This window comes from Schistocerca nitens, chromosome 7 (assembly GCF_023898315.1).
Source record: "Schistocerca nitens isolate TAMUIC-IGC-003100 chromosome 7, iqSchNite1.1, whole genome shotgun sequence".
Classification (NCBI taxonomy): Eukaryota; Metazoa; Arthropoda; class Insecta; order Orthoptera; family Acrididae; genus Schistocerca; species Schistocerca nitens.
This window is the reverse complement of record NC_064620.1, coordinates 127,935,868-128,080,046: the sequence shown is the minus strand read 5'-3', so window position 1 is coordinate 128,080,046 and position 144,179 is coordinate 127,935,868.

Sequence of the window (144,179 nt, the reverse complement as noted above, 5' to 3'; positions counted from 1 at the left end):
TGAGAATTTCTGATACGTCACACAGATCCATTTGGGTCCCTTCTCCATATTATGTAATCTGTGACACAGAACATACTGACAGGTTGTGAAACGATGCGCTCGAAAGTAACAGTAGAAACTTGTTAAAAAATTTCTCTAATATTGAATGCTTATGTTATCAAAAATATCTCAACTAAACAATCATATTGTTTAATATGCGACATTACATACACCATGTGATCAAAAGTATCCGGATACCTGACTGAAAATGACTAACAATTTCATGGCACGCTCCATCGGTAGTGCTGGAATTCAATATGGTGTTGGCCCACCCTTAGCCTTTTGACAGCTTCCACTCTCGCAGGCATACGTTCAATCAGGTGCTGGAAGGTTTCTTGGGTAATGGCAGGCTGCCCAATCTTTATGGAGTGCTGCACCGAGGAGAGCTATCGATGTCGGTCGGTGAGGCCTGGCACGAAGTTGGCGTTCCAAAACATTCCAAAGGTGTTCTGTAGGATTCAGGTTTGGACTCTGTGCAGGTCAGTCCATTACAGGGATGTTATTGTCGTGTAACCATTCCGCCACGGGACGTGCATTATGAACAGGTGCTCGATCGTGTTGAAAGATGCAATTGCCATCCCCGAATTGCTCTTCAACAGTGGGAAACAAGAAGGTGCTTAAAACAGCAATGTAGGCCTGTGCTACGATACTGCCACGCAAAATAACAAGGGGTGCAAGCCCACTCCATGAAAAACATGACTACACCATAACACCACCGCCTCCGAATTTTACTGTTGGCACTACACACGCTGGCAGATGACGTTCACCTGGCATTTTCCATACCCACACCCTGCCATCGGATCGCCAAGTTGTGTACCGTGATTCGTCACACCCCTCAACGTTTTCCATTGTTCAATCGTCCAATGTTTACGCTCCTTATACCACGCGAGGCGCCGTTTGGCATTTACCGGCGTGATGTACGGCTTATGAGCAGCCGCTCGACCATGAAATCTAAGTTTCTTCACATTCCGCCTAACTGTCATAGTAACTGCAGTGGATCCTGATGCAGTTTGGAATTCCTGGGTAGTGGTCCGGACAGATGTCTGCCTATTACACATTACGACCCTCTTCAACTGTCGGCGGTCTCTGCCAGGCAACAGACAAGGTCGGCCTGTACGATTATGTGCTGTACGTGTCCCTTAAGGAGCGTGGAAATCTCGCATACAGACGTAAGACACAAGTGACACCCAATCACCTGACCACGTTCGATGTCCGTGAGTTCCGCGGAGCGCCCCATTCTGCTCTTTCACGATGTCTAATGACTACTGATGTCGCTGATATAGAATACCTGGCAGTAGGTGGCAGCACAGGGCACCTAATATGAAAAATGTATGTTTTTGGGGGTGTCCGGATACTTTTGATCACATAGTGTAGATGTCATGTAGGAAGGTTTCATCTTTGTTATATGCAAAGGAAAGAGGTTTAAACTGAAAGTAGTTTATCTTAGCAGTTACGAGTCTCTGAAATAATGTAAATATGTAAAAGTATTTAGTTGTGATGTGTATTTCTTATTGTACGGTGTGCGCCAGAAGAACTAAATTTCCAGCAAATATATTACTGAAATGATTTGAAACATACAACCCTGTTATATATTACACTAAAATAAATGTGTGTTTCTGTACAGTGTTGTATTTCATTTCATAACGTCACTGGCACACCCAGCGCATGAACCTCACCACATGTCAGATTAGCCTAATCCACATGTAACTGTAATGCACCTGCGTCGTGCTAATTACGTGTTAGTGTAAACTGACTGAAGCAGTAGAATTATTTCATAAATATACAGTACAGTCGCAAACCCGCAATATTTCCGTACAACATGGATACATCCTTACTATCTTCCAACGATGATATTTTACAAAAGGGCATCGTCAGCGAACAAAGCTATAGTGCTGCTCATCCTGATTAGTTGTTTACGTACGTTAAGAACATTAGAGGTCGCAATACGCTTGTTTCCGGGGCACTCGACGTTAATTTCGTTTCAGCAGATCATTCGATAACCATTATAACATACAGTGTTCTATTAGTCAAATATACCTCAAGCCAATCACGTGTTTGCGAGAATACTCCGTATTGTCGAATGCTGGTTAGCAGTCGAAAATTGGAAATTTTTGGTAAGGTTTTATGGGACCAAACTGCTGAGGTCATCGGTCCCCAAGCTTACGCACTACGTAATGTAACTTAAATTAACTTACGCTAATGACAACACACACACCCATGCCCGAGGGAGGACTCGAACCTCCGACGGGGGAAGCCGGGTTAGGAGTCGAAGATTATAATAAAAAAATAAGTGGTAATGGGCGTTAGTTCTGCTGATAAGATTGTTCTGTAGATAAACTTCAACGCGAATGGAAGAGCTTGATAGAGTAAGCCTGATGGTGCTTTACAGTAAGACTCGAGTAGTAACGGGGAGTCTTTTCTGAAATTGCTTTCTGGAGTCAAGACCTTACGGAAGTGTAAGGTGGATGATGAACAGTAAGCTCTTGAAAAATACTGCTAAAGGTATTTACTGCAGATTAAATGGATAGATGGAACAACTAATTCGATCCGAGAAAAAAATGGCTTATTTTGATTGAAAGAAGGGATAGGTTGGCATCAGGGAACAGTTAATTCAGTAATGAATCGAATTATGTGTGTGTGTGCGTGTGCGTGTGTGTGTGTGTGTGTGTGTGTGTGTGTGTGTGTGTGTGTGTGCGTGGTTAAGGGGGGTGGGGGGTAAAAAATGTTCAAATGTGTGTGAAATCTTATGGGACTTAACTGCTGAGGTCATCAGTCCCTAAGCTTACACACTACTTAACCTAAGTTATCCTAAGGACAAACACACACACCCATGCCCGAGGGAGGACTCGAACCTCCGCCGGGACCAGCCGCACAGTCCATGACTGCAGCGCCTGACACCGCTCGGCTAATCCCGCGCGGCATCTAATTTACTATCGCTCGGGTGGGTCACTGGTTATAACTGTAACGAAAAACAATTAGCGGTGAGAAGGTCATTAAAAAGACGAATGGCTGGTTGATTGGCCAAGAAAGTAAATAGGATGGAAAGAAGACGTAATGGAAGATAGGTAGATGACGTTAGAGAACATGGCGGGGAATGATGTTTGTGTACAGCTAGAGTTCGTACTGCACGGCGGTCTAGAATACGTCTTTATGAATCTTTGGAGGTCACATTACTGCTGCTGATAATTATCATGACTATATGCGTAATGAATCTGCGTTTCTCTTTAGCTTATATTGTTGGAATCATTCGTAAGCATGTATTTCGTCCTTTAGAAATTTCAAGTAGGAAAACAGATTCTTCCATTGGTCTCAGTTCTCGTTTGTGATAGCTATCTGCCCCTAATGGACAGGGATCAATTATAGCTTCGAGTTGCGTCATCAGTATCGCTTTTAGCGTAATTAAATCTTCTCCCGTAACAAAAGCAGGGAAAGAAGTCGTATCACCGTTCTGCGGCTGCCCCCCCCCCCCCCCTCTCCACCGTCCATCAGTGTATATGATGACGTTAGTGGACGTGCATGTTTTTACTCACTTTCCCTTTCACCGCCCTCGTTTGTTTGTTCGCCGCGTGCACGTGTCCCTGAATGAACGCGTGGGCCTGCTGTTGGAGCGTGGGTGTGATTGTGAATCCCAGACCGCCGCCAAATTTGGATTTCGACGAGAATACGCTGACCCCGTGTCGGAGGGGTCGGAACAGAGAGGCAAGAGTATATTTTGTTTAACGAATTCGATAGAGTAAACAAAGGGAGCGACGCTAGTGAACTGCAAATATGTTTAATACTTACAAGCTTACGCGGCAGAGATATCTTTTATTTTTTTATGCACACTGCCTCCTCTTACCCGTCCTTTTTTTTTTTTAATAAACGGTCCTGTGTGCAACTGCGGCGCCCTTTGTTACAGCTCTCCCCTCCCTCCCTGTGTGCCAGTCTTCACCCCTTTCTCCTGTGTCCTCTTCGCACAGTTCGTTTGCTGGCCGGCGCATACAGAGTGACGTGTAATAATAACATTACGCAGGAGAGTGGGAAAGGTGTGGTGCAGGAGAACGGGCGGCGATTTCACGAGGCTCCGCAGATGGCACGCGTGCCCGTTGTGTCGGGGGAAGTCCAGGTTCGTTGGCCTGGAGGGCAACGTAACAACAAACCGCTGTGCCGTTCAAGAGAAATGCAGACCGACGGCGATCCACGGTGAGTGTGTGTGTGTGTGTGTGTGTGTGTGTGTGTGTGTGTGTGTGTTGTATGTGGGAGGAGGGGGAGGTCGATTGGGACGGGTGGGGAAGGAACGAGGGGAGCCATAAATATCGTGATGCATTGTGGGGCGGCCAGCTGCTCAAATAAACCACCGAACCAGTCAAAAACGCTTCTATCAAGATTTGCTTCGCTGGCAGATTGCAAACGCACGTGGTGCGGGGGCTCGTCAGCTGTCAAGTACCATCTCCCATCCTTCACTTAAACCCCACTCCCTCCCTGTACCCTTCCCAAAACATTTTAATTTCGTGAGAATGGAGATTTTAGGGAGAACAGAAAGGGAAAGAGGGACAGTAGAAGGTTGAAAGGTAGTTTCTGAACTCGGTGAGGTCATGGTGGCTAAAGCTTGAAGAATTGTTCTATAAGCTATAGACTCAAGCAAATACCACATAAATGTAAATTTTCCGAGGAAAGAGGACACAATTCTCATCAAAGACAGTTTGTTAAACGCAGAATCTCTTCTACTAAAAGGTCTTTACTTCCCACGTTTTGGGAGGAGCTAGTTTGAACAAAAAACAAGAAACAATTGTCTGCAACACATGGATTCTGAAATGCATATCTTAAGAACTATGGACACTTGCTCAGTAGATAGGCTTTTCACGCGTCACGGTGTTACGGACGTACCGAGAGTAAGTCGCTAACGGGGAAATCCACTGCTCCTTAACTGCAGAGGGTAGCGACGTGAGGGACACTTCTGACGTTGAGGTTGATAATGGAAGCAACCCAGAATAAAAGACAAGACACGTTCATAGGATTTGTCTACCTGTAAAATGTGTTCGACAATGTACAATGGTGCAAGATGTTCGAGTTCCCGATAAGAACAGGGGTAAGCTGTAGAAAAAGACGGGTAATATACAGTATTTGCAAGGACCAGGGGGGAACAATAAGAGTAGAAGACGAAGAACGAAGTGCTCGGATTAAAAAGGGTGTAAGACAGGGATATAGTCTTCCTGCTTTACTCTTCAATGACGTCCGTAACAGAAAGGTTCAGGAGTGGAATTAAAATTCAAGGTGAAGGATATCAGTGATAAGATTCCCTGATGACATTGCTATCCTCACCGAAACTGAAGAACAGTTACAGGATCTAATGAGTACAGAATAAGGACTGAGAGTAAATCGAAGACAGTCGAATGTAATGAGAAGTAGCAGAAATGAGAACAATCTAATACTTAACATCGGAATTGGTGATCAAGAAGTAGGTGACGCAAAGTGATTCTGCTTTCCAGGTAGCAAAATAACAGTTTAAGTACGGAAAAAAGAAGACATACAAAAACAGACTACCATTGGAAAAAGAGCATTCCTGGCCGAGAGAAGTCTGCTACTATCATAGTTCTCAATTTCAGGAAGAAATTTCTGAGAATGTATGTTAATGAAACATGGATTGCGGGAAAACCGAACCAGAAGAGAATCGAACCATTCGAGCTACAGACGAATATTGAAAATTAGCTAGACTCGTAAGGTAAGAAATGCGGTTTTCCGCAGAATCGGCGAGGAAAGGAATACATGGAAAACATCAACAAGAAACGTGGACCAGTCGACATGACATCTGTTAAGACACCAGGGAATGGTACTAGGGGCAGATGTAAAGTGTAAAAATTGTAGGCGAAGACAGAGACTGGAATACACAAGCAGCTAACTGAGGACGTACGTTGCAAGAGCTACTCTGGTAGGAAAAGATTCGAAGAGGAGAGGAATTCATGGCGAGCCGCATCAAACCAGTCAGATGAGTTATAACTAAAAAAAATTAAAAAAAAGTTGACAACAGAGGTCGCCGTCAATTGTTGCAGCAGGTACACAGGGCATAGAGCTGCGAGTCACTTGCAAAATAAATACAAGAACCACAAATGATCACAAATACCATCCCAAACCACCTCACCGTTTTAATGTACAGAAGATCCCACCTCAATCCTGCTACTCTGCTCAGCAGACATCAAGTGATACAGTAACATATGAGCACGATTGCTGAAGAAAAGATTGTTCCCTGGCCTGATAAATAGTGCTACATGTAGGTACACGCAGACTAGAGAGTATAGGTACGTCGAAAAGCACATCAGGCAATGCTTCCCTCTTGCCAACAGCGCATCGTACAGATGGAAAATATATTCCAGAATGGGAGTAAACTTGGGTTGAAAAGAGGCTCCTGAAACTTCTGTCATCGTTTCTCAACGCGAGGATAAAAAATTTTGGTGTCCTAACTCAGAATAGAACCGACCCATACCTTTTGCTGGACATATCGTTCTCAAAATCTATCGACGTAAATGAAGATATCTTTAGATGATAACGAAATATACCTTTAGACGATAACTAAAGTACCCTTAAATGATTTTGAAAATGTTAACTGATCAAACACTGAAGAGCCAAAGAAACTTGTACACCTACCTAATATCGTGTAGGGCCCCAGCGAGCACACAGAAGTGCTGCTGGACGACGTGGCATTGACTCGACTAATGTCTCAAGTAAATCAAATGAATTCGCAATTGCGAATAAGGACATCTGATGATAGTTCTTATTCGCAATTGCCAATTCATTTGGTGTGTTTCATAACGGCTGTAGTCGCCGCAGTGGATCGTAATCGGAATAACACTAGCACTGCAATATCGTAATGTCTGAAGTAGTTCTGGAGGGAAAGGACACCATGAATCCTGCAAGGCTGTCCATAAATCTGTAAGAGTACGAGTGGGTGGAGATCTCTTCTGAACAGCGTGTTACAAGGCGACCCAGATATGCTCAATAATGTTTATGTCTGGAGAGTCTGGTGGTCAGCGGAAGTGTTTAAACTCAGAAGAGGGTTTCTGGAGCCACTCTGTATCAATTCTTGACGTGTGTCGCGTCGCATTGTCCTACTGGAATTGCCCAAGTTCTTCGGAATGCTCACTGGACATGAATTTATGCAGGTAATCAGACATAATGCTTACGTACGTGTCACATGTCAGAGTCGTGTCTAGACGTACCAGGGATCCCATATCACTCCAACTGCAAACACCCCACACCATTACAGAGCCTAAACCAGCTTGAACAGCCCTCTGCTGACAAGCAGGATCCATGGATTCATAAGGTTGTCTCCATTCCCGTACACGTCCATCTGCTAGATACAATTTGAAACGAAACTCGTTCGACTGTCACCAACAGTCAAATGTCGGTGTTAACGGGCCCAGGCGAGACGTAAAGCATTGCGTCGCGCTGTCATCAAGGGTCCACGAGTGGACCTTCGGCTCCGAAAGCCCATATCGATGATGTTTCGTTGAATAGGTCCCACGCTGACAGTTGCTGATGGCCCAGCATTGAAATCTGCAGCAATTTGCGGAAGGGTGCCACTTCTGTCACGCTGAAAGATTCTCTTCAATCGTAGTTGGTCCTGTTTTTGCAGGATCTTTTTCCGGCCGTAGCGATATTGGAGATTCGATGTTTTACCGGATTTATGATATTCACTGTACATTCGTGAAATGGTCGTACGGGAAAATCCCAAATTCATCGCCACCTCGGAGATACTGTGTCCCATCGCTCGTGCTCCGACCATAACACCACGTTCAAACTCACTCATATCTTGATAAATTTCCATTGCAGCAGCAGTAACCAATCTAACAACTGCGCCAGACACTTGTTGTCTTACATAGGCGTTGCCGACCACAGCGCCGTTTTCTACCTGTTTGCATCTCTCTGTATTTGAATACGCATGCCTATACCAGTTTCTTTGGCGCTTCAGTGTATAGTCATTTGAAAGGACCAATGTAGATGCCATGGTCCGCAGCTCGTGGTCGTGCGGTAGCGTTCTCACTTCCCGCGCCCGGGTTCCCGGGTTCGATTCCCGGCGGGGTCAGGGATTTTCCCTGCCTCGTGATGACTGGTTGTTGTGTGCTGTCCTTAGGTTAGTTAGGTTTAAGTAGTTCTGGGTTCTAGGGGACTGATGGACATAGATGTTAAGTCCCATAGTGCTCAGAGACATTTGAACCATTTTGTAGATGCCATGATTGAGAAAGTACGGGGATGAAACACTTGCACAAAGTGAAAGATTTTCAAATGATAGGGTTCCTGCTGGGATAAGCAGGTTTTTGCCAGTTGCTATAAAGGTACACTAAGATTTGTTTCCTGTCTAGCAGAGTTTCTAGAGAATTTGTAGTAACGCATGTTGGAAAAACTGGGACCAGTCACTTTTTAAGACAATTTGCTTTCCCTCGGTTTCAGGCTGGTTTGCCTCACTACGAACGGAGGTTACACATTTTGCTTTACAAGGACCTCAGTTGTTTCCAGGACGTAGCAATGACATCAATAATTGTAAGAAAGTGAGTGGCCGCAGTTGTCTCAATCTTTCATTGTATCAACGGTCACTGAGTTCTAACACTCAATATGCATAAAATTGTTTCAACACGATACATTTATGAGAGTAAGAATCAATGGATATAACTGAACGTCATTTTCCTGTGTTTCCGCTGTACCGATTTTGAATTCGGTGTCTTCCCGTACAGATTTGGTTCTGAGAACCTCTCAAGTGGAATGATTCCCGAGAAAATGACCTTTGTGGCAGTTTAGTCGGTCTTCATTAGCGAGAAACATTTACCAGATTTCGTGTCGTTTCCAAGGAACACGGGGCATTAGTCTCTTTTCATCCTCCATTACATTTTCAGTTAATACGAAGTGCATTTAACTTCTCTTGAATATTTTCGTAATTTCCACTATTTGTGTCGTTTTCTTTTTCACTATCATTTCTGTGAGCAGCCCACACCAATTAGAAATGATTTTAAGCTGCCGTCAATCTGTAGTCTTTTTAAAGCGTTAGTTTTAGTATTGTCACTCGTAATACTGCGTTTTGTTGGCAGAACACTTAGAAGGTGCGACAAACCCACTAAAGAGACAGCCTACATTACACTTGTCCGTCCTCTGCTGAAATATTGCTGCGCGGTATGGGATCCTTACCCGGTAGGATTGACGGAGGACATCGAAAAAGTGCAAAGAAGGGCAGCTCGTTTCGTGTTATCGCGCAACAGGGGTGAGAGTGTCACTGATATGATACGCGAGTTGGGGTGGCAGTCACTGAAACAAAGGCGGATTTCTTAGGGCGAGATCTATTTACGAAATTTCAATCACCTACTTCCTCTTCCGAAAGCGTAAATATTGTTGACACCCACCTACGCAGGGAGAAATGCTCATCATAATAAAATAAGAGAAATCAGAGCTCGAACGGAAAGATTTAGGTGTTCCTTTTTCCCACGCGCCATTAGAGAGTGGAATGGTACAGAAGTAGAATGAAAATGGTTCGGTGAACCGTCTGTCAGATACTTAAATGTGAATTGCAGAGTAACCATGTAGATGTAGATGCAGATGTGAATTGCCGAATTTAATAAAGGTTTACGTTTGGTGGTCTCGGTGAACTCCAACCCCGCAGCACGTAGAACTCGGAACACTACTTGGCTGGCAGAGGCGAACTGCAATACTGAACCTATGCTCCGCATCCGTGCTGATGTCTGTCAATAAACTGGTCCGTTGACAGGCCGGTGTACCCTGGTTTTTGAACAGCCTGTTGTGAAGTCCACAACCCGAAATGTCTTGGGTTACGCATAAATGTCAACACATTCTATCTCCGCACAAGTGAGACTCTGTACAACCGTCATAAGCCCGGAAGTGAGCAGGAAAGGGTGGAATGCAATAGAGATTCATTCCTTTGGGGTACTAATCTCTGCAGTCAGAAATATCACCAAAAGCTACTGAAGTACTGAGCGGAAGAGTGAAAACCAGCATAAGGACTGACAATAAAGACAAATCTACCCACATGTGCCGAAGGAACGATTGTGAAAAGAGACATGAAACGTAACTCCATACACTAATATGGCCAGAGGCGTTTCTTAATGACTATTACCAGATAAAAATTCAAGTACTGCTGACACATCTATATCTCCATCAACACTCCTTGAGGCACCTTATGTTCTGTTCAAAATGGCTCTGAGCACTATGGGACTTAACATCTGTGGTCATCAGTCCCTTAGAACTTAGAACCACTTAAACCTAACTAACCTAAGGACATCACACACATCCATGCCCGAGGCAGGATTCGAACCTGCGACCGTAGCAGTCGCGCGGTTCCGGACTGAGCGCCTAGAATCGCTAGACCACCGCGGCCGGCTCTTATGTTATGTGACGGATGATACTTACGCTAACATAAACTCATCCCTCCTTCCCTGTTCCATTCGCGAATGGCTTGTGGGGAAAGAATGATTATCGGTAAGCCTCTGTAGTCGCTCCAGATTCTCGAGTTTTCTCGTCGTGGTCATTTCGCGATTTGTGTGCGGGAGGAAGTAACATGCTGTGTGACTCTTCGCGTAAAGTGCTCCCACGAAATTTCCGTTATGCACAACCCCTCTCTTCTACCGTCTGCCACTCTCCCACTGGTGCGTGTGTGTGTGTTTAATTATTCAGAAACTAGTTTGTTAACCTAAGAATCAGAAACTTGTTGTTGTTGTTGTTGTGGTCTTCAGTCCTGAGACTGGTTTGATGCAGCTCTCCATGCTACTCTATCCTGTGCAAGCTTCTTCATCTCCCAGTACCTACTGCAACCTACATCCTTCTGAATCTGCTTAGTGTATTCATCTCTTGGTCTCCCTCTACGATTTTTACCCTCCACGCTGCCCCCCAATGCTAAATCTGTGATCCCTTCATGCCTCAAAACATGTCCTACCAATCGATCCCTTCTTCTAGTCAAGTTGTGCCACAAACTTCTCTTCTCCCCAATCCTATTCAATACCTCCTCCTTAGTTACGTGATCTACCCACCTTATCTTCAGCATTCTTCTGTAGCACCACATTTAGAAAGCTTCTATTCTCTTCTTGTCCAAACTAGTTATCGTCCATGTTTCACTTCCATACATGGCTACACTCCATACAAATACTTTCAGAAACGACTTCCTAACACTTAAATCTATACTCGATTGCTCCACTGTAATTTTTGAAGTGTTGTTGTTAACGTTAATTGGTTTTTTAAAATACTAGTATGTGATAATGCCCACCATGAACCATGGATCTTCCGTTGTTAGGGAGGGTTGCGTGCCACAGCGATACAGATAGCCGTACCGCAGGTGCAACCACAACGGAGGGGTATCTGTTGAGAGGCCAGACAAACGTCTGGTTCCTGAAGAGGGGCAGCAGCCTTTTCAGTAGTTGCAGGGGCAACGGTCTGGATGATTCACTGATCTGGCCTTGTAACATTAACCAAGACGGCCTTGCTGTGCTGGTACTGAAAAAGACTGAAAGCAAGGCGAAACTACAGCCGTAATTTTTCCCGAGGGCATGCAGCTTTACTGTATGGTTAAATGATGATGGTGTCCTCTTGGGTAAAACATTCCGGAGGTAAAAGAGTCCCCCATTCGGATGTACGGGCGGGGACTACTCAGGAGGACGTCGTTATCAGGAGAAAGAAAACTGGCGTTCTACGGATCGGACCGTGGAATGTCAGATCCCTTAATCGGGCAGGTAGGTTAGAAAGGATATGTTAAAGTTAGATGTAGTGGGAATAAGTGAAGTTTGGTGGCAGGAGGAACAAGACTTCTGGTCAGGTGAATACAGGGTTATAAATACAAAATCAGATAGGGGTAATGCAGGAGTGGGTATAATAATGAATAAAAAATAAAAAGAAGTGTGGGTAAGCTACTACAAACAGCACAGTAAACGCATTATTGTAGCCAAGATACACATGAAGCCCACACCTACCACAGTAGTACAAGTTTATAAGCCAACTAGCTCCGCAGATGACGAAGAAATTGATGAAATGTATGATGAGTTAAATAAATTATTCAGATAGTGAAGGGAGACGAAAATTTAATACTCATGGGTGACTGGAATTCGATAGTAGGAAAAGGAAGAAAAGGAAAAGCAGTAGGTGAATATGGAATGGGGGTAAGGAAACAAAGAGGAAGCCGTCTGGTAGAATTTTGTACGACCATAACCTAATCATAGCTAACACTTGTTTCAAGAATCATGAAAGAAGGTTGTATACGTGGAAGAGGCCTAGGGACACTAGAAGGTTTCAGATAGATTATATAATGGTAAGACAGAGGTTTAGGGGCAAGCATTTAACTTGTAAGACATTTCCAGGGACAGATGTTGACTCTGACCGCAATCTATTTGTTATGAACTGTAGATTAAAACTAAAGACCCTGCTTAAGGTTGGGAATTTAAGGAGATGGGACCTGGATAAACTGAAAAAACCAGAGGTTGCAGAGGGTTTCAGAGAGAGCATTAGGGAATGATTGATAAGAACAGGGAAGGAAATACTGTAGAAGAATAAGGGTAGCTTTGAGAGATGAAATAGTGAAGGCAGCAGAGGATCAAGTAGGTAAAAAGACGAGGGCTAATAGAAATCCTTGGGTAACAGAAGAGATACTGAATTTAATTGATGAAAGGAGAAAATATAAAAATGCAGTAAATGAAGCAGCAAAAAGGAATACAGACGTCTCAAAAATGAGATCGACAGGAAGTGCAAAATGGCTAAGCGGGGATGGCTAGAGAACAAACGCTAGGGTGTAGAAGACTGTATCGCTAGCGGTAAGATAGAGACTGCTTACAGGAAAATTAAAGAGACCTTTGGAGAAAAAACCACTTGTATGAATATCAAGAGCTCAGATGGAAACCCAGTTCTAAGCAAAGATGGGAAAGCAGAAAGTTGGAAGGAGTGTATAGAGGCTCTATACGACGTCAATGTAATTTAGGACAGTATTATGGAAGTGGAAGAGGACGTACATGAAGATAAGGTGAGAGATATGATACTGCGTGAAGAGTTTGACAGAGCACTGAAAGATCTCAGTCGAAACAAGGCCCCAGGAGTAGACAACATTCCATTAGATCTACTGGTAGCCTTTAGAGAGCCAGTCCTGACAAAACTCTACCATCTGGTGAGCAAGATGTATGAGACAGGCGAAATACTCTCAGACTTCAAGAAGAATATAATAATTCCAATCCCAAAGAAAGCAGGTGTTGACAGATGAGAAAATTACTCAACTAGCAGTTTAACAAGTCACGGCTGCAAAATACTAACACGAATTCTTTACAGACGAATGGAAAAATTGGTAGAAGCCGACCTCGGGGAAGATCAGTTCGGATTCCGTAGAAATCTTGGAACACCTGACGCAATACTGACCCAAAGACTTATCTTAGAAGCTAGATTAAGGAAAGGCAAACCTACGTTTCTAGCATTTGTAGACTTAGAGAAAGCTTTTGAGAATGTTGAGAGGAATACTCTCTTTCAAATTCTGAAGGTGGCAGGGCTCAAATACAGGGAGCGAAAGGCTATTTACAATTTGTACAGAAACCAGATTGTACTTATAAGAGTCGAGGGGGATGAAAGGGAAGCGGTGGTTGGGAAGGGAGTGAGACAGGGTTGTAGCCCATCCTCGATGTTATTCAATATGTATATTGAGTAAGCAGTAAAGGAAACAATAAAAAAATTCTGTTTCGGAATTAGTATCCATGGAGAAAAAATAAAAACTTTGAGGTTCGCCGATGACATTGTTATTAAGTCAGAGACAGCAAAGGACCTGGAAGAGCAAGTGAAGGAATGTACAGTGTCTTGAAAGGAGTATAGAAGATAACAGCAACAAAAGCAAAACGAGGATAGTGAAATGAAGAATTAAATCGTGTGATGCTGAGGGAATTAGATTAGGAAATGAGACACTTAAAGTAGTAGATGAGTTCTGCTATTTGGGGAGCAAAATAACTGATGATGGTGGAAGTAGGGAGGATATAAAATGTAGACTGGCAGTGGCAAGGAAAGCGTTTCTGAAGAAGAGAAATTTGTTAACATCGAGTATAGATTTAAGTGTCAGGAAGTCGTTTCTGAAAGTATTTGTGTGGAGTGTATCCATGTACGGAAGTGAAACATGGACGATAAATAGTTTGGAAAAGAAGAGAATAGAAGTTTTCGAAATGTGGTGCTACAGAAGTATGTTGAAGATTAGATGTGTAGATCGCATAACTAATGAGGAGGTGCTAAAGAGAAGAGGGGAGAAGGGATCGGTTGGTAGGACATATTCTGAGCCATCAGGTGATCACCAATTTAGTATTCGAGGGTAGCGTGGAGGGTAACAATCGTAGAGGGAGACCAAGAAATGAATACACTAAGCAGATTCTGAAGGATGTAAGTTGCGGTAGGTACTGCGAAATGAAGAAGCTTGCACAGGATAGAGTAGCATGGAGAGCTGCATCAAACCGGTCTCTGGACTGACGACCTCAACAACAACATCATCATGTGATAATGACAGATGCCTTCAGTGAAAAAGCAGCCCTGTAACTATAAACTATCAATCAGCTGGTTGACGTACATAGAGTCCACAGATTTCGCGTAGAACCCGAGACACAAACCATAATTTATTCGTCGTACCGAATGGGCACCGTCCATCATTTGGCTGGGTTAATTTCTACAGCACATGTGTATGTCTAACAATACACGCATCCAGACTACCGGCCCACATAAAACGCAGAAAAATTCGTGTGGTACTATTCCGCTTCTCCTTTTGTCGCGGAAGCCAGCCTGTACACGCTGCACGTCTTTCCGACACAGGTGATCCCACTTCGCGACGTATCTGCGCTGCTGATCGCTGATTAACTGTTAACCACCGGGCCTGCCATGCTATTGAAATAAAATCTTGCCAGACTATCGAAATAATTTTTGCTAAATGTCGCAACGTAGGGTTAAAAGGTCGCAATTCTGATACAATTTATCACTGCCCTGCAGTATTCATATTGGACATAAATAAATTCCCATGAACTAGAAGTGCTACAATAGCAAAATCCGCCTTTATTCTCAAGCTAAATTTGTAACGTCCTAGGCAATTTCAGGAAAGGAGAATGGCCTCAGTGTAACATTCCAAGACATGAAAGCGGAATGTCATAACAAAATGAAACACTCGAGTTTTCCCGAAAACAGTGCAGCTTATTTTCTACATCTACATCTACATCCATACTCCGCAAGCCACCTGACGGTGTGTGGCGGAGGGTACCTCGAGTATCTCTATCGGTTCTCCCTTCTATTCCAGTCTCGTATTGTTCGTGGAAAGAAATATTGTCGCTATGCCTTTGTGTGGGCTCTAATCTCTCTGATTTCATCCTCATGGTAGCCTCTTCGCGAGATATACGTAGGAGGCAGCAATATACTGCTTGACACCTCGGTGAAGGTATGTTCTCGAAACTTCAACAAAAGCCCGTACCGAGTTACTGAGCGTCTCTCTTGCAGAGTCTTCCACTGGAGTGTATCTATCATCTCCGTAACGCTTTCGCGTTTACTAAATGATCCTGTAACGAAGATTCAGTTTAATAGAATTAATAAAAGTTTGTTCATTCAACCAGCACTTTCTGCGAGTAAATATTGTCTCCTTGGCCTCACCAATTTGGTCTAAAACATCGTATTCTGACTGAAGTTTCCAATTGCGATTCCCTATTAGTACAAAAAAGCTGCTGCCGTATAATCAACCGTGACTGTAGTAAAAATGTGAAGACTATCGGAAGTGCCGATAGTATTCCGCATATATAACAGAATTAACTGTCCCTACCTTCCTCCCCGTACCTTAAAGGGCTCTGCAACAGGCATCCCAATCCTGCGAGTAGAGCGCAACTGCCGGTAATTCGTTAAACAGATGATGGTTCAGGTGGCTCTGAGCGCTATGGGACTTAACATCTATGGTCATCAGTCCCCTAGAACTTAGAACTACTTAAACCTAACTAACCGAAGGACATCACACAACACCCAGTCATCACGAGGCAGATAAAATCCCTGACCCCGACGGGAATCGAACCAGGGAACCCGGGCGTGGGAAGCGAGAACGCTACAGCACGACCACGAGTTGCGGACTAATTCGTTAAACATCTGTGCTATTTAGCTAGTCAGCGCAGAAAGTGCGGTTTATAGTCACACACGGGTTTTATTGTTGTTTTGAGTCAGCTCTACAGCTGCTCGCTGTTGCCATTACGTTTCTAAGTGTAATGGGGTCTGAACTTTACGTTCAATTATCTGTTTTCGAAACATATATTCATCATTTATTTTAAGTAAGTTGCATCGAAGCCCTCATTCAGGCATCTGTGATTATAAAATATTACTTGTCTTGTTACTTCGCTGGTGACGTCGCAGTCTTCTATGGATTCTGATTCTGGTCAAGGATTCTGTTTCTCATACGAAGAAATATAACCTGGTGAAAGGACTGTCTTCTTCTGGTGACTTCCATCTCTTAATCAGAGGAATAAAGTATGTGAACTTCGAAACATTTATATTCACAAGTATCTGCATGCACTGGGCTGTTAACAAATATACTTGTGCCTTCAGCAGTATACAATAACACATCATCTCCATTTACAATTGCTCTTCCTGTAAGACTGTCCATTTCATCACTTCCCGCCAAAACTATCCATTTCTCACTACTCTCCCGCTAAGACTGACCACAACGAAGAAGATCAGAGATATAATATAAAATCAAAGAATCTACAACTTTGTCGACAATAATCAGTGGTACATCTTTGAAAGAATTAATAAAAGTGAACATACAGAAATTTTGTAAGGTAGCTATAATTTCGAACCTTACAAGCACTCATCTACATACTTTGCCGTGATTTACAGCCGGAATTAGGTATCATTTGGTAGGCTGTACATCGTATATATGAATATTGTCACCCTTGATTTACAACCGGAATTAGGTATCATTTGGTAGGCTGTACATCGTATATATGAATATTGTCACCTACACCTTGTAAATAGTTGTTAACGGTTATTGCATGAAAGGTGATGGAGTGTCTTTATTATCAAAACGGCGTAATAAATGATTGCCTATACTAGTAGAGGTTGGAACGCCAGTGGAAATGAAACGGCAGGTGCAACTCACACCGCACAGGTGTGTTGGCCCTGCTTAACAGAGGACGTATCCTAACCGGACGGTCGGGGCACCTGAACGCTGAAGGACAATTGAGTGGCGGCTGATCGGTTTGCAGCTAGGTCGGAAGGATAACCGGAAACACTGAAAATCTTGGACGCAGCAGAGACGAACAAGGAAGCGCTATTTCGGAAATCACGCAGGCTGGGTTATTTCCGAGGATTTTTACTCTGACATGCCTACCATTGTATGAATTCCTAATTAACGGGGATAGGTATTTCCTCTCAAACTTTCCGCGCTAACGACAAAAGACTAAAATATGGTTGGTCGGCGTTAGGAAGAATCTGTAGAATGGTCTCGAGAATATGATTCGCCTTCTACAGTTACGAGGGAGGGGAGCCGAGCTTTGCTGCGAAGCCAGTGGTGGAGAGAATAAAGTCCTCCGTGTTGAGCGCCAGTGTTTGACGGTCGCGCAGTATCAACTTTTGTTGGTACAGACGGACTTCTTTCTCTGCTCTCAGAAGAAGTCGTCGTTGAGTACTCAGCGTTCAGTGATTGAGAGCACATCTTCTGCCTATACTCATGTTGAGACATTATCTGAACTCCGTCCTTGTGGCTGGGAGTTCGTGTTTCTCGTCTGTAGAGCACAGAGCGAAGAAGACAGTATTAGATTATACTAGTCGGAGGACAGTCCTCTGCCGTCCTAGTGTTTAAATAGGGTTTTCTTCTATAATTTGTGACTAGAGTTCTTCCGTCCTCGCAGACGTGTACGAAAACCATCACTCCGACAAACCGTACGCAGTACATACAGTGATATTGCTAATTGCTTCGGCTTATTAGGGCTATATAGGTAAACAACTGTGATCAAGTAAATTTTATTTTCACTGAGGTTGCACACCTCTGTAGACAATCTTTGAAAGTAATGTCTTCTGGTGTTTTGTACGTAGGTGATATCACTCATGTCGCATTATTTATATTCGATCGCGTAGCCATAAAAAGGTGCAGATTTGGGCAACTAATCAATCATATTAGTTAGAAAATACATTTGTATCTCTTCATGTCCATTGGACATTGATATATAAACATTTGTAATATAGAAAGGAGTTTTAATCCACAATAAATGTATAAGCAGAAACAGCATTTATCATTTTGTAGTTACTAGTTCCCTTAATCATTCATTTATGTTGATGTTGTAATTTATATGTTAAAGAGCAAGAAGGAGGAGATAATATCACTGTTAAGAGATCCTAAGATCTGCTTCAGGGGGTAGTCAGACAGGGCCAAATCTTCATTTTCGCATTCAGTATTTTCCGTTGCGCACATTCATTTTACAGCCGCCTGGAGTAGCATCATGGAATTTAAATAAAATGCGTCAACATTTTGGCCCAGTTGTAACTGTAGCATGATGCATGTTCGCTCTGCTTTTCCACAGACGTCTCTATTGCGTCCATACTGGAACTTTACTTTCAACTGAAATGCATGAATCCATTCGAGTGCATCTCGTGGAGAGTTTTACTTGCACTCGCATGTTATTCTAATGACACGAATTATACTAATAAACGCGTGATCCAAACACAAAGGGACATAAACTGACTAGTCTCAGAAATAGAGAAGTGGTAGGAGGAGAAACTGAAGTAAACTGGATATCAGTTTGCGGAAATACGGAAGCGTCCGATCCCGCCCGTCTGCTTTGACCCATGACGTCACAAATATGGCGGAAACAAAAACAAACACACACAGTTTCCACAAGAAGCCTAATGACACTAATGGGACAAGCGCGGAAAATGGGGTGTTTTGGGCGGGGGGCAAACGAAATATAAACAAATTTAGACGCCTTGCGTAGCTACAACGTGTAAGTGAAGACAGCCATGCATGAATACCCACCCACCTCCCCAGGGGTCGTAACCCCTGCAACCCATAGAAGATAAAGATGCTTCAGTAGCTGATTAGTGTTTTTTGTCTTTTAAAAAAAAAATCTCACGGGATAGAACGAACAGATCAGAAAGATAAATATAATAAACTAAAACAGAAATTGGAGGAAACAGATAATTAAAATAAGTAATAAGTGCTTTTAAATTTTAAAAAAAATCTCACGAGATAGAACGAACAGATCAGGAAAGTAAATAAAATAAGATAAAACAGAACTGGAGACAGCCACACTCAAACCAAACTCCGCGCCGTCATGACGTCACACACGACAACACCCTTACGTCACGGGTCAAAGCCGACGCGTGGGATCGGACGCTTCTGTCGACCCCAGTTTGCTGCATGATTGCGTCCTAAAGGGATCTGCGGATTCTGCAAGGGAATCTGGTAATACGGATGTTACATTGTGTGGCGGCTCAGAAGTAAAACCAACGGTACGATAAATCACTCTCTGTCACAATTAGTTATTTCGTGCTAAATAAAGCCGACGCTTCGTTGCAGCGCAATTCGAGAGAATCGATTTCAACGCCACGTTGACGTAACGCGCTCTCCAAATTTGTACATCTCGTCACGAACGCTATCGAATAGCTCGCCGTAATTAAGCGCGTCTGGAATAATGTATAGGTTGCTGTATTCTCGCAGTCTTGAGTGCGAGATTGCTGACGCCCACTAATTGAGTGAACCCCTCGGTAGAGTAGAAGCCCGCCTCTGCGCTATGAAACCATATTAAGCATCACTGCATTATTGATGACAAACTTTTCTTTGTTTGGTGAACATGCTCGATACGTAACTAAAATATCTCGAGGTAAGGTGATTAAATAGGTCACATTGATGTCCCCTCTGCTAGACTACAGGCTAAAATAGCTAAAATAACCAACAAACAGCAAATTAAAGATACATACATTAAATGTTCCTTTACACAGTTACGGGAACAATGTACTATATTCTCAACACCTTAATAAGAGACTATTTTTAACGTCAAAGTGCATACGTTCTTCGAAGCTTCGACTGTAAGGATAATGGACTTCTGTTTTTTACCAATGGGTAGATTCCGCTCCCTGAAGGGTGACAATGAAGGCTCCAAAATATCTGCATAATTATTTTATTTATTTCTTTGTTCCGAGAATTTCATTCTCTCCCATCTAGAAGCTATGACGGACCATACGTTCCGCTAATAGCACAACAAACAATAGTAGCGACAATAATAAAATAATATACAATTATGGCAGCGAGCACTATTCGTATATTAAATAATGTGAAGAATAACAGCTAATGTTAGTGGTATATGAAGCTCCTTACTGCTTTGTTTAAACTATATGGAAAATGGAATAAATTTAACGAAAAAGTGGTAAGAGAACAGAAAAAATAGAAAATAAGGAGAAATATAGGTTAGCCAACAACCCCCCCTCACACACTCACACACACCTCACGGACCACGAACATTGCTGTTGGTGGGCAGGCTTTCGTGCCTCAACGATACGGATAATCACAACGGAGCTGCAATCACAACGGAGGGGTAACTGTTGAGATGCCAGACAAATGTGTGAGTCCAAAAGAGAGGCAGCAGCCTTTTCAGTAGTTGCAGGGGCAACAGTCTGAGTGATTGACTGAACTGGCCTTGTAACATGGACGAAAATGGCCTTTTTGCAATTTTGTCATATGATGACATATGGAGACCGCGGCTGTTGTTTGAAGACAAATGTTGATGGTGTTAGGACAGCAACCAGCCACAAATTTACTATCAGTTCCTTTATTCAAAGGGTACCGTTACCGGTTTCGTATCGTTGTGATTCATCCTTAGACGGTTTACACACTTTCTTTATGACATGTGGTGTGTTTTTTACAGATTAATTGTCCTAAAATATAAATAATACATAATTATAAACACGACACACACAGATGGTTGCGTTACAGATTTTCGTTGCATGAAAGCGAGGGGAAACTACAGCCATAATTTATCCCGAGCGCATTCAGCTCTGCTGTATTGTTAAATGACGATGGTATCCTCTTGGGTAAAATATTCATGAGGTATAATAGTCCCTCATTCGGATCTCCCGGCGAGGGCTACTCAGGAGGATGTCGTCGTCAGGAGAAACAAAACTGGCATTCTAAGGATCGGAGCGTGGAATGTTAGATTCCTTGATTGGGCAGGTAGGTTAGAAAAGTCGGAACGGATAGGTTGAAGCTAGATGTAGTGGGAATTTGTGAAGTTCGGGGGCAGGAGGAACAGGACTTCTGGTCAGGTGAATAAAGGGTTATAACTACAGCGTCAAATAGGAGTAATACAGGAGTGGGTTTAATAATAAATAAGAAAATACGGATGCAAGTAAGCTACTACGAACAGCACAGTGAACGTATGACTAAAGCCAAAACGTAAGCAAAGCTCACACCAACGGCAGTAGTACAGGTTTATATGCACACTAATTAGACAGATTTGAAGAGACTGAAGGAATATATAATGAGATACAACGAATTATTCAGACAGTTAATGAAGACGAAAATTTAATAGTGATGGGTGACTGGAATTCGATAGAAGGAAAAGGAAGAGATGGAAAAATAGCAGGTGAATATGGACTGGGGAAAGGAATGAGGAGGAAGCCGCCAAGTAGACTTTCGCAAGGAGCAAAATTTAATCATCGCTAACGTTTGGTTTGAGAATCATGAAACGACGTAGTAAATGTGGAAGAGACCTTGACACAACGGAATGTTTCAGATCGATTATATACTGGCTAGACAAGGATTTCGGAAGCAGTTCTACATCTACATGGTTACTCTGCAATTCACACTTAAGTGCCTGGAAGAGGGTTGATCGAACCATTTTCATATCACTTCTCTACCATTCCATTCTCGAATGGTGCGTGGGAAAAAGGAACACCCAAATCTTTCCGTTCGAGCTCTGATTTCTCTTATTATGATGATCATTTCTCCCTACGTAGGTGGGTGTCAACAAAATATTTTCGGATTCGGAAGAGAAAGTTGGTGATTGAAATTTCGTAAATAGATCTCGCCGCCAAGAAAACCGCATTTGTTTCAGTGACTGCCACCCCAACTCACGTATCTTATCAGTGACACTCTCACCTCTATTGCGCGATAACACGAAACGAGCTGCCCTTCTGTGCATTTTTTCGATGTTCTCCGTCAATCCTACCTGGTAAGGATCCCATACCGTGCAGCAATATTCCAGCAGAGGACGGACAAGTGTTATGTAGGCAGTCTCTTTAGTTGGTTTGTCGCATCTTCTAAGTGTCCTGCCAACAAAGCGCAGTCTTTATTTCGCCTTCCCCACAATATTATCTATGTGGTCTTTACAGTTTAAGTTGCTCGTAATTGTAATTCCTACGTATTTGGTCGAATTGACAGCCCTTAGATTTCTGCGATTTATCGTATACCCAAAATTTATCGGATTTCTTTTAGTACCCATGTGGATGACCTCGTACTTTTCTTTGTTTAGTGCCAATTGCCACTTTTCGCACCATACAGAAATTCTCTCTGTATCATTTTGTAATTGGAATTGGTCGTCTGCTGATTTTACCAGACGGTAAATTACAGTGTCATCTGCAAACAATCTAAGGGGGCTCCTTAGATTATCACCTAGTTCATTTACGTAAATAAGGAACAGCAGAGGGCCTATGACACCAACTTGCGGAACGCCAGATACCACTTTTGTTCTACTCGATGATTTACCGTCTATCACTACGAACTGTGACCTCTCCGAGAGGAAATCACGAATCCAGTCACACAACTGAGACGACACTCCACATGCACGCAATTTGATTAATAGTCGCTTGTGAGACACGGTATCAAAAGCCTTCTGGAAATCTAGGAATATGGAATCGATCTGAGATCCCTTGTCGACAGCACTCATTACTTCATGGGAATAAAGAGCTAGCTGCGTTGCACAAGAACGATATTTTCTGCATCCGTGTTGGTCATGTATCAATAAGTCATTTACTTCAAGGTTATTCATAATGTTCGAGTACAGTATTCCTCCAAAATCCTATTGCAAATTGAGGTCAGTGATATGGGTCTGAAATTTAATGGGTTTCTCCTATTTCCTTTCTTGAATATTGGTGTGACATGTGCTACTTTTCAGTCTTTAGGAACAGACCCTTCGTCAAGTGAGCGGTTGTATATGATTACTAAGACATTTTAAGACATTTCCAGGTGGCAGATATGGACTCCGACCACAATTTATTCGTGATGAACTGCAGATCAAAACTGAAGAAGATGTTACCTGGATAAGTTGAAAGAACCAGAGGTCGTTGATAGTTTCAGAGAGAGCATTAGGCAACCATTGAGAAGAACAGAGGAAAGGAGCTCAGTGGTAGGATCCCGGGAGCAGATGACTTCCGTCAGAGCTACTGACAACGTTGGGTGCAAGGTGTATGAGACAGCCGAAATACCCTTAGACTTCCAGAAGAATATAACATTTGTAATTCCAAAGGAAGCAGCTACTGACAGGTCTGATTAATACCGAACTGTCGGTTTAATAAGTCATGGTTGGCAAATGCTAACACAAATTCTTTACAGAAGAGTGGAAAAACTGGTAGAAACCGAATTCGGGGATCAGTTTGGATTCCGGAGAAATGTAAGAACACACGAGGCAATACTTACCCTATGACCTCTCTTAAAACATAGGTTAAGGTTGGTTCAAATGGCTCTGAGCACTATGGGACTCAACTGCTGAGGTCATTAGTCCCCTAGAACTAAGAACTAGTTAAACCTAACGAACCTAAGGACATCACAAACATCCATGCCCGAGGCAGGATTCGAACCTGCGACCGTAGCGGTCTTGCGGTTCCAGGCTGCAGCGCTAGGTTAAGGAAAAGTAAACCTACGTGTATAACATCTGCATACTTAAAGAAAGCTTTTGACAATGTTGACCGGAGTACTCTCTTTCAAATTCTGAAGGTGGCAGGGGTCAAGTACAAGGGAACGAAATTCTATTTACAATTTGTACAGAAACGAGGTTGCAGTTATAAGAGTCGAGGGGCATGAAAGGGAAGCAGAGGTTGGGAAGGGAATGAGACAGGGCTGTAGCCTATCCCCAATGTTATTCAATCTGTACACTGAGCAAGCAGTAAAGAAAACCAAAGAGAAATTTGAAGTAGCAATTAAAGTTCAGGGGAAAGAAATAAAAGCCCTGAAGTTTGCCGATGACATTGTAATTCAGTCAGTGTCAGCAACGGATTAGGAGGAACAGTTGATCGGAATTGAAAGGAGGATAGAAGATCAACATCAACAAAAGCAATTCCAGGATAATGGAATGTATTCGAGTTAAATCAGGTGATGCTGAGGCAATTATATTTGGAAATGAGACACTTAAAGTAGCAGATGAACTTTGCTATTTGGGCAGCAAAATAACTGATGATGGCAGGAGTGGAGAGGATATGAAATGTAGACCGACAATGACAACATAAGTGTTTCTGATGCAGAAAAATTTGCTAACATCGAATATAGATTTAAGTGTTAGGAAGACTTTTCTGAAAGTATTTGTACGGAGTGTAGCCATGTATGGAAGTGAAACGTGGACGGTAAACAGTTTAGGCAAGAAAAGAATAGAAGCTTTTGAAACGTGGTGCTACAGAAGTATACTCAATATCGGAAGGGTAGATCACATAACTAATGAAGAAGTACCGAACAGAAATGGGGAGAAAAGAAATTTGTGGCTCAACCTGACCAGCAGAAGGGATCGACTGATAGGACACATTCTGTGACATCAAGGGCTCACCAATATAGTATTGGAGGGAAGTGTGTGGGGTAAAAAGTGTAGAGGGAGACCAAGAGATGGATACAGTAAGCAGATTCAGAAGGATGTAGCTTATAGTAGTTATTCGGAGCCGGCCGCGGTGGCCGTGCGGTTCAAGGCGCTTCAGTCCGGAACCGCGTGACTGCTACGGTCGCACGTTCGAATCGTGCCTCGGGCATGGATGTGTGTGATGTCCTTAGGTTAGTTAGGTTTAAGTAGTTCTAAGTTCTAGGGGACTGATGACTTCAGATGTTAAGTCCCATAGTACTCAGAGCCATTTGAACCGTTAAAGTTATTCGGAGATGAAGAGGCTTCCACAGGATAAAGTAGTATGGAGAGTTGCATCAAACCATTCTTCGGACTTAAGACCACAACAACATGGGTTAGGTCGTCACTGCTGCCATCGTGGGTTGTGTCCAAGGAATGTGCATCGTGCACACCCAGCGGCTAGTTGCTTGACTCTACATCACCAGACAGAAGAAGTGAAGCACCCAGAAGGGAAGAGGGAAACGACATGAAACGTTATGGGCAGGATGCTCCAACCAGCTCGGGATTTTGACTATCTGACGCGAGTTAATCAGTGCCAAGCTGAATAACTTCTTGCATAAGAGCCAGAGGTGGACGAAAGTGTTACTGGCTTGCTCAATTAGTGAAGTTCATGGATAAATCATCCATTTTTTTCTGAAATCGTAATCATATGTTTGTCTGCAAATGTACTGTACATCGGACAACTGGTTACCGTTCCATTCGAATAATTCCTTCGCGGTGTGTCGTTCGTCGTCCAGAGTCTACATATGGTTCTTATTCTGATAAGCAAGCAAAAGAACGTTTTCTCAACCAGTACTTTAAGACATTAACGTTACAGCTATTTTGGTCTCAAGATGGTACTGGAACTTACAAAAATCTTGACACATTTACCACCATTTTGAGAAAGAATGTTTAGAAAGTAAAATAATATATTTACACATATATACACTCTTGATCATAAATTAAGGATAATTGCAGAATGTGATGCTACACAACGTGGCACTACACCAAACTGGCGCTAATAGCATGGGCACATAGGGAACTCACACGACACAGATCTGTAAGTCCACGGTATTGGTTATAAGTTGAGAAAACCGTCCCGAAATACATGTGCTACAAAACGCCACTGTTTCCTGCGCATGTACCCCGACATCAATATGGGATATGATCACCATGCACACGTACACAGGCCGCACAACGGGTTGGCATACTCTGGATCAGATGGTCGAGCAGCTGCTGGGGTATAGCCTCCCATTCTTACACCAGTGCCTGTCGGAGCTCCTGGAGTGTCGTAGGGGTTTGAAGACGTGCAGCGATACTTCGACCGAGAGCATCCCAGACGTGCTCGATGGGGTTAAGGTGTGGAGAACAGGCAGACCACTCCATTCGCCTGATATCTTCTGTTTCTAGGTACTCCTCCACGATGGTAGCTCGGTGGGGCCGTGCGTTATCATCCGTCAGGAGGAAGATGGGACCCACTGCACCCATGAAAAGGCGGACATACTGGTGCAAAATTACGTCCCGATACACCTGACCTGTTACAGTTCCCCTGTCAAAGACATGCAGGGGTGTATGTGCACCAATCATAATCCCACCCCACACCATCAAAGCACCACCTCCATACAGGTCCCTTTCAAGGACATTAAGGGGTTGGTATCTGGTTCCTAGTTCACACCAGATGAAAACCCGGCGAGAATCACTGTTCAGACTATACCTGGACTCGTCCGTGAACATTACCTGGGACGACTGTTCCAATGACTATTTTACTGTGTTCTTGACACAAGGCTTTACGGGCTCTCCTGTGATCAGGGATCTGGGTGATTAAACCATGTCTTTCCAGTCGTCTGTAGACTGTGTGTCTGGAGACAACTGTTCCAGTGGCTGCGGTAACGTCTCCAGCAAGATTACCTGCAGTACTCCGTTGCCGTCTGCGGGCACTGATGGTGAGATGTCGCTCTTCTTGTGGTGTTGTACACTGTGGACGTCCCGTACTATAGAGCTTGGACACATTTCCTGTCTGCTGGAAACGTTGCCATAATCTTGAGATCACACTTGGTAGCACACAGAGGTCCCGTGATACGACCTGCTGTGTTTGACCAGCCTCCAGTCGCCCTAGTATTCTACCCCTCATAACGTCATCAATATGTGTTATTTGAGCCATTTTCAACACACAGTCACCATTAGGCCGTCTGAAAACGTCTGCACACTTACTCACTGCACCGTACTCTGACAAGCATTAACATACCTCTGCTTATATGGACTGCTGCCAGCGCCACCGTGCGACGACCGCAGGTCAAATGCACCGCATGGTCATACCTCGAGGTGATTTAAACCCGCAAACCGCCCTCCAGAGCGTTGTTTCACCATGTATCAGCATTATCCTTAATTTATGAGCATGAGTGTATAAAATACTACATTTAACTCCGGTAGTGTATGGCCTTCGTGCATCCTGTATACATGTTTGATAACCTCGTACGAAACGTCATAGCGTCCACTGCGTGACAACTAGTCAGTCAACTGTGAGATTCCGTTCTGACAGGTAACAGCTGATCATGAATACGCGGGGAAGAGGTGGGGGGGGGGGGGGGGAGCGGGTGTGTGTGCCGACATCCCCGCCCCCAGGCACGCGTTCACCACAGCGCATTAGCAGACAGACCCTCCCAGCAATAGTTCAGCCTGCCGTCACAACAGCTGGGCAGGGCTCACGCGGCTTCACTGATCCTTCCAAGCGTCGGGTCCGACTGTGACGTGTTACGCATTAGCGCTCACTACCAGCTCGTATATGCATTCTGAACATGTTGACAAATCTTAACCCTGCACAAAAAATTAAAATTTTGTACTTACCATTCACAAGTTGAGTGTCTAAGTATTGAACTAGCAGACGCCATCTGTCCTTTTCAGACCTGCCACGCTGATTGTAGTTCCATTAAAGCACTCTTGCACACAGCGAGCATACTTTGTATAAATTCTGGTATACACTGCCCGAGAAAACAAGAGAAGCACCGAAAGACATGGCCAGATGTCAATGTAATTTCTTATTCGTATACTATTTAGAAACAAATGCTAGAAACGTCTTCATTTGCTTGTAGTAGCTGGTAACAACCGATCGATACGTGCTCTGGAGAATATTATAATGGTACTCACATACTGTGACTACTTGAGTTTGCAGAATACGTATCGTATGAGAAATTACTTGAACATGTCTTATCTTTATCAACGATCTTCTTCAAACACAGAATTCAGCATATTCATAAAAACATGCTGTACATACAAGACAACACACTCAAAGAAAATTCAATTCTGTTACGTAAATAAAATACCGTTTTCTACCGCAAAGACGGCTGCTGCATGTTTGCACAGAATTTCTCGTCTACTTCGTAATGTTGGACAGCAGTAAAATTGCAGATTTTCAAAATGAAAGTGTTGTAAGCCTTCCCGTGGTTTTCCTGAGTTACTCGCATCGATTGCCAAGATGGTAACAAGAACAGCCTCACAAATTGATGGTTCAAATGGCTCTAAGTACTATGGGACTTAATATCCGAGGTCATCAGTCCCCTAAACTTAGAACTACTTAAACCTCACTAACCTAAGGACATCACACACATCCATGCCCGAGGCAGGATTCGAACCTGCGACCGTAGCAGCAGCGCGCTTCCGGACTGAAGCGCCTAGAACCGCACGGCCACAGCGGCCGGCCTCACAAATTGCTTTTATCAGTCTCGTCAATATTGACCAAAGCGTTTCAGTTGGAAAAAAAAGGCGTGTGACGAGGGCCTCCCGTCGGGTAGACCGCTCGCCTGGTGCAAGTCTTTCGATTTGACGCCACTTCGGCGACTTGCGTGTAGATGGGGATGAAATGATGGTGATTAGGACAACACAACACCCAGTCCCCGAGCGGAGAAAATTTCCAACCCAGCCGGGAATCGAACCCGGGCCCTTAGGATTGACAATCTGTCGCGCTAACCATTTTTTTTTTTTTTTCCAATTTGGTTCGTTGTTGATCGTTGTGTTTGTTCGTTGCGGACGTCACATGACATCCGGTTAAGTTCGTTTGTTGACCGTTTCACTCAGTTTTTTTATTACAGAGGCCAACCAGCTCTCTGACCGAACACGCTGAGCTACCGTGCCGACTTCCCACTCAGCTACAACGCTTTTGACGAAGAATAACACCCTATACATACTGCTACACATGTACTCCGCAAGATATCTTGCACTGTGTGGTGGAGACTACATCGGTTAATACACTTGTTTACTGCGTGTCTTGTTACCATTCCCAAATGGTGCACGAGAAGGACAGTTGTAGAACCTTCAAGTCTAACAGAATTTCTCTGATTTCGCTAGAATACAGTGGATTTAATTAATGGACATTCTAAGGACGAATGCTGTCAGCCGGAGGGGCAGATGGCTGATCAAGAGTCTATACCTACAACAGAAGGTGCGAGTACAGATTAGGAACGAAATAAAAGAGGAAAGCACAATTGGAAGGGAAGAGAGGCAAGTCTACTGTCTCTCAGCAATCCTGTTTACATATTTGGAGCTTATCATTCAAAATGACGGAAACGAAAAAGAGGAGTGTACGTTTGTGGTAGGAGGATACAATGTATTCGCTTTGAGGACGATATGGTGTTACTGGCAGAGAGTGGAAGAATTATGATTGGCGTGGTATCACCAAAGGTCGTGGCGCCACACCAAAGTTGTCAGTGTACATAAATACCACAGACATTAACGATGTCACACTGTAATCCTCACGATGAACAGGAGAGGCTGAAGAAGACCACGCCTTTCTCTCAGATCAGCAGCTCCCTCAGACAAAAATCAATATAGAGCCCAACATGGAAGCGCTCTGTCACAGATCGTGACCTCGACTGAAGAAATAAACACCATCGAGAGGGATTTAAGAGGTACTCAAGTCTTAGGTAGAAATGTACTTTTATACATATTGAACATCGTATTTGAAGAAAAGATTTTTTTAATTATTGTATCACGTGCTTTTTTAATAGTCAGTAACAGTTGTAAACTATCAAACAGTCTTGTGGCAAAAGATTGTATCAAGTTAATTAAATGTTTTCATCATTCGTTTAATCTGTTGTAGTTCCAATGAGCTGTCTCCCAACTCACAGTTACGGCCAGACGATTGTAGTTTCACCTGGCCATAAGAGTTGGAATGTTAAAAGAACCAAAAAAGACATCTGAGGAATTCGAAATGATAATAAGAGAAAGACAAAATGTGTAGTGATAAGTGCAAGAAAACAAAGAACAACTATAAAATTAGGAAAGGAAGGTATAGAACAAGTTAGTGCTTACAAATATTTGGGGAGCACAAGACATGAGATGCAATAAGGAGGTGAAAACGCGAATAGCTATTTCAAAGAAGCATTTAATAAGGTGAGGTGGCTTTTGCATGGACATACACCTGAGGGCAAAGTGCTTTGTACTGAGACATGGGCAAAGCGCTTTATATTGAGACATAGACACTGAGGAATGAGGAGGAAAGAAGAGCAGAAGCATTTGAGAAGTGGATTTGGAGGAGACTGGAAGGGATAAAATGAGTACACAGAATGAGAAATGAGGTGGTATTGAAAAGAGTGGGGCAAGAGAGAGATATTTTAAAGGTAACCGGGAAGAGGAAAAACAGTTGGCCTGGATACTGCGTGAGAAGAGACTATTTAATGATGGATCCTGTGGAATGAAACGGTGAATTGAAGAAGAAGGAAAAGAAAATGCAAAAAATATCAGATGGTGGATAGTACGAGGGGAATTCAACAAGTAATGCAACACATATTTTTCTCGGGCAGTTTCAGTTGAAAAAAATGCGTAATTTGTTTTGGGATATCGTGAAATATTCCAGCACTAGCGCCTACAGTTCCCTGAAGTTCCCGCCAAAACTGCGTCTGTAATGAAGGTGCGTTAGAAGCAGTAAACACTCACAGAGTTGTAGAATGAAGGCTTTCAAGACCGGGTGACATGGCTGTTGATATACTTTCCGGGATGTGAGGTCGTGGTCCAAGAACTTTTCTGCTCCTTACGTTTCGTCCAGAACTGCGCTGGACTTCTAACAAAAAAGAGGTGTCATAAAAAGTCTTGTCGATCGAGCGGAACGGATATGTACACGTGAACATTTGGATGCTGAAGTGAAACATCTGAAGCAGGCTTTTGAAAAAAACGGCTACTCAAGAAAAGAGATAAATAGAATTTTGCGTCCAAGGAACAGAAACCCAAAAGATAAGAATGAACGACAACGACAGAAAAATATAGTAGTTCTCCCTTTTATTAAAAAAGTAACAGATCGGATCGGTAAGATTTTACGTAAACATGACATAAAACCGTTCTTTAAACCAACAAAGAAAATAAGTCAAGTACTACTATCTGTGAAGGATAAACGCCCTCCCCTGTCGACATGTGATGTGTATAAAATTCCATGTACCTGTGGTAAAGTTTACATTGGTACTACCAAAAGAAGCGTAAACACGCGACTGAAAGAGCATAAAAGTCTTTGTCGACTTGGAAAAATAGAAAAGTCAGCTGTAGCGGAACATGCTCTTCAACCAGGCAACCACCAAGTGAAGTTTTCGGATACTGAAGTCTTATCGACAACGTTAAATTACTATCCACGGTTATATAGAGAAGCTATCGAAATTTATAAACATCACGATAATTTTAATAGGAAAGAGGAGGCTATGAAACTTAGCGATATATGGACAGTGGCTCTACAAAATTGCTAACAATTTTTATCTTTGAGAAGGTGGTAATCGATAGTCAACCTTATCTTTGCTATGGATTATCACTGCTCATCACGTGTCACCTGAACCACGCCCCCCTTTCTCACAATATATAAGTCACTCTCAGACACCCGACCAGTCAGTCGGCAAGAATCAGCGGAGCAGCGCCTCTGAGGAAGTCCAGCGCAGTTCTGGACGAAACGTAAGGAGCAGAAAAGTTCTTGGACCACGACCTCACATCCCGGAAAGTATATCAACAGGCACTCACAGAGTTTCTTTTGTTGGAAAACCAGAGCATCGCAGATATTCTTAGGCGCTTGCGGAGTGTCTACGGAGACTTGGCAGAGAACAAAAGCGTGCCGAGTCGTTGGGCGAGGGATAAGTTATCACTGTAACAAGGTCTCGCAAACCTGGCCAGTCTCCCGAGAGCCGGCCGGTCGCACACAGCTTAGACTCCTGCACTGTTGTAACGTGCGCACACACTCATTCGAGGTGATCGACGGATCACAATCAAGCAACTGGCTGCACAACTGGACGTCTCTATTGGTAGTGCTGACACACTCGTCCGCGAGTTGGGGTACTCAAAGGTGTTCGCCCGCTGATTTCCTCGCCGACTAGCAGAAGACCATAAAGAGAAACGAAGGACCATCTGTGCGGAGTTGCTTGCGCCTAACGAGGCTGATCGTGCCAATTTTTTGTGGAACATTTTCACAGGCGATGAAACATTGGTTCTTCACTCCGAACCGGAAACAAAATGGCAGTCCATGGAGTGGCACCACACTATCTCTTCTCCGAAGAAAAAGTACAAAGTTGCACCATCAGCCGGTAAAGTCATGGCGACGATCTTCTAAGATAGTGAAGCAGTTATTCTACACTACTGGCCATTAAAATTACTACACCACGAAGATGACGTGCTACAAAGGCGAAATTTAACCGACAGGAAGAAGATGCTGTATTATGCAAATGATTAGCTTTTCAGAGCATTTACACAATGTTGGCGCCGGTGGCGACACCTACAACGTGCTGACATGAGGAAAGTTTCCAACCGATTTCTCAAGCACAAACAGCAGTTGACCGGCGTTGCCTGGTGAAACGTTGTTGAGATGCCTCGTGTAAGGAGGAGCAATGCGTACCATCACGTTTCCGACTTTGCTAAAGGCCGGATTGTAGCTTATCGCGATTGCGGTTTATCATATGGCGACATTACTCCTAGTGTTCGTCGAGATCCAATGACTGTTAGCAGAATATGGAATCGGTGGGTTCAGGAGGTTAATACGGAACGTTGTGCTGGATCCCAACGGCCTCGTGTAACTCGCAGTCGAGATGACAGGCATCTTATCCGCATGGCTGTAACGGATCGTGCAACCACGTCTCGACCCTGAGTCAGCAGATGGGGACGGTTGCAAGAAAACAACCATATTCACGAACAGTTCGACGACGTTTGCAGTAGCATGGACTATCAGCTCGGAGACGGTGGCTGCGGGTTAACCTTGACGCTGCATCGCAGACAGGAGCGCCTGCGATGGTGTACTCGACGACGAACCTGGGTTCACGAATGGCAAAACGTCATTGGTTCAAATGGCTCTGAGCACTATGGGACTTAACTTCTGAGATCATCAGTCCCCTAGGACTTAGAACTACTTAAACCTAACTAACCTAAGGACATCACACACATCCATGCCCGAGGCAGGATTCGAACCTGCAACCGTAGCGGTCCCGCGGTTCCAGACTGCAGCGCCTAGAACCGCTCGGCCACCCCGGCCGGCGCAAAACGTCAGTTTTTCGGGTGAATCCAGGTTCTGTTTACAGCATCATGATGGTCGGATCCGTGTTTGGCGACATCGCGGTGAAGGCACATTGGAAGCGTGCATTCGTTATCGCCATACTGGCGTGTCACCCGGTGTGATGGTATGGGGTGCCATTGCTTACACGTCTCGATCACTTCTTGTTCGCATTGACGGCACTTTGAACAGTGGACGTTACATTTCAGATGTGTTACGACCCGTGGCTCTACCCTTCATTCGATCCCTGCGAAACCCTACATTTCAGCAGGATAATGCACGACCGCCAGTTGCAGGTGCTGTACGGGCCTTTCTGGATACAGAAAATGTTCTATTGTTGCCCTGGCCAGTATCAAGGTCGTTATCACGGCCAGAGGTGGTTGTTCTGGGCACTGATTTCTCAGGATCTATGCACCCAAATTGCGTGAAAATGTAATCACATGTCAGTTCTAGTATAATATATTTGTCCAATGAATACCCGTTTATCATCTGCATTTCTTCTTGGTGTAGCAATTTTAATGGCCAGTAATGTATAAAGATATTTTGTTTCTTTTTCTTTTGTGTTTCGTAATTCACGTGTTGTAAAGAGTCTGCTACTGGGTAGGAACAGTGATCAAGTAAGAATGACCTTAGGGTTTTACGAAAATGTGAGAAAGATAAAATAACTTTTATCTTATATGGAGAACGATTGCAAATCTGTGTCGCACTGTTTTTAATGGAACTTTCATAAGCCTGTGTTCTTATTGATAGGACATGGTACTTTCCTTTTTGTCTTAAAACATGTACATCGATAATGAAGATTTTTGTATATATTACATATAGAATAACATGACTAGTATATGGACAGTGGTGGAAACGTGCGTTTGAATAGAGCTAACGTGGGAATTTTACGCGCGGCCGTTGAGTAAACAGTGTGATTTACGAACTAGAAACATCCCACAGCTGCCGCCGGAGTGCGACGCGATCGCGTATACTATGTTGTGGCCCACGTATCGTATGCACAAGTCGCATTGTTCCTGAGCGTTGGGCAGCACGTTGAACTCGGCACGCTGAACGTTGACGTTCGACAGCACGGTCCGTGTGCCGAGATTTTACAACGGAGTTATGCTGAAAAATAGGATTTTGTAACCAGAAGCGTGGGGAATAATGCGGTGCACTGCAACCCTGAATGAAACCAACCTGCCTCCAGAAAAAAACTGTTGCGTTACTTATTGAAAGCCCCTTGTATAAGGATGGGAAACAGTTATGAGAAGACGAAGAAGGTAGCAAGTGACAGGATTGCGTGGATAGCTACATGTGAAGACCTGCCTTAGGACATAACAGTGTTGATGATGATGATGGTGTTGTTGATGATTATGCTGTCACAGTCATTTCGAGAACTGGCAAGAAACGATATCTTTCTGGAATATTGTTGGAACGTGTCTTCTCGGAAGTTGGACAGTAAAACGTGGCCGTCAGTCACAACGCCTCTCTAGCAGCAGGCGCTTGAGTTGGATGAGGATGTCCGTGATGCTGTCACACATACCATTCGAATCCGTGACGAAACGCGCTGTTCTTCTCTGTTTCCTCCACTAGTCTAGCTAGTAAGTATCCTGGACTTAGGAGTGGTATTCGAGAATCGGGCAAACGACGGGTTGATAATCCCTCCCTTTCGTGGTTCAGTTATAGTTCTTCAGTATCCTTCCAATGCATCTCATCTGTCCTACCATCGATTAATTTAAGGTGGTCGCCCCACTGTAATTAGCTCCGGTAAGTGATTCTCAATCGTGTAATGGAGCAACAATGGGCGTTTGATATATTTTCGCATACTACATTACAGTTGCTTTTGATCTAGTAGGACACGTGTAAATTGTACTTCGATGCATGCCGAATGTAACGGTCTAGCACGACGTAGTGTTGTTATTACTTTATATGCACAGCACAAGATCGTATAAGAGGCTAAATAACTGTAGAATACCGCAGTACAGTGACTGAGATTTTACAAGTCAGATACTGCAAGATATTGGTTCATTACCATTAGATTTCCGAGTGACGATTTTGCAGTTATTCTTTAATATTCTCTCTAAAGTAAACAATCCATTTGTTATCTTTACTTCACTTGATTGTTTTTAGTGCACGATTGAAGTTCTTTTCTTCTACTCGATATGGATCTCAAACATGTCAGCAGTTTTCTCGTAGCCGGCCGCGGTGGCCGAGCGCTTCTAGGCGCTACAATCAGGAGCCGCACGACCGCTACGGTCGCAGGTTCGAATCCTGCCTCGGGCATGGATGTGTGTGATGTCCTTCGGTTCGTTAGGTTTAAGTATTTCTATGTTCTAGGGGACTGATGACATCAGAAGTTGAGTCCCATAGTGCTCAGAACCAACCAGTTTTCTCACAATTACTTACCATTGTAACCAGGTAACAGCATCCATAATCTGTTGTTAGTATACCTTACAGAATTATCGAGCCGGCCGAAGTGGCCGAGCGGTTCTAGGCGCTACAGTCTGGAACCGCGTGACCGCTACGGTCGCAGGTTCGAATCCTGCCTCCTGCATGGATGTGTGTGATGTCCTTAGGTTAGTTAGGTTTAAGTAGTTCTAAGTTCTAGGGGACTGATGACCTCAGAAGTTGAGTCCCATAGTGCTCAGAGCCATTTGAACAGAATTATCCTCCGTGGCAGTGGTGCCCGACTGGGAAGTAGCCTGTCCGAATCCCGATGGTAGGAAAATACTTCATCGCTGGCATTTGGCTAGCAAGAGAGTGTGAGGTTTATTTTATCTTTCTTTGTTATTTTCTTTTAGTCTTTTATCTAGACACAAGAAGAGACCAAATGTTGCACTTGAATTGGTTTATAATGTTGAAAGGTCTCTGTTGGATTCCTTTCATGTTTAATTTCTCAAATTTGTTGTCTTTTATGGAATAAATTCCTCTTCTAAATTTACTGTGACGTTTCTGACTATCTGGGAGGAGACTGAGTAGTGGAACGTGTTACTTTTACACACAAACAAGAACGATCTGCCACACTACTACACTTTAAAACAAAGTTTATATGTAATTCTTATATGTAATTCATGTCACACAGTCTCATACGGAACCTACATCCGCTTTCTTTTATATACTGTGTATGATAAGATACTGTCATCCCCCTTCCCTTCTGTGTGAGAGGATGAATGATCAAATGTGTTTGTAGTTGCATGCTTGAGGGTAGCAGACAAGGCTGTCTGCTAGAGAACAGTAGGACCAACGTTGGAACAAGTAGCTACGGTTCCTAAAAGCAGAGAGGTTTCTATTCTTAGTATGGTCCGGTCCGTCCCTTGTCATGTTGGTATAGGAAGCTGCCCCTCTGGCCACTTCCGTTTGTCTTTGTGAGCCACTCTCAGGAGCACGCTGGGTAGTGGCAGTTGCAGTGTGGCAGTAGCACAGTTGCAGTCTGGCAGTAGGCAGTGGCAGTCTGGCGGTAGCGAGCGTCTGAAGTGGTAAGATCTCCGGCTAAGCGCGTGTCTGCTAAGTCCGTAGGACAATGGATTTGTTAAGTTCAGCTTAACTGAGAATTTAATCACTTTTATTTCGGGTTAGCTCTAAAATATCTAAGGTTATCATAAATTGCAGCGTAGTGTAATTCTCGTGTGAAGTTCATATTATTTTCCGGTAGTTGCTTTGTCACTACTTTATGAGTAAAGTGGAACCACGTGTTGATCAGTAACTCTAACTAAGATCAATCTTAAATGCGAATGCTTGTGTGATTATAACGTCTCGTCTTGATAATATTTTCAATATAGCAACTTTTCTTTATGTTCAACCCACGTGGAGTGTACTTTGCGAGACCAGTACCACGTGCTTTTATAACTGTTTGACCCATCAGGTTAATAGTAAGACGTTAGTAACCAGTTCAAGGTTTTTTTGTCAATTGCTTTTCGATCGAATTTATTTTATTATCAAAATTACTGTGGAGTTGTACGCTTTGTGTAAACCAAGTTGACCACGTGAAGCATGTGGTGTAATCATCAAAGTAGCCCTCAGCTATTCTTCTTGGGAAGATTTCACAAAGTGTTAATATGAATTTAGTATACCAGTGTGTGGTAATTACATGACGGACAGGATTGTGCTACGAACGTAATTTCTTTGACTGAAAATTTGAATCTGTTGGTTGTGGTTGACTTTCTCTTGCATGTGTTTCAATGTTCTTTGTGTGTTGTTATATGAATGCAGTGTTGTATCCAGTCTCCCAATCTTGGCTCCATATTTTATGTGTTCCGTAAGATTCCAATCTCACATTTTCACAATCGTAAATAAGGCACCAGCTCAGTATAACTCACGTATAATATGCTGAAATTTCAATGATCAATCTTAAAATAAATTTGCAAATATAAACTGATTTCTTTCTTTTTATTTAAATTCTCCTTTTTTTATATATAGATATATTACCGGTTGTTGTATGACTGTAAAAGATTATAATCAATGTTAGTCTGATTGGTAATGTGGTAAACCTAGACTAGTTACCAGCAGAAACAGTTGCTTAGTAATACGGTTAACCTCCCCAGACAGCTCACGGCTTTTAACCAGCTTTTATTGACCATCAGTACCGCTATCCAGCATACCAAATTCCTGTAGCAATATTACAATGTTTAATATGATTTAAAATGTGTAGGTAAGCGTTATCGTGTTTAAGGCTTTCGATTCCACATTGATATTCCAGAGAGTCTTCTATGTAAGGCACGAGGAGGATGTCTTGTATTGGTTGATTTCTTTTCCCTATTTTTCATTGTTTTTGAGGCAGTAACACATTTGCGATGGGAGTAATGAGACTGATAAGTAAAAAGATACAACGTTGAGGAGTTTGGTCGACGACCGAGGTATATGGAGAAGAGCTCGATGTCCGTGCTGCTGATTATTTATCCCCTTTGCAGATGTCACTCCATAGAAAATTTTGGCGATCATCGGGGATCCATATCATGACCTCTATACCAAGAACCCGTGACGACTGCCGTACTGTATGGTTATACGGTTCAACTATATTTTTCAGAGCCTCGTTCCTCCCCAGTCCCTAATTACTCTCGTCAAAATGACGCGTGTTCGAAGCTTGGCGGAAATTATTCTCACTGAAATAGTGCAACATGAAAATGAAAAAAAAAAAGAATTACTATGCCACACAATTCACCGAAGCTGACAGGAGAAAGTTACGTACTCGGCAGGTTCATAGTTATCAAAATCAGCGTGCGGAAGGGCGTATTGGAGGGGGGAAGGGGGGGAGGGGAGTATGAAAACTGCATCACGAGTTTCTCTTAATATTACTACGGATGATACAAAAGTCTTCGACTGTTTTAAATTCTGTTGAACTTTTCTCAGATGAATAATATGTTTGTCGCGAAAGATAATAGCAAGAGTCGATTGACCCGCATCCTACACAGCAGTCAATAAGTTGTCCGTATTTGCAATTCAATAAATGTTGTATTATCTACTACTGTGTCAATCTATATTATTAATACAGCACCATTACTCATGAAATGAATAATACATTCGGTCTAATCGCGTAAAGAGCTTGCTGGTATATCTCGTCGTATTTGCTGCAACAATAACTGCTGTCAAGGGTTCTCGTCGCCGACAACAGCAGAATATGAGAAGTAGATTAAAAACTTGCTTTTAGTAACTGTCGATCCGTTGCCAGAAATTACAAGCCACTGAGGCATCTCTATCATATGAATGTGTCACGTATTCCCGTCAGAGCACCCAGATCGAAAACTGAAAATCATAAATTGTAGACTCTTGACTTCACTCAGGACATACATGTATGTATAATATCACAGTTCAATTGCGAAGCCGGCCGGAGTGGCCTTGCGGTTCTCGGCGCTACAGTCCGGAACCGAGCGACCGCTACGGTCGCAGGTTCGAATCCTGCCTCCTGCATGGATGTGTGTGATGTTCTTAGGTTAGTTAGGTTTAATTAGTTCTAAGTTCTAGGAGACTGATGACCTCAGAAGTTGGGTCGCATAGTGCTCAGAGCCATTTTTCAATTGCGAATACCGAGAGCAGAGACGCACCTGTTGCGTAACATCCTTTCATCAGCGATTTACGAACATAGTGTTGCTGAAAATCATCACTCAGTGAAAATATAACATCTAATTTACAATGACAAGGACAAATTTTAATTTCTAAACTGTACTTCTATAAAACGGGTTATTTAGGTAAGATCTCAAAATCACTTACCTGAGAAACGTCACCCCATAATTGTGTATTACCGCATTAATATGTACAATGCGTAGTGGACAAACTTGCGAAGACGTGTTGAAAGTGCTCTGTAACAACACCAACGAAACGTGGCTGTCCGCATTCTAACTAAATTCTTGCTCTGACGTGCAAACACGCAACTAACCTGAGTGGCTAAAGTCATGGCAAAAGTTTTTCCTTCGTAGGATATCAGTTCTTTACAGATTTCAGGTCTATGCACGCCTATGAACCTATATCGTTTAACTCACCTGTCTTCCAGTGTGCTGCTTATCTTTGACACGGGGTCAGGGATTTTCTCTGCCTCGTGATGGCTGGGTGTTGTGTGCTGTCCTTAGGTTAGTTAGGTTTAAGTAGTTCTAAGTTCTAGGGGACTTATGACCACAGCAGTTGAGTCCCATAGTGCTCAGAGCCATTTGAACCATTTTTATCTTTGACAGTACCAGTACTTATCTTCCTGAATTCCAATTCCTTAATGCCTAAATGAAGGCCATTTACAGGAAAACATTTCATACCTTTCATAAACACTTTATTTTCTTTTTACACTCCTGGAAATTGAAATAAGAACACCGTGAATTCATTGTCCCAGGAAGGGGAAACTTTATTGACACATTCCTAGGGTCAGATACATCACATGATCACACTGACAGAACCACAGGCACATAGACACAGGCAACAGAGCATGCACAATGTCGGCACTAGTACAGTGTATATCCACCTTTCGCAGCAATGCAGGCTGCTATTCTCCCATGGAGACGATCGTAGAGATGCTGGATGTAGTCCTGTGGAACGGCTTGCCATGCCATTTCCACCTGGCACCTCAGTTGGACCAGCGTTCGTGCTGGACGTGCAGACCGCGTGAGACGACGCTTCATCCAGTCCCAAACATGCTCAATGGGGGACAGATCCGGAGATCTTGCTGGCCATGGTAGTTGACTTACACCTTCTAGAGCACGTTGGGTGGCACGGGATACATGCGGACGTGCATTGTCCTGTTGGAACAGCAAGTTCCCTTGCCGGTCTAGGAAAGGTAGAACGATGGGTTCGATGACGGTTTGGATGTACCGTGCACTATTCAGTGTCCCCTCGACGATCACCAGTGGTGTACGGCCAGTGTAGGAGATCGCTCCCCACACCATGATGCCGGGTGTTGGCCCTGTGTGCCTCGGTCGTATGCAGTCCTGATTGTGGCGCTCACCTGCACGGCGCCAAACACGCATACGACCATCATTGGCACCAAGGCAGAAGCGACTCTCATCGCTGAAGACGACACGTCTCCATTCGTCCCTCCATTCACGCCTGTCGCGACACCACTGGAGGCGGGCTGCACGATGTTGGGGCGTGAGCGGAAGACGGCCTAACGGTGTGCGGGACCGTAGCCCAGCTTCATGGAGACGGTTGCGAATGGTCCTCGCCGATACCCCAGGAGCAACAGTGTCCCTAATTTGCTGGGAAGTGGCGGTGCGGTCCCCTACGGCACTGCGTAGGATCCTACGGTCTTGGCGTGCATCCGTGCGTCGCTGCGGTCCGGTCCCAGGTCGACGGGCACGTGCACCTTCCGCCGACCACTGGCGACAACATCGATGTACTGTGGAGACCTCACGCCCCACGTGTTGAGCAATTCGGCGGTACGTCCACCCGGCCTCCCGCATGCCCACTATACGCCCTCGCTCAAAGTCCGTCAACTGCACATACGGTTCACGTCCACGCTGTCGCGGCATGCTACCAGTGTTAAAGACTGCGATGGAGCTCCGTATGCCACGGCAAACTGGCTGACACTGACGGCGGCGGTGCACAAATGCTGCGCAGCCAGCGCCATTCGACGGCCAACACCGCGGTTCCTGGTGTGTCCGCTGTGCCGTGCGTGTGATCATTGCTTGTACAGCCCTCTCGCAGTGTCCGGAGCAAGTATGGTGGGTCTGACACACCGGTGTCAATGTGTTCTTTTTTCCATTTCCAGGAGTGTATATTTTCCTTTGGATAATGAAAATACTTGTTTCATCAGCAAAAAATATCTAATCTAGCTTTCCGGTTATAATATAATGACAGCTCGTTAGCGTAGAGCGAAAACACTTAAGTACTGATACGTGAGGAACCCCCCCCCCCCCCTACAACAGTATCCGATGAAAAGATTAGTGGTGAATATCTTAAACACGGGCATGTGAGTGTGCAGAGGGCGCACGCATTTGTGTGTGTGTGTGTGTGTGTGTGTGTGTGTGTGTGTGTGTGTGTGTGCGGGCGTGCGTGCGTCTGTGTGTTTTCATGGCGGTGAATGGTTCAAATGGCTCTGAGCACCTTGGGATTTAACTTTTGAGGTCATCAGTCTCCTAGAACTTAGAACTACTTAAACCTAACCAAAGGACATCACACACTTCCAGGCCCGAGGCAGGATTCGAACCTGCGACCGTAGCGATCGCGCGGTTCCCGACTGTAGCGCCTTGAACCGCTCGTCCACTCCGGCAAGCCATGGCGGTGAATAGCTGGGTTATTTGAGTCTTAGCTAAAATAGTTTCACACACACACACACACACACACACACACACACACATACACATACTGAATCTCACACACCTGCCACATGCTCCATAAGTCCTTTTGTAAACTTGTAATTGGACACGACTGCCACGGGAATTCCACGGTGTCCGAATTCTGTATAATGTTTTCGCTTTTTGCGTGAAATATAGGGATATATTTGAAATGGAAAGTGGGATTAGATGTTTTTCAGAAATAAAACAAGTATTTATGTGAACAGATATTTTAGCACGTCACATAGTGTAATACAAACACTGATAAGCAGTACCAAATGGAACGAACATTTAAAATCAGCATTAAGAAAAATGAAGTTTATAGTGCGTTCCTAAAGGAAATGGCGAATAAAACGCTTGTGCGAGCAATTCTTGAGAACAGTTCCAAAGTCTGGAGTTCTTATCATGGGACATAATAGCACATATCGGAAAAATTCAGGAACAGGCTGTAATGTTTGATAGAAAAAGTATTTAGTTGTTGAGGAACCGTCGAGAAAAATTAAGAGAGACTCTGTTCGACGAACACTATGAAACTCTTTTACAGTCAGATCGCATAACTGGTGTGACGTTCATGAGAATACGAAAGGATAGATTACGGCGTGCTCAGAGACAATCATTTTCGCTGCCTCAGTATCCGGCCGGTGTGCTGACAGGAAATCGCTGAGGTGCTGTGAGTAAAATCGAGAGTGGATAGAACCTAGTCATCCTACAGCTTGGAATTTCGTGATCTCTCCTGTATCTGAGCTGACAGATATTGCACTTGGCGATGCTGTTCCTACACCTATATCTACATCTACACACACACTACACAAGTCTCCATATGGTGCATGGCAGAGCGTACCTTGTACATCCACAAGTCATCCCCCTTACTACTCCACTCTATTTACGATAGGTGGAAAGAATACATTGAAAGCCTCTATGAGAGTGAAGATTTGTCTAATGTGATAGAAGAAGAAACAGGGGTCGATTTAGAAGAGATAGGAGATCCAGTATTAGAATTGGAATTTAAAAGAGCTTTGGAGGACTTACGGTCAAATAAGGCAGAAGGGATAGATAACATTCCATCAGAATTTCTAAAATCATTGGGGGAAGTGGCAACAAAACGACTATTCACGTTGGTGTGTAGAATATATGAGTCTGGCGACATACCATCTGACTTTCGGAAAAGCATCATCCACACAATTCCGAAGACGGCAAGAGCTGACAAGTGCGAGAATTATCGCACAATCAGCTTAACAGCTCATGCATCGAAGCTGCTTACAAGAATAATATACAGAAGAATGGAAAAGAAAATTGAGAATGCGCTAGGTGACGATCGGTTTGGCTTTAGGAAAAGTGAAGGGACGAGAGAGGCAATTCTGGCGTTACGGCTAATAATGGAAGCAAGGCTAAAGAAAAATCAAGACACTTTCATAGGATTTGTCGACCTGGAAAAAGCGTTCGACAATATAAAATGGTGCAAGCTGTTCGAGATTCTGAAAAAAGTAGGGGTAAGCTATAGGGAGAGACGGGTCATATACAATATGTACAGCAACCAAGAGGGAATAATAAGAGTGGACGATCAAGAACGAAGTGCTCGTATTAACAAGGGTGTAAGACAAGGCTGTAACCTTTCGCCCCTACTCTTCAATCTGTACATCGAGGAAGCAATGATGGAAATAAAAGAAAGGTTCAGGAGTGGAATTAAAATACAAGGTCAAAGGATATCAATGATACGATTCACTGATGACATTGCTATCCTGAGTGAAAGTGAAGTAGAATTAAATGATCTGCTGAACGAAATGAACAGTCTAATGAGTACACAGTATGGTTTGAGAGTAAATCGGAGAAAGACGAAGGTAATGAGAAGTAGTAGAAATGAGAACAGCGAGAAACTTAACATCAGGATTGGTGGCCACGATGTCAATGAAGTTAAGGAATTCTGCTACCTAGGCAGTAAAATAACCAATGACGGACGGAGCAAGGAGGACATCAAAAGCAGACTCGCTATGGCAAAAAAGGCATTTCTGGCCAAGAGAAGTCTACTAATATCAAATACCGGCCTTAATTTGAGGAAGAAATTTCTGAGGATGTACGTCTGGAGTACAGCATTGTATGGTAGTGAAACATGGACTGTGGGAAAACCGGAACAGAAGAGAATCGAAGCATTTGAGATGTGGTGCTATAGACGAATGTTGAAAATTAGCTGGACTGATAAGGTAAGGAATGAGGAGGTTCTACGCAGAATCGGAGAGGAAAGGAATATGTGGAAAACACTGATAAGGAGATGGGACTGGATGATAGGACATCTGCTAAGACATGAGGGAATGACTTCCATGGTACTAGAGGGCAAAACTGTAGAGGAAGACAGAGATTGGAATACGTCAAGCAAATAATGGAGGACGTAGGTTACAAGTGCTACTCTGAGATGAAGAGGTTAGCACAGGAAAGGAATTCGTGGCGGGCCGCATCAAACCAGTCAGTAGACTGATGAACAAAAAAAAAAAAAAAATTACGATATTGCAGTGCCTCTCTTCGTCAGAAGTACGATGCAAATATACTTCGGAGAAACATGCATCTCCTAAGGACCAGGCACTGCAGTGACCACCGCCATTGTGAAATATATGAAATGTACTCACAGTTGCGAGTAAGAACAACCGTCAGTTGTGTAGCGGAATGACGGCGACGAAAATTTGTGCCGGTCCGGGACTCGAATACGGATTTGTCGCTTTCGAGAGGGGCTGTCTAGCCGTTAGGCTATCCGAGCACGACTCACGACCAGATTAAAACTTCCAAATGTCATCAGCCTTGCGTCTACAATCTGTACTCATACATCCATTATGTATATTCCCGCCTAACTGTAAGGCAACCAGCCGGCCGAAGTGGCCGTGCGGTTAAAGGCGCTGCAGTCTGGAACCGCAAGACCGCTACGGTCGCAGGTTCGAATCCTGCCTCGGGCATGGATGTTTGTGATGTCCTTAGGTTAGTTAGGTTTAACTGGTTCTAAGTTCTAGGGGACTAATGACCTCAGCAGTTGAGTCCCATAGTGCTCAGAGCCATTTGAACCATTTTGTAAGGCAACCACTACCGGTAATGGCGAAATTCAGTTTCGAGTCCCAGTCTGGCACAAATTATCATTGTCTTCATTCCATTGTACAGCTGATGGCTGTCGATATTCGCAGTAGAGAATACATTTTGAGCCGTGGCCGGCTCGCGTTCATGCCATTTGTTCTCTGGCATTTTGTCGCAATCAAGTGGCATCTTATTTCTCCCTGAGTTACTACCATAACGAGTTGCTGACTTGCCTCTGTCAGTGGCAGCAGCAGCGCTTATCGATACTAGTACTGCTGTACCATCTGCAGTGTGACTGATTATTTCCATGTGGTGGTGTGTGTGGCAGTCCGTCGGTTGGTACAGAGCAGCGAGGAAGTCTCTGCGCCGTGGGGTCAGGCCGGGACAGCTGGCGGCGTGCAAGTGCGGTCGGATTGTAAGGCATTTGGTATGAGAGCTACAAAGTTCGTTGCCCACCGAAACTGGACACTGAAGTTGAGTGATCAGTTAACCTGTTATGAAATCTCAACTGCTGTGAAATCTCTTAGTTCATTGTTGGTTGTTGCTTCCTGGGCCAATCCGGCCAGCAGCAATGTATGGTGTGTTGGAGTCGGAGAAATTTTGCAGCCATCTTCCTGCGTGGTCTTTAAGTATTAAATTGGTTGTTACTCATCATTGAAGTGCATCAGCAGTATTTTCTGCCTTGTTACCGATAAGGCCCCAATTACCTGCCCCAGTCGTTAGAGTAGTTTTCCTCTCCGTGGTGATGCTGTCCGGCATGGCGTGTAGTTTGACAGCCTTTTAGTTGTTTGTTCATTTTTTTTTTCTTGAGAGTGATTACTGTGCCTTGGCTGTTTTCAGACGCCAATTTTGAAGACGGATTGTGGCTGGTATCTTTGTCCTCGGCTGATATTTTCCGTTGTTGTACCGTTGATCCGGCGGAAGGGAATTGATTAGATTGTCGGTCGGTCCTTCAGCCATCCCTGGGTCGGGTCACCATCCAATTATTTAACCTTACTCTTGGCTGCCTGTCTCGCCTCACCTTATGTCAGAGCTCCCTCCTCAGGCCGACCCTTGGAACACTTCTGAGCACCACTGTTCTGTTGGTTTTAGATCGTGATATTAATTTTAGTCTGATTTACTGTGCGAGGCCTTCAGCTGTCTATTAATTTAGTAAGTCATGAATTGTTCAATGTCCAGTTTGTGGCCTTCAGCCGAGCATTTACGTGAATTGTTTTTAAGATAAGGCCTTCAGCCATCTTAAATTAAAATTTTGAAAATTGTTTTTTTTTAAACTGATTTCTTAAAAAAATTTGCTCTATTTGAAATTATTTTTATCCAGGCCCTAATCCCCAAGTTGTTGAATGTCTTTTGTGTGGCCTACAGCCGAGTATTTACGTGAATTTTTTTTAAATTAAGGCCTTCAGTTGCGTGTATTCTTTAAAGCAATTTTTATAACTTGTGTTCAGGCCTTCAGCCATTCTTGTTTTTGGTGTGCTTTTGGGCCTTCAGCCCAGGATGTGTCGCAAATTTTCTTAACTAGGCCTTCAGCCGTATTGTTTTAACTTGATCCTTTTAAGGCAATGAGTAATAAAGTGGTTCTTAGGAAAATAAAAGTTTGTGTGTTTTGTGCAACTAACTGATTACGGCCCACTCAACCATAACCTGATCCACTCTGTCTTGCAAAACCAGATTTCACATTTCATGGCTATTATACGCCGCTTTACGAGACCTGATGTCTATCTTATTCGCGGTCCTTATGGGAAACGCAGGATGGTGGCAGTGGAATCGTTCTGCAGTAAGCCACAAATGCCGGTTCTCTACGTCAGTTACCACTAACTGATCCCCCCTTCCCCGTACCACTCGCGAATGGCGCTTGGGAAGAATGATGGCCGTAATCTTCTGTATTAGCGATAATTTTCTCGTCGCGGTCCTTATGAGAGATGTATCTGGGAGTAAGTAATACGTTGTCTGACTCTTCGCGGAAAGTACTGTCTCGGAATTTCAGTAGTAAGCCTCTCCTTTATGCACGGCGCCTCTCTTGAAACTTATGCCACTGCTCACATCTTTGCAACGCTATCGCGCCGTCCAAACGATCCAGTCACTAAACATGCCACTCTTCGTTGGATTTTCTTTATCTTTTCCATGAGTATTCCTGATAAGGATCCCAGGTTGATGAACGATACTCTAGAGCTGGTAGAACAAGAGCCTTGTATGCCATTTCCTTCGTGGATGCGTTACATTTCTTTAAGATTCTTCCTATGAATCTCAGTCGGGCATCTGCTTTTCCTATATCATATTTCCTCTTACGGTCGTTCTGGACAGTGACTGCTAGATATTGTACAGTAGATACTGTTTCCAGCAATTTGTCTTCAATAGTATAATGAGCAGTAATATTGTTGTCCTATGTATGCACAATATGTTACATCTATTTACCTTTAGGCTCAACTACCACAGCCTGTACAACTTATCAGTTCTCTTCAGGTCATTCTGCAAATCGATTCTGTCTTTTGCCATTTCTACTGTCTTATTGACAACCGTATCATCTGCGAACAGTCCTAAGGACCTTCCAACACTTTCTGCTAGATCACTTGTATAACCTGTAAATACTAACTGTCCTATCACATTTCCGTGGGGTACACCGGAAATTACCTTTACGTCTGTCGATTTCGTTCCGTTAACAGCGACGTGTTGAGTTCTGTCTGCGAAGAAGTCTTGAATCCAGTCGCAAATCAGGTCCGGTATTCGGTAAGTTTGCAGATAGTTATGAGGGCTATCTGTATGGAAAAACAAGGTTTATTGATTCACATAGGCACCAATTGAATGTGCCAAAGATATATTAATTCACACTACACCACATTAATGTACTCTGAGAGGGTGGTGGGAAAAAATTAGAAATGCTATACCTTCCAATTTTTTAACCACAGCTCTCTTCCTTTAATGCTTGTAACATGGCTCTTCTGTTATCGTCCGCCGTGGTCTACCGACCTATCTTGTTCTATATGTGTCTAACAAATAAAAAGTCGATAGCTCGTGGAAGAAAAGCATTTTATTTCTACGAGCTTCAAGTTCCCTTATGGGAGCATCACGAACCATAATCTTCAAGAAGAACCGCTCGGGGTTAGCCGAGCGGTCTGAGCGCTGCAGTCATGGACTGTTCCAAGATGGCCGCCGAGTAAGTGACGCCAGAAACCATTTCCAGAAAGTTAAGTGATTTAAACAGGAATATAATTTAGTTTAACGCCGACAACAAACTAAATACGTGCATTAGTGTATCGTTTAGTCTTGCCATTAAAGGTTTGACTTTCCTTTGCGTACTTTTTCAGAAAACACGAAAAGATCGTAACTTCGCGAAGTCGCGCTTAGGCTTAAATTTTGTAAACGTGTTTGTTTATTGTTTCACGGTAATTTAACTAGTTTCTCGGTAACAAATAAGTTGTTGTTGTTGTGGTCATCAGTCCTGAGACTGGTTTGATGCAGCTCTCCATGCTACTCTATCCTGTGCAAGCCTCTTCATCTCCCAGTACCTACTGCAACCTACATCCTTCTGAATCTGCTTAGTGTATTGGTCTCTTGGTCTCCCTCTACGATTTTTACGCTACACGCTGCCCTCCAATGCTAAATTTGTAACCCCTTGATGCCTCAAAACATGTCCTACCAACCGATCCCTTCTTCTAGTCAAGTTGTGCCACAAACTTCTCTTCTCCCCAATCCCATTCAATACCTCCTCATTAGTTACGTGATCTACCCACCTTATCTTCAGCATTCTTCTGTAGCACCACATTTCGAAAGCTTCTATTCTCTTCTTGTCCAAACTAGTTATCGTCCATGTCTCACTTCCATACATGGCTACACTCCATACAAATACTTTCAGAAACGACTTCCTGACACCTAAATCTATACTCGATGTTAACAGATTTCTCTTCTTGAGAAACGCTTTCCTTGCCATTGCCAGTCTACATTTTATATCCTCTCTACTTCGACCATCATCGGTTATTTTACTCCCTAAATAGCAAAACTCCTTTACTACTTTAAGTGTCTCATTTCCTAATCTAATTCCCTCAGCATCACCCGACTTAATTTGACTACATTCCATTATCCTCGTTTTGCTTTTGTTGATGTTCATCTTATATCCTCCTTTCAAGACACTGTCCATTCCGTTCAACTGCTCTTCCAAGTCCTTTGCTGTCTCTGACAGAATTACAATGTCATCGGCGAACCTCAAAGTTTTTACTTCTTCTCCATGAATTTTAATACCTACTCCGAATTTTTCTTTTGTTTCCTTTACTGCTTGCTCAATATACAGATTGAATAACATCGGGGAGAGGCTACAACCCTGTCTCACTCCTTTCCCAACCACTGCTTCCCTTTCATGCCCCTCGACTCTTATAACTGCCATCTGGTTTCTGTACAAATTGTAAATAGCCTTTCGCTCCCTGTATTTTACCCCTGCCACCTTCAGAATTTGAAAGAGAGTATTCCAGTCAACATTGTCAAAAGCTTTCTCTAAGTCTACAAATGCTAGAAACGTAGGTTTGCCTTTTCTTAATCTTTCTTCCAAGATAAGTCGTAAGGTCAGTATTGCCTCACGTGTTCCAACATTTCTACGGAATCCAAACTGATCTTCCCCGAGGTCGGCTTCTACCAGTTTTTCCATTCGTCTGTAAAGAATTCGCGTTAGTATTTTGCAGCTGTGACTTATTAAACTGATAGTTCGGTAATTTTCACATCTGTCAACACCTGCTTTCTTTGGGATTGGAATTATTATATTCTTCTTGAAGTCTGAGGGTATTTCGCCTGTCTCATACATCGTGCTCACCAGATGGTAGAGTTTTGTCATGACTGGCTCTCCCGAGGCTATCAGTAGTTCTAGTGGAATGTTGTCTACTCCCGGGGCCTTGTTTCGACTCAGGTCTTTCAGTGCTCTGTCAAACTCTTCACGCAGTATCTTATCTCCCATTTCGTCTTCATCTACATCCTCTTCCATTTCCATAATATTGTCCTCAAGTACATCTCCCTTGTATAAACCCTCTATATACTCCTTCCACCTTTCTGCCTTCCCTTCTTTGCTTAGAACTGGGTTTCCATCTGAGCTCTTGATATTCATACAAGTGGTTCTCTTCTCTCCAAAGGTCTCTTTAATTTTCCTGTAGGCAGTATCTATCTTACCCCTAGTGAGACAAGCCTCTACATCCTTACATTTGTCCTCTAGCCATCCCTGCTTAGCCATTTTGCACTTCCTGTCGATTTCATTTTTGAGACGTTTGTATTCCTTTTTGCCTGCTTCATTTACTGCATTTTTATATTTTCTCCTTTCATCAATTAAATTCAATATTTCTTCTGTTACCCAAGGATTTCTATTAGCCCTCGTCTTTTTACCTACTTGATCGTCTGCTGCCTTCACCACTTCATTCCTCAGAGCTACCCATTCTTCTTCTACTGTATTTCTTTCCCCCATTCCTGTCAATTGTTCCCTTATGCTCTCCCTGAAACTCTCTACAACCTCTCGTTCTTTCAGTTTATCCAGATCCCATCTCCTTAAATTCCCACCTTTTTGCAGTTTCTTCAGTTTCAATCTGCAGTTCATAACCAATAGATTGTGGTCAGAATCCACATCTGCCCCAGGAAATGTCTTACAATTTAAAACCTGGTTCCTAAATCTCTGTCTTACCATTATATAATCTATCTGAAACCTGTCAGTATCTCCTGGCTTCTTCCATGTATACAGCCTCCTTTCATGATTCTTGAACCAAGTGTTAGCTATGATTAAGTTATGCTCTGTGCAAAATTCTACAAGGCGGCTTCCTCTTTCATTCCTTCCCCCCAATCCATATTCACCTACTATGTTTCCTTCTCTCCCTTTTCCTACTGACGAATTCCAGTCACCCATGACTATTAAATTTTCGTCTCCCTTCACTACCTGAATAATTTCTTTTATCTCGTCATACATTTCATCAATTTCTTCATCATCTGCAGAGCTAGTTGGCATATAAACTTGTACTACTGTAGTAGGCATGGGCTTTGTGTCTATCTTGGCCACAATAATGCGTTCACTATGCTGTTTGTAGTAGCTAACCCGCACTCCTATTTTTTTATTCATTATTAAACCTACTCCTGCATTACCCCTATTTGATTTTGTATTTATAACCCTGTAATCACCTGACCAAAAGTCTTGTTCCTCCTGCCACCGAACTTCACTAATTCCCACTATATCTAACTTTAACCTATCCATTTCCCTTTTCAAATTTTCTAACCTACCTGCCCGATTAAGTGATCTGACATTCCACGCTCCGATCCGTAGAATGCCAGTTTTCTTTCTCCTGATAACGACGTCCTCTTGAGTAGTCCCCGCCCGGAGATCCGAATGGGGGACTATTTTACCTCCGGAATATTTTACCCAAGAGGACGCCATCATCATTTAATCATACAGTAGAGCTGCATGTCCTCGGGAAAAATTACGGCTGTAGTTTCCCCTTGCTTTCAGCCGTTCGCAGTACCAGCACAGCAAGGCCGTTTTGGTTAATGTTACAAGGCCAGATCAGTCAATCATCCAGACTGTTGCCCCTGAAACTACTGAAAAGGCTGCTGCCCCTCTTCAGGAACCACATGTTTGTCTGGCCTCTCAAAAGTAAACTACCGTAAATAGCGTGTAACTTCGTTGTTTTAATACAGATTTCAGAAAAACAGCGTAACTTTATATCAGAAACTTGCCTATATACATTTGTTTATAGGCCTAATTCTCGTAACGTTTTTGGAGAATCAAAGTTAAAGCACCTCGTTTAATTGTCCTTTTTTTCATTCAATCGAGTGAAATATATAATAAATAGCGTATACCTTCATTGTTTTAATACAGATCTCAGAAAAACAGCGGAATTTTAAATCAGAAACTTGCTTATATACATTTGTGAATAGGCTTAATTCTTGTAACGTCTTTTTTGATTTTCGGTAATTTAATTGATTTATTCTAGCTAAAGTATTATTTTTGCCATGAGTGAGAAGTGTCTGACTTGCCGTAGAATTGTTAGTTCCGGGGTTTGGTGTGATGGATGTAGTAGTTTTTTTCACTGGGGGGATTGCAGTGGCGTGGGTGTTGGGAAAGTGGATCAGGCTCATCAGTGGTTATGTAGGATTTGCAGCAGAGATAGGAAGATAGTGGAACAGGAGGGGAAAATTGCTGCCCTTCAGGCTGAGCTTGATCAGGCTAGGGAAGATCTGGATAGGTTAAGGAGGGAGAAGGGCAAAGAGAGGTGGGAAGTGGCAACAGGTAGCAGAAGGAACAGGCCTAGAACTAAGTCTGACAGTTTTGTGGTGAATGTCAAAAATAAGTTTGACCTGTTGCTTCAGTTAGAAACTGATGAGCCTCAAGCAGAGGTAGGTGTAGACAGGACACAACAAACTTTCAATAGGAAATTGAAAAAGAATGTAGGAAAGTCATCGAAAAGGAAGAAAGTTTTGTTGTTAGGCAGTTCTCATGCCAGAGGTGTAGGCCAACTTCTGCAGGAGGAATTAGGACCAGAATACCAGGTCACAAATTTTTTCAAACCAAGTGCTAGTCTGGATCAGGTGACAGAGGATTTAGGTTCACTCTGTAAAGGATTTACCAGGGAAGACACCGTGGTTATTGTGGGAGGGCCAGGGAACAGCATCGACAGAGATCCTGGGTGCAGTATAGAGTGTGACCTGGTAAAGATTGCGTCGGCATCGAGACACACCAATGTTGAATTTGTATCTGTCCTGAGACGCCATGACCGGCCTCATTTGAACTCTTCTGTTGGGAGAGTTAATTTGGAGTTGGAATGGCTGCTTGGGTCGGGTGCGGGGGCTCATATTGGTGTGGTTCCTGTTGATTATCTCAGTAGGTGGGACTATACCAGGCACGGCCTACATCTCAACAGGAAAGGGAAGGGGAAACTGGCTGGGGTAATAGCAGGAAATTTAAGGGGGGGAGGCACTGCCATGAATGGTAAAATACCAGTGGTTACAGGTGTTGGAGCAGCCCTTTTTTTAGGATAGGTAAGACAGAAAGATGTCAAGTTCTACGAGAGGTCAGGATTGAAACAAATCTTCAGTTTAGGAAAGAAATTAAACAGCACAATTCTAGCACATTGGATCACCAATCACAGCTATCAATTATAAATTTTCACCAATCACCAGAAATTTTATCTCCACCAAGTTGTATCTCAGTCCTAGGTAATTGCATTGATGAATTAAAGTCACCCAACCCAGTTGACATAATCTGCCTCTCTGAACACCGTGTGACCACTGGTATAGGAACTAGGCCTAAGCACAATGAGAAACTCAGACAGGAGAGTACTGCAAATGTTAGAATCAGGAAAGGTTCTCATAAAAGTATAATTAAAAATAATGTAAGTATATTTCATCAAAATATTGGGAGTTTAAAGAATAAAGTAGATGAGCTTCTGGTTTGTTTAGAAAATTTAGAAGCTGAGAATGAAATAGATATACTATGCATGTCTGAGCATTACATTGTTACTGATATGGATAAGGTAAATGTAAGTGGATATAAGCTCTCTGCACATGTAATGAGAGAAAATATGGAGAAAGGAGGAGTTGCCAAATATGTCAAAAATTATCATTGTGCAAAAAGTATAGAAACAAAAAAGTTTTGTGTAGAGAAACATATAGAAGCCTGTGCCTGTGAGCTTAAATTAAATAAAGGCACATTTATAATTGTAACTGTATATAGGTCCCCATCAGGAAATTTTCATCTATTTCTGAAAAATTTGGACTCCTTGTTGTGCTATCTGTCAGACAGGGGGAAGCAAATTATTATTTGTGGGGAATTCAATGTAGATTCTCTGAAAGAGGGTAATAGGAAATATGACCTTGAAGTATTACTCGGTTCTTTCAATTTGACACCCGTTATTGATTTTCCTACTCGGGTGGTAAAGGATAGCAGCTCACTGATAGATAACTTCTTTATAGACCAAGATAAGTTTAACCGGATAAATGCTCAGTCTGTTGAGAATGGTCTTTCTGATCATGGTGCACAGCTAGTTACAATATATGACATAGCTCCATTCAGCAATACTAAACAGTCCTCCAAAGTAGTACGTTCAGTCAACAATTTAACAATTGCAAATTTCAGGGAAAGCCTACAGCAGTTAGACTGGGATGAGGTGTACTATGAACCTGATGCCAATTTAAAATATAATTTATTTCATGACATTTTTGTAAATGCGTTTGAAAACTGCTTCCCCAAGAAAATAGTTAAATATACTCGTAAGAAACCTTGTAACAAACCATGGCTTACTAAGGGTATAAAAATATCTTGTAACCGGAAAAGGGAAATGTATCTGACAGCAAGAAAGAGTAGTGACCCAGAAACTATCAAAAATTATAAAAACTACTGTGTTATATTAAGAAAAGTTATTAAAAAATCCAGGAGTATGTGTATCACGTCTGAAATCAGCAACTCTGATAATAAAATTAAAACAATTTGGAATATTATTAAAAGAGAAACAGGTCAACCAAGAGCAGAGGAAGACAGTATTACCATCAAATTGAATGAAAACTTTACGAACAAAAAGTCAGAAGTTGAAAATATTTTTAATAATCATTTTCTAAATGTTGTGGATATAGTAGGATCCAGATGTTCAATAGAAGATGCTAGGCTGTTAATGGAAGAGGCCATACCTATGCAATTTGATACAATTGAAATCTCACCCACTTCTCCCTCTGAAATTAGGAAAATAATAAACTTGCTTAAAAGCAAAAACTCACATGGAATCGATGGCATTTCCAGCAAAATACTAAAAGCTTGTTCTCAACAGATAAGTAAGATTCTCAGCCACCTGTGTAATAGCTCTCTGGAACAGAGCATTTTCCCTCATAGACTGAAATATGCTATTGTTATACCTTTGCATAAAAGGGGGATAGATCTGATGTCAACAATTACCATCCAATCTCCCTTCTAACAGCTTTATCCAAAATTTTTGAGAAAGTAATGTATTCAAGAGTAGCTTCACATATCTGTAAAAATGAAGTACTAACAAAATGTCAGTTTGGTTTCCAGAAAGGTTTTTCAACAGAAAATGCCATATATGCTTTCACCAGTCAAATTTTGAATGATCTGAATAACCGAACACCACCCGTTGGGATTTTTTGTGATCTCTCAAAGGCTTTTGATTGTGTAAATCATGAAATTCTGCTAGGCAAGCTCAAGTATTGTGGCATGAGTGGGACAGTGCACAAATGGTTTAATTCGAACCTAACTGGAAGAGTGCAGAAAGTAGAAATAAGTAGTTCTCGTAACATGCAAAGATCAGCACATTCCTCAAACTGGGGAACTATCAAGAATGGGGTTCCACAAGGGTCAGTCTTGGGTCCTTTGTTGTTCTTATTATATATTAATGACTTGCCATTCTATATTCATGAAGAGGCAAAGTTAGTTCTCTTTGCTGATGATACAAGTATAGTAATCACACCTGACAAACAAGAATTAACTGATGAAATTGTCAATACTGTCTTTCAGAAAATTACTAAGTGGTTCCTTGTAAACGGACTCTCACTGAATTTTGATAAGACACAGTACATACAGTTCCGTACAGTGAATGGTATGACGCCATTAATAAATATAGACCTTAATCAGAAGCATATAGCTAAGGTAGAATATTGCAAATTTTTAGGTGTGTCCATTGATGAGAGATTAAATTGGAAGAAACACATTGATGATCTGCTGAAACGTTTGAGTTCAGCTACTTATGCAATAAGGGTCATTGCAAATTTTGGTGATATACATCTTAGTAAATTAGCTTACTACGCCTATTTTCACTCATTGCTTTCATATGGCATCATATTTTAGGGTAATTCATCACTGAGGAATAAAGTATTTATTGCACAAAAGCGTGTAATCAGAATAATAGCTGGAGTCCACCCAAGATCATCCTGCAGACATTTATTTAAGGATCTAGGGATATTCACAGTAGCTTCTCAGTATATATACTCTCTTACGAAATTTGTTATTAACAACCAAACCCAATTCAAAAGTAATAGCAGTGTGCATAACTACAATACTAGGAGAAAGGATGATCTTCACTATTCAAGATTAAATCTAACTTTGGCACAGAAAGGGGTGAATTATACTGGCACTAAAGTCTTTGGTCACTTACCAAATAGTATCAAAAGTCTGACAGATAACCAACTAGTATTTAAGAAGAAATTAAAAGAATTTCTGAATGACAACTCCTTCTACTCCATAGAGGAATTTTTAGATATAAATTAAAAAAAAAATAAAGAAAAAAAAACACAATAAAATAAAGTTGTTATATTAACTTAAGTATGTTGTTAAATTAACCTAATTATGTCATGTATTGGAAAATTCGACTCGTTCCACATCATTACGAAATATCGTATTCATGATCCATGGAACTAGTATTAATCTAATCTAATCTAATCTAATCTGGTCCCGGCGGAGATTCGAGTCCTCCCTCGGGCATGGGTGTCTGTGTTTGTCCTTAGGATAATTTAGGTTAAGTAGTGTGTAAGCCTAGGGATTGATGTCCTTAGCAGTTAAGTCCCATAAGATTTCACAGACATTTGAATAATTGATTTTTCTTCAAGAAGAGGACCGCCGCATCGGCATTGTCGTACTGTGAGGGAGAAGAGGTAATTACCGTTAACAGGAAGAGAATTTTCGAAGTTAATTATTTCTAGTTCGTGTTGCAGAAGATTGAAAGCAGTATCTATCGTCATTTTATGCGTGGTGCTTGTGTAAAAGAAAAAATCTTTGCTAATCGACAGGTGCTGTTGATTATGACGTTAGCGTCTTACCACTCTCTCTCGTCAGATTAATTATATTTTTTATATAAGCTGGTATTTTTTTCATTAAATGGCAGTACGGGACCGTGTCAGACGCCCTTCTGGAGTCGAAGGACACGGCATCGATCTGAGCGCCCTTGTCTACGGCGCTGTGGATCTGATGGAGGAACAGGGCGATCTGTGTTTCGCAAGACGTCCATATTGATTTTTATAGAGGAGATTTTCGTTCTCAAAAAACATCATGATTCTTGAACATGAAACATGTTGCATAATTCTACAACAGATTGAGGACAACAATATAGGCCTATAATTATGTGCGCCTGTCCTACGACCCATCATCAGAACGGGAATGACTTCTGCGATTTTCCAGTCGCTAGGTACCTTCTTTTGCTTCAGCGATCTACGATAAACTGCTGCTGGAAGGGGGACAAGGCCTTTCACATAACCAGTGTAGAATCTTACAATGTCTCAACCAATCCTGATGCCTCCCCGCTGCTAAACGACTGTAGTTGCTTTTCTATTCCACGATCGTTCATCACAATATCTGCCATTTGCCATTTACAAGTCCGTACGATGAGTAAAAAGAGGACTGTATTACGATCTTCCATGGTGAAACAATTTCGAAAGACCGAATTCACTAGGTCGGCCATCTCTCTGTGAACAAACAGAGGATTTCGAGCCGTTTACTGATTTTACCTAAGGGTTTTCACTCAGATCGCTTGACAAGATTTTACTTTCAGAGTCGTTGAACGCTACTCTGATTGCTCTGTTTACGCTCACTTTCGATCCTTTCAGCTTTTCTAGGTTTTGACTTCTCTTCGTTTACGTCGCAGTTTGCTAACAAGGTTATGAAACCACTGCGTGTCTTTTCCATCCCTCAACGCCTTGCTAGGAAGCATCTCCGTAGTACTCGTGTGTCGATCCCACCCGCCGGTAACAGATATAGTGGCCGCCTCTGAACTGCTTCGATGTCTTTCTTCAGTACGACCTGATGAGGATTCCAAACACTTGAGCAGTACTGAAGAAAAGCTCGCACTAATTTTCTATAGCCTCCTGTATAGATGCGCTATACTTTACTAAAATTCTCCCAACAAACTGAAACCGACTCCCTTGAACTGACCTTACGTGGTCGTTTCATTTGATGTCGGTTTTAAACGTTACACCTAGATAATGAACGAACGTGACTGCGTCAAGTAGCATACTACTGATGCTGTATTCGAAAGTTACATCATTCAGTTTCTTACTGATCTCGCTTAGCTTATATTTCTCCACTTTCAGCGCAAGCTGGCATTTATCGCACCAAACAGAAATTTCTGTATCCTTCCACAATGACTCAATACTTTTCCGTAGCTACGACGCAATCACGAAACAGTTGCATATTGCTGCTCATCCTGTCCATCAGATCATTTAAGTATACAGAGAGCAAGGGCAGTCCTGTCACACTTCCCTGTAGCTCTCCTGTTGGTACCCTTGTTTCTGATGTACACTCGCCATCGAGGACAACGCACTGAGATCTATTACTTAACAAGTCATCGAGCCACTCGCGTATCTGGGAACCTAAGCCGTACGCTCGGACCATCGTTAACTTACTGCAGTGAGGCATTGTGTCAAACACTTCCCGCAACTCTGGAGATACGGAATCTGCCTGTTGCCCTCCATCCATGGTTCGCAGGATATCCTCTGAGAAACGGGCAGGCTGACTTTCGCAGGACCCATGCTTTTTAAATCCGTGCTAACTTGCTGACAGAATCTTTTCTGTCTAGGGGAAATTCCTTATATTCGATGTTACAATATCTTCAAGAACTATGCAGCAAAGGTGCAGATGTTAACTCTGTAGTACATGAATTTCACTGCAGTGGACAACTTTTAATGGTCAGTTCTCTGGCGTTTTCAATCAGTCATGAGGCTGAAAATGCATGCGGGACACAACACCAGTAGGGAGTGTCCACTGCAGTGAACTGTGTGCATTTGCAGCATCAGGACTGATTGAAAATGCCAAAGAAGCGACCATTAACAGCTGTCCGCTGTAGTGGACACTATGCGCCACAGGGTTTTAAGGATACTGGTCTGTAATTTTGAGGTCCGTTCTTTTAACCTTTTTAACTACAGGAGTCATCTGTGCTTTTTTCCATTCACTTAGAACTTCACGCTGGGCGAGAAATTGGCGATAAATGCATCCTAAGTAATAGGCCATGCTGAACGGTATTCCCTGTAAAACCGAGCTGGGAATCTATCTGGACCTAGCGACTTGTTTGTCTTCAACTCTTTCGGTAGCTTCCCAACACCAGCGATACCTGTTTCTACGTCCTCCATCGAGAGTAGGCGTGGATGGTATTGGAACACAACGCCCTGTCCTCACTCCTTGAGCCAGACATCAGGGGGACCCGGGCGGCAGCAACTGCACTAATGGAGTGTCACCCGAGTACCGCACGGCACGCGTCGACCGCGCGGCACGCTCGGAATCCTGGGTTCGATCTCCGGCGCAGGGTCAGCTGACGTCGATGCTCCCCGTGTTGCTTCCAGCAACACTGAAGAGGGAGCCACGTCTGTCACACAGACTAAGTGTACGCGAGGTCGATGTTAAAAACTGTTTAAATGAGGCCAACTGCATTTTCATTCCTCACAGAAATTTAATTATACCGTTTGCTTATTTTATTCACACACCAGTTGACAAGCCAGACTTCAAGAACAATGTAATAATTCCAGTTCCAAAGAAAGCAGGTCCTGACAGGTGTGAAGATTACCGAACTATCAGTCTAACAAGTCAGTATCGCAAAATATTAACATGAATTCTTTACAGACGAATGGGAAAACTGGCGAATTCGACCTCGGGGAACATTAGTTTCGATTCCGTAGAAATGTAGGAACACGCGAGGCAATACTGATCCTACGACTTATGTTAGAAGATAGGTTAAAGAAAGGCAAACCTAAGTTTATAGCATTTGTAGACCCAGAGAAAGCTTTTGACAATGTTGTCTGGAAAACTCTCTTTCAAATTCTGAAGGTGGCAGGGGTAAAATACAGGGAGCGAAAGGATCTTTACAATTTGTACAGAAACCGGAAGGCAGTTACAAGAGTCGGGGAGCAGGAAAGGGAAGCAGCGGTTGAAAAAAGAATGAGACAGGGTTGCAGTCTGTCCCAGATGTTATTCAATTTGTACACTGAATAAGCAGTGAAGGAACACGAAGAAAAATTCGGAGTAGGAATTAAAATCTATGGAGAAGAACTAAAACCCTTCAGGTTTGCCGATGACATTGTAATTCCGTCAGAGTTTAACAGAATGGACAGTGTCTTGAATGGAGGATATAAGATGAAAATCAACAAAAGCAAAACGAGGATAATGGAATGTAGTCGAATTAAATCAGATTATGCTGAGGAAATTAGATTAGGGAATGAGACACTTAAAGTAGTAGATGACTTTTGCTATTTGGGGAGCAAAATGACTGATGATGGTCGAAAAAGAGAGGATTTAAAATGTAGATTGACAATGGCAAGGAAAGCGTTTCTTAAGAAGAGAAATTTGTTAACATCGAGTATAGATGTATCAGGAAGTCTTTCCTGAAAGTATTTGTAAGGAGTGTAGCCATGTATGAAAGTGAAACATGGAGGATAAATAATTTTGACAAGAAAAGAATAGAACCTTAGAAATGTGGTCCTACAGAAGAATGCTGAAGATTATATGTGTAGATCACGTAACTAATGAGGAGGTAGTGAATAGAATTGGGGAGAAGTGGAATTTGTGGCACAACTTAGCTAGAAGAAGGGATCAGTTGGTAGGGTACGTTCTGAGGCATCAAGGGATCACCAGTTTGGTATTAGAGGGCATCATGGAGAGTAAAAATCGCAGAGGGAGAGCAAGAGATGGGAAATACAAAGCAGATTCAGAAGGATGTAGGCTGCAGTAGGTACTCGGAGATGAAGAAGCGCCCGCATCTCGTGGTCGTGCGGTAGCGTTCTCGCTTCCCACGCCCGGGTTCCCGGGTTCGATTCCCGGCGGGGTCAGGGATTTTCTCTGCATCGTGATGGCTGGGTGTTGTGTGAAGTCCTTAGGTTAGTTAGGTTTAAGTTGTTCTAAGTTCTAGGGGAGTGATGACCACAGCAGTTGAGTCCCATAGTGCTCAGAGCCATTTGAACCATTTTTGATGAAGAAGCTCGCACAGGATAGAGTAGCTTGGAGAGCTGCATCAAACAGTCTTGAGAATGATGACCACAACACCTGACAGGTTGGGCATTGCCCGCATATTCAGTTTGCCAATTTTCTATTAGAAACGAAAATAAAAAATGAACTGTGCTTGTAGACTATATATCGCAAAAATTTCGTTGAACAAAATTGTTCAGATGGCTCTGAGCACTATGGAACTTAACATGTGAGGTCATCAGTCCCCTAGAACTTAGAACTACTTAAACCTAATTAACCTAAGGACATCACACACATCCACGCCCGAGGCAGGATTCGAACCTGCGACTGCAACAGCCGCATGATTCCAGACGGAAGCGCCTAGAAACGCTCGGCCACCGCGGCTGGCTTTCGTTTCCATGTATTCATGAAAACACCTCGCAAATTATGAAACAGTCGTACGTAGAAATATACATGATGTACAAATGTATAAATACAGTATCCAAATTAAGGATACAGTATGCAAAGTACAAATTTTCTGTGATGTTCATTTAGCTCCTGCATTACACTCGATGTGAGATGATCCCGAACAGTTTGTTCACATTGGGCGCAGCTCCTTCGCCCGTCTACAACTCTACATTTTAAACGTCTCTGCGGCAACGTCTCTTCATAGATCTATAGACGGCTATTGTTTTCGACTACAGCTGTTAGCGCAGAGCGGATGAAAGCTGTCAAAAGCGCTGCCATATGTCAGGGATTTCCTTAAGTTGGCTCGAGTGTAGTAGTGTCTTACCAGTACAGAATAAATGTATTAAAATTTCATTCAGGATGCGGCATTTTTTCACGCATCTCAGTGTTTACAAAGTCATATCTCTTAAACTGTGTGTCATACACTGATACATTTGTATGGGTACATACAGTGGCATGTGTGGGTACTGTGTGCAAAATGTGTTGCGAAAAGAATTCTCAGCAAGAAAGTAATAAATCTGAATGCCATGCACACTTCAGCAGTTCTTCACTCATCTCAGTGTCCATGAAGTCATATCTCCTAAACTGTGTGTGGTACCATTGATATAATTTTGTAAGTGCATTTAGAGGAGTATACGAATACTTTCTACAAAATTTATTACGAATAAAATTAGTAGCAAAGAAGTAATAAGTTTAAACGTCATACATGACGCAGTAGTTTTTCAACAATCTCATTGTTGCTTCCCCCATGAACCATGGACCTTGCCGTTGGTGGGGAGGCTTGCGTGCCTCAGCGATACAGATTGCCGTACGGTAGGTGCACCCGCAACGGAGGGGTATCTGTTGAGAGGCCAGACAAACATGTGGTTCCTGAAGAGGGGCAGCAGCCTTTTCAGTAGTTGCAGGGGCTACAGTCTGGATGATTGACTGATCTGGCCTTGTAACATTAACCAAAACGGCCTTGCTGTGCTGGTACTGCGAACGGCTGAAAGCAAGGGGAAACTACAGCCGTAATTTTTCCCGAGGACATGCAGCTTTACTGTATGATTAAATGATGATGACGTCCTCTTGGGTAAAATATTCCGGAGGTAAAATAGTCCCCCATTCGGATCTCCGGGCGGGGACTACTCAAGAGGACGTCGTTATCAGGAGAAAGAAAACTGGCATTCTACGGATCGGAGCGTGGAATGTCAGATCCCTTAATCGGGCAGGTAGGTTAGAAAATTTAAAAAGGGAAATGGATAGGTTAAAGTTAGATATAGTGGGAATTAGTGAAGTTCGGTGGCAGGAGGAACAAAACTTTTGGTCAGGTGATTACAGGGTTATAAATACAAAATCAAATAGGGGTAATGCTGGAGTAGGTTTAATAATGAATAAAAAAATAGGAGTGCGGGTTAGCTACTACAAACAGCATAGTGAACGCATTATTGTGGCCAAGATAGACACAAAGCCCATGCCTACTACAGTAGTACAAGTTTATATGCCAACTAGCTCTGCAGATGATGAAGAAATTGATGAAATGTATGACGAGATAAAAGAAATTATTCAGGTAGTGAAGGGAGACGAAAATATAATAGTCATGGGTGACTGGAATTCGTCAGTAGGAAAAGGGAGAGAAGGAAACATAGTAGGTGAATATGGATTGGGGAGAAGAAATGAAAGAGGAAGCCGCCTTGTAGAATTTTGCACAGAGCATAACTTAATCATAGCTAACACTTGGTTCAAGAATCATAAAAGAAGGTTGTATACCTGGAAGAATACTGGAGGTACTAAAAGGTATCAGATAGATTATATAATGGTAAGACAGAGATTTAGGAACCAGGTTTTAAATTGTAAGACATTTCCAGGGGCAGATGTGGACTCTGACCACAATCTATTGGTTATGATCTGCAGATTGAAACCGAAGAAACTGCAAAAAGGTGGGAATTTAAGGAGATGGGACCTGGATAAACTGAAAGAACGAGAGGTTGTAGAGAGTTTCAGGGAGAGCATAAGGGAACAATTGACAGGAATGGGGGAAAGAAATAAAGTAGAAGAAGAATGGGTAGCTCTGAGGGATGAAGTAGTGAAGGCAGCAGAGGATCAAGTAGGTAAAAAGACGAGGGCTAATAGAAATCCTTGGGTAACAGAAGAAATATTGAATTTAGTTGATGAAAGGAGAAAATATAAAAATATAGTAAATGAAGCAGGCAAAAAGGAATAACAGCGTCTCAAAAATGAGATCGACAGGAAGTGCAAAATGGCTAAGCAGGGATGGCTAGAGGACAAATGTAAGGATGTAGAGGCTTGTCTCACTTGGGGTAAGATAGATACTGCCTACAGGAAAATTAAAGAGACCTTTGGAGAGAAGAGAACCACTTGTATGAATATCAAGAGCTCAGATGGAAACCCAGTTCTAAGCAAAGAAGGGAAGGCAGAAAGGTGGAAGGAGTATATAGAGGGTTAATACAAGGGCGATGTACTTGAGGACAATATTATGGAAATAGAAGAGGATGTAGATGAAGATGAAATGGGAGATAAGATACTGCGTGAAGAGTTTGACAGAGCACTGAAAGACCTGAATCGAAACAAGGCCCCGGGAGTAGACAACATTCCATTAGAACTACTGATGGCCTTGGGAGAGCCAGTCATGACAAAACTCTACCATCTGGTGAGCAAGATGTATGAGACAGGCGAAATACCCACAAACTTCAAGAAGAATATAATAATTCCAATCCCTAAGAAAGCAGGTGTTGACAGATGTGAAAATTACCGAACTATCAGTTTAATAAGTCACAGCTGCAAAATACTAACGCGAATTATTTACAGACGAATGGAAAAACTGGTAGAAGCGGACCTCGGGGAAGATCAGTTTGGATTCCGTAGAAATGTTGGAACACGTGAGGCAATACTAACCTTACGACTTATCTTAGAAGAAAGATTAAAAAAAGGCAAACCTACATTTCTAGCATTTGTAGACTTAGAGAAAGCTTTTGTCAATGTTAACTGCAATACTCTCTTTCAAATTCTGAAGGTGGCAGGGGTAAAATACAAGGAGCGAAAGGCTATTTACAATTTGTACAGAAACCAGATGGCAGTTGTAAGAGTCGAGGGGCATGAAATGGAAGCAGTGGTTGGGAAAGGAGTGAGACAGGGTTGTAGCCTCTCCCCGATGTTATTCAATCTGTATATTGAGCAAGCAGTAAAGGAAACAAAAGAAAAATTCGGAGTAGGCATTAAAATTCATGGAGAAGAAGTAAAAACTTTAAGGTTCGCCGACGACATTGTAATTCTGTCAGAGACAGCAAAAGACCTGGAAGAGCAGTTGAACGGAATGGACAGTGTCTTGAAAGGAGGATATAAGATGAACATCAACAAAAACAAAACGAGGATAATGGCATGTAGTCAAATTAAATCGGGTGATGCTGAGGGAATTAGATTAGGAAATGAGACACTTAAAGTAGTAAAGGAGTTTTGCTATTTAGGGAATAAAATAACTGATGATGGTCGAAGTAGAGAGGATATAAAATGTAGACTGGCAATGGCAAGGAAATCGTTTCTGAAGAAGAGAAATTTGTTAACATCGAGTATAGATTTAAGTGTCAGGAAGTCGTTTTTGAAAGTATTTGTATGGAGTGTAGCCATGTATGGAAGTGAAACATGGACGATAACTAGTGTGGACAAGAAGAGTATAGAAGCTTTCGAAATGTGGTGCTACAGAAGAATGCTGAAGATAAGGTGGGTAGATCACGTAACTAATGAGGAGGTTTTGAATAGGATTGGGGAGAAGAGAAGTTTGTGGCACAACTTGACTAGAAGAAGGGATCGGTTGGTAGGACATGTTTTGAGGCATCAAGGGATCACAAATTTAGCATTGGAGGGCAGCGTGGAGGGTAAAAAAGGTAGAGGGAGACCAAGAGATGAATACACTAAGCAGATTCAGAAGGATGTAGGCTGCAGTACGTACTGGGAGATGAAGAAGCTTGCACAGGATAGAGTAGCGTGGAGAGCTGCATCAAACCAGTCTCAGGACTGAGGACCACAACAACAACAACATTGTATATGATGCCACATCCCCGGAACTACGATAGGTTGGTGGTTCTCACCCCACATTAATTGTTGCCTAACACTTGGAGATACGTGTACGAAGTTTGATTGTAACCGGTCCAATAGTTTAGGAGGAGATTGCATCATACGCACATAAATACGTCCGTTTTTATAATACGTATGGATTTGGCATCATGAAAACAAAGTGTAGCTTAGAAAAGAGAAAATTTGTATTTTAGAGCATTAGCAATAACGTTATATAGTAGGGCAAGGTGAGACAATACTCACCCAATGACTCAATTTAGACGGAAGGCCAGCAAACATGTTTATAGCATTGGCAGATAACAGAGTCTTGACATTATTGACTTGAAAACACTTTGAAATTGTAAAGGTAGCAGGTGCTTAATACAGAGAGAAAAGGTTGTTAGACCGATGGACGTGAAAGGGAAGTTGTAGCTCAGCAGTGTGTGAGGCAAGGCTGCTGTCTATCCTTTACGATATTCGACAATTATGTTTAGCAGGCAGTAAAGCTACCAGAAACTAAATTTGTAGATTAAAAAGTTCAGGGAGAGGAAACAAAAAAATATTAAGTTTACCGATCATAATGTACGTAATTCTATCAGAGAAGGCGAAGAACTAGGAAGATCAGTTGTAGAGGATAAACATTGTCTTGAAAAGAAGTTGTAAGACGAAAAATAAACAAAAGTGAAACAATGATAATGGAGTGTAATCTAATTAAATCAGGAATAGTTGAGAAATTAAATTAGGAAATCAGATCCTAAAAGTAGTACTCGAGCTTTTTTTCTATTTGAGCACTAAGATAACTGACGATAGCGTTAAAGAGGTGGTAGAGGAAATATAAACTGCAGACTGCCAATGGCGAGGAAGCCGATTCTAAAGAAGATAATTATGTTAACATCCTATAGGAATTCAAGCGTTGAGAAAAATTCTGTGAAATTATTTGTCTTGAATGTAGCCTTGTACAAAAGTTAAACATTATGTTAAACAGGACAATCAAGAAAAGAAATAAAAGTTTTAAAATATGGTGCTACAGGCGAAAGCCGCCGGCTATTTCGGTAGATTTGTGGGGCGGCAGGTATAAATTTTGTTATGCTTTGACGTTGGTATTGGTACTACAGTTCGCCGTCTTTCTCACGCGAACCCAGCAACTAATTTTGTGGACAGCCAGAAAGCGAAGGGAAACACTGACCTTAGTGTACAGTGTGTACGGCCACATGCTGGTGCAGCCCATTGAAAGAAATGTTTCTATTCTGCTTCTACTTAGCGGGATCAGGACTATGATTTTAAATGAAAGTATAAAGTTTATATACTGAGTAAAGTCTCTTAAGTACACCACCTCGTAATTCACAATGTACAATCGACAGTAAATCTTCCTATTCTAAGTAGCACTATTATCAGTTCATATGTGACCTCTAGTGTACGTTCCTACCAGATTTTCTTTCCCCCTGACAACTAATACTCAAGCAATGTTCGAAATAAATGTTCAAAGTTAATGCTCGCCACCAAAGTGGAAATAATATTCACCACTTGCCACGCGCATTAGTAATTCTCACGGACGGCACACTAACAGTCACTTTGGCGAATTCTAAGCGATCCAGGACGGTGTGCAGTGCTCGCGAGTTCACTATCCGTTTTTACCGCAAATACGCGATTTGTCACAGTCCGTCTGTGACGTCATCCGAGGCAGAGAGCGACCCGACGTTTAACAGACGTGGATCTTACAGTGGCTGAGTGCGAAGTGAACCTTTTTACTGTGTGTGTGTGTGTGTGTTTGTGTGTGTGTGTGTGTGTGTGTGTATGCAGGCCCGTCGCTAATGCGACTCGCCGTGTACAGGGCGAACGTTTGGGTTTTAACAATCTTTATTACACTCCTGGAAATTGAAATAAGAACACCGTGAATTCATTGTCCCAGGAAGGGGAAACTTTATTGACACATTCCTGGGGTCAGATACATCACATGATCACACTGACAGAACCACAGGCACATAGACACAGGCAACAGAGCATGCACAATGTCGGCACTAGTACAGTGTATATCCACCTTTCGCAGCAATGCAGGCTGCTATTCTCCCATGGAGACGATCGTAGAGATGCTGGATGTAGTCCTGTGGAACGGCTTGCCATGCCATTTCCACCTGGCGCCTCAGTTGGACCAGCGTTCGTGCTGGACGTGCAGACCGCGTGAGACGACGCTTCATCCAGTCCCAAACATGCTCAATGGGGGACAGATCCGGAGATCTTGCTGGCCAGGGTAGTTGACTTACACCTTCTAGAGCACGTTGGGTGGCACGGGATACATGCGGACGCGCATTGTCCTGTTGGAAGAGCAAGTTCCCTTGCCGGTCTAGGAGTAGTAGAACGATGGGTTCGATGACGGTTTGGATGTACCGTGCACTATTCAGTGTCCCCTCGACGATCACCAGTGGTGTACGGCCAGTGTAGGAGATCGCTCCCCACACCATGATGCCGGGTGTTGGCCCTGTGTGCCTCGGTCGTATGCAGTCCTGATTGTGGCGCTCACCTGCACGGCGCCAAACACGCATACGACCATCATTGGCACCAAGGCAGAAGCGACTCTCATCGCTGAAGACGACACGTCTCTATTCGTCCCTCCATTCACGCCTGTCGCGACACCACTGGAGGCGGGCTGCACGATGTTGGGGCGTGAGCGGAAGACGGCCTAACGGTGTGCGGGACCGTAGCCCAGCTTCATGGAGACGGTTGCGAATGGTCCTCGCCGATACCCCAGGAGCAACAGTGTCCCTAATTTGCTGGGAAGTGGCGGTGCGGTCCCCTACGGCACTGCGTAGGATCCTACGGTCTTGGCGTGCATCCGTGCGTCGCTGCGGTCCGGTCCCAGGTCGACGGGCACGTGCACCTTCCGCCGACCACTGGCGACAACATCGATGTACTGTGGAGACCTCACGCCCCACGTGTTGAGCAATTCGGCGGTACGTCCACCCGGCCTCCCGCATGCCCACTATACGCCCTCGCTCGAAGTCCGTCAACTGCACATACGGTTCACGTCCAGGCTGTCGCGGCATGCTACCAGTGTTAAAGACTGCGATGGAGCTCCATATGCCACGGCAAACTGGCTGACACTGACGGCGGCGGTGCACAAATGCTGCGCAGCTAGCGCCATTCGACGGCCAACACCGCGGTTCCTGGTGTGTCCGCTGTGCCGTGCGTGTGATCATTGCTTGTACAGCCCTCTCGCAGTGTCCGGAGCAGGTATGGTGGGTCTGACACACCGGTGTCAATGTGTTCTTTTTTCCATTTCCAGGAGTGTATATACAATATTTACATTTGAAGGGTCAGGCGCCCCTGGGCCTCTGGGGCCCGTAGCTGACCTTCGTTGGTGTACATTATTTTTCTGTTAGGTTGACAAGATCGGGTTTGTAATCCTACTTCTATTAGGCCCCTTGATACTTTGAATCGTAGTCCTAGTCGGGGGCGGGTCCCTCCCAGTTGAGTTAATTGTGGGGGTGTGTCTCTGTGGTTTTCTATTTTGGCATACATTTTCGTGGCCTTCTTCTTTATGGCTAACTGGCTAACAATGTAGTATCTATTTGGGTGGCTGCGTGGTGTTCTTTAGTGTTTTCCCACTGGGGTGGGGGAGGGAGGGGCGGAGTGTCCATCTGAGTACCTTGTTCTGTACTATCTGTAGGGATTTCACTTCCCTGTTAGAGGCGATCCCCCATGCCGAGCTGCCATGTAGAAGAGCTGGAAGGACTGTTGCCTTGTAGAGTCGTAGTTTGGTGTCCTGGTTCAAGTCTTTGCTGATGAAGAACGGAATCACGGCCTTGGCCATTTGCCTGCATTTTTGCTTTTACGTGGATGTTAAGGTGGAAAAATAAACTTGCGGGCTTTCACATAAAATGAAATGATGTCTGGTGTCGCCCTCAACTACGTAGCCACAGAGTTGAAATATTAAAAGGTTTTGGCTGGTTTCGTTGTCTAGGGGCTGGGATACGTAGTGAAACGTTCCCATAGAAAAATTAATGAATGACTGTGCTGATAAACCTGTTACGTTATTTGATTTTCAAACAGCTGAGCAGAACTGAACGTAATCAGACATTTCTCACCTTACTTATTCTGATCATCACTAAACTGACACACAATATTTTTAGCGCAACGCAAACTGACTTAATAATCCCTACAAAAGAATGACCCTGACTAACAATAACCTATACCTTTCATAAATCACTTACCTCACAAAAATCTTCGTTACTCGAACTACTGCAATACAGCGAGCGCCAATACTGCCAGCTAAATAAAAGATTCTAACAACTGAAGTCACTAATTACTGATAGGCATAGTTAGCAAATGAAAGATTTTGATAAGGAACAAACAATGTATTTACCTTAATAGTGTTCATAATATATATATATATATCAGTTCATGATATCCAGTATTACAAATTTACTGTCTCTGATGGACACACGTCCAGATCATCCGCTCTCAAAACTCCGCCATCTCTCTCCCCACATCCACCACTGCTGGCGGCTCACCTCCAACTGCGCAACACTATACGCGGTTAACATCTAACTGCCCACTACAGTAGCGACTATTTCAACAATGCCCACCAGCCACAGACTGCACACAGCACATCCAGTGATTTTCATATAGAGCGCTACGTGGAGTTACCAGTTAAAAAGCTAAACAGCCTACTTACAGTAGTTGCCGCATTATAAGCCAAATACTGCTGAGTCTACAGTATACAATACCGAATATACACATTAATCGAATGGTCGAAGGTGGCTATCACTCGGTAATTGCGAATTTTGAACGTAACATAGACATTTATACATGAAAGACTGCAATGAAATAAATTCTGCAGGTACTTTTAACGTCTTTAAATGATGATTACGATAGCAGAAGTACCTTTAAGAATATCCTTTGCTACTGTAAAACACTTATTGGTGCCGATGGTCTAGCAATTAAATAAAATATAAGTAGAATAACAGGGAAACAATAGATTCCTACTTCACGTAATTAGTTATGAATAACAACATAGCTCGCGAGATACTCACTTCTAAACGCATACTAAGTCATCCAATAAAACTAAGTCCATGTGGAAAGCTGTGCAGGATCTTACTGGGAAGAAGACAACTCACAAAAATATTGTGATATCACATGATGGCAAGAATGTCACTGACCCTAGGGAAGTTGCAAATAGTTTCAATTCTTACTATGCAACTGTTGCTGGGAAATTAGTGAAGGAAAAATTTGGAAATCCACCTAATACAACATGGAAAGAACTTTCATCTATTGAAATAAATAATATATCCATGTTCCTCAGTCCAGTAAGCCCAACAGAGCTCCTAAATACCATTAATTCACTGAAGAGCAAGTACTCAACTGGTATTGATGATATTCCAGATTATATTATAAAAATAACAGCAAGACAAATACTTTCACCTTTATTGGACATATGCAGTTCATCCTTATCATGTGGTGTCTTCCCTCAGCAACTGAAAATGGCAAAAGTAATACCCCTATATAAAAAAGGTGATCATCAATGTATGGGTAACTATAGGCCTGTGTCTCTATTGTCAGGGTTTTCGAAAATTATTGAAAAAGTGTTCCTTTCAAAACTAATTACATTCTTCGACAAGAATAATATTATTTCTGGATGTCAACATGGCTTCAGACCACAGAGATCAATTGAAACTGCCACTTTCAATCTGATAAACCATGTCGTAAATGCAGTGGACAACCACAGAAATATCTCAGGTTTATTCTTGGACCTAACAAAAGCTTTTGATGTGATTGATCATTCTATACTCCTGAGGAAGCTCGAATGGTATGGTGTAAGAGGTGTGCCAAATCAGTGGATCAAATCATATTTGGAATATCGTTCTCAGGTAACTGAAATTAAGTACACAGAAGGAAATGAACTCCAGGTACACGTTTCAGAACCATGTGGACTAACTCATGGTGTTCCACAGGGCTCCATTTTAGGTCCCTTTCTTTTTTTGGCCTACATTAATGATTTCCCATCACACGTTAGGGATTCTGAACTAGTACTGTTTGCAGATGACACCAGTCTATTGATTGAAGGAAATAATGAAGAAAATCTTACTGCATCTGCAAAAGAAATTACAAAAGCAGTGTCTGAATGGTTTACCAGAAACAGGCTAATAGTTAATCCCCCAAAAACTGTACTAATGAATTTCCACACTGATCAATATAAAAACCCGGCACAACCTGTATTATGTATAGATAACCAAAACATTAGTTCTGTCAATGAAACTAAATTTCTTGGGATTCATATCCAGGAAAATCTTAAATGGAACACTCATATCGCAGCCCTAAATTCAAAACTAGCAAAAATGAGCTATGTGGTAAGAATTCTCTGCAACAGTACTAGTGCAGAAACAGTTAGGGCTGTATACTTTGCTCGTGTACATTCAATACTGAAGTACGGTATCATTTTCTGGGGAAATGTACATCAGGCCATAACAGTTTTCAGGAAACAAAAGGCAATTATAAGAATAATGAAACAAGTGAGCAGCAGAAAATCATGCAAACCTTTCTTTAAAGATCTAAAGATCCTACCCCTTCCCTGCATTTATATACTGGAAATAGTCACGCATGTCAAAAAAAGCATACTGAGAAAAGAAAACCTTTTTCCTCAAAACAAAAGTGTCCATGATTACAGTACCAGGTCAGACAGTGACATACATGTCAATCATTGTAACACCACATTATGCCAAAAAGGTGTATATCATGCAGGAACAAAACTTTACAACAGATTACCAAGACATATAAAATCTCTTACTGAACTACAAAGCTTTAAAAAGTCTGTGACATCCTACCTTCTGAAAAACTGCTACTATTCAGTCTCACAGTATCTTATGCAAGAAAAAATGTAATTTGTATCTTTAATTGTAGAAATAAGTTATAAATATACAGTATTTCAAAAATTTGTAATTATTAACTGTATAGATCAAATTTGTCATAAAAATTTATAAAATTTATGTTTGATATTTGAAAATACGATAGCCAAAAAATGTTTTCTGTCCAATATCCTGTGTACAATATATGTACTTAAAAAGAGATTTATATGGACAAATAAATAAATAAATAAATACTACGTCTTCACTGCAGAAGCCACGGAAATCTCACAAGTGCACAACTCGGCACTACGAAATACTTCTATCTCCCACGACCACGCGCAAAGTCTTTACTGCGATCGTACGTCGCTGCTCCACGTCCTGCCTTTCCAGCGACTGTGCTTCCATCGAGCCGTACTGTCCAGAACTTTCCTGTGTTCCCTCCCGTACTGTCCAGAACTCCCATGTCCTCTCTCGAAACGATGCTCCTGGGGGGAGCCTACACACACTCACAAAGATAATGAAATACATTCGAAATACTGGATTTACATTTATATAACTTGAAATTAAATAAATATTCCTACGGCTAGACCATAAACATGCCCTAAAACACGTTATTATTACATACAAAAATTAAATAAACATATATCAAAGGAATAGAACAGAACTAATCCAGTAGCCTAATGTCTCTGTGCTTTCTAAAACACAGTAAATAATTGACTAATTTCTTCATGAATAGTACGAGGGCCGTTCAGAAAGTAACCTCCGGTTGATTTAAAAAAATACACCAAGTTAAATAAAAATATTTTAATATATACATCTTACAACTACATCTTTGCACTATTTTTCTACATAGTCTCCATAGCGATTGAGGCACTTATCGTATCTCTTCACAAGCTTTGAAATTCCTTCTGCATAAAAATCACCCGCTTGTGCCTGGAGCCAGCCTGTGACCGCATCTTTGAGCTCTTCGTCGTCATCAAACCGCTGTGACCCGAGCCATTTCTTCAAATGCATGAAGAGGTGATAATCACTTGGCGCCAGGTCTGGGCTGTAAGGTGGATGGTTGATAACGTCCCACTTGAAGGACTCAAGAAGGGCCGTTGTTCTGCGAGCAGAGTGAGGACGGGCGTTATCGTGCAAAAAAACGATACCGGAAGTCAGCATACCACGGCGTTTGTTCTGTATAGCCCGTCGTAACTTTTTTATTGTTTCACAGTACACGTCTTGATTAATGGTCGTACCACGTTCCATGAATTCAACCAACAACACCCCTTTGGCATCCCAAAACACAGTTGCCATCAGTTTTCTGGCAGAAAAATCTTGCGAGGCTTTTCTTGGTTTGGTAGGCGAATCTGAATGTGCCCACATCTTTGATTGTTCTTTTGTCTCAGGGTTCACGTACTTAATCCAGGTTTCGTCACCGGTCACGATTCTGTTTAACAATGGTTCTCCTTCGTCCTCATAACGTGACAGAAAGTCTAATGCAGAAGCCATTCTTTGAGTTTTGTGGTGGTCGGTAAGAATTTTGGGCACCCATCATGCACAGAACTTACGGTAACCCAATCTTGCTGTCATTATCTCGTACAAGAGAGTCTTAGAAATCTGTGGAAAACCAGTAGACAACTCCGACATTGAGAAACGTCGATTTTCACGAACTTTTGCATCAACTGTCTGAACGAGTTCGTCAGTCACCAATGATGGTCTACCACTCCTCTCTTCATCATGAACGTTTTCTCGTCCACTTTTAAATAAACGTACCCATTCACGGACAACTCCTTCACTCATAACTCTTGGTCTGTACACGGCACAAAGCTCACGATGAATAGCTGCTGCAGAATATCCTTTGGCTGTAAAAAACCTTATGACAGCACGCACTTCACATTTGGCGGGGTTTTCTATTGCAGCACACATTTCAAACTGCCACAACAACTAAACTAGCGCAGGTACGACGTTCACTCGACCACGGCTTGATGCGGACTGACCTGTTGAGTGCGTGAACGCACAGATAGCGTCGCTACTCCCCCCACAACCCGCACTGTGACCAATCGGAGGTTACTTTCTGAACCGCCCTCGTATATATCGGATATAAACAAAGACAGAGATGAATAAATATATTTATAAGCATGCTGCTACCGTTTCTTCGTGTAACTGTGGAGTACTTATGGCCTAACACCATCGACAGTAATTGGCCAGTTTGACCTCTAATGACTCATGTACTATGCAAGTTACACACCGGTAATTTATACAGTTTAGGTTTGCACTAATAGCTTGAAACGTCCCCTTAGAACATTTCTACATGACTGTGCTTAAACTGACACACAATATTTTCTTAGCGCAACGCAATCTGACTTTCAGTAATCCCTACAAAAGAATGGCCCTGACTAACATTAACCTATACCTTTCACAAATTACTTACCTCACAAAAATCTTCGTTACTCGAACTACTGCAATACAGCGAGCCCCACTACTGCCAGCTAAATAAAAGATTCAAACTATGGAAGGCACTAACTACTGATAGGCATAGTTAGCAAATGAAAGATTTTAATAGACAACAAACAATGTATTTACCTTAATAGTGTTGAAAAATCATAATATACATAGCAGTTCATGACATCCAGTCTTACAAATTTCCAAACTCCGCCATTTCTCTCCCCACATCCACCACTGCTGGCGGCTCACCTCCAACTGCGCAACGCTACGCGCTGTTCACATCCAGCTGCCCAACACTACAATGGCAGACAACAATGCAAACTAGCCACAGACTGCACACAGCACAGCCAGTGATTTTCATACAGAGCGCTACGTAACGTTGCCAATAAGAAAACATAAGCAGCCTACTTACAAGCTTTCTAAGGACACATCGATTGATAAAATCGGATGAACCGTTTAGATTTTGGAAATTCGTTGCCGAGTGTTACTTGTACACTTTATCGGCACATACTAAACTTTAAACTAATAAAGATATTGAAAATCTGATTACACCATCAGAATCGTCGTGCAAATAATGGTAATTTACATGTTTCTTTTTGAGGTATCATGATTCATCTGGCTACTATTAATTTCCATACGAACTGTGAAATGTCTGCCATTAAAGTTTCACAAAGTCCGCTATGTTTGGCACTCCTGCCATGTCTCCTTCATCGACACAGCGTCACCACAGAATTCTCAGCCACGGGGTTGGCTGGACCACATGTTCTGGCCGTTGTGCGGCATCACGCTGCTGCTAACGAGCTGCGGCTTGCTGAGCAGCCCGAGTGGTGGCCGCCAACTCTCAACTTAAAATATTTCCAGGGCGCCACAACTCGCCCGTTACCTCACAAACTGTTGTCCAGTTCCACGCCTAGGTATTTGACTGATCGTGACCACTGGATTTGTCGGCCTAGGACCTGGATTTCATCTAGTCTGTTTCTTTTCTTGCTTAAATAAACCACCCTCGACTTGTCTGCATTTAGCACGACTTTGTTACTGCGGCACCAGGTGTCTACTTTGTCCCTCTGTCTCTGGAGGCGGCTTACGTCGTCGAAGTGTTGCCGACCGCTCATGTATAATGCCGTCTCGTCAGCGAATTGTGCCAGTTGAACGTTGTTGTGGCCGAGCGGTTCTAGGCGCTTCAGTCTGGAACCGCGCGACCGCTACGGTCGCAGGTTCGAATCCTGCCTCGGGCATGGATGTGTGTGATGTCTTTAGGTTAGTTAGGTTTAATTAGTTCTAAGTTCTAGGCGACTGATGACCTCAGAAGTTAAGTCGCATAGTGCTCAGAGCCATTTGAACCATTTTTGAACGTTGTTTTCCAATGGCAGAGCTTTGATGAAGACGTTGAATAGGGCTGGTGAGAGCACCAAACATTGCTGTATGCCAACTGTTAGGGTCCTGGTGCTCGATTTCTTCCCTTCCACTGTCACTGCACTGTTATTTGGCGGTCAGCGAGATAGTCCGCTATTAGTTGCACGTAGCAGTCCGGTATTGACGTCTGGGTGGCCAGTTTGTTGATTAGTTTGGCGCGCCACACTCGGTCATAGGCTTTTTCCCAGTCGAGGATTCAAATGGTTCAAACGGCTCTCAGCACAATGGGACTCAACATCTTAGGTCATAAGTCCCCTAGAGCTTAGAACTACTTAAACCTAACTAACCTAAGGACATCACACACACCCATGCCCGAGGCAGGATTCGAACCTGCGACCGTAGCAGTCCCGCGGTTCCGGACTGCAGCGCCAGAACCGCACGGCCACCGCGGCCGGCCCCAGTCGAGGAATGCCGCCGCTGTGGATTGTGAGACGTTGAAGTGACTGGTGATGTGTTCCACTACTCTTAAAACTTGCATTTCGTCCGACAGTTTTCGTTCGAACCAGTTCTGTTCAGGTCGGATTGTCCCATCTTCTGTTAAGTGTTGTTGGATACTCTTTAGCACCACTCTTTCGGAGATTTTTCTTAAGGTACTGCGACGTCTCTTTTTGTCTCGGCTCGATGGTACTGGTAGTTCCAGTCGAGATGACGTGGAACGGCGTCCGTCGATCACGACAACGCCAATCTGTAACTATTATAAAAACAAACTCCTCGTGCACATTTGTTATTTTTCAGATACTGTCTCTCAAAACTGATATCAACGTCTCGAGAGAGCAGCATGCCGGAGTGTGTGTGCCGCCCTTTCTTGTATTTAAAGCAGTGGTGTTCGATGTCTGTCGATCTTCTCCAGTTATAAATATAGCGACGGCACCACTCGATAACGCGATGATTGCCTTGATCTGAAATGATGACCAGAAGTCCTTTGTGTGTTCGCGACATACTTTCCAGTTTACGCGAACTTGCTGACTGTAGTTCCTTTGCCCGGTTTGAGAATGGGTATTCAAACGTTGAAAATAAAATGTCTTGAATCATCAAACCATCACCCAATCCGATGTCACATCATGATTTCTCCGAGGATACTGAGTTGTCAATTATTATTCCGTCGTCAAGGCGTCGCTACGTCGCGTATTCAAACAACTACACGACGTAATACCCTTGAGCAATGTTCAGAGTGCGTCGTATTTCGGTGTAAACTTACTGCTTTTACAGTTAAATTGTCAGTAAATCACTTTTCACTTTTATGTTATTCGAAGAATCAGTTAATTTCACAAATACACTTTAAATGTCCATTAAATGATGTATGCGACACGAAGAATTAAAGTTTATTGTTCTTCGTAATTATTTCTCCCTACACTGAGCACAAACACCGATTTTTCATTCAGGGAATTGCGTCTGTTAGCATCAGCAATTTGACTTTGACGATAGCTTCTGACAACGCGGCGCAGTTGTGGGTTCTTCGTGATTGCGTTTATCTGTTGCCTACTCAAGTCTAATAACCGACTTTATGTCGGCGATCAGTCTCTTTCTTTGACCTTTGATGTTCGTGACTATCAAATACCACGAAGGCTACGTCCCATCACAAATCAGCAATCACACGAGTTATTTTTCTGTCACATATATCATATCCCGTTATCTGTCTAAACGGTAAAGATGATTTTACTTCAGTCCGACTTCTAACTAACACTTCCAACCGTAAAACGTTTAAACTTCAGATCGGTTTTAAAACTATCTAGTAGCGCTTTACATGCGTGCTACTATTGCAAGAGTACAAGAGAAAAGTGAAGTTAACACCTCCATTGCCGAGTTACATTGTAGTCAAAGCGAATTTACAGCTCGATGCGGCTACAACTCTCTTCTAGAATAAATGTTATCTTTGGTTAATTTATGGTCTGGGCTTTAACCTTCGTAAATAATATTTTTTTGAATTCTTTCTTTAAGGTTTCTATTTCGTATCATATTGGATTCTTTCATTTAGTCCTTTCTTTATGATAAGCACTAGTATTTACATGACATTCTTGTTAATCAGACTGTCAAGAGTGTAAATTGTGTTGTCAGTAGCTGTCATCACTGTCAGGATGAGTAATTTTTCTATTTCTTTTTGCAACAAAAGGGTGTTCATTATGGGTTCTATAATTGGGGTGTTACAGTACTTAGGAGACTTATTGGTCTGTAGCTCGTCGGGTGTTGAAGATCTTTCCCTGGCTTCAGGAGCGGTATAATCCTTTCTGTTTTCCACTGTTGAGGAAAGTAGTTTAGTAGGAGGCAGCTGTTATAAATACGTGTGAGAGGCACGAGTGGTTTGCGCGGTAGTTCCTTCAGCTGAAGATTTGTGATTCAGTCTAGCCCTGTCGCTGACTTCCCTTTCCGGAGACGAATGATGTTCTTGACCTCCGTCGACGTCATGAGAAGTGGCGTCCCCTGAGACCTTCTGAGTGCTGGTTCGTGGCGGCTTCTTCTCGCGTTTCCTCTTCGTCGAGACTGTGGTCTGGTTACGTATTTTGTAGTTATGTTTCTGGGAATGTTTCGCCGATCTCCAAGGGTTCGAAGGTGAGGCCATGGTTGCTGTGAATGGATTGTTTGGGTTCCTTGGGCCAACGGATCGCTTTGACCAGATTCCATTCTTGCTTCTGTTGGAGGTGGAACTGGTCCATCTTGTCTTCCCACTTCTCCCCTCTCAGTCTTTTAGGCGGTCTCGGAGTTCGCGGTGTAATCTATTCATTTCTCTCCGATCGCTGGGGTTTCTGTACTGTTCCCACCTGCGGCGGAATCTGTTTCTCTGGTGCGTCAGCTCCTGCAGCAGGGGTGGCAGTTCTGTTGTGTGTGGCGTCTGGATCTCTGTGGTTTTGGTGGCCTTTTTGATCGCAGTCTGAACCTTTCGCGTCAGGTAGTCTACTGCCATAGCTACGTCTCCTTTTGTTCGTAGGGATAGCGTTGGTCTGATGGCGTTATTCAGTTGTCTTCTGTATGACTTCCAGTCGGTTGTTTTTGTAGTCCACCGTTCGTTGGGCCGGCCACAGTGTCCGAGCGGTTCTAGGCGCTACAGTCTGTAACCGCGAGACCGCTACGGTCGCAGGTTCGAATACTGCCTCGGGCATGGATGTGTGTGATGTCCTTAGGTTAGTTAGGTTTAAGTAGTTCTAAGTTCTAGGGGACTGATGACCACAGCAGTTAAGTCCCATAGTGCTCAGAGCCATTTGAACCACCGTTCGTTGGAGAGATGTGCGATGAGTACCGGCAGGTGGTCGGAGGAAAGGTCATGGGTTGTGAGTTACACTTCTGCAGGGATGTTTTTTGTTAGAACAATATCCAAGACGTCGGGGTTGTGGTTCTGGAATATCGGAATAAATGTACGCTCGTCTGGTCCGTAGACTTCGATTCCGAGGTCTTCTGCAAATCCAAGCAGGTGGTTTCCGTTTCTGTTGTTCGTTCGAGAATTCCGCGACTGGTATTTCGAGTGCAAGTCTCCGCCTATGAGTGTTGCTGGTGACAGGCTGGTGAGCGTTTCCAAGTCCTCTCTCAGGAGTCCTGCACGCGGCGGTAAGTATGTGGCAATGAATGTGATGTTTCCTGTGTTGGTGCTGACTGTGACAGCGGTAGCTTCTATATGGTTTCGACGGGGGAAATCTTCTTGGTGCTGAATTAGCGATCAGCGGACGAAGACTACTGTACCACTTCTGAGTTGTCTGTCCGTGCGGAAGGCGAACATGTTTCTTAGTTTGAAGGTTTGCTTTCCGCGGAGCTGGGTTTCGTTGACAAGCAGTACGTCCACGTTGTATTCGGTGATGAAATGTTCCACTTCTTCCTTCTTGTCTTTTATCCCATTCGCGTTCCATATGACCGCGGTAATGGCTCACATGTTGTTGTTGTGGGCCATCCTATTCGAAGAGAGACATTACTCCCTGGGCCAGAGTCAAAATTTTTGAGAATGGTTCGGTGGCTTTTTGGATGTTTGCTGCTGTTGTCTTTATTTTTGCGGCGTTTTCCGGTTTGAATAGTGACTTGAAAAGTGATGTGATTTGTTTGATGGCGTCGCCTGCGGCTCCCGTGGTGGTTTCTTCTTGTGGTTGGGTTGGTTGGTTGGCGGCCCCATGCAATGGTCCGTGCTGGTGGGTGTTGTCTCATCGGTGGGAAGAGCTCCGCCGTGTTGGGTGGTGGTGGGAGTGCAGTCGCAGGCGCCGGTCGGCTGGGCTAGGTGTCTCTGAGGTTGACTGATGGCCTGAATGGTTTTACGGCCCTCGAATATTCTGGATAGCGTCTGAAATTTGCTCGGTGCCCGTTTCGACCGCAGAGGACACATGCGCACTGTTCCGTCGGGGGTGGGGGGAGGAGTTTGCAGGCAGCGGATTGATGCGGGCCGGCGCACTTTACACACCGTGGTGGCAGTCTGCAGTACTTCGCTGGCAGTTCTACACTGCGGTTGTCTGTCTCGTGGCTTGTAGTTTTCGACTCACACTCGCGTGTCCATGATGTATTTTTCGTTGTAAATTTGGTCAGATTTCTTCTCTTTCGGGAGGGAGACAACGTACACTGGGATTGGCTTGACTTTCTTCGTCTTCTCATCCCTCTGGCTGTATTGGTGGATGTCTTTGATATGGTATCCTCTCCCGATGAGGATGTTGACTATAGTCTGTGGGGGCACCGTTTCAAGTATTCCTTTCATGACCACTTTTGGACTGCGGTCATCGGGGAGCTGATGAGTGAAGAAGTAAAGGTTATTCTCCTCCAAAAACTTGTTGGATTTTTTGTAATCTTCCACTGACGTGAAGTGGTATCTGATTGGTCGCCTATATAAATTTCCCGAAGTTCACCTTCGAGGTTCTTCTTAATTTCTGCGTTAAGTTGCAAGTAGTCTCTCGTGTGGTAGACCACGAACGGCGGTGGCTTTCCTGATGTAGTTGCTGTCGCCGTTGTTGGGGGGTGGTGTTGGTCTTCCGCCTCCTGTAGTTACGCGTATGAGTTGCTGACAGGTACAGCAAACGTTTGTGCCCTAGTTGTTGTCCTCTTGGTTGCTTCTACGGTGGTGGTCGGTTGGTCGGTGGTTTTCCTTGTTCTTCGCTTGTTGGTGACGGTCTGGCAGCCGGCATTGTCTGCCTGCTCACAGGATGGGTTCATGTCTGAAGGGTCGCACGCCATGTGCGAGTCGTCAAGGTCTGTGTCGGCGCCGTTGCTCTCGCCCTCCGAGGCGTCTGATTCTTCCGAGGAGGAGCGAACTTGGCGTTCCTCTTCCTCGGTGTCGCTACCATGTCTCCCAGGTCGAATGCTTTTGGTTGCCGTTGCTCGGCGCAGTATGTCGCGAATCTGTTGTTGTTCTTCGGCCGGTAGTTCGGCCAAGTAGAACTTCGCGGGTTCGAGGCTGTGTCTTGAGGTGCAGCCTCCATGAAGAGCTCTCCGGGTATCGGCTTCTCCGTCATCGGTGTAGCTGGTCGGCTTGGGGGGAGGAGGGCCCGTATCCGCGGAATCTGGCCTGTTCCCTACTATATCCATTGCCTACACGACGCGGGCTGGCCCCGCCGCAGCAGGGCCCTGACCTTGGAAAGTCCCTATGCTATCAGTTCAGGCAAGCCCCCAACAACTTGCCTCTGCTAGTCGCGCCATACTCCCTACACGACAGTTTTGCTTTTTACGCGCGGCCAGGCGCGCGGTTTATTCGCAGTGTGGCTTCGAGTATTATGCGATGCGCACGCTACGACTGCTCCGCTCGGAGTGTGCATTTTTACTACCTCTCGGGCTATACGAGTATGTATGTGCCGCAGCGGACGACCGAGGGAACATCTGTTGTCTACTGACTTAACACACGGCAGCAGCCCCAGGACGAGCGCTTTTCGGACACATAATCTTTAATAACATAATTATGATCTAATTTAGAATCTTCTTAATTTTTACATGTATTCAGATAAGTTGTTTGAAAGCACAGAAAAGGTTTCCGCTCCCTTAAATAAAGACTTTGCCATCTAGAATTTTTTTAGAGGAACTAACGGTAAATCGTTACCACTGAACCATAGCTTTACTAGAATTTGCATTGGCTGTTATTAATACTACACCTCTAAAATTTGGTATAGCTCTATTATTTGGTAGGTTTTATCATCTGCTTTAACCAAAATTCTCTACTCTTACAATTACAAGTGCTTAATCTACTACAATAGGGTATACTTTAGGTATAAAATTGGTTTTTGCTTAATTACTCAAAAACTATGAGAGGTAGCTTAACGTGGTCCCTCAGTTATGATTTTTAGGGTGAACTAAAGCATAAAACAAATTTTTACGTTTATAAGTCCAATATTTAGCGCCTTCCATTTTTCCTAAAAACGTGGATTCCGGTCGTAATTATTGCTCTTTAGCTTTGAAACCTGCACCATTTCTTTATGAGCTCTATAGGCACAATCTGACCAAATTCTGCATTTCTAGGTTTGTTATTTAGCGCCACTAAATTTTCTCTTAAAACGACATGTTGTTGTTGTTGTGGTCTTCAGTCCTGAGACTGGTTTGATGCAGCTCTCCATGCTACTCTATCCTGTGCAAGCTTCTTCATCTTCCCGTACCTACTGCAACCTACATCCGTCTGAATCTGCTTAGTGTATTCATCTCTTGGTCTCCCTCTACCTTTTTTACCCTCAACGCTGCCCTCCAATGCTAAATTTGTGATCCCTTGATGCCTCAAAACATGTCCTACCAACCGATCCCTTCTTCTAGTCAAGTTGTGCCACAAACTTCTCCCCAATCCTAATCAATACCTCCTCATTAGTTACGTGATCTACCCACCTTATCTTCAGCATTCTTCTGTAGCACCACATTTCGAAAGCTTCTATTCTCTCCTTGTCCACACTAGTTATCGTCCATGTTTCACTTCCATACATGGCTACACTCCATACAAATACTTTCAGAAACGACTTCCTGACACTAAAATCTATACTCGATGTTAACAAATTTCTCTTCTTCAGAAACGATTTCCTTGCCATTGCCAGTCTACATTTTATATCCTCTCTACTTCGACCACCATCAGTTATTTTATTCCCTAAATAGCAAAACACCTTTACTGCTTTAAGTGTCTCATTTCCTAATCTAATTCCCTCAGCATCACCCGACTTAATTTGACTACATTCCATTATCCTCGTTTTGTTTTTGTTGATGTTCATCTTATATCCTCCTTTCAAGACACTGTCTATTCCGTTCAACTGCTCTTCCAAATCTTTTGCTGTCTCTGACAGAATTACAATGTTGTTGTGTCGATTCCCTAAGGTCTCGACACAATGAGTGGCTAGGTGCACGCGAAACTAACGCAGACGGGCGTAAATTCTGAAACAGGAGACTGGATGAAAAACTATAAAGAAAAGAAGAGAGATTGTCATCTACTTAACTTTTAATGATGTTCTTCTTGTTGAAATACATCTCTTGCATAGTAGTAAGCAATTAGCAATGATACACATGGCGCCTTGCTAGGTAGTAGCGATGGACTAGCTGAAGGCTATTTAATCTGTCTCTCGGCAAATGAGAGGAAGACGTGATACGTCTTGTCGCAAGCTATGTCGTCCGTACAACTGGGGCGAGGTCATGTCCGTGTCTTGTGACCTGCCCTGTGGTGGCGCTACGTTTGCGAATACACAGTGGCGACACGCGGGTCCGACATGTACTACAGGACCGCGGCCGATTTAAGTTACCACCTAGCAAGTGTGGTGTCTAGCGGTGACACCACAAATGTCATCGGCGAACCTCAAAGTTTTGACTTCTTCTCCACGAATTTTATAGCCTACTCCGAATTTTTCTTTTGTTTCCTTTACTGCTTGCTCAATATACAGATTCAATAACATCTTGAAGAGGCTACAACCCTGTCTCACTCCTTTCCCAACCACTGCTTCCATTTCATGCCCCTCCACTCTTACAACTGCCATCTGGTTTCTGTACAAATTGTAAATAGCCTTTCGCTCCCTGTATTTTACCCCTGCCACCTTCAGAATTTGAAAGAGAGTATTCCAGTTAACATTGTCAAAAACTTTCTCTAAGTCTACAAATGCTAGAAACGTAGGTTTGCCTTTCCTTAATCTTTCTTCTAAGATAAGTCGTAAAGTTAGTATTGCCTCACGTGTTCCAACATTTCTACGGAATCCAAACTGATCTTCCCCGAGGTCCGCTTCTACCAGTTTTTCCATTCGTCTGTAAAGAATTCGCGTTAGTATTTTGCAGCTGTGACTTATTAAACTTATAGTTCGGTAATTTTCACATCTGTCAACACCTGCTTTCTTTGGGATTGTAATTATTATATTCTTCTTGAAGTCTGTGGGTATTTCGCCTGTCTCATACATCTTGCTCACCAGATAGTAGAGTTTTGTCATGACTGGCTCTCCCAAGGCCATCAGTAGTTCTAATGGAATGTTGTCTACTCCCGGGGCCTTGTTTCGACTCAGGTCTTTCAGTGCTCTGTCAAACTCTTCACGCAGTATCTTATCTCCCATTTCGTCTTCATCTACATCCTCTTCCATTTTCATAATATTGTCCTCAAGTACTTCACCCTTGTATAAACCCTCTATATACTCCTTCCACCTTTCTGCCTTCCCTTCTTTGCTTAGAACTGGGTTGCCATCTGAGCTCTTGATATTCTTACAAGTGGTTCTCTTCTCTCCAAAGGTCTCTTTAATTTTCCTGTAGGCAGTATCTATCTTACTCCTAGTGAGACAAGCCTATACATCCTTACATTTGTCCTCTAGTCATCCCTGCTTAGCCATTTTGCACTTTCTGTCGATTTCATTTTTGAGACATTTGTATTCCATTTTGCCTACTTCATTTACTGCATTTTTATACTGTATTTTCTCCTTTCATCAATTAAATTCAGTATTTCTTTTGTTACCCAAGGATTTCTATTAGCCCTCGTCTTTTTACGTACTTGATCCTCTGCTGCCTTCACTACTTCATCCCTCAGAGCTACCCATTCTTCTTCTACTGTATTTCTTTCCCCCATTCCTGTCAATTGTTCCCTTATGCTCTCCCTGAAACTCTCTACAACCTCTGGTTCTTTCAGTTTATCCAGGTCCCATCTCCTTAAATTCCCAACTTTTTACAGTTTCTTCAGTTTCAATCTGCAGATCATAACCAACAGATTGTGGTCAGAGTCCACATCTGCCCCTGGAAATGTCTTACAATTTAAAACCTGGTTCTTAAATCTCTGTCTTACCATTATATAATCTATCTGATACCTTTTAGTATCTCCAGGATTCTTCCAGGTATACAGCCTTCTTTCAAGATTCTTGAACCAAGTGTTAGTTATGATTAGGTTATGCTCTGTGCAAAATTCTACAAGGCGGCTTCCTCTTTCATTTCTTCCCCCCAATCCATATTCACCTACTATATTTCCTTCCCTCCCTTTTCCGACTGACGAATTCCAGTCACCCATGACTATTAAATTTTCGTCTCCCTTCACTACCTGAATAATTTCTTTTATCTCGTCATACATTTCATCAATTTCTTCATCATCTGCAGAGCTAGTTGGCATATAAACTTGTACTACTGTAGTAGGCATGGGCTTTGTGTCTATCTTGGCCACAATAATGCGTTCACTATGCTGTTTGTAGTAGCTAACCCGCACTCCTATTTTTTTTATTCATTATTAAACCTACTCCTGCATTACCCCTATTTGATTTTGTATTTATAACCCTGTAATCACCTGACCAAAAGTCCTGTTTCTCCTGCCACCGAACTTCACTAATTCCCACTATATCTAACTTTAACGTATCCATTTCCCTTTTTAAATTTTCTAACCTACCTGCCCGATTAAGGGATCTGACATTCCACGCTCCGATCCGTAGAACGCCAGTTTTCTTTCTCCTGATAACAACGTCCTCTTGAGTAGTCCCCGCCCGTACATCCGAATGGGGAACTATTTTACCTCCGGAATATTTTACCCAAGAGGACGCTATCATCATTTAATCATACAGTAAAGCTGCATGTCCTCGGGAAAAATTACGGCTGTAGTTTCCCCTTCCTTTCAGCCGTTCGCAGTACCAGCACAGCAAGGCCGTTTTGGTTAATGTTACAAGGCCAGATCAGTCAATCATCCAGACTGTTTTCGCTGCAACTACTGAAAAGGCTGCTGCCCCTCTTCAGGAACCACATGCTTGTCTGGCCTCTCAACAGATACCCTTCCGTTGTGGTTGCACGCTGAGGCACGCAAGCCTCCCCACCAACGGCAAGGTCCATTGTTCATGGGGGGGGGGGGGGGGGGACGGCATATTTTACGGAAACTATCAAGACTAGGTACATAAATACTTGATATTTGAAACATTATTATACTAACATATATTTTAACAAAGTTTTAAACGTAAATTTTGTTTTTAATTTTATACTTAATTGTAGTGCAATACTTGTGCGCTATGCGCAGGCGCGTTAGCGTGACGTGGCGCTACTACCAGTGAAATGGGTAAGTCCCGGAGACTCGGTCGCCTCTCTATCTCACACACGATACGGCGCTTGCTTTGCTTCAGATTGAATAAATAATGAAGATATACTTAATCGAATCCAGACGATAAGAATTATGGGGCATAACTTGACAAGCAGGGTTTGATTCATAGGACGCATCCTATTCTATTGACGAATAACTGATTTGGTTCAAAAAAAGTTCAAATGGCTCTGAGCACTATGCGACTTAACTTCTGAGGTCATCAGTCGCCTAGAACTTAGAACTAATTAAACCTAACTAACCTAAGGACATCACGCGCATCCATGCCCGAGGCAGGAATCGAAACTACGACCGTAGCGGTCGCTCGGCTCCAGACTGTAGCGCCTAGAACCGCACGGCCACTCCGGCCGGCCAACTGATTTGGTATCGGAGGCAAGTGTGGGGCTAAAAATTTTGGGACAGTAAGGCTCGATTACAGTAAGTAGGTTCAAGTGAATGCACGTTACGGTAGCCACCCAGTGAGAAAGGGGCTTAAACAGGTGTAACAGTCTGGAAGTATGTGTGTCCCAGAGATAACCTGACATGATTTTCGTATCGATTCTTCTCTGCGCTACATTCTCCGTTGATGATGATCGATTTGTATTTTTCGACAACATTTCCAGTTTTCGGTCGTTGGCCTCCATACTCGATGGATGATCAGCACGATTACCATCCCAGCCACCTTCTTATTCTTCGTCTACGTATTCTTCTTCGCTTTCTTTCTTCCTTTTTCTACTTCTCATTCTTCTTATTTACTTCTTATTCTTCCGCTTCTTGTTCTCCTTCCACTTCCATGCAGTGCTGAGAGAAAAGTCGTTCCAAAACTCTTGGATCTGTCTTCCCTGAGGTCGACCAGTATTTGGTCTTCCGTCGGTTTGGAAACATCAGTCGTAACACGTAACTTTGAATATGTAAGAATCCTTGCTTTTGGTCGATATTTATTGCTTTGTTTGGCCTTCAGGGAGTTAGTAGCATTAGTTTCATTCATCTTCTTCCTCTGAACTTCCCTAAGTTTCAGGGTATTTTTGTTCCAAATTGTAAAGCAACTATGGACAGTATGGCCACACAAATGAAGAATTTAATTCCCTAAGCCTCTTGATCCTTTGAGTACGAGTCTATTGTCCATGTGGTTTTCAGTTTCAGGCTTTTTCCATTAGTTATCTGTATGTGAAATTGTAATTCGCTATCTTCTATCACTATGAAGTTCGTATAGTTACCACTGCATGAACAACGACTTCCATGAGATTGTCCACCCGTCGCAGATATGTCTCAATAAATTTGACACGTCTTATCCGTGTCCTGGAACTAAATCGTTTCTCCAGTTCTTCTGAGCTTCAATGTTCAAATGGTTCTGAGTGCTATGGGACTCAACTGCTGAGGTCATCAGTAGCCTAGAACTTAGAACTACTTAAACCTAACTAACCTAAGGACATCACACACAGCCATGCCCAAGGCAGGATTCGAACCTGCGACCGTAGCGGTCGCGCGGTTCCAGACTGAAACGCCTAGAACTGCTCGGCCACACCGGCCGCCCTAGATACTGTCTTAGATCAGGATACTAATATCTTTGGCGATGTCCGTTATTACATTTTCTCAGTGACATTTGACGTTGACGGTTAATGATCACATCGCACTGCGCCGAGTAGGCCCACTTCTGGGAGAAAGGCTGTGTGGTAGTAGTGAAGCTTGGATTTGAAAAAGAGATATCTTGTTAGACATATTCTACATAATTTTGTAGGGTTTATGTAACTGATTACTTACTTTTATGGTCCCACGTCTATTCCAAGTACTCCTTTCGCCGTATTTTGAAGAGTTTATCTCGTAGCTCTTCATATTTTGTAACCGTGTCTCTAGAAATGGAAAACCGGCAAACGGTATTACACGCCTGGAAATTGAAATAAGAACACCGTGAATTCATTGTCCCAGGAAGGGGAAACTTTATTGACACATTCCTGGGGTCAGATACATCACATGATCACACTGACAGAACCACAGGCACATAGACACAGGCAACAGAGCATGCACAATGTCGGCACTAGTACAGTGTATATCCACCTTTCGCAGCAATGCAGGCTGCTATTCTCCCATGGAGACGATCGTAGAGATGCTGGATGTAGTCCTGTGGAACGGCTTGCCATGCCATTTCCACCTCGCGCCTCAGTTGGACCAGCGTTCGTGCTGGACGTGCAGACCGCGTGAGACGACGCTTCATCCAGTCCCAAACATGCTCAATGGGGGACAGATCCGGAGATCTTGCTGGCCAGGGTAGTTGACTTACACCTTCTAGAGCACGTTGGGTGGCACGGGATACATGCGGACGTGCATTGTCCTGTTGCAACAGCAAGTTCCCTTGCCGGTCTAGGAATGGTAGAACGATGGGTTCGATGACGGTTTGGATGTACCGTGCACTATTCAGTGTCCCCTCGACGATCACCAGTGGTGTACGGCCAGTGTAGGAGATCGCTCCCCACACCATGATGCCGGGTGTTGGCCCTGTGTGCCTCGGTCGTATGCAGTCCTGATTGTGGCGCTCACCTGCACGGCGCCAAACACGCATACGACCATCATTGGCACCAAGGCAGAAGCGACTCTCATCGCTGAAGACGACGCGTCTCCATTCGTCCCTCCATTCACGCCTGTCGCGACACCACTGGAGGCGGGCTGCACGATGTTGGGGCGTGAGCAGAAGACGGCCTAACGGTGTGCGGGACCGTAGCCCAGCTTCATGGAGACGGTTGCGAATGGTCCTCGCCGATACCCCAGGAGCAACAGTGTCCCTAATTTGCTGGGAAGTGGCGGTGCGGTCCCCTACGGCACTGCGTAGGATCCTACGGTCTTGGCGTGCATCCGTGCGTCGCTGCGGTCCGGTCCCAGGTCGACGGGCACGTGCACCTTCCGCCGACCACTGGCGACAACATCGATGTACTGTGGAGACCTCACGCCCCACGTGTTGAGCAATTCGGCGGTACGTCCACCCGGCCTCCCGCATGCCCACTATACGCCCTCGCTCAAAGTCCGTCAACTGCACATACGGTTCACGTCCACGCTGTCGCGGCATGCTACCAGTGTTAATGACTGCGATGGAGCTCCGTATGCCACGGCAAACTGGCTGACACTGACGGCGGCGGTGCACAAATGCTGCGCAGCTAGCGCCATTCGACGGCCAACACCGCGGTTCCTGGTGTGTCCGCTGTGCCGTGCGTGTGATCATTGCTTGTACAGCCCTCTCGCAGTGTCCGGAGCAAGTATGGTGGGTCTGACACACCGGTGTCCATGTGTTCTTTTTTCCATTTCCAGGAGTGTATAATGGGTGATCAAAGAGTTTCGCTTCGGAGACCGTACAGCCCAGAGTCGGTATGCCAGTCGGGCAAAACCGCCGGGGGCACTGAGGCAATCATTTCACCGACGCACCAGGTTGAATATAGCTGTCTAGTAAAACATTTTGTCCTGCTGCTTAAAGACGCACGTAACTTCCTGCTGCACATCGTCATCGGACAGGACTCGTCGACCCTTCAACGCCTTTTCTAAGGGACCGAAGGTGTGATAATCGCATGGGGAGAGATCTGGCCTATAAGGTGGGTCCTCGAGTGTCTCCCACTTGAGTTGGCGTAGCTTCTGCGCTGCGACATTTGCTATATGGGAACGTGCGTTATTACGAAGCAGAAACTCACCTTGTCGCGATTAGTTTTCTGCAGACATGCTGCCCGAAATACACTGGTGTCTACCGCTGTTTGTCCTTCGCCAGCCAAGAAAAGAATAACAGCACGTTTACCCTGTTTGGACGCACTTGGTAATAACGTCTTCTTAGCTGATGTTTCTGTATTTAATGCACGCACGTCGAAAAGACACGAATGCCCCATCAACCCCTGCCTGAATGTCTGTTCTTATATAGGGTGTTTCCGTAAGAGCGTGCAAACATGTAACAGGACATAGTTAATACTCCCCTGCACAATTCGAGGTACGGAACCTGTGGCCGGAGAAGCCAGCTTGAGGAGATAGGGAAGTAAACTTGTCTACCTCTTTATGTAGCATAACTGTTTTCCATCTTATTTACAACTAAAATACGTACAAGTTTACACGTACTATGGTGTTTATTTACATGTACATTGGAATTATAATTAAATGAACACCCTCCCTGCAAACAGGAGTTGGTATACTTCATTGGGGACATGTTGAAAATGTGTGCCTTGACCGGGACTCGAACCCGGGATATCCTGCTTACATGGCAGACGCTCTATCCATCTGAGCCACCGAGGACACAGACAACAGTGCGCCTGCAAGGACTTATTCCTTGCACGCTCCCCGTGAGACCCACATTCCTAACATGTCCACACCACTACATTCGTAGTGCGCCTGATAGATGTTTGCCCATCATACACATTACCCGTGGCAGATTCATCTACCAAGTCCCGTAAGAGTTTGGCCATAGCGTGTGCGTTCGCACAAGACGGTCAATGGTCGGGAAGCCATATTTTAACTTTATATGAAGGTAGTCTTCCAACATGAACCATGGACCTTGCCGTTGGTGGGGAGGCTTGCGTGCCTCAGTGATACAGATGACCGTACCATAGGTGCAACCACAACGGAGGGGTATCTGTTGAGAGGCCAGACAAACATGTGGTTCCTGAAGAGGGACAGCAGCCTTTTCAGTAGTTGCAGGGGCTACAGTCTGGATGATTGACTGATCTGGCCTTGTAACATTAACCAAAACGGCCTTGCTGTGCTGGTACTGCGAACGGCTGAAAGCAAGGGGAAACTACAGCCGTAATTTTTCCCGAGGACATGCAGCTTTACTGTATGATTAAATGATGATGGCGTCCTCTTGGGTAAAATATTCCGGAGGTAAAATAGTCCCCCATTCGGATCTCCGGGCGGGGACTACTCAAGAGGACGTCGTTATCAGGAGAAAGAAAACTGGCATTCTACGGATCAGAGCGTGGAATGTCAGATCCCTTAATCGGGCAGGTAGGTTAGAAAATTTAAAAAGGGAAATGGATAGGTTAAAGTTAGATATAGTGGGAATTAGTGAAGTTCGGTGGCAGGAGGAACAAGACTTTTGGTCAGGTGATTACAGGGTTATAAATACAAAATCAAATAGGGGTAATGCTGGAGTAGGTTTAATAATGAATAAAAAATAGGAGTGCGGGTTAGCTACTACAAACAGCATAGTGAACGCATTATTGTGGCCAAGATAGACACAAAGCCCATGCCTACTACAGTAGTACACGTTTATATGCCAACTAGCTCTTCAGATGATGAAGAAATTGATGAAATGTATGACGAGATAAAAGAAATTATTCAGGTAGTGAAGGGAGACGAAAATTTAATAGTCATGGGTGACTGGAATTCGTCAGTCGGAAAAGGGAGACAAGGAAACATAGTAGGTGATTATGGATTGGGGGGAAGAAATGAAAGAGGAAGCTGCCTTGTAGAATTTTGCACAGAGCATAACCTAATCATAGCTAACACTTGGTTCAAGAATCATAAAAGAAGGTTGTATACCTGGAAGAATCCTGGATATACTAATAGGTATCAGATAGATTATATAATGGTAAGACAGAGATTTAGGAACCAGGTATTAAATTGTATGAAATTTCCAGGGGCAGATGTGGATTCTGACCACAATCTATTGGTTATGAACTGCAGATTGAAACTGAAGAAACTGCAAAAAGGTGGGAATTTAAGGAGATGGGATCTGGATAAACTGAAAGAACCAGAGGTTGTAGAGAGTTTCAGGGAGAGCATAAGGGAACAATTGACAGGAATGGGGGAAAGAAATACAGTAGAAGAAGAATGGGTAGCTCTGAGGGATGAAGTAGTGAAGGCAGCAGAGGATCAAGTAGGTAAAAAGACGAGGGCTAATAGAAATCCTTGGGTAACAGAAGAAATATTGAATTTAATTGATGAAAGGAGAAAATATAAAAATGCAGTAAATGAAGCAGGCAAAAAGGAATACAAATGTCTCAAAAATGAAATCGACAGAAAGTGCAAAATGGCTAAGCAGGGATGGCTAGAGGACAAATGTAAGGATGTAGAGGCTTGTCTCACTAGGGGTAAGATAGATACTGCCTACAGGAAAATTAAAGAGACCTTTGGAGAGAAGAGAACCACTTGTACGAATATCAAGAGCTCGGATGGCAACCCAGTTCTAAGCAAAGAAGGGAAGGCACAAAGGTGGAAGGAGTATATAGAGGGTTTATACAAGGGCGATGTACTTGAGGACAGTATTATGGAAATGGAAGAGGATGTAGATGAAGATGAAATGGGAGATAAGATACTGCGTGAAGAGTTTGACAGAGCACTGAAAGACCTGAGTCGAAACAAGGCCCCGGGAGTAGACAACATTCCATTAGAACTACTGATGGCCTTGGGAGAGCCAGTCATGACAAAACTCTACCATCTGGTGAGCAAGATGTATGAGACAGGCGAAATACCCACAAACTTCAAGAAGAATATAATAATTCCAATACCAAAGAAAGCAGGTGTTGACAGATGTGAAAATTACCGAACTATCAGTTTAACAAGTCACAGCTGCAAAATACTACAGACGAATGGAAAAACTGGTAGAAGCCGATCTCGGGGAAGATCAGTTTGGATTCCGTAGAAATATTGGAACACGTGAGGCAATACTAACCTTACGACTTATCTTAGAAGAAAGATTAAGAAAAGGCAAACCTACCTTTCTAGCATTTGTAGACTTAGAGAAAGCTTTTGACAACGTTAACTGGAATACTCTCTTTCAAATTCTGAAGGTGGCAGGGGTAAAATACAGGGAGCGAAAGGCTATTTACAATTTGTACAGAAACCAGATGGCAGTTATAAGAGTCGAGGGGCATGAAAGGGAAGCAGTGGTTGGGAAAGGAGTGAGACAGGGTTGTAGCCTCTCCCCGATGTTATTCAATCTGTATATTGAGCAAGCAGTAAAGGAAACAAAAGAAAAATTCGGAGTAGGTATTAAAATTCATGGAGAAGAAGTAAAAACTTTGAGGTTCGCCGATGACATTGTAATTCTGTCAGAGACAGCAAAGGACTTTGAAGAGCAGTTGAACGGAATGGACAGTGTCTTGAAAGGAGGATATAAGATGAACAGCAACAAAAGCAAAACGAGGATAATGGAATGTAGTCAAATTAAATCGGGTGATGCTGAGGGGATTAGATTAGGAAATGAGACACTTAAAGTAGTAGTAAAGGAGTTTTGCTATTTAGGGAGTAAAATAACTGTTGATGGTCGAAGTAGAGAGGATATAAAATGTAGACTGGCAATGGCAAGGAAATCGTTTCTGAAGAAGAGAAATTTGTTAACATCGAGTATAGATTTAAGTGTCAGGAAGTCGTTTTTGAAAGTATTTGTATGGAGTGTAGCCATGTATGGAAGTGAAACATGGACGATAACCAGTTTGGACAAGAAGAGAACAGAAGCTTTCGAAATGTGGTGCTACAGAAGAATGCTGAAGATAAGGTGGGTAGATCACGTAACTAATGAGGAGGTGTTGAATAGGACTGGGGAGAAGAGAAGTTTGTGGCACAACTTGACTAGAAGAAGGGATCGGTTGGTAGGACATGTTTTGAGGCATCAAGGGATCACAAATTTAGCATTGGAGGGCAGCGTGGAGGGTAAAAATCGTAGAGGGAGACCAAGAGATCAATACACGAAGCAGATTCAGAAGGATGTAGGTTGCAGTAGGTACTGGGAGATGAAGAAGCTTGCACAGGATAGAGTAGCATGGAGAGCTGCATCAAACCAGTCTCAGGACTGAAGACCACAACAACAACAACATGAAGGTAGTATCTGTTCCCGAGAGAACAGTTACCGTTGATGACCATGCAGCTTTCGTTAAAATGAAATGGTAATTAAACGGACACCCTCGCTGCAAACAGGCCCTGATATACTTCATTGGGGACATGTTGTGCCCTCGGTGGCTCAGATGGATAGAGCGTCTGCCATGTAAGCAGGAGATCCCAGGTTCGAGTCCCGGTCGGGGCACACCTTTTCAACATGTCCCCAATGAAGTATATCAACGTCTGTTTGCAGCGAGGGTGTCTATTTAATTATCATTTCATTCTAACGAAAGCTGCATGGTCATCAACGGTAATTGTTCTCTCGGGAACAGATACTGCATTCATATATACATGTACATTCTTTACTCCCTGCAAGGAAACAAGGAGTACGAGCTCGATTATCAGGAAGACGTGATGCCAGATTAGTTTACTTTACTTGTCCATAAGGTGGCCCTGTTGTATTGCATTTCCATTGTCTCATGCCAGTATGTGCTATGAATCAACGACAGACCCATTCATTCATTACTCAGGGCTATTCAGAGACATAAAGTACAATACGATGGAGCAGTACCGGTACAGTTTCGCAGAACACGGTGACATGCACTCGATAGACGAATGCTTGAGATTGGTTCATTGGGAAGAAGAAACGAGGGACCTGGCAACAGGAGGACCACTCGCTCACCCGATTTTGAAGAGGAGGGGCTGAAACGTGTTGCAGAGGACCCCACTACAGATTCTCGTAGTATTCCACGTGAAATGGGCGCTGCACGTACTACCGTGTGGCGAGTACTCCTCGAACAACAATTACACCCATATCACCCACAAAGATTCCATGCAATGCTCTTGAGTGACTTTGCACCGAGGGTCGCTTCGTGTCAGGGGCTGCTCCAACAATGGACTGATCGACCAGATTTCCTCCACATTCTGCTGTTTACTGACGAGGACTCATTTAATCGTGATGTTACATCGAACAGCAGGAATGTGTGAGATGAGGAAAACCCTCACGCTGTAGTAGAGTCACAGAATCAAGTACGTTTTGCTGTGAATATCTGGACTGGCATTGTAGGTGACAATCTCGTTGGGTCATGTCTAGTACCTGGCCGTCTGAATGGCCACCTGTACTTGAGGTTCGTGCAAAGAGTTCTACCTGAGTTGTTGGAGAACGTACCCTTGGCTGTTGGTGAGAGGATGTATGTACAACATGACGGTGCACCGTCTCACTTCAGTGTGGACTTCCACAACCATCTCAATGCTGTAAGCCGGCCGGTGTGGGCGAGCGGTTCTGGGGGCTTCACTTTGGAACCGCGCGACCGCTACGGTCGCAGATTCGAATCCTGCCTCGGGCGTGGACGTGTGTCACGTCCTTAGGTTAGTTAGGTTTAAGTAGTTCTAAGTTCTAGGGGACTGATGACCTAAGATGTTAAGTCCCATAGTGCTCAGAGCCATTTGAACCATTTTCAGTGCTGTATTTCCTGGTCGCCGGACTGGAAGGGGAGGTGCTATTCCATGGCCTGTGAGGTCACCTGACCTGAATCCCATGATTGTTTCCTATGGAGATACGTAAAGTCACTTGTGTATGAGACCCCAGTCGATACGGAGATGGAATTAGTTGGCCGCGCGGGATTAGCCGAGCGGTCTGAGGTGTAAGCAGGCTGTTTAGGTTTTCATGTTGGTAACGCCATGTAGCGCTCTGTATGAAAATCGCTGGCTGTGCTGTGTGCGGTCTGAGGCTGGTCGGCATTGTTGCAATAGTCGCTATTGTAGCGTTGGGCAGTTGGCTGTTAACAGCGCGTAGCATTGCGCAGTTGGAGGTGAGCCACCAGCAGTGGTGGGTGTGGGGAGAGAGATGGCGGAGTTTTGAGAGCGGATGATCTGGACGTTTGTCCATCAGAGACAGTAAATCTGTAAGACTGGATATCATGAACTGATATATATATTATGGCTTTTGAACACTATTAAGGTAAATACATTGTTTGTTCTCTATCAAAATCTTTCATTTGCTAACTATGCCTATCAGTAGTTAGTCCCTTCAGTAGTTAGAATCTTTTATTTAGCTGGCAGTAGTGGCTCTCGCGGTATTGCATAAGTTCGAGTAACGAAGATTTTTGTGAGGTAAGTGATTCATGAAAGTTATAGGTTATTGTTAGTCAGGGCCATTCTTTTGTAGGGATTTTTGAAAGTCAGATTGCGTTGCGCTAAAAATATTCTGTGTCAGTTTAGTGTTGATCAGAATAAGTAAAGAGAGTAATGTCTGAGTACGTTCAGTTTTGCTCACCTGTTTGAAAAGCAAATAATGTAAGAGGTTTATCAGAATAGTAATTCATTAATTTTTCTAAGGGGACGTTTCAAAGGTGCTGCAGTCATGGACTGTGCGGCTGGTCCCGGGCATGGGTGTGTGTGTGTGCGTCCTTAGGATAATTTAGGTTAAGTAGTAGTACGCTTAGGGACTGATGACCTTAGCAGTTAAGTCCCATAAGATTTCACACACATTTGAACATTGTTTTTTAAATAAGTTGTCAGTATTGTAACTGCCCATTATGTGATTCGGAACACACCAGGAATAATTGTCAGAGTGCGTCAGAAACTTGTACGCATTGAGCTTGATGGCTGTCAGTTTCAGCACATTTTGTAAGACACGGTACAACTGGTAGTTTTATTGTGTCAGTGACGGTATTTGCTGTTAACTGTAACTAATGTAAATAAAAAAAGTATAGAGTCATTTGATTTTATTCCTATTATCTCCTCAAGCTGGCTCCTCCGACTGCAGGTTCCCTACGTGAAATTGTTCAGTGGAGCATCCTCAATGTCTTATTGATTTTTCTGCATGCTCTTGCGGAAAGACCTATTATTATGGAATATTATGAGTAAGCTTAAATAATCCAAGCACGTCCCTAAAGAGCTATTTTTCAATTGAATGGTGCATGAGAAAATTAATATTTATGACAAATGAAGTTTCCCATTGAAAGGTCTCTGTTGGATTCCTTTCATGTTGATTTCTCAAATCTGTTGTCATTTACGGCATAAATACCTCTTCTAAATTTACTGTGGCGTTTCTGACTATCTGGGAGGAGACAGTAGTGTAACGTGTTACTTTTACACATAAACAAGAACGATCTGTCACACTAATACCCTTTAAAACACAGTTTATATGTAATTCATGTCACACAGTCTCATACGGAACCTACATCCGCTTTCTTTTATATACTGTATATGATAAGATACTGTCATCCCACTTCCCTTGTGTGTGAGAGGATGAATGAGCAAATGTATTTCTAGTTGCATGCTTGAGGGTAGCAGACAAGCCTGTCTGCTAGAGGACATTAGGACCAACGTCGGAACAGGTAGCTACGCTTTCCAAAAGCAGAGAGGTTTCTATTCTTAATATGGTCCTGTCCGTCCCTTGTCATGTTGGTATAGGAAGCTGCCTCTCTGGCCACTTCCGTTTGTATTTGTGAACCACCCTCAGGAAGGGACCAAGTCAGTCTGTCCGCGGCGAGCGTCTGAAGTGGTAAGATCTCCGGCTAAGTGCGTGCCTGCTAAGTCCGTAGGACAATGGATTTCTTAAGTTCAGCCTAACTGAAAATTTAATCACCTTTATTTCAGGTTTAGCTCTAAAATATCTAATGTTTATCTTAAATTGCAACGCAGTGTAATTCGAGTGTGAAGTTCAGAATATATTCCGGTAGTTGCTTTGTCACTACTTTGTGAGTAAAGTGGAACCACGTGTTGATCAGTAACTCTAAGTTCATCAATCTTAAATGCGAATGTGCGTGAGATTATAACGTCTCGTCTTGACAATATTTTTCAATATAGCAACTTTTCTTTATGTTCAACCCACGTGGGGTGTACTTTGTGAGACCAGTACCACGTGCTTATACAATTGTTTGACCCATCAGGTTAGTAGCAAGACGATAGTAACCAGTTCGAGGTTTTTCTTTAGTAAATTGCTTTTCGATCTAATTTATTTTAATTATCAAAATTATTGCGGAGTTACACTCTTTGTGTAAACCAAGTTGACCACGTGAAGCATGTGGTGTAATCATCAAAGTAGCCCTCAGCTATTCTTTTCGGGAAGATTTCACTGAGACTTAGTATGAATTTAGTATACCAGTGTGTGGTAATTACATGACGGACAGGATTGTGCTACGAACGTAACTTCTTTAGGTGAAAATTGAATGGGTTGGTTGTGGTTAATTTCCTCTTGCATATGTTTCAACATTCTTCGTGTGTTATTTTATGAATGAGTGTTGTATGCGGTCTCCCAATCTTTGCTCCATATTTGATGTGTTCCGTAAGATTATTATCTCACATTTTCACAATCCTAAATAAGGCACCAGCTTAGTTATGACTCAAGTTTAATATGCTGAAATTTCAATGGACAATGTTAAAATAAATTTCCAAATATAAACCGATTTATTTCTTTTTATTTAAATTCTCTTTTATATATATATATATATATATATATATATATATATATCACCGGTTGTTGTATGACTATTAAAAGATTATAATTAATGTTAGTCTGGTTGGGAATTTGGTAAACTAGACTGGATACGTGGTGAAACAGTTGCTCAGTAATGCAAGGTTAACTTCCCCAGACAACTCACAGCTTTTAACCCGCTTTTATTGTCTATCAGCACCGCTTTCACAACAAATTAAAGCAACAACGTTACACATGGCGACCCTGTTCTGTGTTTCCGCTAGACTCTGGAATCTCTGAAACGTTAGATTGCGAGCGTTGTATAATCTTATTTTTTTTCCCTGCAGTGCTCAAACAACTTCTGCGTTGTTTCTGAGCAGAGTTTCAAAAGATTCACGGCGTTGTTGAGCGGCGTTGTGTTGTTTGTCTTGTTTTGTTTTCTGTATTTGTGTGTTTTATATGTATGTATTTTTTTCTCGCTTGTAAATTGCACTGACTTCGATCAAAGATATAAATTTGTTTTGCGTGTGAAAAAGTGCGTACTAGGTTGGGTACCTTTCGTGTGACTGTCGTAATTTTTGGGGGATACATTTACTCTGATTAGTGTGTTGCAGACCGGGTATAAATTGAACTAATGCAGACACGTAACCAAGCTAAAAGTAGGCGGTCCAACAACTTAAGCAACATGGACCAAGGGGATAATTTGATTTCGAATATTAACACGTCGGACGGTTCCGAAAATGCAATGGGGAATACTTCAGAGGAAATGCAAAACAGGACGAACGGGCACACAGCAGAGCCAGAAATTAATTTGCCCCCAACTAACCACATTGATTTGGCAAAACTCATAAAAGCCTTATTGCATCAAAATAAAGAAAACGCAGAGAAATCAGAAAAATCGTTCCGAGAACAAAATGAATCATCCGAAAAATCGATCCGAAAGCTAGGCGAACAAATGACGCAGAAATCTGAAAAATCTATCCGAGAGCTAGGTGAACAAATGACAGAGAAATCTGAAAAATCGATCCGGGAGCTAGGCGAACAAATGACGCGGAAATCAGAAAAATCGATCCGCGAGCTAGGCGAACAAATAGACGAAAAACTAATCCAGCAGACAAATAAAGTCGACAAGTCGATGCAGAGAGTGTCCGTTGATATCTCACAAAGAATAAACTATCTGGCAAGTGAAATAAAAAGTGATATTATGAAAGAATTGGGCCATACGTCTGAACAAATCTATGACCGTCTGCAAGCCTTAGAACAGAACAAGCGGAGTCGCGATGTAGAATCGAAAGAGAGCGAAGAACAGCTACTTAGGAATTTCCAAGCGCTGAGAGAAGAATACCAAAGGGAACGCCAGCAGGTACTCTAGAGGGTCCAGGAGGCGGAAACGCATTGTCCCGCATCCGTTAGCAACACAGTAGCGGACAACAGTCAAGCGATTCATGCACTCGAACAGCAAGTAGAACAATTGAAGCAGACTGGGGCGGAGGACAACAGACAAATACATGATAAGATTGCGGCATTAGCGGACATCGTAGGCACGATGAAGGTGACAGAGAGCGATAACAATACTACACAGGTAGCGGTCGCAGAGACCGAAGAAGTGCGTTCGCTTCTTAGATTTCAGAAGGGACAGTTCGAAGTGAACAGGCGGCACAAAGCTGTAACAGGCGAATCACAAGAACGCGTGGTGCATCTGGAAAGCCGCATTGGGTGTGATTCCGAACTCGCCAATAGCACTAAAAATAGCCATACAAACAGTGCAGAGAGGGACTCCGGCCACGAGGGAGATTTTGACGACAGGGAAGAATGTATTTTGAGTGGTAGACATGAGAAAAATAGAAACATTCAAGGGCCTCACCGGGAGAAAATGCGGGGATTTGATTTCAAACATTTCCTTATGGTGAGAAAGTTTGAGATATTTCGAAATTCGCAAAAAGGAATACATCCACGAGCATGGCTCGAGCAATTTGAGTTCTGTCTTCCCCCGACTGGGCAAGTTCACATAAGATAGAATATATGTGTGGCTATTTGGAAGGCGAACCGGCGATTCGCATGAGGTCGGCAGCGCATCACTGCAACTCCACTCGGGAGTTTCGACAAGCCTTTCTGTCCGCCTATTGGTCGGAAGCGGCACAAGATAGGGTCAAGCATGGCATAATTATGCTGCCAAATTTGAACCAGTCTGGTTTCGGCAGCCCAGCACGCCTATTCGACCACATGCTGCAGGCAAATCAATTTCTATACGACCCATACGGGCCTGCGGAACTAATGAGGATATGCATCACCAAATTGCCGATGCACTTGCGCCGCGCCATTCTTGCGGGACGATGCAAATAGGACGTGGAAACGTTTAAGACACTTCTCCAAGAGTTGGAATATAATACAGCAGAATGCCCGCTTAATCAGGCACAAAGTTATTACGGGGCACAGCAGCGCGATTGCAGTCGTGGCCGTAGTACTAATCAACGGCGTGACTGGTCGTCGCGACGCGAAGGGAACAATAATCAAATGGCTCTGAGCACTATGGGACTCAACTGCTGTGGTCATCAGTCCCCTAGAACTTAGAACTACTTAAACCTAACTAACCTAAGGACATCACACACATCCATGCCCGAGGCAGAATTCGAACCTGCGACCGTAGCAGTCGCACGGTTCCTGACTGCGCGCCTAGAACCGCGAGACCACCGCGGCCGGCAACAATAATCGGGACCGGCCGTATAGAAACTGGGTTGACAGTCGCGAACACAGGTGGAACAACAGAAATGATCGAGGACGTGGACAAGATCGTGAACGCAACAGGTATGGCAACCAGTATCGATACTACAGTGAACACGGTGGGAATAGGACTGTAGGCTGAGCACCACATGATGTTGAAATTCGGCCGGCTAACCAAAGACATAAGCCAGCAAATGGAAATGAACAAAATCGGCAATGACAAATGATAAGCGCAGAAGGCGCCCAATCAGAACAAATGAGCGACATGGCAAAGGAGTGCATACGGTATATAGAGAGGGAAGATATTAGAGAGGACGGCGAGGAGAAAGAATTGATTAGTTTACATTTGTGATATATGCGTTTTGAATAATATGTTGGTAAAAATAATGATAAAGATGTTTCTGTGTGATTGATTGAAGTGGTGTTTGTGGGTTTTTTTTTCTTTCCTTGTGCAATTAGGATTTAGGTGGTTCAAATGTGAAGATAAAAGGTTTCTTTGTGAACGAGTAAAATGCTGTTTATGGTTTTTTTGTGTAAATTGAAAAGAGTCGGTCCTCAGAGAAGCAAGATCTGTGTTGAATTAATGCAAAACTCAGGGGAATATCCGATCTGTGGGTATTATGGGTCTGGCAAACCCAGGTCCCCAGCTGTTAGTAGCCTTCTTTCCGATTTTCTGCTTTCAGTGCTACTATCTATCTATTACTATTCTATATCTGTCAGTATAAATGAGGATCTCTTACTATAGTATGCGTGCTGTATGAATATTTTAAGATAGGAGAACTCTGAAAAAGGAATGAATAAGTTTAGAATTTTGAAAACAGGATGCGATAATACGATTGTTTAACCATTGGCTTCCCAATATGCGATGATATGTTAATATTGATGATATATGTCTATTTTGTTCTTTATAGCTGAGTATGTGAAGTGCGGTCTGTGGATTTTGTCAGTATATTGATTCCCTGCAAGGTGAAAGAAGAATTGTGGTTTGTGTAATTTACGTGGCTCTAAAATATAATTGTGGTAGTCAAATACGAGCAGTTTTTCAGCAAGTGGAGAATGGAACAGAAATATGGATCCTTTCTGTAGTCTTGATTGATGTTGAGCCAGAGCCTGAAAAATTATTCTGCATTAATACTTCTCCTAGAAAAGCGACGTTTATGTGTTTTGCTGATGCTGTGAACATTACAGCTTACTGTTTTCGCTGGTGCGGGATGCACTGCAGCGTATATGATTTGTACTGAGGAAATTTCCCTCTTGAAGGTAGAGGAAGCTTAAATAATTTTGATTATGGGACCGAAGGAAAGCTTGGTTTAATGTAATAAGAATGATGCAAAACATTTGTCATTTAAACTACAGGAGGATTCGGATCTTTTGTGTCTGTTCAATATGTTAAGATGAAACTGTTTTACAGAATAGAGGAGACCACAATTTTGCCATTCATGAGAAATGAATCCAGAATAACCACCACAGGCGAAATAACTGATTTGGAAGCGAAAGGTAACTTAAAGAAGGAACGAAATGGGTAAGAAAATGTAATATAACCTGTATAAGGAAAATATTTTTACCCTGCTCAGAGTCATCTATGTGATTAATTCTTGTGATAACGTAATTTTAGATGAAATTTTCTTACTGTTTTGTGTGTGAATATATGAGTATGATAAATGTATAATTGCTAGTCTCTTATCAGGTGTGTCAACTGGTATAAATGTTTTGGCGTGTAAATAGCCATTGCTCTTTTTACTGTGTATGTTTAAGGAAAGTTTCTCCATATTTATCATGTGACAAGACATATGTGGCGAGCGTCAGGAAGAGGACGAATTAGAACAATGTTGTAGTGGTGTAAACACTTTGTTGAAGTAGCTTGTTGGATTAACTAGTAGTGGATAGAAGTAGAATTTTGAGTAATACATGTTTATGGGTAGTTAGTTCGTAGTATAGACAACAGGTGTGCATGTGTGTGTATGTGTGTAAATAACATGTGAACCCTATGTTGCCCTGACCTATACTTGCACAAGACATAAACCTATTCACTTTAGTGAATTAATAAGTAGCATTTGATTTATTAAAACGGAAGTGAACCACATTAGTGATGTGGATTTAGATATTATATTGTCAGTTCATTTAATTTTTATTTTTATACTGTCAAGTCATTTAACTTTTATTTTTATATTGTCGATTCATGTAACTTTTTTATTTAAAAAAAAGTCTCACTTTTGTTCTTAAAAATTGTGAAAGACAATACTAAGCGGTATTATGTATGACATTCTGTAATCACATAACTATGATGAACAATTTCTGTGAATGCAGTTGAGAACGTGAACCGGCTAAACTCTTACGAGACAGCGGGAGCAGCTGGACTAGTTGTCAACAGGCGGGTTTCCCAGCAGGACACACTGTCAACCGGGCCACTTCGGGAGCGCGGTCACAACAAAAGAAGGGTATGGGACAAACACTTTTCCTTGCTCCCAGAGCTAATGGTCGGCCGCACCAAGGCGACCCTCCATGGAGGTGATGACCTGAGATGGCCGAGCGGTCCACCGAGCGGAAATCCTTCTGCTGGCAACGCACCACACGCACGCGACCATGACGAGAGGGCCACGGTGAAACTACACAAGACAGGGGATAAAGGGGCGTGGAGCCTTTTGACAGGTACTGTCCAGAGAAATTGGCAGACTTCAACGACGCCTATCAACATTTCCTGACGGATTCCCACTGTCAAGCGACAGTAAATCATGGTTCGATGTTCTCTGGTCGCAAAGGGTGGCACAAAGCAGTGCCATTAAGTGTCATCCTTGCCCAGGAATATCAACTTGGCGTGTCAAACGAGGATACCGCACGAATTTGACAACACAAACATGGAACCAAATCGAGATGTACGTGACATGGGCCACCAAGAGAAACTTCATGAGAGGGCAGAGATGGCGAGATTGCACGCAACAGATGGACAAAAAACCCTACTAACAGCTGCGGCAACGAACCCCCCTCCCCATATATTGTGCCTCAGAACAGTGGAACTACTAAGTGTGTCAGTGAACAGTGATTATACGGTTCTTAGTTCAATGCATATACGTGTGTTTCTGTCAGAGAAACTTTGACTCGTGTGTTTTGCAGGGGTTCGATTTATTGGTGTTTATTACACTGACTCTTGTATTTTGCAGGTGTTCTATTTATTGTTTTTTTTAGACTTTGACTCTTGTATTTTGCAGGTGTTTTATTTATTGGTTTTTTTTTAGACGTTGACTACTTTACTTTCAGAGCTGTTTTATTGAACAATGTTTGTTCTTGTGTGATGTATTAGATTTGTGATATTTTGCTTCGTAAATTCATTCCTGTGGCATTGCTTTGTTTATCAGTCAGATAGCTATTCATTCTCATTGGACTGTGATCGATTAAGCTTTGCAGGGGGCATATTTATAGTGAGGAACCCCATAAGGGTAACAATCACATAATTAATTATAGTTTCAGTATAATGACACAGTGATCATTGTTTGCTAACTAACTGAAATATATTAGAGTGATTAAATTAGTGCCACGAAGTTATTTTAATTCTACAAATTATTAGTTTTTAAGATATAGAATGTTTTGCGATAACCACTTTGTAAAACATGTTTATTTCTCTTATCTTTTTTTTCGGATTGTGCATGGTAATGCTCTGCTTTATAATACTGATGTTATTTTCATGGTTTTTTTTTTAAATTGCTGTGGCACCTTTGCTATTTTCATAACTTTTACTTGTTAGTATACAGTCATAAATTTTCCTGTGATCAGCTGGCTCTTGCAATGAGCAATCACTGGTGAATTCCATAAGGGTAACAACCAGAAATTGTTTTCATATTAGTGACACAGGAACCATTGTTTTTACTTGCTGACCGAATTAGGTCTACACTATCTTTTAAATAGGAGTCACAGATTTTTTTTCTCTTTGAAATTGGTAGATTCTAAAGATGTATTGAAATTATTGTGTTTTAGCAAGTAGCTGGTGACCTTTTGCCTTTTCTTTACATTTTTGGTTTAAGTTGGGTGTGAGAAACCTGCTTGGGAATGTCCTAGCATGGCCAGAAAATTCCCTGCACAGTCTTTTCCCGGAGCGTTGGGGTTATGAAAGGCCTCTGTTGGATTCCTTTCATGTTGATTTCTCAAATCTGTTGTCATTTACGGCATAAATACCTCTTCTAAATTTACTGTGGCGTTTCTGACTATCTGGGAGGAGACAGTAGTGGAACGTGTTATTTTTACACATAAACAAGAACGATCTGTCACACTACTACACTTTAAAACACAGTTTATATGTAATTCATGTCACACAGTCTCATACGGAACCTTCACCCGCTTTCTTTTATATACTGTATATGATAAGATACTGTCATCCCACTTCCCTTGTGTGTGAGAGGATGAATGAGCAAATGTATTTCTAGTTGCATGCTTGAGGGTAGCAGACAAGCCTGTCTGCTAGAGGACATTAGGACCAACGTCGGAACAGGTAGCTACGCTTTCCAAAAGCAGAGAGGTTTCTATTCTTAATATGGTCCTGTCCGTCCCTTGTCATGTTGGTATAGGAAGCTGCCTCTCTGGCCACTTCCGTTTGTATTTGTGAACCATCCTCAGGAAGGGACCAAAGTCAGCCTGTCCGCGGCGAGCGTCTGAAGTGGTAAGATCTCCAGCTAAGTGCGTGCCTGCTAAGTCCGTAGGACAATGGATCTCTTAAGTTCAGCCTAACTGAAAATTTAATCACCTTTATTTCAGGTTTAGCTCTAAAATATCTAATGTTTATCTTAAATTGCAACGCAGTGTAATTCGAGTGTGAAGTTCAGAATATATTCCGGTAGTTGCTTTGTCACTACTTTGTGAGTAAAGTGGAACCACGTGTTGATCAGTAACTCTAAGTTCATCAATCTTAAATGCGAATGTGCGTGAGATTATAACGTCTCGTCTTGACAATATTTTTCAATATAGCAACTTTTCTTTATGTTCAACCCACGTGGGGTGTACTTTGTGAGACCAGTACCACGTGCTTATACAATTGTTTGACCCATCAGGTTAGTAGCAAGACGATAGTAACCAGTTCGAGGTTTTTCTTTAGTAAATTGCTTTTCGATCTAATTTATTTTAATTATCAAAATTATTGCGGAGTTACACTCTTTGTGTAAACCAAGTTGACCACGTGAAGCATGTGGTGTAATCATCAAAGTAGCCTTCAGCTATTCTTTTCGGGAAGATTTCACTGAGACTTAGTATGAATTTAGTATACCAGTGTGTGGTAATTACATGACGGACATGATTGTGCTACGAACGTAACTTCTTTAGGTGAAAATTGAATGGGTTGGATGTGGTTAATATCCTCTTGCATATGTTTCAACGTTCTTCGTGTGTTATTTTATGAATGAGTGTTGTATGCGGTCTCCCAATCTTTGCTCCATATTTGATGTGTTCCGTAAGATTATTATCTCACATTTTCACAATCCTAAATAAGGCACCAGCTTAGTTATGACTCAAGTTTAATATATATATATATATATATATATATATATATATATATATATATTGAGAGGCACCCACTTGCCTTTCTCATACTGTGGCATCAAGCAGTCAGGCCTGCAAGATGAGTGGTTTGCCAAGCGAGTGGATTCTTCCTTAATTTATCGAGTAACATGAATTCTCGTATCTTACTATTTAGTTACAAACTACTCTCCTGTATGAATAATACGCAACGGAAACACGCATCTGACTATCAGTGATTTATAGAACTCTGACTGTACACTACGCACTGGCAATACCACATTTACTTTTTGTCTTTTATTTAACGGCTTTTATATAAATTCGGAACATTATGACAACATACAATTTAATGAAAAAGGCCACCAATCTCTTTCTTTTCACTATCTGATTTATTCCTAAACACACAAATTCTACAACCTACAACAATATCACATGAGAAATTCCGCCCAGTGGGCATGGCTTTACATTAGTGAATCTCTATATTATGGTCTCGTAATTTATTTTAAGGCTACAGTGCACTTTCTGGATAGGATGGTGGATCTTTTATTATACCTCACACTTCGACTCTCACAATCATCATCACGAAACTTTCCTCCAGATCGAGGGATACAGAAGGAACAAGCATAACCCACAAATCTTTTGAAACTACCTAGCTACTGTCCCATGCTAAACACACATACCCAAATTACATGACATACACCACACAACAATATGAAATACTACACAAAGAATGGTTACAACATTATCACTTTCAGCTTTCCCACTTCAGTTAATATTGATCCCAGTTTCACACGACACTGCCCCACTTTGTAATTCTACTTTCCTACTGTGAACTCTGGAGATAAACGCACGTCTTCCTGTGCAATGCAAGCCAAGTGGCGTTGCTGGATAGACGGCCGACTCACCTTGATTCTCTCTCAGAGTTTAAATCTAGCGTCACACGGAATGATATTTCTTAAATATTTCAACTTATGATACACACGCTATTTCTTAAATATTTCAGCTTATTGTACACACGCTAGTAATTCAGCTTAACTTAAGCACACGGAAGTATCTCAACTTATAACTACACGTGGTTTCATTGTGACCATTGGTTTACTACAATCCCCTTAAAATTACCTGCCTGACATTTAATTCTCCCCACAAAAGTTCCTGAGATAGAGAAATTATTAATTCAAGCTACTCTTAAATATTCCACATCCATACCATGCCTCCACTCTTTCATTACGGAGCACAACAAAAACAGGTCTTTACAGCAGAAGGTCCAGCGGCAGAGTGCTGAAACATGGCCGTATTCCGGTTGTCTCGCACCTCTGTCGAAGTGGGAGAAGCACCTTGCTACCTTATTGGTCAGCCACATTTCAGGCGCTCAAAGCTCTGGTAAAATTTTCATCTCTTTGGTCTCACCAAAGGTAGCCAAAGGATCGACTCAAAGATGATCATATATTCCCATTCACTATCTGTGGTTAGCAGACGACCATACATTTATTCATTTCACAGATCTCACCAAACTGGATGTAGGGATTTATTTTGAGGGAGTGCACATGTGATCAATTAAGTAAATAAATTGTCATTCTTTCCCACACTGGTATCCGGCTTCGCTGTATTAATTGAAATTGAGTTACTTTACAAAAAAAATGTGTTGTTCTGACAAAAATAATGAAGTATTTCGTACCTATTTTCAATGTTGGGCGGTACTGTACCCTTTCACCACCGGCTACCCATGCAGAAAAAAATGGCACGGTACTATCCTTGCAATGCGAGGGTAGTTCCGAACATTTTTTTTAAGAAAACTGTATTAGAACAAACGTAGCAAGTCATCAAAATAACCAGGAGGAGACCTTAGCCCCTGGTGACCTCAAATAGACGACCAAATGCTGTTACTTTGTCAAATTCTTGACACAGTGGTTGCATTATTGTACTCTCCACAGTCCGGAGTAACGTACACATACATATTTACAACAATCCAAATGACAAATAAAACATCACATCATACAAATAAAAATCTATGGTGAGATAAAAATTTGCTTAGTTACCGGGATCTCCGTTATTTTTAGGAGTAATCCAAACTTCAATAATTCTAAAACAAATGAAAAATACTAATTGTACTCATGAAATTTTAAATAGCTCACCGTCCTAACACAGACCAAGTAATCTGACATTCATAAATTGCGTTGTAATAATCTTTACACGGCAATGTCTAAATACAAAACAAAATCAACAAAAGAAAAAAAATTCGTACACTAGTTACACGTAGAATGTCAGGCTCCATACCATTACTCTAAAATATACCTCAAACCTACAGAGAAATAAAACTGAGAAGAAAAACAATGAAATATACAAGTTACATACTGGTTACGTAATATAGTTCGTCTAAGACATCCTGTCATACCTCATTAACTATCATCACCTAAGCAATTGCCACAACTACTCGACAGTGAGTTTAACCTTATCCTTATCCATCAGTACAAATACCTGCTGCTGAGCTAGTCAGTCCATCAACTTTGATCAATACACGCAATAAATAGTTAGCAATAAGTGCTTGAATCCACCAGTAGCTCTCGTATCTTACTCTATTGCTCATTTCTCTGTTGTCACACATTTAGACGACAAGAACTTGCATTTCGACTAGTCTTCGTTACACTTTAATGTGAAATATCACCACTGTGATAATGCAAATAAGTGGCTTCAGTCAACACACCAATATGATCATTACTGTCCACGACATCAAAATGCATCAGGTAATTCCGATATTTGTTGTGCAATGCAAACCCTTGTCCCCTGTGACAACCTTACTGATCAATGCTACAAGAGCCACTACGTTAGTATTACGCCACTGGCTAATAATTAGAGCATCATTGTACCAAATATTTTAATAAACATGCTACGTGAACTTGATAACCCAGAATCAAACAAAAAACAAACACTAACTATTCTAAACACAAATGTTAATGAAATACAATTACACTTGCTGTCCCCTCAGGAATGAAACATATAAAAAAAGAAAACATTTACACAATTATAAATACATTATCCCCTATCTTGCGAGTCACACGGAAACATTTCATTCTGTGATTTTCTTGGCGTCAAAAAGTTGCTGATAGTTTTCCTAGAAACACTGTCTTGGTGTCAAAGCTCTCCCATGGTTACCCGGACGAAAGTCTTTGAGTCACTCAAATCGGCATTTTGAACACACACTGAACAGTAAACTGTATCTCACATTAAACACAAATGTCATAGTCACTCTCAGAGTACCATCCACACGAATCTGGTCGTCCAGAAACGGCCCTACAACTACTATTACCCACGGTTCTGTCCTTTCAGTTCATGGTGTAATTAAAAGTCGTAAGTTCCAACAACCAGCACTTATTCCCGCACCAATTCAAGAAATGTCTCCTACTACAGACGCAAATGTCAATGTCCCACTCAAGTTTCTTGCGTTCATACAATAATTAGTCACCAAACGACAACTGTCCTCTTTAAGAATACCAAGTGTCCCACATGCAATTCACAAAGCACACTCAACAAGTCATTGCCAAAAGTTTATGGGTCCCACCGTTCAGTGGTCAAGACAAAACAAAACAATCGTCCTGTCTGCTAAAGACAAAATCTTTTCCACCACTCACAACGTGGAAACACCAGTCCTTCACTTTCCACCTTATGGAAAGTCGCAGTCATCTTGTTTCACGGCTCCACAGTCCAGTACTAGTTAATAGTTGCTGGTAACAAATGCCCGCCGGGCTCTGCCGCGCCTCGTCCATTCTGCAGTAGCGCCGCTGCGCGCGCCGTTGAGCAGAAGAAACCACCCGCTGTTGCCTCCGCGGGATACTTTCCCCAGTCGTAAGGGTGGCGGAACTTATGAATGGCCAGTGGTACGTGCGTGTCGCCCCAGGCCGTTGACCTGCTGTAGCGGGCGCGTGGAGTGTACCTCGACCGGCAGTGGAGTGGGGAGTGCCGCGGCTCTGTCGCCTGTCGCCATGGCGACGTTAGCTCGGCCCGTTAGCGGTATGGGCATTACGACACCCAATTAGCCATACCTTCCGTGCATCTCGCAACATTACAGACAAAAGGATATTCTTACATTATTTAAATACTCATTGATTACATGTATGATCTATTAGACACATTGGTAATAAAAGAATCTTTGTTCTAAAAAACATAAAATTATACACCCTAGTTTTCTACCCATACAACATCAACACTTATCCATCCCTTTTCTATAGACAGCCCACACTCGTGCTATTCATTGTACCTGTCGTCCCTCATACAAAACATGAAAGTGTAAAAAAAAACAAAAGCAATAATAAGCAATCTATACTGCTCATAATTACAATATCAAATAGTAGGCTACTCTAACATCCTATCATAGTGAAAATATTAGAAACTGTTTATCCTAAAACTACAATATACAATGAACTTTTGTGCTTGTGACAGACTGTAATTATAACCCCTTGAAAGTGTTATAACAAAAAACGAGAAAATAATCTACACAGCTCACTATTACCTACCACATGTTGTTAAATAATAATCTACTTTAACATCCTAACACAACAAACATTTTAGAAACTGATGACTCTAAATCTACAACATACAATGCACCTTTGTGCTTGTGACAGACTGAAATTAGTATCTCTTTACATATTTTACATTTTATTATATATAACAACATTTCTAGGACACGTATGAACCATCCACATGATGTCAGATCCTGACCTGCCATCGAGGTTCATCCAAATCAAACAATACATAATAATGTTTTAGTTACAGATCGGTAGCATCCCCTTTACAGGAGTGCGCGCATTGATCACACTACTCTACGACTCTCACTCACCAGACATCACATTTTCCTTCTCATTCAATCCATTAATACACTAACAGAATAGATCTAGAAGTCAGCTAACCTTAACACCACCACACTCACGACAACATACCATACCTTTGCTCCCTTATACTCAACCACATAACACATGAAGCTGTTTCGGAGATAGCATTCCAGTCTCCAAATTCGTCCTTTCACTCTGGCACCTCTCTCCATCGGCTTACCTCCGCATTCGCTTTACCCATTAATCATTCTGCTAAACACCAACTTAGAATTGCGACATTTCATCTAAGAACAAAAAATACACAAATTATTCAACCTGCAAAATAACAGTACACATTATTGGTACCGTTTTGATTAGTTATACTGGTACCAGGCTTCGACAACAACAAAAAATATTATTTTTGCCAAATCGCAAATGTTATGCTAAGAATTAGATCTACACTATATTACATCTTACGTCAGTATTCCACAACGTTCACCATCTGGATCTCATACTCCCTTTATGTCCTTTCACATTGTGCAGTTGTCCTCATCTCTTCATTCGTATTTCGGCTCTCCGTCCGTCCATTACTCCATCATTTCCTGGTCTTCCTTCGCCATTGGCATCAATCTCTATTGCAGCATACACAGGCCTCTCTGTAACATACATCTAAGACATCTCCTCATTATTAATTCCACTCACCTTTATTTACCACTGTTTCATCACGTCGAATCTCTCTTTATTAATCACACTGCTTCACGTCGCTTCTTTCCTCAAATATCACCTTTATCCACTACTATTTATCACGTCGCTTCTCTATCTACCATCTTTAACCACTCATAAATCATCACGTCGTTTCTGCTTGATCCTCATTCATATGACAAAAAATACGTACATACACCACTCTGTCGACTCCTGTTCATGACTCATTTGACCAGTCTATTCCGTCATACTTCCTGACATCCCGCCTGAAAATTCTTATGTTCGATTTGACCCTGCACAACGTTACACACCACAAATAAATACACTGACTATCTACCATAAATTGCCTACTTTCGATCTATCCTTAACGTTTCCATAATTTGATGTTAGAAATGTGATGAAGCCCACACGATTGTTTTCCCTTGATCGTCTCAATCAGTACAGCATTCTCATGGACAATCCGCCTCACTCTGAATGGTCCACTATACACAGCAAAGAATTTGCTAGTTAGGAATCTGTGCTTACACGAAAATTAAATGTGTGCAGAGAATATACAAGCTGGGAGAAATGGGCAGCCCAAGTGTTAGAAACTTAGGTGCTAGTGGCCTCTTACCCTAACACCAGACTCCGAACAACCATACACAGCACTTCATTATAACTGTCACCACGACAATGACATACTATAGATCAGATGGCATCTAATTTAAAACCTTCGCTCACAATGTTTACTTCTTACATTACGTGTTAAGTACCTGCAATAGTCAAATCACACCAATTAAACTGGACACATTGGCATTATTACATAACATTTTAGCAACTGGTTTCTTTGAAGAAACAGTTCTTTTACTTTACTGTTCGAAATAAAAATTTGCAAATTTTACTGAGATACCAGCCTAACAGATTCCATTACTGCCGTTTTATTCTCTGATCAGAAGTATGGTATTTGCATTCCTACATATTAGTTGAGTTTGTCTGCTACATAGACAATTTTCAGTGCCAGCTGCATGTGTTTTAAGGCAAGATGCTAAGGGCTGATATGTTGGAGTAGTTTCTCCTATTCTTCAATCTATTACGACAAGAAAGAAATACCTGGATTCCACGCTCTCCTGTCATTCTGATAGTGTCTACCCTCGACACTATCTGACCTGTCTCCGTTCACGATATCGCTCTCATTACCCAAGTGCTGAAATGATGCGGAATCGTCTATGCCTCTGCCTGTCATCACTATACCTCTGCGCAATTTCACTGGCAACTTCGTTATACGGATCCTAATGAACTCCCCAGGTTCGTATGTCACATCCAAATACCTGTTTCGTCTCACCATTTCCTGATAGCACGACACTGAATCCCTTATACCACCTTCGTTACGATTTGGCATCATCAATATGCTTAGCGTAACCTGGTCCTGCTTACTTTTCGGCCAGAATTCATTTAAATAGCTACTACAGTCTTTAATGTCTTCCTGCATTTTCGCTCTAGCCTCGTCCCTCAAATAGTTATACACAAACTTCGTTTTGAGAAGCAGTCCCCACGATGAAAGTAATGAATCTCGAAATTGAGACAGCCTTGCACTATACCCAGTTGGGTCTGCCACCTGTTTTATCCGACACAACCGTTCTTCTGACTCTGTGAATTCGTCTTCCTCTTTCTGCCTATTTTCGCCTTTTGAGTTTATCTCACTCTCCTTCTGCAATCTACCTGGTGGTGTGTCACCTTCGCTACTGCACGCTACATGCAACTGTGGTAGTTCTTCACTATGTTTCCTACTTATTTCTAATTGTGCCTCTTTAAACTGTAATGGTGATTGTATCTCCTCCTGGTCGGCATAAACCTCTCGCTGCGTACTGTCAGAACCTGTCTCGCCTCTTGTACTGATCTTTTCTGCATCTGCACTAATCGTATTCATTCTGACCACTACCTCTTTTATTCGCTCATCTGGCAACACGTCCCTTCGCTCAGTAGTATCACTCTCTATTGCAAATACTTGTACCTCCAAATTATTAGCCCTTTCTTTCACAACGTCACATACTTGCTTCAACGCACCCAGATTCTTCTCCCCCTCATCTAACCGATTATTAACTGCGGGCAGACGCTCCTCGATAACTGCGTGCAGCTTCCTCATTGCCTCTTTATTTCCCTTATCCATTGCCTCCAATTTTTCCTCATTTGCTTCCAATTTTTTCTTAGTTGCTTCAAATCGTTCCTTATTCTCCCTATCTCTCTCCTTATTATCTCTATTGATTGCTTCTAATCTTTCGTTATTTGCTTCCAATCCTTTCTTAGTCTCCCTATTCATCGCTTCTAATCTTTCGTTATTTGCTTCCAATCCTTTCTTAGTCTCCCTATTCATCGCTTTATTATCTCTACTCATCGCTTGTAAAAACTGTAGTATCACATCGTTATTTCCTACTTTCGACGCGCTCACCTCGTTCGTCTGAGAAACCGTAGCTTCGCTAAGGGTAGCTGCACTTTCACCGCATACCTGACCTAGTCCCTGCTCGCCCGCGTCGTCGGGAAAAGCCCCCGATTGTGAACAAAGCCCGCCGCATAAAGGATCACCTTGCAGCGGTCCACTGAACAATTCAGCCCCTTCTGAGTGTCTGCCGTCCCCGCTCATTAACCCATGGCCAACAGCTACTTCCTGCTGCACTGCTACGTCCACGCCAGAATCGCTATTCTCCATTGTGGCTACGTTTTTCGACTGCGACCTAGTTACTAAGGACATTACGCAAAAAAAATTATACCACGATCTTCCAGCCTTGGACGATATAGCAATTAATTACATAAAAAAAAATAAATAAAAGATCCTCACCAATCCAGAAAGAAATTGCAAATAGAAAAAATTTTACTTCTTAGCGCTATCACAATATATTCCATCAAAAAACAAAATCTTAACAGCAAACCCTAACAACAAAATATCCTAACAAAGAAATCCTGGAAGGGTCGAAATTATGAGAGGCACCCACTTGCCTTTCTCATACTGTGGCATCAAGCAGTCAGGCCTGCAAGATGAGTGGTTTGCCAAGCGAGTGGATTCTTCCTTAATTTATCGAGTAACATGAATTCTCGTATCTTACTATTTAGTTACAAACTACTCTCCTGTATGAATAATACGCAACGGAAACACGCATCTGACTATCAGTGATTTATAGAACTCTGACTGTACACTACGCACTGGCAATACCACATTTACTTTTTGTCTTTTATTTAACGGCTTTTATATAAATTCGGAACATTATGACAACATACAATTTAATGAAAAAGGCCACCAATCTCTTTCTTTTCACTATCTGATTTATTCCTAAACACACAAATTCTACAACCTACAACAATATCACATGAGAAATTCCGCCCAGTGGGCATGGCTTTACATTAGTGAATCTCTATATTATGGTCTCGTAATTTATTTTAAGGCTACAGTGCACTTTCTGGATAGGATGGTGGATCTTTTATTATACCTCACACTTCGACTCTCACAATCATCATCACGAAACTTTCCTCCAGATCGAGGGATACAGAAGGAACAAGCATAACCCACAAATCTTTTGAAACTACCTAGCTACTGTCCCATGCTAAACACACATACCCAAATTACATGACATACACCACACAACAATATGAAATACTACACAAAGAATGGTTACAACATTATCACTTTCAGCTTTCCCACTTCAGTTAATATTGATCCCAGTTTCACACGACACTGCCCCACTTTGTAATTCTACTTTCCTACTGTGAACTCTGGAGATAAACGCACGTCTTCCTGTGCAATGCAAGCCAAGTGGCGTTGCTGGATAGACGGCCGACTCACCTTGATTCTCTCTCAGAGTTTAAATCTAGCGTCACACGGAATGATATTTCTTAAATATTTCAACTTATGATACACACGCTATTTCTTAAATATTTCAGCTTATTGTACACACGCTAGTAATTCAGCTTAACTTAAGCACACGGAAGTATCTCAACTTATAACTACACGTGGTTTCATTGTGACCGTTGGTTTACTACAATCCCCTTAAAATTACCTGCCTGACATTTAATTCTCCCCACAAAAGTTCCTGAGATAGAGAAATTATTAATTCAAGCTACTCTTAAATATTCCACATCCATACCATGCCTCCACTCTTTCATTACGGAGCACAACAAAAACAGGTCTTTACAGCAGAAGGTCCAGCGGCAGAGTGCTGAAACATGGCCGTATTCCGGTTGTCTCGCACCTCTGTCGAAGTGGGAGAAGCACCTTGCTACCTTATTGGTCAGCCACATTTCAGGCGCTCAAAGCTCTGGTAAAATTTTCATCTCTTTGGTCTCACCAAAGGTAGCCAAAGGATCGACTCAAAGATGATCATATATTCCCATTCACTATCTGTGGTTAGCAGACGACCATACATTCATTCATTTCACAGATCTCACCAAACTGGATGTAGGGATTTATTTTGAGGGAGTGCACATGTGATCAATTAAGTAAATAAATTGTCATTCTTTCCCACACTGGTATCCGGCTTCGCTGTATTAATTGAAATTGAGTTACTTTACAAAAAAAATGTGTTGTTCTGACAAAAATAATGAAGTATTTCGTACCTATTTTCAATGTTGGGCGGTACTGTACCCTTTCAATATCACCGGTTGTCGTATGACTATTAAAAGATTATAATTAATGTTAGTCTGGTTGGGAATTTGGTAAGCTAGACTGGATACGTGGTGAAACAGTTGCGCAGTAATGCAAGGTTAACTTCCCCAGACAACTCACAGCTTTTAACCCGCTTTTATTGTCTATCAGCACCGCTTTCACAACAAATTAAAGCAACAACATTACACCATAATATCGAAATTTTGGAGTAGTAAAGCAGAGAGGGAAGAAAGAAGATAATGAACTACGTCGCGTATGTTAAAGAGTAAATAGCTTTAAGAATGAGAGAAGAAATTACTTGCAGTACAGCGTTTGAGAATTTTATCTAGACGTCGACCTGCTAAAACTATAGCAGTCTCGGAAACGACGCGAATATTTCGACTCATTTACGCAGTAATGCTTTTCTCCAGCTCTCAGAGTTTGGATGTTTGGTATTAGTTTCCGGAGCGGCTGCTCGTCGCCGCAGCGGTAGTAGGGACTTAATGTTCCGGTTAATAAGACGTGAATGCTGCGAGAACTCCCCGTAATTGCATTTATGGCAGACAATGCTCGTCATCAGAGACGCCCGCGAACTAAGTTTATGCCCCTACGCGTGTGATTCAGCACACCGACCTCGGAGGTTGCAGTGACGTCAATGGCAGATTAACGTCTTGGTGGAGGAACAACGCTGAGATTATGCCACTTCAGTGATATTAGTTTCACAGCCACTCTGATGGAAACTGGAAATTTCTCGAAGGCACAAGCGACTAGTAAACATTTCCGTCACTGTCATTTCAGAACACAGCAGCACATTTCGTCATTAATGCCATTTCTGCACAATGTCTACCACCTGTAGCTTCGGCGTTCTTCATTTTTCTGTTTCATTTTATTTACAGGAAAGTGAGTCGTCATCTTTTACGCCTGGGAGAATAAAATGAAGAGTAACAAAATTTGGGTGACTTGCCACATTCCAATACTAGCTCTACAAATAAATATCTTTGTTTCGATGAAATCATTTCAGTAAAGCCATGTTCTCCATCCATCTAGATTATTTTTCAACCCTTTTGGTGCCGGCCGAAGTGGCCGTGCGGTTAAAGGCGCTGCAGTCTGGAACCGCGAGACCGCTACGGTCGCAGGTTCGAATCCTGCCTCGGGCATGGATGTGTGTGATGTCCTTAGGTTAGTTAGGTTTAACTAGTTCTAAGTTCTAGGGGACTAATGACCTCAGCAGTTGAGTCCCATAGTGCTCAGAGCCATTTGAACCATTTTTTGAACCCTTTTGGTCTCCTACTCACTGTTCGCAGTAATTGACGGAAAGTCATCGCGTAAAACAGAATTAATTTGTGGCGTTCCCCAAGTTGTGTTGTATACCCTCTGCTGTTCCTTACCTACATAAACGATTTAGGTGACAATCTGAGCAGCCGTATTACGTTGTTTGCAGATGATGCCGTCGTTTACTGTCTAGTAAATTCTTCAGAAGATCAAAACAAGTTGGAAAACAATTTAGAAAAGATATTTGAACGATGCGTAAATTGGCAATTGACTCTAAATAATGAAAACTGTTAGGTCATCCATATAACTGCTAAGGGAAATCTGTTAAACTTCTGTTACACGATAAATCAGTCAAATCTAAAGGCAGTAATACCTAGAAATTACAGTTATGAACAATTTAAATTGGAAAGCACACACAGAAAATGTTGTGGGGAAGGCAAACCACAGACTGCGTTTTATCGACTGAGCAGCTCTACTAAAGCGACTGCCTACACCAAGCTTGTCCCTCTCTTTTGGAGTACTGCCGCATGTGATCCTTACCAGATAGGATTAACGGAGTACATCGAGGAAGTTCAAAAAAGAGCAGCACCTTCTGTATTATCCCCAAATAGGGGAGGGAGTGTCACGGTCACACATTTAGGGTGGACGCCATTAAAACAAAGGCGTTTTTCGTTGCGGCGGAGTTTTCTCACGAAATTTCAATCACCAACTTTCTCCTCTGAAGTCGAAAATATACTGTTCATGCCGACATACAAAGGGAGAAAAGATCATCATAATAAAATAAGGGAAATCAGAGCTCGGACGGAAAGATACAGGTGTTCGTTTTTTCCGCGCGCTCTTCGAGATTGGAATAGTAGATAATTATTATGAAGGTAGTTCGATGAACTCTCCGTCAAGCACTTAAATGTGATTTGCAGAGTATCCGTGTAGATGTAGATGTAGTGTCGTCTAGGGGGAATAAATCCATGTAGTTTCTGGTATGTGTTTTAATACCAAAAGTGTTCTTATTGCCGAGTGGAGATGAAAGCTTTTTCAATTATTTTTTCATTACTACCACACCCAATAATCTGATAAAATGGAACTCTCAAGACTCATGGGGTGACGGAACGATAGCTAAGGCTGTGAACATTGACGAAGGATATGGGACGTTGTACCTGATGAATCATTGTAACGAAAGGGATGAATATCTGCATGGCTGTAAATGTATTTATAAAAAATAGAAGTTAATGCTGTGAAGTAGGACAGTAAAAATAAAGAGTAAATTTTGCAGCGTATGTATTCGGTATTCTGGAGAGGCACACCCGTTACAAATCTCGTGTATCCAGTCCTATAATAGAAGTTTAATGTTTTTTCTTATTCGATTTTTGAACAAAGGCATTCATCTTACGTGCTGCGGTCATTTTCTGAAACTACAAAAATTACCCCAAAAAATAATATTTTTCCAAATGTGAAAACATGTTCCGAGGTACAACATGACCATGTAGCTAGCAAAAATATTCCATTGAAATGTGAAAGGGTTGAAATTGAAAAAAACCTTCTCAGTATTGTATTTAATAGTCTGTGTGTTGCATTATTACTCCCCTGCCCAGCTAGAATCAATAAATTAAATAAAATTAAGCAGAAGTAGGCCTGTTATCAAAAACCAGTTGCAAGTCAAACACATTTCGAAATTGACGCTACTGGAGACTAATACAAATTTTCATTTTCAAGATGGGTAAAATGTCAGCACATTAACCAAACTTAGTTAATTTACAAATATCACATATTTCATAGTAAAAGAGGTTCTTATTTTTTAAGTACAAGATGGCGTAGACCTACGAAGTGTAGTTAAACCATTCACCTGTTAAAGAACTAGTTTTAAAAATATATAGCATTTTACTAGCCAATAAATTCTGTAACGGAGAATTAAGAATATGTATTCCAAATGACTTTTTATATAATACAGCACTTAAATATGTAGAGCTGCAAGTATTTACAAACCCTGCACAAAAAACAACCTCATCGCTAACAACAAAAATTATAGGAAATGGCGGAAACTGACTGTGGCGCTCTCTATTAAGCATTCCTTCATGTAATTCTAAAATCAGTCACTAGACAGCAGCACAGACCAGAAAATATCACGTGTTCCTAGGTACACTATCTCGTAGGCACCACACTCTCCACTGTTCGTTACTCGTTACTTTCGTTACTGAATGCCATTACCTATAAATATCCTTCGAAATTTGCTGTGGATTCTTCTGTGCCTGAGTATGACTGTCGACATAGATCGTATTTTGCTTTGCTTCACGGTTTTTCTTTGGAAAAATATTAACTAAATTCAGAAAATTGATGATTTAAATGCTGACAGACTTCACACAGATTTTTAATTATTCCACGATGTCTATACTCAATAGATGTTTCTGGCCACAACAAAGATACAGATGTGGTCTGAGTATATCCACACACAAATCTGATAAAATTCCCCCCCCCCCCAAGTGCGCAAGCAACCGACAACTATGTGCAGAAAAAAGACAAATTACCAAAAAATCCTCAGTTAGTACAAAAGTCACATCCGGCGCTTCTAGTACGATCACGCCAGGCCTGCGTCAGACTACTTCCGACTCCTCTCGACAACTGCTCGCTCGCTACTACTCGCGGTAATAATAGGGTGACCAGATGCAATTGTTCAAAAAGGAGGACAAACAGCTACAAAAAGGAGGACAAAGGAAGAAAAAAGAGGACACATGAAACGGGTCAACTGCAGATGAGGATACCACCCGTCAGCTTTGGAAAAGTCACGTGACTGCCGGGAATTACCGGTATTTGTTTATTTATCCTGTGGATCACATTTTGTACAAAGTACACATGATATAGGACAAGTCATTTTTCTTAACAAATATGTAGTTTGGAGAAAAAAAATAGGCAATGGACTGCCATTTAAAAAATGTACACAAAATTGTTCATTGATGAATATAGTAACTTCACATACAGAGAATACAAACAATTTACATGGGGAACTAAGAAACATGTAGGCAATGTAGTGCTACTTTAAATTTACACAAATAATCGCTGAGATTACAGAACAGTGAAAATGTCAACTGGAAACACAACAGAAGGACAATGTCATTTAAAAACTACATTAAACATGAAATTAACATTGAGATTTCACAGACAATTAAGTTTTAATACTAATAGAATGTGTACTTGTACATTCAAAAGCGAGTTGAAAAATTTTGGGAAGTGAAACTGAAACATAGCTGTGTATAGTAGAAATTATTTTATTATTTTGTCTACAGAACGTTTTACTCTAATCACAGTATTTTACAAAGGAACTTTATAATTTTTCATTTCCAGGAATTCTTGTATTGAATAGAAACAGAGCTTTCTCAGAAATGCCTTTAGTTTATTTTTAAATATTGGATCTGGAGCAGTTTTCATTTGTTCTGGAATTTTATTGTGTAATACGACACCCAGATGAGTTATATATTTTTGGTATGATGATGTCCTTGAAAAAATTTGATGGATATTAGATTGCCCTCTGGTATAATGAGCGTGTATATCATTGTTTTGGATTAATTTGCCTGTTCTTGAGAGGTATTCCCTGGTGAATAGGATTGTTTCTTGAATGAATAGGGATGGGATGCTTAGAACATTAAGTTTTATAAATTGACATTTACAGGATTACATCTTTTTGAGGCCACAGATTATCGTCAGTGCTCTTTTTTTTTTAGTTTAAATGTATTTGTGCTGTGAGTTGAATTTCCCCAAAAGATGATTCCATAGCGGAGCAATGAGTGGAACTGCGCATGGTACGCTTGCATTAGTGTGGATTTACTTGTAGTAGATTTTAGTATTCTTAGTCCATAGCACAATGATGAGAGTTTCTTTGATAAGTTGTTTATATGTGTGTCCCATTTAAAATTTTGTTGGATCCATAGACCCAAAAATTTTGTTGCATTTACATTTTCAATTTTATCATTATTTAACTTTACTTGGATAGTTTTTTGACTGGATGTGGGAATTAGATGGAAGCTGATACATACAGTTTTCCCACTATTAACAATTAGGCCATTTTTGTTAAACCACTCAGAAAGTTTTTCCATAGAGTTATCAGATATTGTCTGAAGGGATTCAGGGCTAGATCCAGTCAACACTATGCTTATATCATCAGCAAACAGGATAGTTTTTTGTGGGCTCATACGTTCAACAAGATCATCTATGTAAATGAGGAAAAGTAATGGCCCTAGAACAGAACCCTGGGGAACACCATATCTTATTGTTCTTTCGTCCAAGAGGAAAACTGTGTTATTTTATTCTGTACATTAATGTCGTATTGAAGTGATACCTTCTGTCTGCAGTTTTGTAGGTAAGAGCATAGCCAGTTGTGAGCCACACCTCTTATTCCTCTTCTTTCTTTAATTGTTACTGGTGGTCAGGGGGTGATTCCCAGATCAATATTTTTTTATTTTAAATTAAAAACATTGGTTGTGGTGTCAGCGTGGCATCAATTGTTTTTACATTTACGCGTAATTTTAAGATTTAACAAAGACGGCTGCCTAAACGCCACTCCTGATTGGCTACTTTCATGTGACTTGTCCAAAGCTGACGGGCGGTATCCTCATCTGCAGTATTCCCCACCAAACATACGTTCAATTACAATAAATGAGTTTATTATTTATAGACATTACATACATTCCTTAATAATTATTGATACTTCTCAGAGGGATTTTTTTTTCAGAAGTTTAGGCTTATTTAACAGATAATTGTAAAATGACTCACAGATTGAAGGTTTGATCTATTACTCTCATCAGTCCACTGTGTGGTAATTAGAGAAAATATTCTCGATCCTGGTGCCACCTGCTAACACCGCCTTCGTACGTGTTTGTCACGAAGGCTGTGCCAATAGTTAAAGTATTTAAGAAAAGAGCAATAGAACGGGACGAACTGTAAATTTAACTGTATTACGCTCAACTTTGCGAAAAAGCCGGACACTGTAAAAATCCTCCCGGACAAAGAGCTGAAAAGGAGGACATACCCGGATTAATCCGGACGTCTGGTCACCCTAGGTAATAATATCTCACACTCAGAGTTTCTATATGCACACAGCAGATTCATAGACGTCCAACTTCCAATAGGATTTCTAAAGGAATACCAAGTCACCTTTCTACGAGTGTGAGTGAGTGTATAACAAGCACTGAACGCTAGAAACTGCATTACAAGCAATTACGATAAAATCGTAGGAATATGTTCTCAAAAGAAACAAAATTTGTAGATTTTTAAGATATTGTAATAAAAAAGAAAGATACGTTAGCCTCAGTTTTTCAGAGTATTATCTGAATTTACTACTTTTTCTGTTGTACTGAGTATCGTTTCTTAACACTCACCGCAATTTTTACTTCATGTTTCTGCTATATCCTAATCAATTTTACTGTGTAATCTTTGCACAGAACAAACGGAAGATTCGCAGTCACTGAAACGTCCTCTCCACTTCTGCCTCAGAGTGCAGTACTAGCACTAGCTCACGTCAGAATCCACACACTCTTATTTAGCGATATACTGCGTGCGAGACTAATTACACGACGTATTTACACCACGTGTTTACTCGGAAACGTCCACTGCCGCAGTCAGATTAATCCTCAGCACCACTGCACTATTAAATAAAGGTCGCCAGACACGCTTTGACCCACGAGACAGAGCTGAAACCGACAGTTTTTCTCCTATACCGTTAGTAAATGCCACGCAGTAATTCAATTACACTCAGAGGATTCTCAGATGTATAGGCTGGAGAACGAACACCGCAAACACAACAACTCTGTCAAATCCCACTCCATAAACACAAGAGGAAAACTGTTTCAAGTCAAAAAATTAAAAAAAATGTCAGGCAAAAACACGACACTTTAACGACGCATGGGAAAAACGGAATTTATCGTCTTCCGTTAGACTTCCCCAACTCGTCCTTGTTTGTCAAAAAAAACTCCAGTCAGCAAAGATTCCGCAACCCGCTATAGGATCTATATTAATGACATAGCAGACAATCGGAGTAACCGCCTTACATTGTTTGCAGATGATGCTGTCATTAACCGTCTTGTAAAGTCATCAGACGATCAAAACGACCTGCAAAATGATTTAGATAAGATATCTGTAAGGTGCGAAAAGTGGCGTCTGACCCTGACTACGGAAAAGTGTGAAGATATTCACATGAATACTAAAAGAAATCAACTAAATTTCGATTACGCGATAAGTCACACAAATTTGAAGGCTGTAAATTCAACTAAATACTTAGGGATTACAATTACAAATAACCTAAATTGGAACGATCACATAGATAATATTGTGGGTAGAGCAAACCAAAGACTGCGATTCATTGGCAGAACACTTAGAAGGTGCAACAGGTCTACTACAGAGACTGCTTACACCACACTTGTCTGCTGCCCTATCCTGGAGTATTGCCGTGCGGTGTTGGATCCGCATCAGGTGGGACTGACAGATGACATCGAAAAAGCACAAAGAAGGGCAGCTCGTTTTGTATTATCGCGAAATAGGGGAGATAGTGTTACAGACATGATACGTGAATTGGAGTGGCAATCATTAATCTCATTAGGGGTAAGATAGATACTGCCTACAGGAAAATTAAAGAGACCTTTGGAGAGAACCACTTGTATGAATATCAAGAGCTCAGATGGCAACCCAGTTCTAAGCAAAGAAGGGAAGGCAGAAAGGTGGAAGGAGTATATAGAGGGTTTATACAAGTGCGATGTACTTGAGGACAATATTATGGAAATGGAAGAGGATGTAAATGAAGATGAAATGGGAGATAAGATACTGCGTGAAGAGTTTGACAGAGCACTGAAAGACCTGAGTCGAAACAAGGCCCCCGGAGTAGACAACATTCCATTGGAACTACTGATGGCCTTGGGAGAGCCAGTCATGACAAAATTCTACCATCTGGTAAGCAAGATGTATGAGACAGGCGAAGTACCCACAGACTTCAAGAAGAATATAATAATTCCAATCCCAAAGAAAGCAGGTGTTGACAGATGTGAAAATTACCGAACTATCAGTTTAATAAGTCACAGCTGCAAAATACTAACGCGAATTCTTTACAGACGAATGGAAAAACTGGTAGAAGCGGACCTCGGGGAAGATCAGTTTGGATTCCGTAGAAATGTTGGAACACGTGAGGCAATACTAACCTTACGACTTATCTTAGAAGAAAGATTAAGAAAAGGCAAACCTACCTTTCTAGCATTTGTATACTTAGAGATAGCTTTTGACAACGTTAACTGGAATACTCTCTTTCAAATTCTGAAGGTGGCAGAGGTAAAATACAGGGAGCGAAAGGCTATTTACAATTTGTACAGAAACCAGATGGCAGTTATAAGAGTCGAGGGGCATGAAAGGGAAGCAGTGGTTGGGAAAGAAGTAAGACAGGGATGTAGCCTCTCCCCGATGTTATTCAATCTGTATATTGAGCAAGCAGTAAAGGAAACAAAAGAAAAATTCAAAGTAGGTATTAAAATTCATGGAGAAGAAGTAAAAACCTTGAGGTTCGCCGATGACATTGTAATTCTGTCAGAGACAGCAAAAGACTTGGAAGAGCAGTTGAACGGAATGGACAGTGTCTTGAAAGGAGGATATAAAATGAACATCAACAAAAGTTGTAAAGCAGTTTTGCTATTTAGGGAGCAAAATAACTGATGATGGTCGAAGTAGAGAGGAGATAAAATGTAGACTGGCAATGGCAAGGAAATCGTTTCTGAAGAAGAGAAATGTGTTAACATCGAGTATAGATTTAAGTGTCAGGAAGTCGTTTCTGAAAGTATTTGTATGGAGTGTAGCCATGTATGGATGTGAAACATGGACGATAACCAGTTTGGACAAGAAGAGAATAGAAGCTTTCGAAGTGTGGAGCTACAGAAGAATGCTGAAGATAAGGTGGGTAGATCACGTAACTAATGAGGAGATATTGAATAGGATTGGGGAGAAGAGAAGTTTGTGGCACAACTTGACTAGAAGAAGGGTATCGGTTGGTAGGACATGTTTTGAGTCATCAAGGGATCACAAATTTAGCATTGGAGGGCAGCGTGGTGGGTAAAAATCGTAGAGGGAGACCAAGAGATCAATACACTAAGCAGATTCAGAAGGATGTAGGTAGCAGTAGGTACTGGGAGATGAAGAAGCTTGCACAGGATAGAGTAGCACGGAGAGCTGCATCAAACCAGTCTCAGGAATGAAGACAACAACAACAACATCATTAAAACAAAGGCGTTCTTCGTTGCGAAGGGATCTTCTCATTAAATTTCAGTGACCAATTTTCTCCTCCGATTGCGAAAACATTCTGTGGCACACAGCTAAACAAGGAGAAATGATCATCTCGATAAAATAAGAGAAATCAGGGCCCGCACAGAAAAATTTAAACGCTCGTTTTTCCCGCGTGCCATTAGAGAGTGGAACGGTAGAGAGCTTGAAGGTGGTTCATTGAACCTTCTGCCAGGCTCTGTATTGTGAATAGCAGAGTAATCACGTAGATGTAGATGTAGGGTCTCTTCCTGCCAGGGACGCGATGCAGCACTAACCTACAAGAGCGGCAGCCGTCCAACCCGAGTGTCCACAGCTCGTGTCTAGTGGCTAGCGTTGCTGCCTCTGGATCACGGGGACCCGGTTTCGATTCCCGGCCGGGTTGGGGATTTTCTCTGCCAGGGATCTGGGTGTTTGTGTTGTCCTCATAGTTTCAGCACCATCATGATCATTCGTGACAGTGGCCAGAATAGACTATGTAAAAAATGGGACTTTGTACGAACACTGATGAGCGCACAATTGAGCGCCCCACAAACCAAACATCATCATCATCGTCATGCAGCCCGGGTCCCAGGCCCGAGCTGCACGGCAACGCAGTTGTGAACTACGCCATCTGGTCAAAAGTATGCGGACAATCCATGTGAAACTTCTCCATATAGGTTTTCTGCTTACATTGCTGAGTGAAATTGCCTATACTGTCTGTCTGCTATACTTTATCATCTCAACATTGACCCACAATATCCCAGCGCAACGCAATCTGACTGTTCAAAAATGATAACCTGACTTCAAATAATGAATACAAATGAATGGCCCTGAATTAATAGAAATCCGAACAATAACCTATACATTTCATGTCACTTACCTCGCAAAATTATTCATTACACGAACTACGGCAATACAGCAAACGCCAGCCAATACAGCCAGCTAAATAAAAGATTTTAACTACTGATGGCTCTAACTACTAATAGGCAAGTGTTTAGCAAAGGATTAGATCTTGTTGCAGAGCAAACAATGTATTTACCTTAATAATGTGACAACCAGTTCAAAAATTACATAATCGTCCATGATATCCAGTTCAAAAAATTATATAACCATCGACAAATTACACTTCCATGAAAGACACACGTCCAGATCGTCAGCTCGCGTTAACACTTCAAACCTCTAACCTCCATCACCACTAGCTACTCACTCCCAAATTCCATCACTGCTGGTTGTTCACCTCCAACTGCGAGTCCGACCAGCCACAAAATCTCTTACAGAGGGCGCACAGGGCTGTCATAGTTATTAATGCAGTCTGTCGCGCTGCCAACGTACAGACACATAAACAGGCTACTTACACACGTAATGCGGAACTGACCACTAGATGTCAAGAGATGCGGTCGCCAGTATAAATGGAGGCGTGGAGTACTGTTTTGCCAGCAGAGAAGTAATAATAGCGGAATGGGTGGGTCAGTGACTTAAGAAGCGGTCAAACCCATCAGGGACGTTTCAGCTCTTCAGAACCTGCCCACGTCGACTGTTGGTGAAGTGGAAACACGTAGGAACAACCACAGAAAAATCAAGACCAGGTGGACCACATTTATTGACGGTGGGGAAGCATCGAGCATTGTGTCGTGTTGTAAAAAATCGCGTGAAATCAGCGCAATACGTCACTCGTGTGATAATGGCTACCAGCAGTCCGGGTAGAACAATGGCTGTGCACAGGGAGTTAAGAAGAACGCGTCACAAGGAGCAGCTCCTCGTAAGCCACACATTTCTGCAGGCAATATTAAGCGAGGCTGCGTAAAAAGGGATGCCAGTGGGGAGTGAATGGCTGATAGATAAATTTACCTGGGTGTGAAGAGTTTGGGTTTGGGAATGCATGGAGAGTGATGTTACGGTATGAAGTTGTTTTTCACGATTACGGTGTAGTCTCCTTACCGAACTTAAATCAGCGCTCCTTCCTAATTCCATCTATTGTCCACTTTAGTCTTTTTATGAAAATTTGAGAGGAGAGAAGACTACAATAGACTTTCTGGTTTACATAGCTCTTCATTAAGAGTTGGCTCCATTTCTTCTTGTCTAGGGGTCTGATTCTTGAAACTCAAAATATATTTTAGTTCCTCACGGATGGATTGATGTAAACAAATTTGAAGATTGTTGTTGCACAATTTTTGTTTTTACGTAACTCTATTTTCTAACATTTTAGTATATCATACAGCCTTTTTATTTTTCACATTAACAAAGCCGAAATTACATTGTTCGCACTAAATACAAAAATACGTCCGATCACGTCAGCGGTACTCTTACGAGTCTCACAGTCTGCGGAAATAACAATATACCAAAGGGTTTGCAATTCTCCTTAACAAATGAATTCATAGTAGCTTTTGATACATTATTAATTTCTATTATTATGTCATAAATAAACACAGAAATAAATATAGTAAACAGTACTGCATTGCGTAATTAGTAATAGAAATTATAAGCGTGACAGTAATTTCTAATTTCAAATGTTTCTAAAAAAATAATTTTAACCGTACACTCAGAAATAGTACTTATCGATTATAACATCGTCATTAAAACATTTTATAAAGTAATTCGTGTTCATAAATTTTAGCTCGAAATATAACATAATGTGTATAAAATTATATGCAAGTTTTCAAAAAAGCAACTGAGATAATACTGACCTGTCCAAAATTCGAAGAATAATACTGGTATCGACAACTACTGTTGAAAGGTGGCTACACTGAGCCACAGCGCCAGAGATCGCTAGAGAGCATTGTTCCGCCGCCTCCACTGGCACAGTCATTATTGAGATGTGCTAGTGGGCAGTGCTTGTCGAGGACTCGTGGTAGTCAGTTCGTGTTCAGATGTGCTAGTAGGGAGTGCTTGCTGAGATGTGATACTGAAAGGTTCTTGTTCAGATGTGGTAATAGCGAGGCGGTGTGGAGATATATTGTAATTATGAGAGTGATTTTGCTCAATATATGAAGGTAACGAAAATTGATTTATTTTTCATTATTTCCATGTTTTAAATAATGCGTCATTACAGGTTCAGTCAACAAAGCATCTGGCTTGTGTTCTTGTATTAGAGTGTAATTCTGGTTTTCTTGAGTAATTATGGTATTCTTATTTTCTTTAATTAATTCAGTATAAATGATATTTATAAATTCTTGTGTTATTGAAGAAGAACCGTGCCAGATGCGTACGTTGAGTCATACTTCCACACACAGAACAGTTACACTTGTGCTTTGGTTTCGTAGGTTTTATAGTTGCTGGGGACTTAATTAATTAATTGTGTTAATGAAAATTTCCATTTCATTCTTTGTTATTGTTCTAAGCAGTCAGGTTGCGTAATAATACTAGTCAGGGCCAACCGGTACGAGACTTCGTAATCGGACAGACAGCTACTAAAGCAAAAAAAATTAAAATTATTTGCATTCAACTTTATTAAGCCCCCATGCACGTGGCGACCGCTGCTTCGGATCGTCCCTTGGAATTCTTCTGATTGTAAAAATAGTAGACAGTAGTATTGTTGTAGTAATTTGTAGTTTAGTAATTGTAGTCTATATTGCATGTGTAGATTTGGTAATTGGCATTCTTCTGATGGTATTTTTCAAAATTTAATATTGGTTGTCTTGTCTATGGGTTTGACAAATTAGTGCAATTATTTCAATTGTTCGTTAATCGTGTTTTTTGGGAAACATTTCGAGTGAATGGTATTGTTGATTATAAAGAGTCATTGTGTGTAATTTTCGTACAGTGACGAGTTTTGTATGTTTTGTAAATGATTACGCGATCGATGAAAAAGGCAAAAATGATGGATAGTCAGAATGACGAAATTGTTGACATGGCGAACTCGCCAACACAGGGGAACAGTATGATGAATAATGAAGTGGAAAACAATTTAATAAGCAGGGAAAATAGTCCAGAACCATTTCAAAATTTTTCTCAATCAGAAAGTTTTCAGAATTCGAGATTAACGACAGAAGATTCTGAAATAGTATCGAACACAAATAGCTTTACAGCCATGACGAAGGAAACTGGTTTTGCGGGAAATGTTAGGGGCGAAAAGAATTTTGAACCATTTAATATGGAGCAGTTGATGGGTGCAATATTAAATTTGGGATCACAAATAGGAACAATTACAACTGATATGGGAACAATTAAAACAGAGATAGGAACTTTGGCAACACGGTTAGACTCACAGGGATCACAAATAGGAACAATTACAACTGGTATGGGAACAATGGAGCAGTTTCGATCTGAATTTAAAACAGAGATAGGAACAATTAAAACAGAGATAGGAACAATTACAACTGAGATGGGAACAATGGAAACACGGTTAGATTCACGACTAGGGACATGTTTCAAAAACATGAAAGATGAATTAAAGAAAGAAATTAGAGAAGAAGTACAACCGATTTTGAATGCTCACAATAATAGATTAATTGCAGTAGAGATTAGACAAAGGGAACAGGATAGAGAACAGGAGGAAAGAGATCGCGTGATAGTGCAGAAATTTTCAGAGTTAAATTTACAACGTGCACACGATAAGGAAGAAATATTTGAGAGAATCGAGGAATCCGTACCAAATGACAGATTAAATAACCTAACACAACAATATGAACAGTTAACTACCAAATGTGTCAACACTGAAACCCGAGTCGCGACACTTACGGAAGACGTAGGTAAACAGAAAGAAAAAATAGGTGACTTATCGGAAAGAGTTGAGGAGATTTCAGATAAATTGACAAATCTTAGTTTACATGGGGACAGAGATTCAGATGATACAGCACCATTGCCATTTGCAGAAACCGAAGAGTATCAGGACATAAATAAGCATGTTGAAAATCAGGGAAAATTTAATGAACGCGTGAAAAGGGAATTTGAGGCATTAAAAAAGCAAGTCAAACAAATTGAAGGCGAAATCGTAGGAAAAGACGGCAAAAGAGATTTAGAATCACAGATAGCAGAAGGCTTTGAAGAAGATAATTTGTTTCATTTACGGGATGCAACAAGAGAGCGCCAGGCGCGCGAACTTGACAATAATCGACATTCAAACTGGGACAGACGCGGTAGGTCTTTGTCGCCACGAGGCGAAAACTTTGACTATAAACACTTTTTGACAGTTCGGAAATTTAAGATCTTCCGCAATTCTAAGAACGACATACATCCATGTGCATGGTTAGATCAATTTATGTATGCACTCCCACCAAATTGGCCACTAAGTCACAAACTGGAATTTATGTGTGGATATTTAGAAAACGAACCGGCGACGCGGATGCGCGCACTCATTAGAGATTGTAATAATCTGAATGATTTTTATCATGCATTTATATCGGCATATTGGTCCGAAAACACGCAAGACAGAGTCAAACATAGTCTTATTATGCAGCGTAATTTCAAACAGTCTGAGTTCCGCACGCCAGCGGAATATTTTGAAGACATGATTCGAAAGAATCAGTTCCTTTCCAACCCTTATAGCCCGACTGAATTAATTCGCATTTGTTTAACTAAGCTGCCACAATCCATAAGACAAATTGCTTTAGCTGGAAGATGTAAAGACGACATTGAGACTTTTAAGACTTTGTTACAAGAACTTGAGTATGACAACGACGACGGGACTTCTTGTAATTTTTTCAGTAGCAGTAATTACAATACATTTTCAGAGAAAAGGGATAGTGATCGGAACGGACGTTATTTGGGTAACTTTGAGAATGACAGACGTAACAGACAGGACAATAGATACCAGCCTTATGACAATAACAGACGTTCTAACAGAGATTACACAGACAATTATAATAGCGGTAATTCTTACCGGAATGATCAATCATACGGAAACAGTAATCGGTATCATCAAGACAGAAATTATTCATACAATAATAGAAACTCTTACTACAGAAATAACCAGGGTAGTAGGTCTAACAATAATTTCAGAAGTGACAGTCGAAATTATACAAGAAGTAGTTATGCAGACAGACAGGAAAACAGAAATTTTAATAACAGACACAACCAAGAATTTGCATCTAACAGACAGGAAGGACCTAATTGGCATCCTCCGCGTGACAGAAATTCAGAGAGACAAGTGGAAATAGTAGAAATTGATCCGCGAAATGTCGGCAATAATCAAAGACGTGACGCAAACAATCGACAATGACTAGCAGCTTCGGCTTCTGGCAGCAGTATAGACGGTTCAGAAAGTAATGACACTACGACTTTACACTACGTACGCCTGGAAGACATGAGAGACATTTTGCTAGATGAAAAGGAAAATAATGTAGACGCATTTTTACATCCTGTTATTGAAGTATGTGTGGGTAAGAATAAGTTCACTGCAGTTTTAGATTCTGGGAGCCCATTAAACGTCATTAGTGAATCAGTTTTTCATATATGTAAAAGAACTATTGCCTGTCCTGTGTTACCTATTTCTAAAACTACAATTCGAGGCGCTATTTCTGGAAAAGGTGTGGAAGTTAAACAACAGACCAACCTAAATTTCATTTGTCAAGGATACGAATTTTCTGCTAATTTTATTATTGTTCCATTACTCAGTACACAGATTATTTTAGGTATGGAGTTTCTTAACGCACATAAGGCAATTTTGAACTTTAAAGAAGGAAGTGTGAATTTGACTGTTGCCGGAATGCCGAAATGTTTGAAATTTTTCGAGTGTTTAGCAAGATCTGAATCAGATACAAAATGTTTAAGGTTTCTTACTTCTGATGCTTTTGTTGAGCGTTATGACGACAGTGTGTTTATTCATGACAATGACAATAGATACAGAGACGCGATGGAGGATATAATTAATAGCGAAGAATTAATTAATGAAAAGGTTAAGAAAGCTGAAGTGCCAGATGACGTTGCAAGAGAAGAGCTGCACCACATTTTGACTTCACATGCTACAGTGTTTAGTCATCACACAGGAACTATACAAGGCTTACAATATTTATTTAAAGTAAAAGAACACACACCATTTCGCGGGAAAACGTACGCTATTCCTTTGGCTTACAGAGACAAGGTTAAGAATGAACTTCAATACATGTTAGATCAGGGCATTATTGAGCCAGCAGTCAGCCCTTATACCAGCCCATTACACGTTGTTCTTAAAAAGGATGGGTCAATTCGTTTGGTTCTGGATTCCAGACAGATAAATAATATTATTATTCCTGAAACTGACCGTCCACAAAATTTAGATGAACTTCTTCAACATTTCCATGGAATTAAAGTTTTATCCACGATTGATATGCGCGCAAGTTTTTGGCAAATAGAACTCCACCCTGATTGTAGAAAATATACTGCTTTTTTAGCCTTTGGTAACTGTTACCAGTTTCGGAAATTACCGTTTGGACTTACTGTATCTTCAGCAGCATTCATTCGTAGTTTAAACAAAATTTTACCTGTTTATCTTCGTGACAATATTACTTCTTATGTTGACGACATTCTTATTGCTAAACGTTCTTGGAGTGAGCACAACAAAATTTTGGATTCATTATTACGTATTTTTGCACGAGTTGGCATGACAGTGAACTTGGAAAAATCAGAATTTGGTCGTTCTCAGGTGAAATTTCTCGGTCACATTATTTCTACAGAAGGTATTCTCCCTGATCCAGAGAAACTAGACGCTATTCGTAATTATGCTGTTCCTACCACAAAACGTGATGTTCGTAGTTTCCTTGGTGTCTGTAATTTTCTTAGATGCTTTGTTAGATTGGACAATTTGGCCACACCTCGTTTATGTGAATTATCTGGAAAAAATTCTAATTGGTGTTGGGATGAGGAAGCTCAATCAGAATTTGAACAACTTCGTGATGCTTTAGTTGCTGCTCCACTTCTTTCACATCCGGATTTATCTAAAGATTTTTGTTTGGCGACGGACTCATCATACAAAGGCCTAGGTGCACATTTATTCCAAGAGATAGAAGAAGACGGCGTTGTAGTACAGAAAACTGTTGCCTTTGGAAGCCGTGTTCTCTCTAAATCAGAGAAGAATTATTCGATTACGGAACTTGAAGCTTTGGCTGTTGTATGGGCCTTCACAAAATTTCGCACATTTTTGTTTGGCAGACATACTAAGGTTTACACCGATCATCGAGCTCTGGAATTTCTTATGTCGACAAAATTAACTCATGGAAGATTGTCACGATGGGCGCTGTACCTACAGGAATTTGATTTTAGTATTGTTTACATACAGGGATCTTCAAATATTGTTGCTGATGCTTTATCACGTGCACCTATGGGTTTGAAACAAAGTGCTGAAGAGGACTGCAAAGAAAACCATTATTGTTTGATGTACATTCAAGGTGTTGCGTTTGAGAACTTTATTTCGTCTTCGCTCCAGGACATCGCTAAGGAGCAAAATAAGGATCCAATCTGGAAGGACATTAAAGAGAAGTGGAGGAGAAAGGAAAGCGTAGCGATTAGACAGCATTATTTAGTTCGCAATGACATTCTTTTTAAACGGAAATCGGTCGACAACTCTGTTTGGTTAGTTTGTATTCCTGATGAGTGGGTCAATAAATTGATTTGGTACACACATTTCAGTTATGCGCATTTTGGTCCCAGAAAATGCTTTCATAAATTACGAGAAAATTGCTACTTCAGTAATATGGAAAAACGTATTCGATCTGTTCTTGCCAAATGCAAATTATGTCAAAAGGCTAAGCCGCCAACAGTTTCTCACAGAGCACCGTTGTTTCCTATCATTCCAGCGAAATTAAAGGAGATGGCTGCAGTCGATTTGTTCGGTCCAGTGGTTCGTTCTACTAATGGTTTTGCGTATATTTTCGTAGCAGTGGAATTAACATCAAAATATGTGTGTTTTACACCTTTACGCAAAGCAACAGCTCGTTCAGTATCTAATGCTTTCATCAAACATTTTCTTAAAGAAGTTGGTCATGTTGATAAGGTTATATCAGATAATGGATCACAGTTTCGCTCTAAAATTTGGCTTCGTACTCTACGGCGTCGGAAGATTAAACCAATTTTCATTTCACTTTTTCACCCTCAATCTAATGCTTCAGAGAGATGGATGAAGGAAATCAATAAATTGTGTCGTCTTTATTGTCATCAGAATCACAGAACGTGGGATCAGTATCTTCATATTTTTTCAAAATATTCTGAATGAACTCCCTAATGATTCAACTTCTTTACCGCCTACACTGATATTAAAAGAAAAAGCACCGACAAATCGCATTTCTGAAATCGTTCCTTTTCCGCCTTCACGAAAACTGCGGCATTCTGAAGTTGTGAACCTGGCCCTACGAAATATTGCGTCTGCGGCTGCAAGAAGAGAGAAATCAGCTAAACGTCCTGGTCGTTTAAAAACTTTGTCAGTTGGTCAGAAGGTATTAATTAAGTCTCATCGTTTGTCTCACAAAGGAAAGGGATTGTGTCGCAAATTTTTTCTGCTTTATAACGGTCCATTAAGAGTTCGCAAAATTATTCATGATAACGCTGTTGAAGTAGAAACTCTTAAATCACGACGCTCTAAAGGAATACATCATATATCAAACGTAAAAATTTTTGTGGAATGACCTACTTGTGAGAAACCAACAGTTTACGTAAACATGGAGAGAGTACAAGGATACCGCGCTGTGTTTTGGCGGCGGCACATACTCAAAGCAACAGTCAGTCTGCGCGCCGCACAAGGCAGTCGTTAACCGCAAACAATCACTTTCTACGTCACGCGCCTACAGCTGATCGAGCGCTCAGTGCGAATGCACTGACAGACGTAAATAAATACACAGTTTAATTTCTCCGAATAAATTCTGTATAAAGCTATAAGGACTTCATAAATTATGTTATTAACGTTCAGTATTTTTCAGGATACGGTTGTATAAAGTATTTAAGACCTTCAGGTAAATTCTGTGCGTGTCCGACGTTAAGACGACTTGCTTTGGAGAAAATTTTCAGGAAGAAGGTCATTTCGAAGATGAAACTAATAAGCTAAAAAGGGTAACTATTAATTGAGTTTATTTTTCAGGTAACATAATTCCACTTAGGTACGTACTTTAGACGTAATTTGCTGCTTGCGATTACGTGATTCATACTTTGTGCTAATTTCATGTTCTATGAATTTACTTGTGAAGCGACGTGCTTGCGCACATTAACTGATTTTGACAATGATTGACTAATGAACAGGGTTGTTATTTGTATATATTATGCATCGCTTGGCTGCTATGCTTTTTCACTGATGTCATATTTTTCTATTATGTGCCTGCTGTGCTTATTTATTTAAATTATAATTGTCACCTGATTAATTGTGCTGATGTGGTTAGATATGTAAGTTATACTTTGTGATTTATCTGCTTGCGCCTTCATGTGTACTTATTAAGATTACATATGAACATTTATTTGCTTATGTCGATGTGATGCTAATGACCTGTTTATTGTGTAAGGCATGTTTGCTGCTGTGCGTATGGATTGCATATTTACACATTTCTGTTTTGTTGTCATAACTACTCTTCAATTTAGTATATAGAAATGCTGATATACTGTGTACGAACATAGAGTTTAGGTTACACTGTGGTATTAATTATAGATTGTTCGCTTGGCAGAGCCTCATTGTAAGAATTGTGCTGCATCCACTTGTTGACATTCTGTTCTCTACTGGTATATTTACTCGCTATTGCATGTTTTGCTTACGCTCAGTGCCTTATATTTTTAAGATAAGAAAATGAACTGCAGTAATTCGACATAAACGACATTAGTACAAGAAACTTCATAGAAGTCACATGAGCTGGAGGTTTTATGAAAGCTGTATAAATGTATGCTAATAGGAAGGAAGCTAACGACATGACATACCAAAACTAGGTTTAGACCATTGACAGTTATTACACTGCGTTTTCCGTGAGCAATTGAAATAGGAAGTGACACTTGACACAAAAAATACTCCACATGTTTGCTTCTGCTATGATTCTTGAAGTGGTGTACACACTGTGAAATATTATGATCATTCACACTCCGTAATCGTACTTAATTACTGAGAGTTATTCGAACTAAAGTCTGTTAGAGGTCATGTATGCATTTCTTTTATTTAATGATGGACAAGGAACCAAAATGTATCTTATAATTTATAATGAGTAGAAAATTTGGGTCAGATGGATTACACAGAGGTTGTGTGTGGACACTGTGTCTTCGGATTGCATGGGATGCTGAATTGAAGTTGCACTAGGATTTTATCTGTACTTGTTCGAGGAGACTGACTAGAGGAAAGAGTTGTTATGGAAGTGAAATGATATTGGTGCTGAGGTTTATATGTATAGACGTATTATTGAGGTATTGAGATTATGTGAAGTTGATGATTATTCGAGTTTTGTGGACAAGAGGTAAGGTAAATGAGGTATTATTGAAGTTAAGTGATGATTATTGGAGTTTTGGTGGATAAGAGGTAAAGTAAGTGAGGAGCATATTTTTTTTTTTTTTTTTTGTTGGTCCATATGGAACAAGGAGGATGAAGATGGCAGACTAGAACACTCAAGTAGAAAGAAGATTGCCTACACACACACTTTGTCAAATCGCCAAGCAGTATATACTTTTTTTTTGAGAGAGGAAGCATTTGCATATCTTGGTACACTGACAGTTGTTCAGCAACCGTACATTTTGATCTGGCTTGGCAAACATTGGTCTTGACATGATGACTATGACGTTGACTTAACTATTATTGACTGTTATACATTGCTGCCACTACTACTTGATACACAGGATGAACATAAAATTTTGACAGAATTGCATTTACACAGTTAACACTATTCAATTACACAGTAGCACTAATGTGGATGAAAGATGAGTGAGTGTGTTTTGTGTGTTTTCCTTTTATAATCCCAGAGAAGCGATCCCAACCTATCTCCTAAATATTATTTCACTTGTTTGTTGTGGCTTGCACTGACACCCACAAATATTATAGGTTAACTGTTATTATGTACTGTAATAGTTAATGTGACAATTACCTGATATCATTTGTGTGTTTATTATGATTTGTATGTTTAGTGTAAGAGCATTGATTATATTTTGTTAAAGAAATTGTATGTGCATTCAAACTATTGTTCATGACTGAACTGTCTCAGTAGTTATGGTGAATAGTATGGACTGTTACTTGCACTTTTTCTACATGATTGGTGCCACAAGGACATGTTTAATTTCTGCTGATGAACTGTGTGATCAGTGATTGTAAAAAATTATGGACTGTTACTTGTACCTTTTCTACATGATTGGTGCCACTAGGACATGTTTAATTTCTGCTTATAAACTCTGAAGAACAGTGTGATCAGTGACAGTGTATTTTTTGGAACTGCTTCTGCTGAGAAATGTGACTTGTTGCTGTGTGCACCTGATCAACATTGCTGGTGCCACTAATGGACTGCTTCTACTGAAATGGTGTTACTTGTTGCTGTCTGCACCTGCTCAACATTGCTGGGTGCCACTGATGGATTGCTTCCAATGAAAAGGAGTCACCTGTTGCTGTGTGCACCTACTCAACATTGCTGGGTGCCACTAATGGACTGCTTCTACTGAAATGGTGTTACTTGTTGGTGTCTGCACCTACTCAACATTGCTGGGTGCCACTGATGGACTGCTTCTAATGAAAAGATGTCACCTGTTGATGTCTGCACCTACTCAACATTGCTGGGTGCCGCTGATGGATTGCTTCTAAGGAAATGAAGTCACCTGTTGCTGTGTGCACCTGATCAACATTGTGGGTGCCACTGATGGACTGCTTCTATTGAAAAAATGTTACTTATTGGTTTTTGCACCTGTTGACCATTGCTGGGTGCTATTGCTGGAACTGTCAACTGCTTATTCATGGGCTATGGATAGCGTTTATGTGAATATTTGTATAAACTGATTTTTTTGTGTATTACTGTTTGTGGAAAGTTATGAGACTCTTACCTGCACATATTCGTCATTGCTGACGCTATTGATTGAACTGTTTAACCACATAATACTTGTGTAAACTATTATGTAAAGTCACATGCATGAAAGAATTTGTATTGCTTACTGTATTCTATATAATAGGTTATTGAAAGGTCAGTGCAAAGCCAAAATTTTATCTAGTTATATGATATTTACGTATTAATATTATCTTTTATTTTTGTCTATATTTTTTTGACGAATTTGGTGGTATTTTCACCACCAATGCTGGCAAAAATACCATCAAATTCTAGCCGTGGAGGAAGGGCATATGAAAGGTGGCTACACTGAGCCACAGCGCCAGAGATCGCTAGAGAGCATTGTTCCGCCGCCTCCACTGGCACAGTCATTATTGAGATGTGCTAGTGGGCAGTGCTTGTCGAGGACTCGTGGTAGTCAGTTCGTGTTCAGATGTGCTAGTAGGGAGTGCTTGCTGAGATGTGATACTGAAAGGTTCTTGTTCAGATGTGGTAATAGCGAGGCGGTGTGGAGATATATTGTAATTATGAGAGTGATTTTGCTCAATATATGAAGGTAACGAAAATTGATTTATTTTTCATTATTTCCATGTTTTAAATAATGCGTCATTACAGGTTCAGTCAACAAAGCATCTGGCTTGTGTTCTTGTATTAGAGTGTAATTCTGGTTTTCTTGAGTAATTATGGTATTCTTATTTTCTTTAATTAATTCAGTATAAATGATATTTATAAATTCTTGTGTTATTGAAGAAGAACCGTGCCAGATGCGTACGTTGAGTCATACTTCCACACACAGAACAGTTACACTTGTGCTTTGGTTTCGTAGGTTTTATAGTTGCTGGGGACTTAATTAATTAATTGTGTTAATGAAAATTTCCATTTCATTCTTTGTTATTGTTCTAAGCAGTCAGATTGCGTAATAATACTAGTCAGGGCCAACCGGTACGAGACTTCGTAATCGGACAGACAGCTACTAAAGCAAAAAAAATTAAAATATTATTTTCATTTTATTTATAATTAAGCCCCCATGCACTGTTGACCAAAAGTAATGCTAGAGGAGGATGTCCCGTTACAGCATGACCAAGTTTTGCAGCGTTGTGTACAGCGTACAATAGAGGAACGGTACAGAAACTCTGAATGTATCAGCACGACAATTCATCCTGTCATAAAGGAACATCTGTGACGAAATGGTTTGTAGACAGTAACATTCCTCAAATGGGCTAGCCTGCATAGAGACCCAGCCTAAACGAAATGCTGGATTTCTGGAAAAATCTCTCAGACACTACTTTGTTTCGACTCTTGAGGAAGAGTATGCTGGCATGGTGTGCGGACATTTGACACGCCGGACATCTGCCACGATTTTTCCTGTCCCGAAGGGTTGGGCCCCTTGTCTCCCCCTCCTCCTCCTCGCCCGCCGCCCGACCCCTGGAACTGTATTTAGAAACTTCACTTTAGTGGCACTGTCATCAGCAACATTACCGTAGCTGTCGCGCAGTAAAGGTACTTACTGAGCCTTTCCGTCGGTTTTCTTAACATAGGACCAGAATCTCTTTGGATTTTCCGCCACTTTCCGTTGTGGAAACTATTAAATTCATCACGCACTGATATCCGCACCAAATTTCGTGCCTCAGTAAAACTTTGCCAATCTTGGAGGTTTTGCGTTCGTCTAAATTATACATGCCTTTTTCGGTACTCCTGCAGCAGCTTTCTGCCGTGTTTTGTCTACCCTGGGGGATCAGTTCCGTATCTTATTAATATACACTCCTGGAAATTGAAATAAGAACACCGTGAATTCATTGTCCCAGGAAGGGGAAACTTTATTGACACATTCCTGGGGTCAGATACATCACATGATCACACTGACAGAACCACAGGCACATAGACACAGGCAACAGAGCATGCACAATGTCGGCACTAGTACAGTGTATATCCACCTTTCGCAGCAATGCAGGCTGCTATTCTCCCATGGAGACGATCGTAGAGATGCTGGATGTAGTCCTGTGGAACGGCTTGCCATGCCATTTCCACCTGGCGCCTCAGTTGGACCAGCGTTCGTGCTGGACGTGCAGACCGCGTGAGACGACGCTTCATCCAGTCCCAAACATGCTCAATGGGGGACAGATCCGGAGATCTTGCTGGCCAGGGTAGTTGACTTACACCTTCTAGAGCACGTTGGGTGGCACGGGATACATGCGGACGTGCATTGTCCTGTTGGAACAGCATGTTCCCTTGCCGGTCTAGCAATGGTAGAACGATGGGTTCGATGACGGTTTGGATGTACCGTGCACTATTCAGTGTCCCCTCGACGATCACCAGTGGTGTACGGCCAGTGTAGGAGATCGCTCCCCACACCATGATGCCGGGTGTTGGCCCTGTGTGCCTCGGTCGTATGCAGTCCTGATTGTGGCGCTCACCTGCACGGCGCCAAACACGCATACGACCATCATTGGCACCAAGGCAGAAGCGACTCTCATCGCTGAAGACGACACGTCTCCATTCGTCCCTCCATTCACGCCTGTCGCGACACCACTGGAGGCGGGCTGCACGATGTTGGGGCGTGAGCGGAAGACGGCCTAACGGTGTGCGGGACCGTAGCCCAGCTTCATGGAGACGGTTGCGAATGGTCCTCGCCGATACCCCAGGAGCAACAGTGTCCCTAATTTGCTGGGAAGTGGCGGTGCGGTCCCCTACGGCACTGCGTAGGATCCTACGGTCTTGGCGTGCATCCGTGCGTCGCTGCGGTCCGGTCCCAGGTCGACGGGCACGTGCACCTTCCGCCGACCACTGGCGACAACATCGATGTACTGTGGGGACCTCACGCCCCACGTGTTGAGCAATTCGGCGGTACGTCCACCCGGCCTCCCGCATGCCCACTATACGCCCTCGCTCAAAGTCCGTCAACTGCACATACGGTTCACGTCCACGCTGTAGCGGCATGCTACCAGTGTTAAAGATTGCGATGGAGCTCCGTATGCCACGGCAAACTGGCTGACACTGACGGCGGCGGTGCACAAATGCTGCGCAGCTAGCGCCATTCGACGGCCAACACCGCGGTTCCTGGTGTGTCCGCTGTGCCGTGCGTGTGATCATTGCTTGTACAGCCCTCTCGCAGTGTCCGGAGCAAGTATGGTGGGTCTGACACACCGGTGTCAAAGTGTTCTTTTTTCCATTTCCAGGAGTGTATTTTGTATGAATCTCTCGAGTGCTATGATACTATTTCTTTGAACTTAAGCCACATATGGTCTTCACTTACATAGTTTGGAAGGATTGGAGACAGTCTCTTAGAAAGACACCAAACGAATTTTTAGCGACTTTTATAAACAGATATATTTCGCGTTTGGTTTTGGTGGATTTCTTTGTAACGGAATTGAGCTTCGCTACCACTGTTAGTTCACTAATTCCTGTATCCGTCGTTATGCTCAGGATGACTAGTGGCTAGGAGGTCAAGTGTGTTTTCGTGACCATTACAATTTGAATGGCCTCGTGAACTAATTGTTCAAAATAACTTTAAAAAAGGCATTTAGAACAATTACGGAAGTTGTTTTCTACCTACAATAGCGTCTGAAAAAGTATTTTTGTGAACATGCGGAAGGTACATTGAAGTCACTGACAACTGTAATTTTATGAGTAGGGTACCTATTTGTGATGAGACTCAAGTTTTTTTTAAATTGTTCATCAACTGTTTCATCTGAGACCGGGGGTCGCTAAATGGAGCCAGTTACTAATTTATTCCGGTTGTCGAATATAAACTCTGCCCATACTTAGTCACAGGAACTATCTGCTGCAATGTCGCTTTTGAGCTGGAACACACATTACATTATTTTTCCTTAAGTTGTGCTTCTTGTTTCTGTTGTAGTGCAGATCATTACAATTAAGGCTTTTCCCTCCAAAACCTAGGATGCTTTCTCTGTGATCCTATAAATACCAGAGCTAAACAATGTAAAACAACAACGTACGTTACAAGCTCAACATTCTGTATTGCTTCATTTCCTTATTTCTAACACTTTAAAATTGTGCGTCGACTTTAGATGACATGTCAATCATAGATGTTCTTATCTCTATTTAGTGAACGTATTTTCAGTCAAGTTTTGAACATCGTCCCGCTATACCTTATTAACTAATGTTTCACCGCAAGGGATATCGGATTTTAGAGAGTTAATTAATATGGAGTGTGTCCTTCTTTTGAAACATTCACACACCCATTTCTTCTTTCCTTATTGTCTTTTCGGCCTGCAGTTGTAGTAATTAAAGTAGGCACAAATGCGGTGATCAAAAAGAAAAATGATTCGCATTCTCCTCAGATCGTTCCTTTCTTGTTGCTCCCATGGCGATGGACTGTTTCTATCGCAATAAGTAAGCGTGAAAGCAAGCTACCGTACAGACAGAGGGATCTATATCTATACTTGGCAGAACTAATTACATACTGGCATAATCGTGGGTATTGCTTTCGTTTCCCAAAAGTTATAAATATTTCGATTTCGGAAAAGAAACTCTGTATTTCGCTAAGATGTCGAAGAAGACGGTCCCTTACGTACTGGTTGTATCGAGTAAGATGTGGAGACGGTGGTTTGAAAGCGGACAGAAGAAGTACGAGGAAGGGCGTCCCTTACCTGAGGGATCGCTACTCAAGCTAC